The sequence below is a fragment of the Muscardinus avellanarius genome (genome assembly GCF_963383645.1).
Source record: "Muscardinus avellanarius genome assembly, chromosome: 12".
NCBI classification, from domain to species: Eukaryota; Metazoa; Chordata; class Mammalia; order Rodentia; family Gliridae; genus Muscardinus; species Muscardinus avellanarius.
In genome coordinates this window covers 64,461,412-64,605,590 of record NC_137798.1, presented here as the reverse complement: position 1 = coordinate 64,605,590, position 144,179 = coordinate 64,461,412, and the positions used below count along the sequence as shown (strand labels likewise).

Genomic DNA, 144,179 nt, shown 5'->3' with positions numbered 1-144,179 from the left:
CACCAATCTAGGGGAAGGCCTTAATGGCTCCCAACAATAATTCCCCCCCCCCTTCTTTTTTTTTTTTTACTATATTCTAAGAAGACTGTGCCTGTCTTAGGTTGTTTCCTTTTTGTATCAAGGATTACCTGTCTTTGGATAATACAGAGCTAAGCTGTATATCCTGTCTTAGGTTTCCTTGTCCCAAGGAAATTTTACCTGTCTTTGACTACCAGCCTCTAAATGGGGATACGCTTCAAAGGTAAATTTTGCACTTCTACTGAAAAAATGTTCTCACTTTGTCCCGAGTCTCTAACAAACAAGGTATTGGGAGTATCATGTAACAGGTATTTCAGCAAGACATTTTCTCCAATTGACACAATGCTTTTTACATGTTGAATCAGAGTTACAGAGTAAACAAGTTATTAGTGGGCTAACATTTTTATCTCCTTTCCCTGGGTAACCAGGGCCCCATAAGACCAGATCTTCAATAGCACAATTACTTATCAGTCTTTGTCCAAAATAATCAAAAGTACCAATTCCAAAATAATACTATCAGTCTTTGTGCTATCAATTCTCTGTCCAAAATATCAGTCTCTGTACTTGTCTGCAATATCACAGGTGTCAACTGCAGACGTCCCATCTTCCTGACATTTTTACCAGTTCTTTGTTCAGCATAACCAAAAGTTTCCGCAATGGGTGCAGAATTCAAAGCAAGAAGTCCCAGCAATCGCGAGTTGTTACTGAAGACAGCGATCTCCCGCTGCTCCTAAATAGCTGGATGAAGTATGGGATGATCTGGGACGTACGCCCATGTTTCAGTCACCAGCATTCATCCGAGAGTCTTCTATCTTTCAGTCATCAGCATTAATTCGAGAGTCTTCTATTCTTGCTTGAACCATATGTCGCACCAGCCGCTCAGGTATCCACCGTGCATTATCTTCATCCTGTGAAAAAACACAAACATGCCCTCTTCCCCATATTAGTACGGGATCAGGACCTTTCCAAACTCCTCTGCAAGGATCTTTCCATTTTACTAGAACAAAATTGTTTTTGGAGGATGGATGCCAATATCTATCTGCTGCTGTGCGACCAGTTTTGTCAGCATTCAAAAAGTTAATAAGAAGATCATGATTTAAAGAGTTCTGTGGTGAATGGGGATATAACTCCCCCTTTTTATTTATTTTCTTTTTTTTTAATTTATTTTTTATTGGTGCAATGTATTCATACATCATAGTGGTATAAAGAAAATACTTTTGTGGACATACATGCACATCTCGCCCAGTTAGCCCCTACCCGATCCCCACCCCATTCCCTCCCCATCCCTCCTTCCCACGCTTGGCTTACTGGTTGACATCTAGTATTATAGCAATTTATACAATATTAACATTGATAATCTCACATAACAGTTTCATTTGTCTGGTACCAAACTTTTGATGACTTAAAGATAACATTTCAATATTTCTTTTTGCTTTCTTTCTTACCAGAGAATATTTTTTTCTTTTTTTTTTTTTTTTAGGTGAAACTATCATACATTTATTTATTTATTTTTCAGAAAAAAATCTATCCTGATATGGAATATGGACTCTAGATACCCAAAACAGTCTCAAAGAAGAACAAAGCTAGAAGATGTATATTTTCTGATTTCAAACCATATAAAGCTACAATAATTGAAACAGTGTAGTACTGTTATAAAGGCAGATATATAAACCATTGGAGCTAATTAAAAGCCTAGAGATAAATTCTTCCATACATTGTCAAGTTATTTTTGACAAGGTTTCCATGAACTTTTGGTGGAGGAAATACTAGTCTTTTAACTAAATATTGTTGAAAAATAATAATAAATGAAAAAGAATAAAATTGGACCCTTACCTAACACATATACAAATATTAACTCAAAATAGATAAAAGACCTAAATATAAATCTTAATACTATAAGCTTTTAGAAGAAAATCTGGGTCATAAAACCTCACAACATTGAAATTGGAAGTGATTTCTTGGATATGATTTCAATGGCACAGGCAACAAAAGAGTAAATAAACTCCCTAAAAAATAAAAAAAATATTGTATATCCAAAGACAATGTAAACAGAGTTAAAAGTTACTGATCCTCTTCCAAGAGTTCCTCCTATGACCCATTTCTCCCTAACTCTCACATATTAGGGAATTATTTATTTTCAAAAGGGTTGTTTTCAGAGAATTATGGGCTCATTTTACAATGCCCTGTCCTTGAGGATTACAGGGTATACCTGTAATATGTTGAACATTATATGTATTGCAAAATCGTTTAAAAGCCATACTTATATATGGGGAGCTAATCCCCATGGATTTACACCTAAATGAGGAACAGGTAAATACTCTGGACATATAGGACGTTGTTTAACGATTTGTCGTGCTGCTTCTCGAGTAATTTGAAACTGTTTACGCAGACCAGGACTATTTCGATGATGTAAAGAATGTGATCGTTGAGCTTGTTCCAATTGAGAGGGGCAGACAAATTTTGTAGCCTCATCAGCAATTTGATTACCTTCTGCCAAAGGTCCAGGTAAAGCAGAATGTGCTCTTATATGCCAAATAAAACAAGGATGTTGGCATGATAAAATCTGAGTTTGAATTTGAAGAAATAAATTACCTATCAATTTATTATGCATATCAATATATGGTACAGTTTCTAATGTTTGAAGGGCATTAGCTATATATAAACTATCTGTATATAAATTAAAAGGCATATCAGATAGATGTTGAAAAACAGCTGCTACTGAATGTAATTCTACAACCTGAGCAGACATAAAAGATGTTTGTATTATAGTACTATGTTTATTAATTACATAACCTTACCATTTGGTAATTACCATATGGTAATTACCATAATGGTAATTAATAATTACCATTATTAATTACATAATGCCTTACCATTTGAGGAGCCATCAGTAAATACCAAGACTGCCTGAGATATGGGAGTGGTATGAATTATTTTAGGAAATATAAGAGCATGTTTATTAACAAACTGTAATAGTTTATCATGAGGTAAATGATTGTCATTTTCTCCAATAAAGGATGCAAAAGCAATAGCCCATGAATCAGCATTCTGAAAAAGCCACTGTACTTGCTGTTTAGTAAAAGGAACACTAATAAGTGAAGGCTCTTTTCCAAAATATTTTATAGATTCTGATCTGACAGAACACACCAAGCAGGCAACTAATTCCCAATACGGCATTAAAACTCTGCTTGGAGTAGTGGGTAAATGTATCCACATTAATGGTCCATCCTGCCACAAAACAGCAGTGGGCGTATGTGCTGATGTTAATATATAAGCAGCCCATTCTTTAGTATAATCAATGTACTGTTTTCTTTGACATTCAATAGCCAATTCAACTTTAAGAGCAGCACGTCCTTCCTCTGTTAAGATCGAGAGGAAGTTGGGTCTGAGTCACCTTTCAAGATATCAAACAAAGGTTTTAATTCTCCAGTAGTAATATTTAAAGATGGTCTTAGCCAATTAATATCTCCTAAAAGTTTTTGAAAATAATTTGAGGTTTTTAAATTATCTTTACATAATTGAATTTTTTGTGGCTTAATAGTCTTGGGATAAAGAATGTTTCTCAAGTAAGTATACGGTGGTTCTCTTTGTACTTTTTCTGGAGCTATAATCAAACCATTATTTTGTAATGCAATTTGTAAGCTAGCATAAGCTGACAACAAGATTCCTTCGTCTGTATGTGCTAATAAAATATCATCCATATAATGTATCATATATACAGATTTATAGGATCTTCTGACAGTAACTATAGCCTTTGCAACAAATTTTTGACAGAGTTGAACTATTGGCCATTCCCTGAGGTAGCACTTTCCACTGATACCTTTGCATAGGAGCACTATAATTTGTAGATGGAACACTAAAGGCAAATCTCTTACAAAAATCTTATAATGTTGTGCTAATGGTATTGTATAAAAGCAGTCTTTTAAATCTAAAATTATTTTATAAGTGTCTTTGGGGATAGCTGATGGATTGGGTAGTCCAGGCTGTAAATCTCCCATTAATTCCATAGTTTTATTAACTTGCCTTAAATCCTGTAACAGTCTCCACTTACCAGATTTTTTTCTTAATGACAAATATGGGTGAATTCCAAGGGGAGTTAAAATTTTCTATATGGCCGTAGTCAAGCTGTTCCTGTACTAACTGCTCTGTGGCTTTTATTTTTTCTAAGGTTAGGGGCCATTCATCAATCCAAACTGGTTCCTCATTTTTCCAAGTAATAGGATTGGCATGGAGTACAGGCTGATCAACAGCCCCTTCTAAAAATACTCTAGACTTGCTCGAAGGCATTGTAAATGAAGCTTTAAAGGGTCTATAACACCCTGATTATCCCTAGACCTTCTTCTGGTAAAAGTCCTTGATCTAGCATTTGCTGTGTCACTATAGGGCTGGGGCTATAAAGATAAACACCCATGTTCTGCATAACATCTCAGCCCCATAAGTTGACAGGAAGTCCTGGAACAATATAGGGCTGAAAGACTCCAGTATGGCCTTCCTCATCTCTCCAAGTAAGCCAATCACTGCTTTGTTCGGGGTTTTGTATCTGTCCTATGCCTTTAAGGTGAGTGAGGGAAGAATGCTTAGGCCATTTGTTAGGCCATAGATCTGCTGTTATGACAGAAACATTTGCTCCTGTGTCTAATGACCCTGAAAATTATTTCCCATTAATAAACAATTTCAATTCTGGTCTGAGTTCCAATCGCTTGGACCCAAAAAGCATCTGATGAACCAAATTCCTTTTTACCCCGTTTAGGTCTCTGAGCACTATTATTTGTTTGCACCTGAGGTAGCAAAAAAAATTGTGCCAGTCGTTGACCTGCATTAATAACAGCTATCCCTTGAGGAGAATGTATCATAATTTTTATTTCTCCTTCATAGTCAGAATCAACTACTCCAGGGACTACTATAATTCCCTTCCTGGTGACACTACTTCATCCTACTGTCCCTTTAGGTAACGGACCGTAAACACCAGTAGGAAGGGCCTGCATTCCCATTTCAGGAGTTAATACTGTATAGGTGGAGGCACAGAGGTCCAATCCTGCGCTGCCTGGGGTTGCTCGGAGTAAGTCCTGGATGGTTTGTTTTGTTGAGAGTTGTCCTGCTGTGGTACAGCTGTCTGAAGTGCCCCATAACATTGTTGCTGCGGGGCCTGAGGCGGGCACCTCCTTCCGTTTCCCGACAGGAACTGATTCCCTTGCTCATCAGTCCTTGATTTACATTCCTTAGCCCAATGCTTCCCTCTTCTACATCGAGGGCATAAGCCTGGCTCTCGTCTATTACTAGCATTCTGCCTCTGTGGACAGTTAACTAAATGACCATTTTGTCTACACCCATAGCGTTTAACCATATTATTCTTAGGTCCTGATTTTTTATGTTGTTGGAAAAGGATTTCTTGTACAGTTTTCCCTTGTAATGCTGCAGCCATAGCTAGTCCCTGTGTATATGCAGGTCCTATATCGGAACATAGCTGAATATAATCAGACAGGTCTCTTTTCTTTCTAAAAGGGCGTAAGGCAGCCCGACAAACAGCATTAGCATTCTCAAAGGCTAATTGCTTTACCAGCAACAGCCCTGCTTCACTGTCTCCTATCAATCGACTAGCAGTTTGTAATAACCTGGCTACAAACTCCTGATATGGCTCATCTGGTCCTTGTCTTTTTTTTTTTTTTTTTTTTTTTTTGTGGTACTGGGGTTCCTGGAAGCCCTTCTACCTCCGGGCTACACTCCCAGACCTATTTTTACATTTTTATTTGGAAACAGGGTCTCCTAAGCCAGCGCGCGTGGCTGGCTTCGAACCTGTGCGATCCTCCTGTCTCTGCCTCCCAAGCACGGGGATTACAAGCGTGCGCCACCACGCCCGGCTCGTCCTTGTCTTATTTTTGAAAGATCTTCTGTTTTCCTGAAGAAGGCAACTTGTTCCATGCTCGACTTGCAGCAGCATTGGTCTGAGCATAAAAAGCTAGACTAAATTTCAATTGCTGAGCCGTCTCCCTAAACTGTCCTTCTCCTGCTAACATATCAAAGTTTATGGGTATTCCCTGAGCTATGTTCCAATCTGCTGTGGATTGGCATTGTTATGCAAATTCGGACTTCCACAATAAAAAATCACCCCCTGATAAACAAGCTCGGGCTATCTGTTTCCAATCAGAAGCACACAAAGCCTCCATAGAGAGAGATTCCAACATGGCTTGAGTAAAAGGTGCTGTTGGTCCATATTGAGCACAAGCCGTTTTTAATTCTTTTAATTGTTTGAAAGGGTCTATGTCCTCTAATAACACCTCCTTGACTGTCAGGATTTTCAGTAACTGGATTGTTTGAAAATAAAGGGCCTATGTCCTGTAATAACACCTCCTTGACCCAGTTTTGTCAGCATCTAAGAAATCTAATAGTACTTCCTTAACCATCAGGGTCTTCAGTATCTGGGAAAACTCTAAATCCCCCAGTATCTTCTCCGTTTTTTGCAGCCTGATTTATCGCTGCTTGAAGTGGTGAAATTAAAGAAAACAACTCCTCTCTATGGTACTGAGCAGCAGATTCTTCCTTAGGAAGCTTAACACAAAGCTTATCTTCTAACATATGCAAAAAACAAAAAACTTAGTTTTTGACCCATTGGATTTTTACAACTCTTACGTTAGGAACTAATCTTCTGACCTATCCTCTATTACTATTTGCATGCTAGGCGCCTTCTTAGTTTTTTTCTTCATTTTCTATCTTAGTTTCTTTCTTCATTTTCTGTCTTAGTTTCTTTTGCACAAAGCTTTGCTTTAGTGACCGATTATATATTACAAAATTCCCACGTTTCATCACTACCAAAAATCTTTTGAGTGCACTCTTTTATTCAGCGGTGTCCTTCATGGGATCCTCAGTTTCATAATTTGTCCCCGTACAGGCCACCACCTGCTGGAGCCAGCCAGCAAGAGTAGGGGTTCTGAAGTGAGGCGTGAGGATGAAGAGTTTTTAACCCTAACGTGGGGGAGCCACGAGCCTACTATCTCTACTGGTCGACCCCTGTCCGTGGGTCAATATTTCCTATGAGTCAATGACTATGCCTGGGTCAGTATTCTCTATCGCGCGGACACCCCCTAGCCAAGGCAGCTTCTGGGTCAATCTCGTCTTTATTGTGCCGACGCGGACTTTGTTTTTCCAGAGGTATTTATATACACAGCTACAGGTCAATCAACATTCTCGTGCTACCACCACCGGAATACAATACAGACCAATGCAAAACACATCATTACAGATAGGTCTATCAGTACCCTCGTGTCATCACCACCTGATCCTCTCTCAGACCTCTTTGAACTTTCCATAACCCCAAACCTTGTTGACTCTGGGAGAAAGAAAGTCAGCTGAGTCAGAGACACCAATCTAGGGGAAGGCCTTAATGGCTACCAACAGTCTATGCCATCCCTACCTGGTGCCACCTGAGTCAGAATCTCAGTGGGAATGGGGATTCTCATCTCCGGTGGCTCTTAGGCACACTGGTAGGGGAACCACTAATTTAATAATTCTGCCTGGAAGTGCAGGACAGGCACCTCCAGTTCTGCTGGACAGCGACACGGCCTACTCAGCCTTCCTGTGGGTGAGGTCCATGGAGACATGTAGAGACTAAGACAGCTTGAGGGCCAGGGCATAAGTGGATGTTCCAGCAACTCTGGTCCTGATTTGTTCTCCAGGGATCTCCCACAATTCCATCCATCTCTCTTCCTATTCCTTTGTTCTTTGGAGTCACCCCTTGGGTCATTCTTCATTTAAAAAGTAAAGAGACTGAGCATTTTTTAACGCTGACATTGCTCAGTGCTGATGGCGGTGTGGCTGGGAGTATGCAGCTCTCACACCCGGCTGCTGGGGAGGTGAGGGGAGCCAATCCTTTCCAGAGGCCATATTGGCAACCTCTGGTGAGAAAACTATGAATGCTGTTTCCAGAAATGAACCCCACGGGAAAAATGAGAGAGTCTGTCAAAGATTCATATCCAAGAATATTCATCAGAGCCTTGTTTAAAATAGCGATAATGTTTAACACATAGGCAACATATCAAATTCATGCGATTTAAACATTTAGCAGTCATTTAAAATTCTGTTGTCATGAAATACCTAATAGGTTAGGAAATATATTAAGTTAGAAAGCAATGGTGAGAATCTCTATATATAATAATGCCAAGTTAAAAGATTATCTCTGTCTGAAGAGAATTATACTAGTGTTGATAATTTATTATTAGGTCAGAGGTTTCCACAGTGAGAGAAAAGGATGAGAACTCTGAGGTTGACATCACAAAAATCTTCAGAAAAATCACATTAATTCATGGCTCTCATCTCTTGAATTGAGCACAGCCAATTTGAATTATTAGAAATTCAGATTTGTAGCCAGACATGGTGGCGCACCCTTGTAATCTCAATACTTGGAAGGTTTAGACAGGAAGATTGAAGATTCAAACCAGCCTCAGCAACTTAGCAAGACTCTCATCAACCTAGTGAGACCTTGTTTCAAAACAAAAAATAAAAAGAGCTGGGGGTAAAGTTCAGAGGTAGAATGCCCCTGGGTTCAATCACCAATACCACACACACAAAAAAACAGAAAGATCAGAGAGAGGGGTGGGGGGGGGAGAGAGAGAGAAAGAGAGAGAGAGAGAGAGAGAGAGAGAGAGAGAGAATAAATAAATAAATAAATAAGTTTAGATTTGGGGTAGAGGTAGAATTAGGTGAGTAGAAACCAAAACAGTCAAGGCAGTGGCTCTCAAACTTCAGTTTTTCAAAAGAAATGCCCGAGGAACTGGTTAAAATGTAGAGTCTTTGGTGATCTTCTAGAAAAGTCTACTTACAGTTTTTTTTTTGTTGGTAGTAGGGATTGAACCCAGGGGCATTCTAATTCCATTCTATACCCCAGCCCTATTTTCTTTTTATTTATCTGGTATTGCAGATTGAACCCAGGGGCATTCTATCTCTGAGTTACATCCCCAGCCCTTTTTGTTTCTTATTTGAAAACAGGGTCTTACTAACTAGCTGCTGAAAGTCTCATTAAACTGCTGGGGCTGGCCTCAAGCCTGCCATCCTCCTGTCTCAGCTTCCCAAGAACTGGAATTAGAGGGGTGCTTCAGTGCCTCTGGTTTAAAAATGCCCAGTCACCTGCATCTCCTAAGCCTCTGGGGAAGCCTCTGCTGACAGAGGGTAGCAGTATCTGAGGTGAGCGCAGCCTGACATGGAGTCCAGGGGAGACCTGCAGATGCAAAGGAGTCTCCAAGCTAGAGTGAGATGCAAAGAAGGAAATGTCTAATTCTAAAATCTTTTTCTTATATAATTCTAACATCTCTCTTTTTCTTATATACATTTATTAGGACTACTATAACAGTGTTATCTGAGAGCCTTTTGTAGGCTAAATGTAAAGATGTGGCTATTACTTGAAACATGATTTCCATGTGGAAGTTTTAAACAACAAATTCCCATCTCAACTTTTGGAATTCACTTCGTTCCTCTCCTAGTGACTTCCTGAAATTCTTATGGTCACCATGCCATAAGAATCCCAGCGGGATTCATGGGAAAGCACCCCAGGCCCTGATGTAGCTATTTGAAAACACTTCAATTTTCAGATGACTTTAGCTCACTTATTAAATATAAGTTTTTTGAGAAGAGAGGAAGGTGTCTGCTATTAAATATATTATTATTATTATTATTATTATTTATTATTATTATTATTGTACTGGGGTTCCTGGAAGCCCTTCTATGTCCGGGCTACACCACCAGACCTATTTTTATATTTTTATTTGGAAACAGTGTCTCTTAAGCCAGCGAGGCTGGCTCCAAACCAGTGCGATCCTCCTGTCTCCGCCTCCCAAGCGCGGGGAATACAAGCGTGCGCCACCACGCCTGGCTTTGCTATTAAATATATTAAATATTGGATGACATTCAATCTCCAGTCAACAAGCTACACATTAGATGTGACCCTCTACTTTGCAAATAGCTTTGGACCCTTGTCTTTTTTAGAGGAGGATTTTTGAGGAATAGGGGTGGCATCTCAGGAGTACTGATCAGCCTTGCCTGATTTAGTCTTGATTTTGGAGCGCTGTCTTAACATTTTATAAATTAATATCGAACAAACCTCCTTTGATAGGCATGGAGTAAAAAATGATAAAATAAGATTGAGCATGTGCACAAACACATGTGCCATTGTTCATTTAAACTTAGTGATAGCTTTCTTTACTTTCTTTAAAGGAAAGTTGAGATGTAATTTGGAAGCAGATTTGAGAAAATCGCCAACAGGAGGTGACTTGGGATGGCAGTTATCTTCAAGTCTGTCTCTTAGTTTGAAAAATAAATTAGTATAAAAACCAAAATCAAAGGCTCTGAGAACTGGGGTGGATGCTCACAACTTGAACTACCCAGAACTCAGAGTGCTTGCCGTACCAGTGATATTTCAATTTTTTTTTTTCTTTAACAGCGGGGCCCTTGGTTTGAGCAGAATGCCTTGTACTTAACCAGAAACAAACGCCTGGTGCCTCACTGGTTGGGCTTCTTGGCTCCATAAAGATCTCAAATTAGACATTTGCATCAGTTAACATTCTTCACTTTTTCAAGCAACAGAATCTGAATCCAGTTTTCAGAATTTGGGGGAGAGCTGAAGAGGTAAGCTTTCAAAAGCAGCGCAAATTCAGGGCAGCTCCTGGGTCTGAGTAGCAGGATCTGAAAGGGTGTCTTTTCAGGGATTGTCATCAGACCCAGATCTGGTGGTGCTCAGCTCTGGATGCCTTCCCTGGGTCACATGTCTATCCTTGATCTGGGAAACATTGTGTTTGACCATCTGGTGAGGGAAGGATGATTAACCGGAGAAGAGGAAGTGGATGCCAGGAAATGAAAGCAACGCATATCCACTACAGTGCCTTTGAGGTTCCCTCAATCCCCAAATTCTGCGACTGTTCTCTCGTTCTACTACTGCCTTTTGAGAGAATTCTTATGTGCAAACTACAGTGGTGCCTTGGTACAAGGAAAATGGATGTGGGCTTTATTCTTGTTTCCAGGCTTAAAGTTGGAGAATAGCAGCATCAACATGTATTAAAAACAAAACAAAACTAGGAGGATAATCGCTGCACCTTTGTGGTTTCTTCTTATTGAGTCAAGAGTCCAGAGCTTTTTGTTAGATCCAGAACCTTGGTTAAATTTCTTAATCTTCTTGAGCCTTGGTTTTCTCATCTGTAAAATATAAGCAAAAGTATTATATTGGGTTTTTAGTGGATTATTCTATGGGAAATGCTTGTTACAACGCTTGGCCTTAATATGTGGTCATTATTATTATTATTCTAAAAGAAAATCTTCTCTCAAATGTTAATCATGGTCAGCCATGGTGGTTCACACCTGTAATCCCAGTACTTGGGCGGCTGAGACAGGAAGATGGAAGGTTCAAAAACAGCCTCAGCAACATACCAAGACTCTCAGCAACCTAGTGAGACCCTGTTTCAAGACAAATTTTCTTTCTTATTTTTTTTTAAAGGCTGGGAGGGTAGCTAAGAGGTAGAATACTCTTGGGTTCAATTCCCAGTAGCATATACACACAAAAATTAACCATGGAGATTTATATGGTCATATTTTAATGAGTTCATTTTCATAAATTCATTTAAGTTTGGAGACACAGTGAACAGATATTCTCATATTATTAACCACCAAGCCCTAGAGACTAGCAAAAGAAATGAAGGCATTTCCCTGAAACTACAGACTGTGTCCCCTGAATCCAAAGACATGTCATAGTAGATACGTGCAGAAACACAGAAACATGGCTCATGTTTATATCTGACAGCAGCTAGGGCAACATTGTAGAAGGATCATTATAAATGCGTACTCTGAAGATTTCCCCTGATTTTTCTGAAAAGGTGGCTTCCCTAGTGACTTCCATATTATGGCACAAAACACCATATTTCTGTAGAACTTTGATTATATCTCGTCTACCTCTTGTTCTTAGCAAACTGGGGCGGTTGCTGTGACTCTGATACCTCATCTTGGTGACTAAAGTACAAATGAGTTTCAGGCCAACAATGTGGACTGGGAATTAAGAAACCACATGCTTCGGGCAGCAACTCACTACAGAAGGATTTTATAACAAAGAGTGACTGAAATCTGAGGAGAGGATTTCACGCACTTAGTTCATCACGAGCACTTTATTAGGAATGGGAAATGGGGGAAGGAACTGTTTCTAGTCCAAACTTACAAATTATCTTGGTGTGACCAGAGTTATATCGGAGACAGGGGGATTCCTGCCCTTGTATCAACAGAGCATACTTCCTTCCTGTCCAGATTGTAAGTTGGAAAGTTTACCCTTCCCTACCAGGAACAAATACCAGCATTCAAAACCCGAGTCAACCTTCCAAAAGTCTCTCATTTTCGTATTTCTAACACAGAAGATCCAGGAGCATTTCAGACCACCTACCTACCTCATTATTCACCCCCCTTCTGCCTGCTTGAGCTCTTAGAAGAAAGGGTGATTCCAACACTTACAGTCTGTATACTTGGCCTGGGAAGACAAGAAGTAAACATGTGAATACGGAGGCCAAGTAGAAATGGATTTTTAATGATAACTCATCCCTGCAGCTCACAGACTCGGGGGCTGGATAGCTGGCAACTCCCCCTGCTCAGCTAGAGGAGATTTCAACCAGCAAACTCATCTGTATCTAAAGTAACAGGGTCCAAAACTGTCATCAGGCCACGTTCAGAGGAATGTGAAATTTGTTGAAGTCATTTCGGATGCAGGAAATCCTGTGTTTATTACTCTAGGAAATACTACATAAAAATGTAGATATTTTTCCCTTTGTAATGCTCTTCTGAATTGAAATTTGGCAACGGAGCCACTGCTAAGAAGAACACTGCTGAGGAAATGACAACACAGTGATAGTAGATCATACACAATAGGCCTTACGTCTTTGTTTTCAAAGTTACTTGACAGAATTGCTTCCTTCGGGGATTCCACACACTCACAGTCCATCCGAAGCCCAGGCTCAAGTGCTGTCTTTGGAGAGACATTGCCAGCTCCCTGAGAGTGTCTGCAAGGCATGAGGAACAAATGCCTAGGCAATACTGGAGTTGTCTGTGAAGAACACTAGACCAGAATGTGTAAGAAGAACAGTGAAGCTCTGTGGGTCTTAGTTAATGTAACTAAATCAACATAATGGGCATGAAATAGGCCTTTTCTGAAATCCTCAGCCCCAGAAATACTGTCTATACTGGTAATTAAAGACCTCCCAGTAGTCAAAGATCAGGGGCTATGGACCAAAAATCCCTCTGGTCTTAACACAGCATGCCGAAGATGTGCCACATACAAAGGAAAAAGACATCAACAGAAGACTTGGACAAAGAACCTAGAGGGGTGAGTAAACATATCCAGCAAGCCAGGCGTGGTGTCAATTACTTGAAATCCCAGTACTTGGGAGACTGAGACAGGAGGCTCACAGGTTCCAGGCTGGCCTCAGTAACTTAGTGAGGCCCTGTTTCAAAGTAATAATTAAAGAAAAGAGCTGGGGTATAACTTGGAGGTAGAATGCCCTTATGTTCTGTCCTCAGTATCTTCCTCTCTGCCCTGCCCAAAATATATCCAGCACTAACTAAGGATCAAAGGACTGTAAGTATGATAGTTCTATTGGCAAGGCTATTTCTCAAGTGGGCAAGAATTTCTTCTTTAAGAAAAGTTAACTATGAGAAATCCCAGGGGCATTCTACCTCTGAGCTATATCCCCAGTCCTATTTTTAAAATTCTTTTTATTTATTTATTATTTATTATTATTTTTTTTTATTTTTTTGGTGGTACTGGGGTTCCTGGAAGCCCTTCTACCTCCGGGCTACACTCCCAGACCTATTTTTACATTTTTATTTGGAAACAGGGTCTCCTAAGCCAGCGCACACGGCTGGCTTCGAACCTGCGCGATCCTCCTGTCTCCGCCTCCCAAGCGCGGGGATTACAAGCGTGCGCCACCACGCCCGGCTATTTATTTATTTTTAATTAATTAATTTATTTTGGTGGTACTGGGAATGGAACCCTTCTGCCTCCGGGCTACACTCCCAGACCTATTTTATATTTTTTAAAATTTGAAAACAGGGTCTCTTAAGCCAGCGAGGGGCTTCCAACCTGCGCGATCCTCCTGTCTCCGCCTCTTAAATGCAGGGATTACAAGTGTTCGCCACCACATCCGGCTATTCTTTCTATCTTTTGAAACAGGGTCTCACTGAGTTGAGAAGGGCCTCACTAAGTAGCTGAGGCTGTCCACGAACTGCGATCCTTTAGTCTCCACCTCCCAAATGCTGGGATTACAAGTGTGTGCCACCATGGCCGGCCCTTTATATTATTTGAATTTTATTTTTTTTTCATTTTATTTGGTTTTTTTTCTAATTTTTCTGTTAAACATTTGGTTTAACTGTTTACCATCACTTTGGAAAACAGTATGGAGGGTCCTCAGAAGAATGGGAATGAATCTACCATATGATCCAGCAATACCACTTCTGGGTATCTACCCAAAAGAATAGAAACCAAAGTATCAAACTAATGCATGCATATGTGTTCTTTGCCGCACAATTTACAATGGCCCAACTAGGGAACCAGCCAAGAAGTCCATCAACAGATGAATAGATTACAAAACTATGGGATATGTATACAATGGAATTTTACTCATCCATAAAGAACAACAAAATTATGTCATTTACAGGGAAATATATGGAACTGGGGAATATTAATGCTAAGTGAGATTAGTCAGTCACAAAAAGTAAGAAATTGGATGTTATCCCTAATATGTGGAAGCTAGGAAGAAAATGGGTCATAGGAAGAGCTCTAGATGAAGAAGAAAAAACTATAGATGAGCAAATAAGGTGACCTAACTGAGGGGGATAGGATGGGGGAGAGGGAAATTCCCTAATGTATATGATGAACATTCACAAACATATCAAAGTCAATCACTAAAACAAACATGAGGAGGAGGGAGGGGGAGGGAGTGGGGCGGGAATTGGGGAAGGGCTAAATGAGTGATGTGTGCATATATGCCTCTACCATCTTTACCCCATTAAGATATATGATTATAATGCACCAAAATTTTTTAAATTCCCCCTAAAATATTTATTCATTTATGTAGTACTGAGAGTTGAATTCAGGTGCATTTTGCCTCCAAGCTATGCTCCATCCCATTTATTTTTTTATTGTGAATCAGAGTCTTGCTAAGTTGCTAAGAGTCTTGCTAAAACTGAAACTGGTCTTGAATCTGAGATCCTCTTATCTCATCCTTCAAGGTACCAGGATTCACAGGCATGTGACACTTTTGCCCTGATAAATTTGTGTGTGTGTGTGTGTGTGATTCCACTTTAGAAGTAACCGTAGCTGAGTGGTCTCAAATGAGATATTTTACCACCAAAGAACACTGGGCAGTATTTGCAGACATTCTTGGTTGTCACAGCTGGGGGGAGGGAAATATTGATTGTAATGACATTAACTGGTAGAGGCCAGCGATGCTGCTAATTATCCTACAATGCGCATGAAACACCTCCCCCCAAAGAATTACTCAGCATCAAGTAGAGTAGTTGCCATTGAGACATTCTGCCATAAACATTTGAAAAGAGGGGGTTATCTTTTCAAATATATTTGCTTAAATAAATTTATTAAAGCAACATCTTCAATTGGATTATTCATATCCTATTTTACTAGGTAGAATGCTGGCAATCAAACCTAGGGCCTTGTACATGATAGGCAAGAGATCCACCAAAGAGTTAAACCCCTCAGTCCCTCTCTATTTTTTTTTTTTTTTTTTTTTTTGGTGGTACTGGGAGTAAAACCCAGATGCTTTCTACTTCTGAGCTATACTCCCAGACCTATTTTATATTTTATTTGTAAACAGGGTCTCACTAAGTTGCTGAGAGCCTAAGTAGCTGAGGCTGGCTTCGAGCCTGTGCAATCCTCCTTTCTCAGCCTCCCAAGCATGAGGATTACAAGCATGGGCCACCACGCCTGGCTCTATTTTTAATTTTCATATTTGACCTATTAAGAAAGAGACTGATATATTGAAGACAATCATTCAATTTAACAAATATTTATCAAGGTCCTTCAGTATGGCAGACCTTCCTTGTTCCAAGTGCCAGGAATGAATACTCAGTGGAATCAGCAGGTGGACTTTTTTTGTTTTTTACTTCTTAGCACTTATGTTCTGATGGATGGGCCAGGATTGCTCAAGAGACTTAAATTATGTGTAAAATATATGATAAGTGTTTTGCAAAAAAAAAATTAGACAGACAATAGGGCAGGTTTCTGGAATGGGGGTGAGTTGTAATCACAAATTGGGTGGTGGGGAAGTCATTACTGAGAAGGTTAATTTAGAACAAAGACCTGGAGAAGATGATAGAGAAAGTTATGTGATATTAGAACAGAATGTCTCCGGTAAAGGAAACGGAAGTGCAGAGACTCTGATGTGGGTCAGTTTTTGGTATGTTAAAGGAAGAAAAGGAAGCTGGGCACTGGAGCCAAGGGAGGAAGAGGAAAAAGTAGTGAGTGGGTCTGAGGTCAGAGGGGTGATGGTACTGGGCCAGTGTCCAGATCATTAGCGTCGAGAAGGCCACTGTGAGAACCGTAGGATTTACTTCCAAGGGAGCTAGGAAGCCACTGGAGAGTTCAAGCAGATTAAGGAGTTTATACACATCTTGAATGTACCATGTTGGCCATCCTGTGGGACTAAGACTGTTGCAAAGAGACCTGTTTGGAGGCCACTGCAGTCATCCAGGAGAGAGAGGTTGATGCTATCATCAGTGCAGCAGATGTGGGGATTATGAGAACAGCTCAAATTCTGCACAGATTCTGAAAGGACAGCCAGCAGGAGTTGCCACAGGAGTGGGTCTGGGCTGTATGACAAGGGAAGGGGACGGAATTGCTACCATTTGAGATACAGTAGACTAACACAGGAGCGAGTATAAAGCAGAAGATCAGTTCGGTTTTGGATGTGTTGAGTATGCAATGTCCACTGGACTTCCAAGGGGAGAAGTTGAGGAGGAAGTGGGACACGAGAATCTGGATTGGATATATAAATATGTGAATTGTAAGTATATATACATATATGCGTGTGTATGTATGTATGTATATGGTGTTTAGAACCTCATCTGTACACATACATACACTCACTCTAAACTCTAAAAATGTAAAAACTTTAAATTAGAAAAATCTTTGAGCCTCTTTCTGATTTCAAAATAGGAATGAGATGAGAGAGGTTATCCTCATCTATGCTTTATAAAAGATTGGGAAATTGCTCTGTATTTATTTCCCTTGATTCTCATAGAAAAAAAAGAGTAGAGAAAGAATTCTCCTTCTAAAAAAAACACATGTTTTCTGAGCTCTGGGTCTGTGTCAATAGCATGCAGTTACAGAGCTTGGCGGCTCCCGTGGGGCTCCAGCTGCTTTTCCTTCTCCCCAGGGGAAGAGAACTGAGGAAAGGGTTGCAGGACACTTCCAGTTACTTTAGGGCATAATGGTTTAGAGAACTTATTTATAAAGGGTCAGTACCGAGAAGCATAATCCTTGTTGGAATAGTCATTTACAAGTGGCTCGATGCCTGGATGATGCTAAGACCTAAAGGCCTTTGGAGTTTATTTCTTCCATCAGTTTGTATTTCTATTTCTGCAATTTTAGCTTTCCATCACTCTCATGAAAAACTTGAAGCAGGCTACTTATGAAGGAAAGTGAGGTTAACCTTGGCTCATTGTTTTGGAGATTCCAATCCCAAATTCAAAATTGGCAGCCTTGTTGATTTGGGCCTCTTGTGATGGTGGTACATCACAGCAGCGGCACCTAGGCAAGCCAACCACTTACATCTTTAGCCAGGAAGAGAAGAGAGAGGGGACAGGCCAGAGTCCCACAATTCCCTTCAGAGGCATGCCCCCAATGACCTAAGAACCACCCACCAGGTCCCATCTCTCTCAGGTCCACAGCACCTCTCAATAGTGTCACCCTGGGAAACAAGGACTTAGGGGCCACTCATCCAAACCATAGCAGAGCTAAGTCTCTTCCTCCTTTCCCATTTTTCTCTCCCCTCGTTCTGCCCTGGCACTCATCCTCCCTCCCATTCCCCATCCCTCTCCTCTGGGATCTCTCTCCTATACACATCTCATGGTAATGAAAGAATCAAGAGGGAGCTTGGGAGCTTTACCACTCCATGATCCGTGTCTCAAATATATGTTCAATTTAAGTAAAGTTAGTGTACTTGCTCATCATTTATTATTCTTGCATTCATTAATTCATTCCACACATATGTAATGAGGACCCACATGTTCCAAGTACTCCTATTTTCCCCAAATACTGACTATTCCAGCAAACAAAATAGATTAAAACAGGAGGATCTTATACTCTAATGTGGATGGAGAGTGAAGAGATCATACACAAAATATATCAATAAATTATATTAGTGTATTAGAAAGCGATGCATTTTATAGCAAAATGCAATCAGGATTGTGGGGCAGGAGAACTTTGAGCAGGATGACTAGAGCAGGGCAGGCCTTACAGAGAAGGCATTCCTTTTATAAAAACCTAAAGGTGGCAAAGAAGAGAGTTCCATAGACATGTAGGGAAGAGCATCAGGGGCCAAAGGAATAGCCAGTGCAGAACCTCTGAGGTGCACACATTCAAGACACAGGCGGGAGCCACGTGGCGAGTATCTGCTTCCTAAGCAGACAAGACTCCAGAGACTTGAGAGAGGTATGGAGGAAGGAGCTAGATTACGTAGGGTCTTGTTAGTCATTGTAAAGCCTTTGGCTTTCACTCTGAATGAAATAGGGCTTGTTGATTGATGACATTGGGACCACTGATATCTATATCAGAGAAAACCCCTAAGTCCTATAACAATCTCTCCCCTTCCCCATCTCCTTCTCACTTACAATCAGATTGTCACCTCTAAGCCTCATTAAGTATAGATAGCGAGGCTCTCTGCTTAGAGTTGAGATTCAAGAATGGCCATATCTATGAGAGGTGGTGTATTTTGGATACCAAGAAAACAACTTGGTCTAGCAGAGGCTGGTCTTGAACCTGTGATCCTCCTGTCTTAGCCTCCCAAGTACTGCAATTACAAGCATGAAAAAAGAAATGATTTTTTTTTCTTTTAAGAAAACGGGTATATATTTACAAAGGCACAGGAGCAAGCTTGAGGAGACCCTTCCCAGTTAAATGTGGAACAAATTGAGCATAAAATAAGTAATGAATTATAAACTGTTATAAAAATGGGAATTCATGAGCCCACACTGATAATAGGTGCATTAATTGACAGAGAGGTGGGAGGGTTTTTACTTACAACCCAATAATGCTTAGGACCAACTGGTAAACGTGGAGAGAGTATTGGAGCTGAATAATCGTCATTTGCAATCATCATCGTAAATATGGTCCAGACAAGAATAATCAGTGGATGTTAAATCCATCAATGGATGCTAAATCAAGGGAAAACTGTAGATGAGGAGTAGAGCACTTATTAATTGCAAGAGAGGGAAAAATTCTAAAGAATAGGGCAACAGGTTAATTGAGTGATCAAAATTTATATTACCTACAAGGGACAGATTATATTGTGTGCCTGCAGGTAGGATTCTTTGGTGATACCTGTGCAGTACTCTAGCAGAGAATTCATAACCTCTATTTAGTAAAAAGCAACATCAGTCAAATACAAAAGAGGGAAAACTGAGTCAAAAAGGTGGGTGTGGGGAGACTCGTAGTCATTGGTTCCTGGCTCATTGGTTTCTGGCTCCATTCCCATATTCAAAGACAGTAATCAGATCATATCACTCCAATCTCAACATCTTCTCTGACTCTCCTGTCTCCATCTTATAAGGCCCTTGTAACTACACTGGACCCATCCCTGCTTGAAGACCATTAATTTAATCACATCAAAAAAATTCCTTTCCATTTAAGATATTTAAAATACTATCTTCACATGTCCTGGGGATTAGGACATGGATGTTTAAGGATCCATAGTCCACCTCCCAGAGTGCTATTCTTCAAAAAATCAGTGTCATAAAAACCAAAGAAACGCTAGAGAATATAGTAAGCTAAAGAAATATGACAAGTAAATGCAATATCTGACCTTAGCTCCTATTCTGGAGGGGGAAAAGACTATAAAGGCCATTCATTATTATATCAACTGACAAAGTCAAAACATGGTTGGTAGGATTAGGAAAAAGCACTAAAATAAGTTTATGAACTTGATAAATGCACTGAAGTTCTGTAAAAGCATATTCCATTCTTAGGAAATGCACACAGGAGTATTCAGCAATTAAAGGCCATGACATATGTAACCTACTCTCAAATGGCTCATAAAAAGTATGATGTGTGCACCTCTGTGCACACAAAGGAAGAGCCAGGGACACTCACAACACACTGATCTGGGAAAAGGGAGGTTCCTTGCGCTATTTGTTTTGCTGCAACATTTTACGTGAAACTATTCCCAACTGAAATAAGTTTTCCAAAAAATCATCTGTATGAACTGCCACTTACTTTTGAGTTTCAGACAGTGTCCCAGTATGATGGGTTGTCACCCAGTCTTTGAACATGCAGTTTAGTAGTCTAAAAACCTCTTTGGCAGGGGACGCTTAGGATCTTATGAGGTAACCTGTGCAGCTGCTGGCTAGTTTTAGGAGCTCTATAGGTTAGGAAGACAAAATCAACTTGGTGACTTTCACCTGTTAGTTGTAGCCATGCCTTCTGGTGGAATACAGGGCACGTTTCTCTCTCTCTTCACATATTTGAGACCAGCTGCCAGCCATATCTTTGAGTAGTTCATGTTTCAGGGTCAGGGTTTCTCATCAGTGAATATTTATGAGTCCATTTTGTAACCCCCTTCAGCTGCACGTATTTTCATTTGACAGTGTTGCTGTTACAATGCAGTGTCCTTAGGAACAGGAGAGTCCAGTGAAGAGTGAAGGGGGGGCCATTCCATTTAGTTAACCTGCTTTTCCCCCCTCTTCCATCTATTCTCTTTCAGGGTCATCACAATGGCATCTATGGGGGAAGCTATGTGAGTGGTACTCAGTGAGTCTACAATGAAATCCACACATGTGTTTTGGGCACAGCCCAGCTGGGGCCCCAAGGACCAGCATTACCACAGTGACCTAGTAAAAGGAAGCCCTGGCAGAAGCCGTGTTACTGCTGAAATGTGCTGCACTCTCAGCAGCTGCCCTTCCACCTTTCCCCTTCCCAAACAGCCAGGGCACGAAGCCCAGTTTCTTGGCTCTGGCTGATAAACAGAGCAATCAGAAGAGTTTGTTTAATTCCAGTTGGTACATTGGCTGCTGTGAATTCCCAGCACTTGGGGGCTGGAGCCTCGGGGGCAGGACTGCAGCAGTCTGTGGTGGGAGGTTTGCAAACTGCTCTGTCTGGCTTGCAAAGTGGGAAGTGAAGGTGCTTGAGAGACTGACTGGGGTCGCTGCTCACATGTGACGGCGACAGAGACAACTCTGGAGCTCAGGGTTCTTGGGTCCTGAGTGTTGCCCAGATGTTGGTGCAAGCTAGCAGAAGCAGACAGAAGGGAACTTGGGGGTGAGTGGTCTTCTGTGGTTGCACTTTAGTAGCTGTAAGTAGTTTCAGCATGGGCCAGGGTGTCATTGCTGCAGCCCAGTGAGGGCAAAGCCAATGCCATTGACCCAGAAGCATCCAGAAGGTTGTGTGGCAGAGGATCCTTTCCACACCGAATCAGTCCTTCAACAGAGAGCCAGATGTGATAGGGTCTGTGTGACCCCTCTCCTAGCAGAGTCGGAAGGTCCAGATTGTGCTGTGAACTCGCTAGCCATTAAAACTGTCAGGTCACTAGACAGCTGCTGCCTTTCAGGGTCGGCTAGATCACATCCAAGGCAGTAGGAGTGGACCATTTTCTGCAAAAGACATTTTAATAGAATTCCTAATGATGAGGCCTTTTAAAATATTGGTGCACTGTAATTATACATCATAGTGAGGCCCAGAGTGACAGAAGCACACGTGCACATAGCACTCGTGTGTTTTCTCTGGGTCCCATCCCGCTCCATCTTCTTCCTCATACATAATATTAACATTGATATAGATGACTTCATATATGAACAAAGGATTATTTGAACTGTTTAACAAAGCTGGCGTGGGGTAAGGGACAGAAGGAGGGAGAGAAGGCTCTATGAGTCTTTGAACCATGGCCAACTTGCAAAATCCACATTAAACTGTGGATCCTGAAGCCTTTTAATCTGAGCTCCCTAAAAGGGTTAGGCCCCCAGTGAGCAGCTTCTCCTTTCAGTGCAGCCCCCGCTGGAGTTAAGCAATGGTGCTGGTCTAAGAGTTAATCAGGAGGTTTCAGGGACTGGGCCAAAGCTATGAAGAGTGGCTGAGAAGTCCAAAGAAGTATGAAAAGCTACCCCTTTGGGTTTGTTTAAAAATAGATATATCTAGATGTAAATAAATTAGAGAAGTCAAACGGGCATGGAAAGTTACTGGAAAGGGGTTTAGCTGAGAAGCCAGGGGTGGTTGGGTATGTGTAAGAGATAGAATGGCTTGACTCAATTTAGTGGGGAAGTTTCTTGGCCATGAATACAGGGACTTTTTAAAGTACACTTTATATTTTAGAACAGTTTTGGTTTCATAGAAAAATTGAGAGGAAGGTACAGAGATTTCCTATAAGTCCCCCTCTTCCCCCACATGCCTCGCTTTCCCTATCATCATCATCCCCCACCAGAGTGGCACATTTGTTATAGGTAGTCTATACTGATACATCCTTATCATCCAGAGTTTGTAAGCTTAGATTAGGGTTCCCTCTTGGTCTTGTATATCTTATGGGTTTAGACAAATGTATAATGACATTTATCCCCCATTATAGTATCACACAGATGTTCCTTATCCTACAAGTCCTCTGTGCTCCACTTGTTCTTCCCTCTATTCCCCTTCCACCTGGCAACCATAATCTTCTTTTACTGCCTCCCCAGTTTTGCCGTTTTCATAATGTCATATAAATGGAGTCATGCTGCATAGAGCCTTTTAAGATGGGCTTCCTCCCTTAGTAATATGCATATAAGGTCCCTCCAAGTCTTCTCACAGCTTGATATCTCATGTCATTTTAGCACCGAGTAACATTCCACTATCTGGATATACAAATAACTTACTCACCTACTCAAAGGTATCTTGGTTGCTTCTGAATTTGGGCAGTTATGAATAAGGCTACTATACTTGTCTGTGTGTAGGGTTTTATATTGATATACTTTTCAACCCATTTGGGTAAATTGCTGGGTTATAGGTTAAGAGTATTTTTAGTTTTGTTAAGAAACGTCCAAACTACTTTCCAATGTGGCTACACCACTCTTCACTCCTCTCAGCAGGGAGTGAGTTTCTGTTTGCTCTACATCCTCACCAGCACTTGATGTTGTCAGTGTTCTGGATTTTGGCCACTGTGATAGGCACGTAGTAGTTCCTCACTGTTGCTTTTATTTATTTTTGCAGTACTGAGGATTGAACCCAAGACATTCTACCTCTGAGCTACACCTCCAGCCCTGTTTTTTATTCTTTTATTTTGAAACAGGGCCTAAATTGCTGGGGCTAGCTGCAAACCTCTAATCCTCCTGTCTCAGCCTCCCAAGTACCGACATTACAAGTGTGTATCATGACGCCGGGCTCCACTGCTGTTTTAACTTGCATTTCCCTCAGGATGCGTGGAGGAGCATCTTCTCATATACTGTTTGCCATTTGTTTATCTTCTTTGGTGAGGTGTCCGTTCAGGTCTTTCATTCATTTTTTAGCAGGGTGGATTATGTTCCTATTGTTGAGTTTTAAGAATTCTTCGTATATTTTGAATCATGTGCCTTTATCTGGTATGTCTTTTGCAAATATTTTCTCCCAGTCTGTGAAGTCTTTTCATTCTATTGACAGTATCTTTTTACAAGCACAAATTGTTAATTCTCATAAAATCTATCTTGCCAATTCTTTCATAGGTTGTGTCTTTGATGTTGCATTTATCTAAGAGATTATTGCCAAGGTCATCCAGATTTTCTCCTATCTTATCTCTAGTTTTATAACTTTGTGTTTTACAGTTAGGTCTATGGTTCATTTGGAGTTGATTTTTCATAAGGAGTGTTTTATGCCTTTACACACATATACACTCTAGTTTTTCTGAAATTATTTTTTAAAAACAATTTTAGCTGCATTTTACTTCCTTTGTTCCTGCCTCAATTGACTATATATATCTGTACTGTATATATATATATATATATATATATATATATATATATATATATATATATATAATCTGTACTATATATATATATAATCTGTACTATATATATATATATATAAATATAATCTGTACTTGGGCTTTCTATTCCATTGTTCTATGTTTTCAATAAACTTATTATTGTAGCTTTCTATTAAAGTTTTGTAGTTGTAGATTGCCAGTCTTCCAACTTTATTCTTGGTCAATACTATGTTGTCCATTCTGGGCCTTTTGCCTCTTCAAAAAGACTTTAGAATCTATAAACACAAAATAACTTGTTGGGATTTTTATTGGGATTGCATTGAATCACAAATCATCAAGTTGGAAAGCACTGGCATTTTATTTTTCTGTGTGGCAGGGGTGATGAACCCAGGGGCGTTCTATCTCTGAGCTGTATCCCCAGCCCTTTTTATTTTGAAACAGGGTCTCATTAAGTTTCTGAGGCTGGCCACAAACCTGCAATCCTCGTCTCAGCCTCCCAGTTACTGGGATGACAGGCATGCACCACCATGCCTGTCCTGGCTTTTCCTTCTTGAGCTCTGAGTAGAGTTACCTCTCTTCCCAGTCTTCTTGAGTCGGCGCTCAGCATCATAATCCCCTCCCCTCTTATTCTACAAGAGTTACACTAACCTTCCACCTGGTCAGACTTAGGAAAACACCTCTAACCTGGATATTAACAAAAAAATGCTGTCACATGGCTATCACAGCTACAAAAATGTTCCTGCATGACCAGAATGGATAAGTGAGATGAGAGGGTAGTACTGAAAATTTATAGTATTGGAGAACCATTTGCTTTTTTCTCCTTCTGAAGAAAGAAACTCTAGAGGAAGAAAGAAATGCTTTATTTAAGTGACATGGAAATAACAATCATATTTAAGGAACTCTGTTCCCTACAAAGCCAAAACAGATTAAGGTTTGGTCAAAATAAAGATCTCCTTTGTCTGAAAATCCTGGTGTGTAATCCTGTGCTTGTGTTGTTTGTTTGATGCCATGGTAACACAGAGTTGATTGCAGTACATAAAAGCACATCAGGGAAGAGACCAAAGGGCAGGTCTGATATTTCCCTTACAAGCCAGACAAAAAATAATTTTGACTGGTATTTGCTATGGAAAACACTATACTTCTTGTAAACAAGAAACTTTTTCCTCCAGGGGCCCGGACTTTGCTCCAAGATAAAGATAGATTTTAAGTCATCCCTTAATTATAGATTCAACAGGCTTTTAGACTTGAGTAGAGTTCATATTATCAGGGGAACAAGAATATGGAGACTTAAAGCAATGTATAGACCACACAGAGAAAATGAGCAATACTTCAATATAGTGATGTATGTCTATAAATGACCCTGAGGTAAGAGGCCCTAGAGACTTTAGTCTTCCCACATGGTCCAGTGGTGCTCAACGCTAGCATTTATGGAACCAAATGGTATCAAGGAACTGTTAAGCTTTGGGAATTTTTAATTTATGTTTTCCACCTGATATAAAACAGCTGATGTTATTTTTAAGTTTTTAAAAAGTAACAGAAAGGTTTTTCTTCCAGAACTTTGCTTTTTGAATAGTTGTGTCCATGCTAGTTAAATAAAGATTATCAATGTACCTACGTCACATAAACTCACATTAGGTTACAGAAAAGGAGCAAAGTTCTGGGTAGATCTCATAACTTTACCTTCCTGACAGAAGCACACTGCCCCCCTTGATGATACGTTTGGGATAAATTAAGACCATAAACCAAAGTTTAAATACCTGAAAGTTCCACATTTTCCTCCATTTCTATCAATACACCGAGGCCAACTGATGATCTAGGCGGTTCACGACCTAGCTCCACACTCAAATATACAAATAGAAAATAGTGCACTCAGTTTGTGGGATGGAATTAAACATCTGACTCACAGGTAGAAGGGTCTTTCCCATCTGAATGTTGGCTTCAGATAACAATGTTTTCTTGGGATACTATGCAATTATTTAACCAGTGACTTGATAAAAAAATGAGATGTTCAGCAGTTATAAGAACATCGAGTTCATCATCAAAGATCAAAAGGATATGTGGAAAGTTTGTTTTCAGCTTGACCCCAAAGTGGCTAGGCCGCCAAAGTGATATGGGACCAATAGGAAGAAGCCCCCAACTTCTAGAGGGTATTAATGAAACACATTTCTTGATCTGTTCAAGTGACAGTTTCATATTGACTTATCAATAGTTTTAAAATAGAAATTCTTCAAAGTGAAAAATGTTTTGATTCAGGAGGCTAGAGATTCTTTTCTATATTCCCAGTTCAGTATTATGACCAGTAGCCACATCCTATGTGACATGGAACTATATAACTCACATATTAATCAATATAGAAAGTACCTTATAGTGGTGTAGACATATTGATTGTTGCTACAATAGAAAATGACACCCTTCTAGATCTAGTCTGTACAAGTTTGAAAATATGTACATATAGCCAGGTATGGTAGCGTAGTCTTGTAATCCAAGCATTTGGGAGGCTGAAACAGGAGGACTGCGCAGTTTCAAAGCCAGCCTCAGCTACTTAGTGAGGCTCTCTGCAACATAGTGAGACTTTATTTTCAAATAATATATAAAATAGGTCTGGGAATATAGCCTGGAGGTAGAAAGCCCCTGGGTTACATCCCCAGTACCACACACACACAAAGAAAATATGTACATATTTCTGGCTTAGTGAACAAGTTGCAATATTTTAATTCAGTGGTGGAATGCACAAAGTTTAATGATGCTAATAATTCATAGAAAGCATGTATGTACACCCAATGAAGTCATCTTTATTGCATATTGCTATTTAAAAAAATGTACAGTCTCATAACACATACAACATTTTTTTCTTGGTACTACAACAACAGTCTTGCACCTAAAGACTAAGTGGTTCCAACTACAAAGCTAATAAGATACAAGACATATAATTAAGTTTACAAATTATAATGCTTTTTCTTTTTGGCATTAATTTAAAAAAAAAAAAACAACAAACCTTTAAAATACACACCCAAGAGAGAAAAGTGGCTACTTACACCAGCACCAATCTAAAAAGTAGTTTTTGTTTTTGTTTTCAACAATGGCACATGGAATTACCTGCACACAGTTTTCAGGGAAAGAAACCAAAAATGGAAATGGCAAAGGAGGCCTACCAGGATGGCCACATCAAAATGAGGATGACTGAAAGGGCAAGACGGACGTGCTACACAAACTTGCTCCTTTTTGTGACTCTCCTTCCACTTGTCCATTCCTTAAACTGTAAGACAAAGCCATTTTCAAAACATAGTTCCAAAATTGAGCCAGACCAAATTTCTCTTGCTATAAATAGAAAAGAATATACATAGAGGCACTTTAGTTAAGGAACAGAGAAAACCATTATCCCACTCCTCCTCCTCTCCGAGCTGGTTTGAGCCTGGTCTCCACCTGCACCTTTAACATGGTGTATCCGCAGACCTTGGTGAACTAGGAGCTGGGAGAGCGTAGCTTCTGCTTTGCATTTCCAACTGCTTTATTTCCAAGAGTCATTTACTTCCATGCAATGGGCGGAAAGTCACTAAGTTTGCAATGAGGAAAAAATGTAAAACCACAGCTCTTGACAACTCTTAGAGCATTATTTCACAGCTTTCACACAGCACAGATACCTTGCCATCTGCACTAGCATTATAGTTTATACAAATTATTTTAAAATAGTATGAGTCCTGTAAAGCACGTACACTGGTATTCTATTCATCCCTGAATATCCCCGTTAGAATGTAAGTGCTTTTGCGGGCAGGGACTCTGTCTTGCTTACCATTGTAGATCTACTATGCCTGGTACATAGTAGGTGCCTAATAAATATTTGTTAGTTGACTGAAAAACTCAATTTAGTGAGTAAATAATGTTCTAGTGCAACAGGAAAAACTACTCTCTCCACAGGAAACCCAACCACAACATGACAGATGGAAAGAAAAGAAAAGGGAAAACATTAGCCCCCCCCCATACTACAAATAAATAAAGCAAAAAAAGGTAACAGTCCTTTTTATATTTCATATAATTTAAGGATATTGAAAGTTGGTAGGTTAATGGTAAGCATCTATATTTTATTTTCTAATGTTCATTGTTTTTATTTGTTTCTCCCTGAGAGCTTTATTTTTTGGACTGAAATTTTACAGGTAGCTTTATTGACACACAATTTAAAATGACAACATATAACAACAAACCACTTTAAATATACTTAAGAGTTAAATAGATCTGGGCATCTCTATTGATGTTGCTGACATTTTGTGTATACGATAAGTACTCTGTAGTCCAGACCTATATTTACAGAAGATGTAGCTTGTCCTACAAAACAGAAAACAGAAATACAAAAAAGGCACCCCATTTAAAAAAAAAAAAAGCTCAACTTTTAAATAATCCTTATCCCTTCAGAGAATTCTTCCATTAAGTCTTAGTGAGAGATTTTATCTTTAAGGTTTATATATCTATACTGTTAGAACAACAAGCATATTCTAGCTATTTTGTTCTTTAATGAAGGCATGGGTTGCATTTAGATAGTGTTTTTTCTTCTTCTCCAAAAGCAATTTAAAAAAATCATCGAGAGCACTTGGCAGAAAACTCAATGAAATTAGGGGCAAAAACTGATGTTCACGTTTTAAATATATAAAAGAATTCTGATTGACACTCTACATAACACAAATTGTGTGCAAGATGTTCTCAATAAACATTCACAGACCGTATCCCACATGGATGTCATTAATTCTAAGCTGGTCCTATCAATTACTGAAGCGATGCCCCAGCATCACACTGTCAACTATCAAAAACCATTTGAAATCTATATTTTTCCAACTTCATTTCCACCAATGAAAATAATTTCAAAGTATACTAAGCTTGGAAACCATAAAATATTTCACAAGCCTTTTTTAAAATTTTTTTTTTCCTTAGGGTAGGGAATGTCTGTCATCTCTTTCAGGAGATAGTATTGTGCTTCTGAACAGTCATTCATGGTGTTCAGGAAAAGAAAACTGAGCCACACTCAATATGAATGTATACACAAAGGGTTTCTGAGCACATATGCTAACATAAAAATTTTAACCATACATAGAGGTCTCCAGACGACACTCGGGCTTCTATATACATTTTTTAATATACATATACACACACATTTACACACATACACATTCACGCACGCACAGATGAAGGAAGGGATTGCCACTGTGTGGACCGCAAGGCAGTGTAATGAGAACGGTCTAGTCACTTCATAGGGGTGCTACTGAGAGTTCTAGAAAAGGACTCGAGGGAAGTTAAAAATTAAGTTTTGTGACTGGTCTCTCTCGGCTGCTGTCCGTCACCTGGTTGGAAATGCGTTTGCGATTCCGTTTCAGCTTAGAAAGGTCTTTGTCAAACACTTCTCCTGAGCGCAGAGCTGATACGAGGTCGTCGAACTCTCCACTTTCTTCACTGTTCTCTTTTGCTTTTCTCATTTTACGTTCTCTTTCCCTTTGTTCTTTAAGCTGCAAGCAGAAAGTAATCTCTTAGAGAAGGGTTAAAATGCTACATTTTGTTTTCCTCGGAGATGAGTTCTGTGATGTGTGGTCACGGTTCGGACATGCCAAGCTATGTTCATCTACAGCTGCTAAGAAGCTCTCAGAGGGCACTAGACACGTAAGGAGGGTGTGAGGTCTCACTCAAGAAGCAGTGATCAGTGAGAGACCCTCACCACCCCACTATATTTTTGTTTAAAAAACAGCAGTCAGCCAGGCGTGATGGCGCACGCTTGTAATCCCAGCATTCGGGAGGCTGAGCCTACAGGATTGCGGCTCGAGGATGGCCTAAGCTACTTAGTGAGGCCCACTGCAACTGAGAGAGACCCTGTTTCGAAGTAAAGAATAAGAATTAGGGGGTGTAACTTGGAGGTCTAATACTCCTGGGTTCCATCCTGAGACCCGCAAAAAAAAAAAAAGGCAGTCAAGCCAGTTTGTGTTTCTATAATGGAAAAACAAAGTTATCACTATTAAATCAACCCCAAGTTTTGTTTTCCTTATGGTAATACATTAAAGCAAAAGGTCACCAGGCCATTCCCCTTATACAAAAGGCTCGGCCTGCATTTACCATTGATGTCTGGAACAGGCTGCTGTTATTGAAAGGCCATAATACACACATATTATAAAAACTTTCAATAATTCAGATAAAAAGTGGGGGAAAGCAGCTGCAATTCTACTTCAAAGAGATAATCACTGTGAACCATCTGGGGCTTTATTCTACCACTATTATTTTCTACATTAACATTTATTTTACAAACAAAAACAACAAAAACATCAAAAAAGATTTTGTGTAGAAACCATTTTTTAAGTTTTTCTGAATGATTAAGTATTCCTTAAAGATTATATAACTATTCCATTGCATAGCTATGACATCAATTATACAGTATTATGCAATATTCTGCACAACATCTCACTTTAGAACCAATGACCTACTGGTTACACATTGAGGTTGTTTCCACAATTTAGAGCTACTATAAAGATGTTGTCTTTGTGCAAATTAATGACAATTGCTTTCGAATAATTTCTATTGAAACAGAATTCCAGATCGAAGATTTTTTAAGTCTTTGGAGATAAAAAAATTTTTAAGTCTTTGGAGATATATTCTCAAATTGCCCAAGAGAAACTTGTTATCAATTAAAAGTCCCAGCAAGACTCTGAAGATAGCCAGGCTTCTGGCCAGTGCATCTGACTGCAAACTAAAATCCAAGGGTATTATAGCCAGAAACTTTCCAGGAGCTGGAGCTGGAGCTGGGGCTGAGACTGGGGCTGGGGCTGGCGGGCTGATCTCTCTTACCTGAGCTTCCATGCGAGCGCGACGCTCTTCCTCCTCCTTTCTCCTTCTCATGTTTTCATTCTCTTGCTTGGCTTCTGATACAGCTTGAAGAAACTGATCAAAAATGCCAAAGAACTCATCTGGCTGGACTTTGCCAGCTTCCTCTCCAAAGTGCTTCACGGCTTTCGTGAACTGAACAAAAGAAGATTTTAAGAAGTTCAGTGTTCTAAGAGATCAAATGAAAATGTCCCTAAAAGGACAAAAACTCAAATTCAGTCTAATATAACTTAATGGATTTTACTGAGCCTATATTTATCCTCGGCTGCTGAACATGCCTATGAATAATTTTCTAAAGCAAGAATCTGAATACTCCTTAACAAGGAAATCATGTATTCCTGTCCGCCTCGTTTCAGTTTAACATCTATGATTACCTCCTTTGACTTTTTATGAACTAAACAATAGTAAAAACAAGAAAGCAAAATATTGTAGGGCAGAACACCCAAGACACAAAAACTAATAGCAAACTCAGCAGGGGTAGGAAACCTTGTACTTTTAACTTTGCTTTGAAGTAGTTTAATACCATTTATTGGTGCCATATGGTGAATATCGAAAGCAAATGGAACCCAGTGCTTCTTAGCTGCTTTTCCTAATCATACATAATGCTAGTGTTGTTATAATCTTTCCTGGGCCCTGACTAGAAAACAATAACTGATTACAGAATCATTACTGCAACCCACAGTTTTTGACTGAGAATACAATTTTATAACCTTTTGTCTCAAAAACCCTTTCAAAACCAATCTTTCTAAAAACCACCAAGATGTAAAATCTTAAAGAATTAATTAAAAAAAATTAAAGTAGATAGTAACAACATAGCCTATCCAGTCTCTTTTAAAGCATTTCAACTGTTTCTGGTTTTAGTACTTCCAGTGGTTAGCTTAATAAAATCACACACTTTCGAGTGTCTTCGCTTTATCGCACTGGTAAATCACACTCACTGCCAGTGAGCTTGCAAGCACTGAGCTTCTTTCTCTAAGGATCTAATGCTGTTCCCCCTCAGCTGCTGAGGGCAGGGCTCCCAGCTTCAAAGTCAGACAAACTCCCTTCCTCCATGCTTCATAGACACCTTAATGTTTTCCAAGCTTTTTACTTTCTTCATATTTAGACCATGAGAGTTTTGTTGTTCCCCTGAACTTAATAGTTTCAAATTTATTTTACTTACATTACCTGTCTTTCCTATATTGCTAAGTTTTTCTTATTTTGTAAAGTATTTTGGTAATACTATGTACCTTAAAAGAAATGTTTTCAATATTCCTTAAAAGTTAATTTTGACTAAGTTGTATATCTATCCATATACAGATTATTTACATATGAGTTTATAATTATTTCATAGTTTTAAACTTAGAGTAGTTTTTTTTCCATTCTCTTCTTTACTGTGGAGTTGTTCTCAATGTTTTACTTATTTGGAAATATTCTATTACAAAAAAGAGCCCTTCGGGGAAAAACAAAACATTCTTTACACACCACATTATAGTGCTCCAGCTTGCTCCGTGGTTTTATAAGCTAATTTCTGAAAGTTCTGGTATGAACAAAACAGCAATAAACAGCCTGCAACTGAGTTTCTAAAACATTTGAGTTCATGTACTTCAAGCCATCCTGAATGATCTTTTTATCTAGGAATTCAAGTGATGATGAAGTCATGTGTATTTTGGTCTTAGAAATCCAAAGGGAACTAGGGCCAGATTAAAGTGTCCCCCTACCCTGACACACACAAAGTACGTTCTGTGTGTGCATTTAAATAGAAATCATGCAGTTGATTCTTATAAATATGTGTGAGTTCTTTGAGAAGGCAGGTGCTATGTTAGGGTATCAGAACAGGGGATGGCCTCTTGCACTACAAAACCCAGACTCCAAAGTGGTGAGGTCCACACAAGGCATGGATGGGGCTGTCACAAGAGATGTCTGAGCCACCGCCGTTTATATCTGTGGACCTATTCAATAGTGGGGCATCAGAGGTCGGAACTCTAATGGCAGCCATTGAGGATACCTTGCCTTTTATTTAATAAAGCTGGACAGGAAGTTTAATGTTGAGATTAGCTTATGTTTGTTAGTACATTCCACTTCTAAAACTTGAACTAGTCTGTGTGAAACCTTGTATGACTAGCCATCCATACCTACAACTGAACAGGTGGCCACAGAAAATAACATCTATTACTTGAATCTTTTTCTTTTATTTTTTTGTATTGCGGATTGAACCTAGGGGCACTGTACTTCTGAGCTACATCTCTAGCCCTTCTTTTCTTTTCTTTTTTAATTTCGAAACAGCATCTTGATAAATTGCTGAGGCTGCCCTTGAATCTGTGATCCTCTTGTCTCAACCTCCCAAGTACTGGGATAATAGGCATGAGTGATCATGCCCGACGATTACACAGTTTTGAAGGAAAGACTCAAGTAAAAGAAGAGCAAGATGGCAACTGAGAGGGCAGTGTGGCAGAACTCAGAGGGGTAGGGGCTTAATATCATTTAAAAAATAAAGAGGGCAGAGAAAATAAGAGAATGTGGGCATATCGATGTATATTAAAGGAGAAATAACCTGAGGGGGGAACAGCATTTAGCTATCTTGGCCATTAGCCAACAAAAACTTTTCCTCTATAGGAAAATAGCAGGAATAGTAAAAAGAAAAGTCTTACTAAAACAATATATTGCTTGTAATGGGGCTATGAACAAAAATGCATCTCATTAAATAAGTTTAGCTGGAGATTTACAGAGCTAAATCTGTCCTCTTAAGGCTCTATCCCAGACAGGCATGTCACATAGAGGGCTCCTGGGGCACAGGCTCAGTCACACCTGCTCCTCCTGCCTCTCATCATGCACTCTGGTTTCCAGAGATAGGCACAGCAATCCAGGAGCAAAGAGAAAAAACCCTCAAAGTATTTACATCATTCTGCAGCTTCAAGGTCTTGCTAACCTAAAGACAACATAGGCCAGTTAGACAACAGGGTGTGTTTGAATTAATCATAGTACTGAGGAAGAAAATACACCCATGCCATACAAAAGCAGTAGAATCTGGAAGACAACTATCTGCTACTTTATTTCCTGAGCCATGATGTTTATCTCAGTTTTTTCTGTTTCCCAAAAGTACCAAGTGGTCAAACATCCCCAGTGCGCAAGGGAGAATTTACCAGGTCTTTAGCTTCCGCGAGGAGATCTTCAACGTCGGAGAAGCTGAAGCTGGCGACCGTGATGAACTGGCTGACAACAGAAACAAACTTATCTCCAGGCTGTGGGGGCTGAGACTTCTGATATTCCAGCTCCTTAAACACAGGAAATGGATAATGACGACACAGGTTTCAAGTGCAGGCACACCTTGTCTCTTCCTCCATGTGTATCACACAAGTTATTACTTGGAATGGCCAACACATCTAAACACTGCCCCTGCCCTCACTCCTGCCATGCCAGAGCCACACCCATGCGGCACAGGTACCTGAAAACAGCCACTTAACAAGTTACCAGAACGCTTTATTAGTGTGATTTCTTGTTCTGGGTCTAGAAGGTAAGCAAATTAGCACTGCATAAAATTAATATAATCAAATTAGATTCCGAGGTTTATGTGTAGAAGCAAGAGACTTGATGCTCAGAATTTTAGTGTTTTTATTTTTCTTCTTTCCCGCTCTGCCAAATCTGTTTACTTCCTAAAGCGGGTATCTGGGTCAGGAGAACTTCAACCACAGCATTAGGTACCATGATCATTCAACATTTTTCTTCCTGTGTGGCATTAGATTTTTGTTAATAGGGAGGTGGGAAAATGAGTCTCCTGTTAATTTTCCCTAGTCTACATTACCATGGTGATTAACACACAGATGAGTCAAATCAAATTTCAAAAACTAGTTCCAACATTGAATGATACACCTTTTTAACGCCAACAATACTTCTATGAGTGAGACATCTGTATCCTGGAATCAGTCTTCCTCCACAAGCACTGGCCAGAACTGTGTCTCCTCTCCCAAGGGAGGTGGCCATACCCGCTGCCCATGTGTCTGCTTCCCATCCCTGCCCTGCCCTCGCTAGCCGCAGAGCCTGTGCGGTAGCCACAGTGCCCTGTGCTAGCACAGCCACGCTTTGCTCTCCACGCTCCTGTCTCTGAGACCTGGGTCAAGGTTGTCTCTGGGCAGGTGCAGCCTCCCTCCTGTGGCTGATTTCTTTCAGAATAGGCATTTCCTCCAGCTGCTGCTACTCGTTCCCCAAACCTACAGAGCAGCCTCAAATTTAGTTTGTTCCTCAAGGAACCTGCGTCATCACTGTGCTCATGTGAACGTGGCAGTGTTGGAGAACTGGCTGCTCTCAAGGACCGCAACACTGAGGGGGAGGGTTCTGAGTCATCGTGACCCTCGCCTTGAGCTTGGCCTGCACACCAAGTTCCTGCCAGTAAATACTCTGCAAAGGACTGGCTCAGAGGCAGAGCAGAAGTGCCCATGCTCTTCTATTAATCACATGTAAATAAAAATATATGCTTTTCTAAAAAGCAAATATATACATATTGGTAGAGACTGAGCCCAGGGCATTCTACCGCTGAGCTACATGCCTAGACCTATTTTACTTTTTATTTTAAAAATTAGTCTTGCTAATTTGCAAAGGGTCTCACTGAGTTGCTGAGACTGGCCTTGAATCTGTGATCCTATTGTCTCAGCCTCTCAAATACTGGGATTATAGGCATGTGCCTACACATCCTGGCTATCCATCAAATAGTAATAGGACATGGAGGCTGGGTGGGCCCAGCCCACTCATTTACATGAAACCCGCCTCCCAGGTAAACTGGTGGCACTCCAGGTCTAGTTCCAGCTCTGCCTGCAATGACCCCCCCCCCCCGCCATCTCACTGCCGCAGTCAAGGCACCAGGCTAGACATAACCCGCCATTGTTTCATGGTTGTTGTTGGTTTTTTTTTTTTTTTCCTACCAACAGATGTTTGTCCTGTGGCCACATGCCAAGGTGCCTGTAGCTCAGGTGCTAGAAGTCTTTGGCACCAGACAGAAGGAAGAGACTAGGAATCAGAGCAGGAAACAAATACTCACGGTCTCCACTGCTTTCAAGCCACTTCTCAATGTGCTTATTTCTTTGTCCAGCTCAGTCATGCTGTTGGAAATGACAAGGTTTTAGTAACCGGCATGTGACTTACATGGATTAAACATAAGATGGTTTTAAATATTTCATGTTTGGAATTTCACACTAGTTTATTTTAAATGTCTAAAAAAGTTCCCTTCCATGCCCAGATCTCACAGAAGGACTGTGGCATTTTAGATTTATGGAATTTAGGCATAGAATTATGCTGTTTTGTTTTCCACAGCCAGCAGGTATATTTTACAGGTTAAAAATAGCCAAAGAGAAATGTGTCCCATGTGTACAAAAATATTTTATGCTCCAATCTCACAAAAATCTCACTTCAGCACGTTACTATATGTAGAAATATATTTCTTGCCATACTTGGCTTTCTTTGAGAAAGTAAAAAAAAAAAAAAAAAATTGGCTCACCCACAATCACATTCATAGTGTGGCCTTTATGACCAGGGTACTGCTTTTTACTAAGGCTCTGGTAATAGAGTATTACAAAGTATTGGCTTAAATTTCAATCTGCAACGTCTTTTTTGAAGTTGAACTAAACTTTATTTCATCACCTTTTTTTTTAATAGAGAAAGAGTCGTGGGGTGCTTCTATAATGCATTCTCTTTCACAGCCTTGAAATACTAGAGTTTAAAACTTAATCCTCACATGTAAATCACCACATACAAAGAAACTCATCTGTTTCTTTATTTACTTTAACATTTTTAATGTCATGTTTTACATAGTGTATTTCTACCAAATTTCTAGAGGAAAGAAATTAGCCTGCTGATTGTACTTTTCAAATTCACTGTAAAAAGATGCAGTTTAAATATATGTACATAAAAAAGAGAGAGCCAAGGGAGGGAAGGAGAACAGTCAGGAACACTGCTTGCTTCCTAGTCTCTGAAACATGGTGTGAAGTTTGTGGCAAAAGTTTGGCAACTTTCCATTTTATTTTTAGTTTCCTGGTTTGCATAAAGACTGCTTCCTATGAAAGGGTTGCCTTGGTTTCAGGGAGTGTGACAATTGCTAGTGGCGTCCTAACATGTATGTCTTCTCCTTGCTTAATCATGTACCTTCACGTAACTCTGGGCACGCCTACCTGTGTTTAATAGAACTGCCTTTTAAAAAGCATTAGTAAAACCACATTCTTTTCCTGCACTCGGAATATTGGGTTTTGTTTAAGCTAAAAATTGTACATGGCGGTATTCCAAAGGACCTAGAATGAATCTATATTCAAAGCCTTTTAATACATCTGAATGATTTGGATGGGATTCAAACTTTATTTCACACAACGTCTGGAGAAAAACAAACAGAAGGTTTGTTCATGCATTGTGCTCCATGCAATGCCAAGTAAACACCTCGATGGCTAATGCGGAACCACAGTCGTTCACGATGACTACTTACTTCACTTTAGCTGCTTGAGGAATATCCCGTAATTCTTCATTTAGATTGAGAACCTTGGGGTACTTATTTTCCACAATAGTTATGAGATAGTGCAAAAGGGTAATGTTCCTACAATCAAAGAGGGAAAGAACATTCAACACAATCAGCATGTGACTTCTATGCTCATGTGACACAGCACTCAATAATGCTATACTACTGTATTAACTTTAAAATCTAGAGGTTCTGCTAAGGCAGGGACTCACAAGAGAAGAGGATTAATGAGAGAGCCTAAAAAAGAACTGTAGGGACAAGAATTACATTTTTAGTCCATAATGAGTATCCTTCAATGTCTGGACAATGGATGGGTGATGGAAGTGAATGTGAACCACCACCGGCGGAGACCAACTCACACTTTTGTGGAGGACCCATCTCTCGGGGGTGGGGGTGTGCCCTGCAAATTCCTAACAAAATAGAGTTGGTTGGGGTGGGACTAGGAGTAAGAGATGCTCAATCCACTGAAGAGAGCAGTCATTTTCAAGTCTAAAGGCACTTGAAATACCTTTTAAGTCTAAAAAGCAACTCACTCATGACAATTATTGATCATTTTTATGTGAAGCTTCATCTAAAGGGTGGTCAGAAAGGCAGAAAGTCTCCTGTTTCAGGGCTGAACCTGGAAGTGGGCCATAACTGTGCCATCACGTGGATGATATCCTTGCAGCTGTGAATCCAGTTCTAATTTTAGCAACACTTCAGCTCTTAACTGCATAACCCTTGGTAGTTACAACAGTCGGCTGTGCCAACTCCCTCTCTGGTGGTGAGGGTGGTGACAGGGCTGAACCCTGACTGACCTGGACTGAAAGGGGGGTGGGTAGCTGCCTGATAGCACTATCAGGCAAAGCTGTGCTAGTCGGGTCCCCCTGTCACCGACTCTGCTGCACATCACTATCACCTGGACCCCAGATGCCTGGAACAACCCCAGGGATGGATTCCACTGGAATAAGGTGGAGCCAGGCGTGGGCATTTGTTAAAACTCCCCGGTGAGTCTAACATGTAGCTAGGATAAAGAATTATTAATCTACCGAAGTTGCCACGATTAGGAGCACACAAACACATTTCTTTAAAAACATGATCATAATATATGTAGTTTGCTAATTTTCAATGACGAATCACAATACTCCCACCTACTTCTAGTCAAAGTGAATCGGATTTGCCCAAACAATTTTTTCTATGACAATGAAAAGTGTTTCTGGTTACCCTTGGGATTTCATAGAGAGATAATACAATCCTTTTTTTTTTTTTTTTTTTGCAGTACCAAAATGGAACCCAGGGGCACTGTACCTCTAAGCTACACTCCCAGCCCTATATTTTAGCCTTTTTTATTTTTGAAACAAAGTCTCACTGAGTTGTGAAGTGCCACGCTAAATAGCTGAGGCTGTCTATGAACAGTGATCCTTCATCTCAGCCTCCTGAATGCTGGGACTACAAGCGTGCACCATCACACCCAGCTAATACAATCCCACTTCTGAGTCAAAGACTCACATTAAACAAAGAATTAGAGCACAATTTTCCAAGCCAGGTGTGATGGGGCTTGCTGGTAATTCCAGCACTCAGGAGGAGGCTGAGACAGGAGGATCACAAGTTCAAGGCCAGTAAGCAGTAACTTAGTAAGACCCTGTTTTAAAAAAACAAAAAGGGCTGGAGGTCTAGTTCAGTGGGCTCAAACCTCAAGTACCAAAACCATAACAACCAAAACTACCACAACAAAAACCAATCATCTGGCAAAGCAAAGCAAGGCCACTGCATTTCTAGAGTTTAGCTGTACCCTTCCATTTGAGTTTTGCTGTTCACAGAAACTACCTGTCCTTGTGCCTCTCAACCTGAGTAGTGGAGGGAGGGAACAAATGCCAGGTACGGTGACAAGAAGAGCAATGCTAGCTTTCTTCATTATTTTTGAGAACTGCTTTGTTATTTAGAGAAATGCAGTAGAGTTTAAGTGCTTTCCTGACTGTAGAAAGGCTTGGAACCAGGTCAGAAGTCCACATTGGTTTGCTATCCAAATAACACCTCATTTGACTAAAGACAAATTCTTGAAGAAAGAAAAATGACGAGATACATTTGACTAGTCCCCACTGGTTATCAGGAACTTGAGTGAACACTCTGCACCCTGACTCTGCTGCCATTTGTGCAGTTTGGGTATACTCGATTAACTGAGCACTAGATGTGTGGCTGGTTACTAGCATGGCACCGGGGGTTTATATGCACTGGTGTCACATTTGTGGACCAAATATTTACTGGCAGAAAAAGAAAAATCAGAAGTAGTTTTGATTTATTCTTTTGAAAAGGCTTATATATTAGATGTATTCTGTAGAAACCTCATTAAGTAGATAATCATATAAATACCAGGCTAGCTGTATGTGTGCATACACACACACACACTCATGTGAGATTTGCTTTTGTGTTAGCATGCAGGTGCAGCTGAAGAGAATGCTCTTTCTTAAAAAGGTAGCTGCTCTTTATATGCAAAGGCTCCCAGTCCCTTTTGCTACCTCCAAATAAGAGCACCTGTTGACAAGAGTAGAGTTATGGACAGACCAACAGAACAGGTGTTAAATATGGGTGAGGTTGAAGAGGTGTTTGTTTAGACTGTAGGCAAGCTAAATGAACCACCTGACCCTGCCTCAGTTTCCTGAACTGATGACAGGTGATAACAGATTTGGCTTGTGTACTTCACAGGCTGTAGTGACAACCAAATGCGAACGTGCTCTGAAAAGGATCAAGTGCTCGTATTAGAAGGTGGCAGGGCTGTCCCGCAACAGCTGCCCTTCACCACCTTGTCTCTCCAGTATGTAAAATTAATAGTCTTATTTCTCCTGAGATGGATTGAGGGTCGCCATATACTTTGCTTCACTACCCTACATAAAATATAGGATAAAAAGCTTCATCAGTTAGGAATAATTAGGATGCATAGCTCATACTCCTACAAAGAATTTAGGCAGAGAAGCTTACTTTAAAAACAATTGTGCAAGTTCCACCTCAGAGAAACAAAGCTCTCAGGGGAAGTATAGTTAGTATTTGCAATGGCCCGACCTGACAGTGGCACATGGGCCTTTTCACAGCTCCAGGTTTCTTTTTCTTTCTTCTTTTTTTTTTTTTTTTTTGGTGGTATTGGGGTTCCTGGAAACCCTTCTACCTCCAGACTACACTCTCAGACCTACTTTTATATTTTTATTTGGAAACAGGGTCTCTTAAGCCAGCATGGCTAGCTTTGAACCTGCGCGATCCTCTTGTCTCCGCCTCCTAAGCGCAGGGATTACAAGCGTGCGCCACCACGCCCGGCTCACAGCTCCGGGTTTCTAACTGGAATCTGCTCACCTAAACTGCAGCACTGTATACTGTCGAGGAAGCATGTTAATAAGCCCTGGGATGAGCAGCTGAAAACCAATGGCCAAATGCATTTATGCATCATGGCTTTTTCAAATAGCTCTTAGCTCCAATGAGCGAAGGAAAATATAACCTAAAACCCAACAAGCCTCACATCCCAGCATCAACTATCAGTTTGTTCCTTCTCTCTGAAACACATTTCCTTCATGGAGGGATAGTGACTAGGAGGCCATGGGGACACTTCCAGAGAACCGGCAGTATTCTGTTTCTTGATCTCAGGCACACAGGAGTGTTCATCAAAATTCATCAAGATGTACACTTATGCATAGTAACTTCTCTTTAGTGTATTATACTATAAAAGTTTCCCCCCCAAAAAGGTAGGACCAATAAAAGAAAACTTGAAAAAGACGGTGTTCCTATGCATAGAAAATGGATGAAGGATAACTAGCTCAGTGGGAATTTGAAGGATGCCCATGGTTAGAAGAAAGGAGAGCCGGGTGTGGTGGTGCAAGCTTGTAATCCCCATGCTTGGGAGGCAGAGACAGGAGGATCGCCAGGTTCGAAGCCAGCCGCGCGCGCTGGCTTAGGAGACCCTGTTTCCAAATAAAAAATATAAAAATAGGTCTGGGAGTGTAGCCCGGAGGTAGAAGGGCTTCCAGGAACCCCAGTACCACCAAAAAAAAAAAAAAAAAAAGAAGAAGAAGAAGAAGAAGACGAAGAAGAAGAAGACGAAGAAGAAGAAGAAGAAGAAGAAGAAGAAGAAGAAGAAGAAGAAGAAGAAGAAGAAGAAGAAGAAGAAGAAAGGAGAGAAGAGAAGTTGATGCCAGAGGCAGAGAGTACTGAGAAAGAGAAGTTCAGCCTGGAGACTACAGTGGCTGGAGGCCACGGGAGACCAGAGGGGGACAACACAGGCCTGATCCAACATTCAGATGTACTGAATGTTGTAAAATGCCCCCACTTACTTGTCAATACTGGATTTTGTGTCAGCAATCTTGTTGAGGCTGGATATCTTGAACCCATAGGCATTGCCTCTTTGGCCTTTGTTCATATAATTTCCAAATGCCAAAACCACCTCTAGCAACTGCTTGAGAGCACCACTCCGAAACACTTCTTCTGAACCCGAACGAATTGCTTCAAGAGAAAACACATAAAATCACAATGATTACAACTGAGACTTTCAGTGATATCCATCCTAAATTCACACATTGTAGTGGATACTGAAGGAGTTAAGACTGGGTCATTAGACACCAGGGAGCACTTTCAAAACCCTTCAACTAGCCGGGCGTGGTGGCGCACGCTTGTAATCCCCGCGCTTGGGAGGCGGAGACAGGAGGATCACGCTGGTTCGAAGCCAGCCAGCGTGCTGGCTTAAGAGACCCTGTTTTCAAATAAAAAATATAAAAATAGGTCTGGGAGTCAGGAACCCCAGTACCACCAAAAACAAAAAACAAAAACAAAACCCTTCAACTAGAGGAAAGAATAAGGGCACAGCTCTTATTCTTCCTGTGGCTGAAGATTACACAGGTGGCTGCAGATGCTTCTTTTTTTTTCTCTCAGTCCTTTTCTGGACTGACTCATTAGCCTTAAGCACTTAGGAATACATAGAATAGGAATTCCATTTCCAAGATTCCTTTGCAGACACTTACTTGCCTGGTCTGAGTCAGAGCAACATAATTATTGATCAATTCCATTGATAGAGAATTCGTTATGTGTCACAGCTTGCAGGTGCCACAACAGGGACAGGAGCTCCAGCAGACTGATCCCAGCCTGCATTCTGTAGCTGTGCTCTTCGGTGGCCTCACCTTCATCTCAAGCATTTAAAATTTAACAGCCTCAAACCCACCCTTAGAAAAGCCTAATAAGGCCCTGTTGCAAGAAAGCTCATCGCAGGTTTAATGCTAGGGGTGGTCAAATTCATCCCTTGGTTACACCCATGTGATCAAAAGCCCTGATCAAAAGTCTGGCAGAGGAATCAGGAGGTGTGTTATGTGGCTCCAGAGCCCAGTGCTGGCCTTCAGTTATTGTCCAGAAGCTTTTGAGCAAAAAAATCATTGGAGGCACCCTGTTTACTGCATGCACTTGGCCTGAGCTCGTAACTGGGCACTTGAGACAGACATCACCCCGGGCGGACAGCCGGCTTTACCTTCCACTTTGGGTTTTACTTCTGCCACGCGCTCTGCAAACTTCTTTTTGAAGTACAGTGACTGCAGTCTTTGCTGATAATGATTGATTCTGTAAGAGCAAGCAAGAACTGGTCAACATTCCATTAAGACAAGAGTCTGTTCCTGTTTGACCTGTGTCTGGTATTTGGGCAGCTGCCCCAGAGCCCTTAGCTCCAACCGAATAAGGCAACTGCTAAAGAAAGTGAGAGCCAGCCACGGCTCGCTGAAGCGCCCCCCACCCTTCCCTCTGAGTGCCAAGAGCTCTTGTGAACGTAGAAGGGACAGGAAGGAATAAAAATGTAAAGACTGTCCACCCCACTGCAAATAAAGGACAGTTTCCTATGCTTCTCCCATGTTTCTCAGCTTTTCACAGAATTTGGCTTCTGGCAAAATTCTAAAGACTTGCCTCTGGCATCCTCTTCTCCTTACTCAAGGCTCCAAACCTTCCTTTTTCTTCAGTTAGCTCCTATCTGCTCCCCTTAGGGCTGGCAAGTTCTGCCTTCCCAAGCGGCCATCAGAGGGAACAGGGAAACACTGACTGGCCTCCTGTCACCATCTGCTGAGCAGCTCCTATTGCTGGTCTTACAGCAGGCATTCTCATCCAAGCCTTCTGGGGCATTTTCATCCAAGATTTCTGGGAATTTCAGCCCAGCAGGATCAGGGATCAGCCCCTCCTCCAAAACTATATCATATAATCAAACAGACCTGGCCATGCTGTGGGATGCTCCTCTATTAGAGGACCCTGAGGAGGAACCACTTTCTAAGTCTCCACCCTAAAATCCCTCCAGGGAGAGATGATAGGAGGGTTTAACCAAATGATTCATGCAAGGATCTAGATGATTAGTAAGTGTGGCCATTTGCTTGCCTATACTGGAGGTTGCTGGGTATATCTGTTAAAATTTCAAAGCCATTCTTTGCTCGACAGCAGTAGCTAAAATTGTGATGGAACCATGGTCACAAGAAAGTAAGTCTGGACATGGTGGAAACAGAGAGGGATGGGTTCCCCTTAGCTGTATGGCACTGATGGGAAGAGCTCCATCCTGAGCTTCACTGAGTTTCAGGACCATAGGTCCTTTTCTAATGCAGAATCAATTCGTTAGGCCTGGAATGGCAAAATAGACTCAGTTTACCTGCCAAACCCCATTACAGAGCAGCAGCTGCCTCAGGGCTTCCTGGAGAAGGGTTCAGAAAGCTTGCCAACACTCAGGGGGAAGAGTGCTGTGGTTGATTAGTGATGTCTGTGTGTGTCATGATTTGACATCCAGACCCAGACCATTCAGTTACGGGGCTCAAGGCTGACGTTGCCAGAGTTTGTCCATTTTATTTATTTACTTTCAGTAACAATTTTGAGATGCCAAGGTAATAGGAAGCATGAGAGCCTATCCCAAGAAGTCAAACTGGTGAGACTAATGGCACTGAGTGGAACTAGGGAAAATTATAGCTTGATAAAGCCACATAAACCAAAGAGCCCCAGAAACAGACACAGGCATGAAGAAACCCTGAGCCAGGATCACCCATGGGCAAGACCTCACTTAATGCCACCAAATTCCACACCACTGATTTTAGAATCTGGAAAAGCTTTTAGCCAAGTTAATTGACCCACGTAATTTAGCACGAGTTAGAATGAGTAAGTAAAAGTGTCTTTCATTTTTCACATCTTCAAACTCACCGGCTCATCTCAAATAGAAACCGATCAGCCTTGGCCATACGGTCGAGTTCGTGCTTATGTTCCTCCAACAGGTCAATATCACTCTTTTCAGGAACAAATTTCAAAAGCTGGAATGTATGTGCAAATATTAAAACCCTGATTTATAACTTAAATCTCTGCAGTAGCTTTTCACCCTTTTGGTTCATTTGTCCTCAGATGAAATTTTAACTTTTGTTTAATTTATAAGCTCTGCCCACAGGTGACTAAGATACAACAGAGATGACCAAATATTTAAATTTTTTTTAGGTGAAAGTGGTTAAAGTGGTCTAAGATTCATTTCGGGTACCTTTCTATTCTCTGCTGCCTCACAAGTAAGAACTGTGGAAGTTTTCTCTGGACCCACTTTGCATGGACCATCACAGGGACTTCAGAGACTTAACCCTCATGTTAGAACATGATACACTGAAGTCCAGCGAACTTGAGCAACATAGGCAAGTATACAAAGCAGGTTTTTATAAACATCAGAAACACAACCTAGGTCTCTTTGACTGCCAGCTCTATGGGTTTTTTTTTTCTATTACATCATGATGGAATGAATAATTCTGCTTGTATTTTCCATTCAGTTTGCTTATTTTTCTGCTTATCTAATTCTGTTTCCAACTTTATTGTTGCTCCATGTAGAGTTGAATGAGAGTACCATGGTGAGATCCAATGTTTTTGATTCCATATTTTATTTTGGAGGGAGAAATGAGCATGGAGTATGGAAGAAATAGCAACAATATATAAAATTGAAAAGTTTGCTTTTCTGTGAACCTGATTTTCCTTTCAGTTTATCTAAATATGCACCAGACTGTGCATGCATGCAGCTTTCTGGATCAAATGCCTTAGAACTGTTAAAAAGGACATTGTCCCTCTAGACTCTGAGATTTTCTCCAGAACTTGATGCTGGAGGGTCCATTTAGAAGATTTTCAAATATTTGTGGGATTTAACTGGGAGACCTCAGAAAAGGCAGTTAGTATGGGTGTCACCAGCAAACAAAGAAAATTGGGGTTGTAGGGAAGTGGTATGAGGCTGAGAATACATCCTAGGCAGAATGATACCATGTGCCAGAGCCTGGAACAGGCAGCACAGCCCTCATGGAGGCAAAAGAGAGGCCGTGACGACAGTGGGAAAAGGCAGGGGCTGGCAGGAACAAGGAGAGCAATGGCTTTAAAAGAAATTCAGTCTCTGTTTGGGGGGGCATTGGGATATACATTAACAATCTCATGCAGGGGAATGGGTTTGCATTTAAAAAGGTCACTATGTTTGCAAAATGGAGGAAGAAGTAGAAGGGATCCATGTTGTGTGTGGGTCATGGCTAGATTATTGGTGTAGTAATCCAGGTGAGAGTTGATGGTGGCCTAGACTGGATAGGAATAGTGGATAGATTCTAAGGCACTTAGGAAACTTAAAAAGAACTGGCCTGTTCTGAGATGGATAGACTGTGATAGATAAAGGAAAGAGAGACAAGGATGAGGCCCAGCTTCTGCCTTAGGCAACATCATATAAAAAGTATAAAAGGAAAAACAAAAAGAGGTTGGAAGTAGAATGGGGAGAAAGTGAGTTTAGTGTTTGCAATACTTTCAAGAGAACCAAGTAGTGATTTCTAACAGCCAGAGGGACAAACATGCTGAAACCCTGAAGGGATCCTGAAGTGCTAGCATTAGTTGTAACAGGAAAGCTACTAAGGGCATGGATGTGAGTGAGATAAGCAGGGGTACTGTTAAGAGAGAAAAAAAATGGGGCTGGAGAGAACCAGCATCCAAGGGGTGAGAACAAGAGGAGGACCCTTCAAAAGAGGTGCTGGAGGGACAGCCAGAAAAGCCTATATGCATCACAGGGCCAAGGGAACCACGTTTCATTGTGAAGCAAGTGGCCGCTAGGGTCACACCACCGAGAAATGAAGAAAGATAAGGGCAGCAAAGTGTCTCACGGCCTTGGCAACAGGGAAGCTGGGTGTCCTTGGTAAGAACAGCTTCAGAGAGGCAGGCCAGACTGCAGGGGGCGGATGAACAGTGAGCAGGAGCAAGCATGGACACGCTCTCAAGGACTCTGGTTGTGTAAGGAAAGGGACGGTAGCTGAAAGGGTGTGTGTGTGTGTGTGTGTGTGTGTGTGTGTGTGTGTGTGTGAGAGAGAGAGTGAGAGAGACAGAGAGAGACAGAGAGAGAGAGAGAGAGAGAGAGAGAGAGAGAGAATCCAACAAAAGTTGAGAGGGCAAAGTTGAAGATGTAGAGAGGGGCAGCCAATCCTGCTGGGTCCGACTCAAGAGGAAAGGGACAGTGCCTTTTCCTTAAGAGGAGGAAAGGAAGGTCCGATGAAGACAGATTCCAGGGAGTTCATGAAGGCCTGGTGGCTGGTAGCTCCTAGGCATTTCCCTTCCTGCGTCCAAATGGGGACAGCAGACAGGACATGTATCTTCCTGACCCTGTTTAGTGCGGGAGAAGAAGGTAATAGGGCAAAAAGAAGGGAGGAGAAAAGGTTTACTTTTTTTCCTTCTTTATTTGCACTTTTACCTACTGGGCAAGGAAATTGAGTTCTGGTTTCAAGGGTCTTTTCACCAATTTAGACGCCCTTCCCCAACTAGTTGTGTTGAATCTACTGGCTGGTGTTCAGGACAACACAATCATTACGTCTCTTTTGCTACTTACGTGAGTGCAGTAAGAGGCACACACTAGGAGATTAAACCCTCTCAGGGGAGAGTTGAGTAATATACTGTGTGTGGGTGGCTTTAAGAGAGGAGTGGAGAGTTGGACAAACACCTGGGAATAAGAAGAAAGATGCATTCCAAGGAAGAGGTGTGTACAGATCTCATCTGAGCCCCGAGCTCAGCAGGACAGGAAGGAGTGAGTATGGCCCTTGTGCAAATCACAAATAGGAGAAAAAAGATACTGGCATCCATATTAGTTTTGGAAGAGCACTGCATGGTGGGAAAGGGAGCAGAGGAAGAACAGTAAATAAAAAAAAAAAAAAAGAAAAAGAAAAAGAAAAAAAGGGAGGAAAAGGAAGAGTGTGGGAGCTGACCAGAGAGCCTGAAGCTCATGGAGCGATCAGGAGAGACTGGGTCAAAAATATCCTTCTTGGCCAGATTTTGTGTCAGTAGATGGATTTTCTTTCTTGTGTTTATTTGAAGTAAATTCTACTTGTACTGCAAGCCCTTTTGGCAAGATTTTGGAATCCTTTCCCTCAAGGAGGAATTTTGTTGGATGCAGTTTCACAGTAAACAGATATTGGGGAATTTTAAACATATGACCTTGTCGACAGGGGCCAAAGACACAAGCACTAAAGCAGCTTTACACGTAGTCCTTCACTCCAGGTTAGCTACTCAGAGGCAGGGTCACCTCGGAGCCGCGGAGGTCTGGGAAGCTGGGTTCTACCTTCCCAGGGCAGAGACGAATGTACAGTGTGGGAGGGAAGAGTGTGTGGAACAGCCGGGAAACACTCTAAAGACTATTTATACGCATGGCATCCTGGGAGACTTGAGGACATAGTTATTGACTATTCCGATAATTAAATAAAACTTTCAAGGTTTTTCTACTGCCAGGTGAGAAGGTTTTCCTATAGGACAACTTCAGCTGCAGAGTTTTCGGGGCAGAGGGCAGATCCATTCAGGGGGTGATGTTGTACACATTGCTTCTGTCTGCTGTGTCTGAGCCTTTGAGAACACCAGGGAGAACATGGACAAATGGGTACCCACCCAGTGTGGCCTCCACCCAGGGCCACTCCTAGGAGTACAAAATACCCTTTCACTCTGCTCCTGGAACTGAGCATGCCCAGAGATCAGACCTTGTGTTCAGCCTTAATCACGGTCGACCTTCAGTGGACCTGGCCCTAACAAATGTGGATGTCCTGACCTGAATTAGTCCAAATCTGATCCCATTCCAAGGACAGTGAGTTAGTAAGCTCCAATATTCTTACAACATTCTGAGACTATCACTACAAAGCTCAGAAAAATTTAGGTCCACACCAAGGGGTGGGGGTCAGACACAGGTGACGAGCCCTGGCAGATGTGCTAGTTCAACAACCTTGCCTTTCAGGACCAATGGAACAAAGCTGTTGAACAGCACACGGCACAGGTGGAGTGGCTCAGTAGAAATGGTGTAGAAATACTACATGAAGAGAGACAAGGTGACTGGCTGCTCGATCACAAACAATAAAAAGTATAAATAGGGACAAAGATGTGCACTGACTATGTAAAAATCCCACCCATTAGCCTGGGCACTTATGACAGAATAGAATGCCACATCGAAACAGAGATAAGATTTAGCCTTAAGAAACTGACAACACACCTAATGTCATATACGCACACGTAGACACAGAGGATGGTGGTGAAGGGCTTAACAGCCACTTCTGTGCTTGTTGGCATGATGAGCCATGACCAAGGCAGAAATTGCATTAAGAATTTAGTAATGAGTCAGTTTAGACAGTGTGTGATCTCATAGTGACAGTGAGATGTACAATATGCCAGTGAAGCGTTGATTTTTCTACTATAGTTTATAGATTTATACAAGCTACTAAGACATATTCAGTACAGCCCAAAGAACACAATCTGGCATTGGGGGTTCCAGGAATTTGTCAAACTTATGATCCTCCTTCTTACTCACCATTCTGAGAACAGTAAGTCATAGAGTATCTTAAAAGAGCCACATGGAACCTTGGCTCAACTGTCCTAATTCAGAGATTATCTATGAGCCACTAGCAGATTTGCTCAGTATCCCACTCGCTGCTGGAAAGCTGGCTGTCACTTGGGTTCTGGAAAACCTCTGGTGCTCACCTGTTCCAACATGTCTTTGGGCAGATCTTCCTGTTCATCCATTGTTAGAATTGCTCGTTTGATTTCATCATTGGATAATTTCAACCTGGAGAAAGGATATTTTATTTTGTTAACAGCATTGGCATGGGCACTAAGATTTTCATACAAGATAACTCATTTTTGCTTCTCCAGCTGCTGACTTTCAAGTGTATTTTTTTCTCAAAATCTCTCAGTGAAAGCTTATTTCCTGACAATACAGGATTTTGAAACTAAAAATAGGGTTCTGAAAGTGATTTAACATTCTTTCAGGGCTTTGTAATGCTCGGCTGACACTGAGAACAAAGCTGCTATGTTCTATCCCTCGGTTTCCTAGAGCAAAGGATTGGAAGACTGGAAATAGGGAAAATACTCACACACATTTTTTTTTCCTATACATTCACAGCATCTGTGAATTGCAGGTGAGATGAGAACCTCAATTTGTGACTTGATTATATGGTAGGAGTGTTGTCGGTTACAAATAGATTTTGAGAAAATTAGAAATGGGGGCCCAGCCTGTCTGACACCAAAGCCCCCAACTGTAAAGGAGTTGAACAATAGTTAATACGCAAAATAAAATGTATAAGCACTTTGGACTTGAGAAATTTTTACATCAGCGATTTCATTTGATTCTCAGAATAACTGGTAGTCTTAAAAAAATAGGCAGAGACACTGAGGCTTGGAAGTGTCCAGTCATCTGCCCAAGGTCATATACAGAAAGTGAAAAGTACCCACAAATCCAAACTTCTTTTCCTTTTTTCTTTTTGTACTGGGTATTGAGCCCAGGGGCATTCTAACTCCGAGCTATACCCCTAGACCCATTTTATTTTTACTTTGAAACAGGGTCTCACTAGGTTGATGAGAGTCTCATTACTTCGTGAGGCTGGCCTTGAATCTAGGCTCCTCCTTTCTCAGCCTCCCAAGTACTAAGATTACAGTATGCACCACTATGTCCTTCTTCAAACATTATTTTTTCTAAACATGAATATTACTTATCTAGTTAACATCTCATAGAAGTATTTATGCAAAAACACAAATATGTTTTCCATTTTTCTGTCTATAATAAACCTTAATGATTTACCAGCTTCATTAGGAATGTATGTCTTGAGTGAGGGTAGCAAAGTGCTGACTAGAAAATGTAAGTGTCATGAAAATAAAATATACTTGTAAAAATGTGTCTTTACAATTACCTTAGCTGGAGAAGACACTGTGGATCACGTTATTAGCTGTGACAACAGAATCATTCTCTTTTTTTCCTTTATGTGGTAAGAGGGATTGAACCAGGGGTATTCTACCTCTGAATTACACCCCAGCCCTTTTTAATTTAATTTTATTTTTTTGAAACAGGGCCTTGCTAGGTTGCTGAGAGATTTGCTACATTGCTGAGGCTGTCCCCAAACCTGTGATCTTCCTGTCTCAACCTCCCAAGTGCTGGGATTATAGGTGTGCACCATCACACCCAGCCCACATTTACTTTTAACATCCTTCTTTACAACCCACACTAACGTAGCATACTAATGTTACCTGATCCATCTTGCTCTTCAAGAAAGATTCGATCTAGGACTCGAGATAAAGACTTAAACACATGGATATAGAACATGTACATGTGACACCTGTGACTTTGAAGGTGGGGGCTCTAGTGTCAGTGAAGCTGGGCCCCAATCCTGGTTCTGATACTTACTAATCAGTAAGACCTTGAAAAAGGTTTTTTTTGGGGGGGGGAGGGGCTAGCACTGGGGATGGAACCCAGGGGCATTCTACCTCCGAGCTACACCCGCAGCCCTGGCAAAGGGCCTCACTAAGTAGCTGAGGCTGTCCGTGAACTGTGATCCTCCTGTCTCAACCTCCAAATGCTGGGATTACAAGCCTGCGCCACAAAGCCTGGCTTGAAAAAGGTTTTCTTAAGCCTGAGTTCCTAATTTACAAAATAGAAACAATAATAACTATATCAAAAAAGAACTTTGTGTGTGCACATGCACCTGTGCTCACACACAAGGGCTAAGTGAGACAGTCCATGTGAAGTGCTGGCATAGTTCCTAGCCATAGAAAGGGCCCAGTAGACTATATGTATGCTCTACATGGCAGACTCTTCCATACTAGAAGCAAATGAGCAGGACTTCTGCAACCTTAATATGCATGATCATGAAAGAGTGTTCACTCTGGTCATTGTAAACACTTGGCAGCGCTCTCTCATACTCAACCCCTTACTAGAGTTTCCTCCTTGTATATGACAGCAGTAAGCCTGAAAGTATTAAGAAAAGAACTCGAAGATGAACCTTTACATCCAAGGTGACTATAGTCTTTGGGAGAATCAGAAACACTCAAGACACAAGGGTGTGTCAAGTGCCCTCCCATCCATCATTTCACAGATAAACTTGAGGCTGGCTGAATAGAGGGAAGACTCCCAGGGGGAGCTGGACAAGACACCCCACTGCGGTGTCTCTGGCTTGTCCTCTTCTCTAGATTTTGGCATCATCTTATTAAAACCACCCATCCTGGTACTTAAACTGAGGGCTGTTTCCTGTGCTAACAAATAGGAAAGAAAAGAAACAAATTTGGGCATTTTATAGTAGTAGTAATGCCACATTCTTCTATTTCATGTTCTTAAACTCCAATACAGTATCTAGGCCAATGGCACCCTTTCTGTGCTGACAAAGATGACCTCTTCTACCCCCTCCTCTGAGCTGCAGTGCCATCGCAACCCTGGGTGGTGCAGAGCAAGCCTGGCCCCGATGAGCGTCTCCAGACCGTTTAGGTCATTCTTGGGACATTCCCTGCTTCATGAACAGGTTCACCAGGACATCATCATAGACAATGCTCACAATGAAATGGAACAATTTAGCTAAACTGGCCTGGCTAAAGTATCCCACGAGGAAAAAAAAAAAAACCTGTATTACAGCTTCAGGGTCTTGACTGTATGGGTCCTATTCCAGGACACTATGGGCTTAAGTCCATTTAAGTACAAACAACATGGCGTGGCCTTGGAAGGCCGAGCAACAGGTATGCAGAAGACTTCCACTGCCACTAATGAAAGTCAGGTGGGTGTAGTTCTGTCTATAATCATCACAAGAAGAGCTCCGAGTGTAGGAAAAAAACTAATTACTTCTGTGTACTTTTCACACTGAGTTGAAGAAACCACTTTATGGTGTAGCTCAGCCCTTCTGTTTTGCATTTGAAAGAAAAGGAGTTGAAAATCAGAGTGAGAACAATGCTTGAAGTATCAGATTTGCATTTCACCAGCTTCCCATATGGAGTGCAGAACTTTTTGCTTTTGAAATTGTATATATTTATGTTCCCCAGCCCCCCGAGGCTGTCTGGACTAAACACCAGCTCTAATTCCTAACAATTCTGGTTTCTCTTAATGTGGCCCATAAAGAGACTGGAGACTTTAATGGAGAGTACTTAAGAAAATCTACCTGTCAACATAACGCCATACACGTGGCCTGTTGGATCAGACAAAGAAACCCTACCTTAGGGGAAAGGGGAGAAGGGTACCCCGCCCTCTGTGAGGGCTCCATAGGGTGCAGAGTTCTTAGTATCATCTGTCATCCACAGAATGAGTCTCTAATCTCTGTAATTTAAGGACCCTAACAATTCTAGCCTTTTAATTGCCTTTAAAGCTTAGCTGTGTTCTGGCGTGCTGTAGGGTGGCAACTTTTGAGACTTCCACCACAACTTTCTTTCTTTCTTTCTTTTTTTTTTTTTTTTACAAGGCAGGAAACAAATCAGGCATCTTGAAACAGCATTTAACTCTACCTTGCTCTACTAAAGAATTTCAGAAATTTGGGAGAGAACTGGAACATCCAGGCATAATTAAAATAAGTTAAGGATGGATGGCTAGATCAGCCTTAGTTCTGCTCCAATGGACTTCAGCCAAATCCCCCTACTTTAAAGTAGCTTTTTGTGGTTTACAATACCCTGGCTGCTGTGTCAAGTGGATATCTGGGGGTGGGGGGAAGAATGGCAGAACACTTCATAAAACTGTATTTTGGGTGGGTTCATTTTGCAATATAAACCTGCTTCCAAGTTTCTGTCCTTTTTTTTTTTTTTTTGGAAGGGAAAAGTCTGTTTGGGGGAATAAAACAGTTGGAATTTTAGATTGCTACACATCACTCATATAACCCGTATACACACAGAAGAAAAGCTGCTTACTGTGTTGAGCATCTACTACAATAACACACATTCCATAAACTGGATTTTAACAGGTAACTTAACAGATATGAAGCAAGTCCTTAATGGCTCTTATTCTTAGGTACAGCCCATTCACTTCACTCTGAGTTTGTGAAAGGCTTAGTCCTGGTCCCCTGGAGCGCCCATTCAAACACACACCCTCTATTTAGTCTCTCTCAGAGCTTCAGGTGAGCTTGGCCATCCAAGCTATCAGCACTCTATGCAGTAGGCACCCGGAGGGCTGCCTCTTTTTGTCTCCTGTGAGAGACACGGCAGGTGCCCTGAACCAAAGGGCCCTCTAACTTTTGTAGCATGTGAAGGAGAGCTTCAAAGCATAAGCAAACACAGTGGACACATGTGCACATGGAAAATACAGCTCATGGACTACGCCTCAGGCTTTCATCGTAGTAGACTTTGGTGTAGTGCTTGCTGGGAAATAAATTCCTAATCAGAAAGATAAGAGAGAGACAGGTTTCCCAGTTGTTGGGATTGATATCTGGAAAGAGGAGATAGTAAGTGTGGAAAGGTAGGAAATCTTGACATCATCTTTGAAATATTTCCTATTCTCGGACCCTGAGCACAAAATCAGCTTCCAAGTCCTATCAAAGGTTTCTTTGTCTCTCTCAAGTCTGTCCCTCATCGGGTCTCACCTGGGCAACAGATAGAGACCCCTATCTCATGGCTCCCCTGCAGCCAGCTCTGGACTTCTTCAAACTTATTCTGCAAATCCTGAAACCAAACTTCAGTCTTATTACAACAAGCAAACACTGGTCTCCTCCTGAATGAGCCGCATCATCTCTTAATCCCATGATGTATAAACAGGCCATTAACTGAGCAGCTACCATGTGTCAGCAACTGCCAGAGGCTTTGCACGCACTCGGGCTAATTCTCAGCAGCCCCTACAAAGCTGCTCCTTTCACAAAGAGCATTTTATGGAAGAGGAGGTTGTGGCCTGAAGCTGGGCTGACACGTGTCCTCAGGAGGGCACAAGACCTGAGCCTCAGGCTTGTGCTGGGTTTCATTCAAGCCAGCCACAATCCCCCCGCTGCCACAGCTGGGCTCTCTATTAGCTGCTCTAAGCCTCCTCGGAGCTGCCTTCCCTGTCCCTGCTCTGTCCCTGTCATGGTGCTTGCCCCTCAAGGCCCCCTCCCATGGTGGAGGCCCCATGTCCTTCCAGCCAGTCACTGTGATCCCTACGTGTTCACAAGTCTTCCCATGTGGTGCACCTTCTTCTCCAGTCAGCCTCAAGCTTGACAAGGCAGCACCATCACCTAGCATATAGTTGGCAACGGCAGGCAAATACATGCTCCAGAGTAGTGACTGTCTAAGAGAGAAGTATCCACCATCCTTTTGTACATCTCTCTCCTCTTTAAGCCCCTAGCTCCTTGGAGTTGTCAGGAGTGAACTGACAATGAGAAGGGGAGTAGAAAACTGCTAACAAGCTAAACAGTGATACAAAATACAAATTAAAATTAAGTCAGGGTGCCAGGGATCTAGCTCCGTGGTGTTTGCCTAATAGCCAGGTGGCGCCTGCCTGTGGTCCCAGTATTTGAGAGGCTGAGACAGGAGGACTGTAGGCTTGAGGTTAGCTTCAGTAACTTGGTGAGGCCCTTGGCAATTTAGTGAGACCCTGTTTCAAAGTAAAATAGCACTGAGGGTATAGCTCGGAGGCAGAATGGGTTCAATCCCCAGTGCAAAAAAATTGAAATCAGCTTACTTTCTTTCACTTTTACTGCAGCACATTTAACATGTCAGGTATGTGCTTTGCTGGTGAGAGAATAAAACAACCGAACATTGAGAACAGAAGGAAGCGGTGCCGAGTCCTCTGTGGGAGGAAGGTTTTAACCCGATCAATAGGGCACTGCTAACATAAGGTCCCCTAGAACTTCAAACGACATTGTTACCCACAAATGCCTTTTAATTGTGCTCACTGTAACAATGTGCACTCATTAAATTGAATTTTAATATATAATTTAACAGACATGAGGCAAGACTTTCAAACTGTCTTTCAGAAGGAGCTTAGACACATTCGAGCTCTAAGGCACTTTAGGTTCAAAATCTTCTCAGGTAACGAGGGAACAATATACCACAAATGTGAAATGATTCTTCAATAATGGAATGGGAAATGTGCCAGAAAGAGTTGTAACCATATCTACTCACGTTAAGTACCTTGGCTGGCACTTTGTATTGAGAATAATCTGTCTATAATCTGGGTCATAGTCTGTACTCTATAAGCATTTGGACACTATAGAAATTCAGTGGGACAGTTCCCTTCATCAAGTTGTTTAAAGTGCTCATCTGCACTGCAAAGTTAAAAAAGGAAGGATTCTCAGTTTAAACAACTTTTCCCAAATTTACATTCAATTTTGTAATTAATAATGTTAACTGAGAGTCAGTCTCAGAAACTTAGCAAGACCCTGTTTCAAAATAAAAATTGGGTTAGGGTGAATAACTCAGGGGTAAAATGCCTCTGGATTCAATCCCTGGTACCATCAAAAAGAGAAAACAAAGTTTGTAGGTTATTTTTTTTAAAGGCAACAAAACAATTGTATACACTGAAGAAGTAAAATAAATTGACCTTCACATTATTTTCCATAGTGTTTTCCTGAGGCACATAGGTATTTTCTCTAACTTAAGCATGGTTCATAGAGCAAAAATCATAATAAATAGAGAGCCTGCCCATTTACACAGCTTCCAGCTACAGCAAAAATGAAATGCTAACAGGGTAGTTCATGTTACCTTACAAGTTGCATTAAAATTCAGGGATTTCACTAAGGTTCAATTTCTGTTTCACTGAAAGAAACATTTGCTCCCTAAAGTAATATATATCTGGCCAACAATCAAGCTTTCCATGCTGAAAACCCGGCAGCAGCTCTTTGTGTTAAAAGAAACTTGGTCTAAGACCATCTACACAGTAAGAACTACTGTTTTTCCTTTACACTTTCCCCGAGAGAGTCGCCTTATACCACCAGCTCAATGCACAGACAGCATTCCTTCTAGAATGCAACTTATCTTTAAATTTGGCATTCTTTACATCTTCATTCCTCTGACAAGCATTAGGTGTCTTTGCAGAATGTGAAAGTCCCTTTTAGAGAAAAGAGGAAACTAGATACTGAAAAGCAACTTGAAATGCCCAGAATGAACTGACAACATTGCCTCAAGCTGCAATCAGATTCCAGGCTCCCAAATTTCCTTTCTTCTCTTCAGGTTCCAAGATTGTGATGGTTCACTAATTATGAGAAAGATTTCTGAATAGGGCTGCACTGGGCAAAGGAACATTTCACCCAAGTTTGAGATGTATGTAGCTTCATAGCCATAAAAATGCTCTAGAAGAACATGGAATCATACAACCTTGAAACTTCATATAAAAAGGAGATATCAGAAAGCAAAATCAAACAAAGAGCCATCAACATGGGTCCTGACTCTGTTTACAGTATTACTCAAGGACTAACATAGCTCTGCAGTTCGAGAAATGTAAATAAAAGTCAAGTCCATTTTAAAGGCCTTCTGGGACGAAAATACTGACTTAGGATACTCTGCTTTTACATTTGGAGGTCTGTGAAAATGAAAGCCTAAGAGAATTGGCATCCAGCTGTTTGATATGTCCCACCAGGGAAAGTGACACCCAGAGTTCTCCTCATCCTCCATGGAAGGGAACCCAAAGACCTGGACCTCAGCAGAGTCCAATCAAAAGGAAATAACAAATATGTGATTTTGAACCACAAAAGAGAAAGGCTGGTCGTACTAGAGATGTTTCTTCAACATTGACCTTACCTTGACAAAAGGATGTTGCAATTCTGAGCTCTCCGACCATCGATCACTGAAAGCTCTTTAACTTTCAGTTTGGAACTCAATGTGTCATCAATGGCATCTGCTTCTTTCTGTAAGGAGCAGCAAGGATATCCATCAGAGGCAGTGACATTCAGACTTCAGAATTTATACTTTCTGCACACACACACACACACACACACACACACACACACACAGACACCACATACACATATGGGCAAAGCTGTGATGGAGAGGCAGGGGCTGGGGTGGTGGGAGGTGGTGGAACTGAAATAAAGGCTTCAATCGAGCTGGTAATGAGAAATAATAAGAAAAGCTGACCACCCACGTTTGAGAAACCATTCTTTGGAAGAACAAAGTGCTTCCACACTGAAGATGCTAAGTGTGCATAAATTACCAGTGAGTGATGCTCTTCTTTTGTCCCCCAAATCCCCATGGACAGCAGACAGAAGAACTGTCACCGTGAATCAAGCTCAGCTGAGGTTTGGTTGGCATTGCTGGTCCGGCCATTTACAGGGCCCATTCACCCCAGAACCATTTGCAGTCCTGAGCACTCCAAAAAGCTGAACAATAAAACCTCCCAAACTTCTTCATGTGCAACAGAAATCTCCCAAGGCCAGATGGTACCTTTCATTACCCTGGATCCTGATGGGCAACGGGGAGGGGGCAGTTCAAGACACTGGCTCAGTTACCTGAATTAACAATGACATGCTATTTGCATGTCCTGCTGCTGTACTGAGCAGTGATGGCCAGGCATAATTATGGTGGAAAGGGCACAAAACAATAATATATATAATGCTATTTGAATAAACTGTGCATCAGAGGTATGGATAACAATTAAAAGTTCCAGGTGAAGAAAACACTGACCAACTTGATAAACAGCAAACTTGATTTCACTAGTGGTCAGGATCAATTAAAAATGGATTAGGGCATTTAAAAAATAGAAGGAAAGCCTGGCGTGGTGGTGCGCGCTTGTAATCCCCGCGCTTGGGAGGCTGAGACAGGAGGATCGCGCAGGTTCGAAGCCAGCCTCAGCTACTTAGTGAAGCTCTCAGCAACTTAGTGAGACTCTGTTTCTAAATAAAATATAAAATGGGTCTGAGAGTATAGCCTGGAAGTAGAAAGCCTCTGGGTTCCACCCCCAGTACCACCAAAAAAAAAAAAAAAAAAAAAAGGGAAGGAAACCAAAAGAGCTCTGGAACTGTACAGTAGTTTAAGAAATAAAGACAGTATGGAATCTATAGTATGAGGCAGCATAGAATCAAAAGCCAAATGTCTCTTGTGCTGAGACTTCAGGCTAGATACCCAACTATGAGTTGAATCAGCTAGGAATTGCATTACACCATCTCAACAACAGCAGGCTAACTGGGAAATTTCAAGCTTACAGTGAGCCAAGGAGTTACAGTAAGCAAGGTTTAGGTAGTAGCTCACTTACCTGCTTGGAGTTACTGTTCACAAAGAAATCCTACAGCCATGGCAGAGGCATGGAAAAGGGAAACCAGATACATGCAGTTCAGAAATCATAGCAACAAATGGGGAAAGTCAAGGCAGTCAAGGAAATCAGTGATACAGAGTAAGAGACGATCGATGACCCTACGATCACTAATGAGAGCTGCTGACAGCGAGAGCCTGGCTGAAGATACAGTAGAGCACAGAGCAAAGCATAGGGGGAGAGAAAGATGACATTTGCTGCATGTGATCTTCTATGGTGGTAAATCAAATTTAGAAGTGAAGAGGGCTTAGGATATCCCAGAAAACTCAAGCTAAGAAAGGCACAAATCACTTCCAACACAACCTCTGGGCTCCATTTACTTAACATTTTGCTTTTTACTCGAAGCAGAAGGACTCAAGTCCATTGACTCAAGGAAACTATTTCCATTGTTAGGTACTACCAGAAAAACACATCTTTTTTCTTTGTTTCCTTTTTGGTGGAAATAACCTCCTATCTTATTGAATCATAATGAAGGATTAAGAAAAGGCAAGTTGAACAATTAAGTCTATAATATTAACCCATGGTACCCCTAGGGTGTACATGCACACAAGCCTACAGATATCATGGACAGGTGTGAGGAAAAAAAACATGCAATTAAGAGGCAATCGGAGGCCCAGGGAGTGGGCAGCCATTGGTGGCCCTGTCTCCACTGGCCCAGGGCTGTTCAAGTACACAAGGTCAAACAGCCTCTTCTCCAAATAAGCTTTGGAATAGAGTTGGAGTGAAGAAGGGAAAGAGGTAATTGACACGTTATGAGCAATTGACAGTGTTTGCTATGTATTTTTTCCAAGCTGGAACAAATAAAGCTTTGGAGTGCAGAACACACCCTGGCTTTTGGGCTAACAGCTTGCATGACCAGCATTTGCTCAGCAGATTCCTTAAGGTCTCGCTGGTCTCGGCAGCACTGCCAAGGCCAATTTTGTACAGATGAGCTGTTCCACATAATTCTTCTAGTGGGAAACAGAATGCGACTTCCCCTTGCTCTACCCATACAAGGCAGATTGCTTTTCTAGAATGGCATTTAAAAAATAAGTTGATAACCACAAGAAACCTTGCTTCTTCTCTGATCTGCCAGATTTCTTTTGTCTCTGGTATAAATGTAAAGTGTTCTACTCTGAAGCTCCTTGGGAGTCTTCCTGTAAAAGTGGTTTCCTTTCTAGGGCAGAAAAGACTATGATGAAATGAACTTCATGAGGTCATCTTAACCTCTTTTGTTTTTATCTCTTTTAAAGTGAAAGTTGCTACTAGAATTTAGATCCTGCTCTCACTGTCTGGCCCTCGAGGAAGAAACTTAAAAGTTCTCTGGCAAGTCATTCCACATCTTAAGTTCCCACTAGTCATGAAATTAAAACATCTGACCTCTAGTGCAGTCATCTATGGAATCAGGCAGCTGTCATTTACTGGGCATGTGGCTTTGGGCTCAGTCTCTCTATCTGTAAAGTGGGGTTAACAACTGGATTATTACTGTAAGGATTAAATGTGATGATGTGTGTGAAATATTTCACATAGTGCCTGAAATATTTATGAACTCAATACCTGCAAGGTATCATGTGACATGATTTTATCTTTCACACTGACAATCCAGTCCATCCATTCATTTTGCTCTTGTTCTTCCAGCTGAGTTGTAGAATAGCTAGCCAGGGGTTTCCTTTTGTAACCACCAGTAGCAGTAAGGATGACAGTTAGTAGCTAAATAATGCCTCTTATCTTTCCAGAGGTGAGAATGAAGAATGCTATGGCAGAATGTGATGAATTACCAGCTTAAAGATTCCATTTTTTAAAAAGTCTGTTAATCAGCATATTATAAATAAAAAAATCAACAACAACCTTTTGAGCTTCAATAGATGGACTATGTTAAAAATAAAAATGATCGTAGGCCTATCTCAAGAAGTAAATTAACAGCATTTTTGAAATCTTAAATTATTTGTTCCCAAATTAGAAGGGAATAAAAAGAGGTACTCCTAACTGACTTGGGTCAAATATGGAAGAACTGCCTACATTTGGCTCCAGCTAACAGGATGTCTGATTTTTTTTCCCCAAATGACTTGATATAGGGCTAAAAGCTAGGAATATAAACAGGAAGTTGGTCCTTGCATTTTCAGGAACCAGTGCTGATTGACAGTTATAAATAGGGTTATAGGGTTTGATGATGAAATAATGTCCTAACACTCTACAAATAATGACACTCCTTACAGAAATGATTCTTAATCTTTCTGAGGTCAAAACACCTGCCAAATCTGATAAAAATTGGGGATTCCTCTCAAGAGAAATGCATACACAAATATTTATATAAAAACCTGCATCTGACTAACTTTTACCATGGAGTCCAGTTATAGAACCTTTAACCTTACACTTGGTCTGAAGAAAACCACTATTCACAATTTTCTCTTCTGTCTTCATGCACCAAGCCTCAGGAGTAAAATTGCTGAAATAAAAATTCTAAATTATACAATTTATTTTATTTTTTTGGTGGTACTGGGGTTCCTGGAAGCCCTTCTACCTCGGGGCTACACTCCCAGACCTATTTTATATTTTTTGAAACAGGGTCTCTTAAACCAGCATGGCTGGCTTTGAACCTGCGCAATCCTCCTGTCTCCGCCTCCCAAGCGCGGGGATTACAAGCGTGCACCACCACGCCCGGTAAATTATACAATTTAAATATATAAATTAGATGTATAGAATAATGACAACTGTAAAAGAAAAATTATTTGACTATAAAATGTTGGAAGATACTACTGGATGTTCTGAATAGAACCCCTAAAATGTTATAGATTATGGATTAGCACTAGAGGTCAGATTCTGGAACCCAAGACAATGGTTGGCCTTGGTTTCCTAAATCAGAGCATAGAAGCTTTGAAATGTTATACTATGAACTGATAATAGGATCCTCAGAGGAGGGCAATGCTTAGGCAAAGAGTGGGAAGACAGTGAGTCATGAATATGTTGCTACAGAACCATGACACTCTCTAGGTGATACAGAACCTTCCGCTCATTTTTCCTCTCTTCAACTGCATGGGCAAGGACTAATGAATTACAGCATCTAAGGATAAAACAAATGAATATTGTTTAATTGTATCTGAGATAATACTCCTATGTATGTGCTACGTTATGTATTAAGTCTCTTGTGGCTGACTTGGAAATCGTGTACACTGAGGAAAAGAGGTACTGAGATTCAGGAAATTGACTTTCAAATGAACATCTGGAATGTTCATAATGGGGAATAACTGTGTGCTATTAAATTCCACTTTATGTGGCACATAATCAGCTCTGCACACCTTTAATAAATACAAAAAAAATATATGAATAGGAGTGATCTTGTTCCTAAAACCAGAGTTAAAGAAAATTCTCTGTGAAGTTGGGTATTCATAACAAACAAAACCATGAATTAAGAACAAAGTGAAAGTGAGAATTATGCCACTTTGTAGTCCTGATTGAGCCACCTGTTGGGTTGGGGCAATGAATACATACTGAAATCTTTTTTTTTTTTTTTTTTAATGGTACTAGGGATTTAACTCAGGGGCTTTCTACCTCCAGCCCTATTTTATTTTTATCTTGAAACAGTGTCTCACTAAGTTGCTGTGGCTGGCCTCAGCCCTGCGATTCTCCTGTCTCAGCATCCCAAGTACTGGGATTATAGGCATGCACCACTGCACCTGACTACTAAGCCAATTTTTTTTTTTTTTTTTTTTTTGTGGTTCTGGTGGTGGAACCCAGGGGCTTTCTACCTCTAGGCTATACTCTCAGACCTATTTTATATTTTATTTGGAAACAGGGTCTCACTAAGTTGCTGAGAGCCTCACTAAGTAGCTGAGGCTGGCTTCGAACCTGTGCAATCCTCCTGTCTCAGCCTCCCAAACGCTAGGATTACAAGCGTGTGTCACCAAGCCTGGCCCAAATTTTTATTATTTGGAATATAAGAATAAAATCCCCCTCTAGAATGGGGTGAGTATTAAACAAGACAGTATTAGAAGTCCTTGGGAACTAAACTTCAGAGTTAACGAGATTAAGAATTGTATATATTATACCCAGCACAAGAAATGTTATAAATACTTAACACAGGTGTTCATCTTTTAGGTCATATTATGGTTATTTACAGATATTCTCACCTGGGCTTCTATACTATAAGTATGGACCTATGCAAAAGTTTAATGCGCTCCTTTGAAGTGTTGCATATACAAAGCAGATAATATCAATACCAAGCTTTAATGATAAAGTATTTCTCAAATCAACTGGACATATTTATCTATGCTTGTATGAGTATATTGCTGAGATTTTATAAAATCTTACTCTGTGTAGAGTTCCTATTGCATGCATACAGGTAATGATATTCACGTGCTCTTCTGCCTCTCTTAAAAATTTATCTAGCCAAACAACTGGCTGAGGTCCAGATATTTGGACCAGGGTTTCATAACTCTTCAGGAGCAAAGAGGAGACACCATGGAAAAATTAGGTTTTCAGTATTCATTTGGGAGTAGAAAACAGAGCAGTTCAAATGTGGTGATAATTATATACTGCATTGCCAAGACTGATAAAAATGCATAGATTTTTTATGTTGCCATCATGAAATGAGGGGACATTTAATAACAGACACTCTGTCTTTTCTTATGTCCTACATATTCCCATTGGAATGCCTTCATCGTTTGCTTTTCTGGCTCCCAATATTCAGTAAATCCAATAAAATAGCTCAAATTACTCTCATTTGGAAAATACACTTATGGTTTAAATACTCTCATCTCCAATTCTTATGCTGAATAGGGGAACATAACTTGAGTTAACTCAAGCTGAGCAGGTGTTGAAATTTTTCTTCAGGAAGTGCTGCTAAAAATACGGTCACAACTCATTTTGCTCACCAGTCTACTCAGTGGTAGGTACAACTAAAATCTTCTGATATGTCCTGACGGGAATGACTACTGATTACTTAAACAGTGTTGGTTGCTAGGAGACAATTACCCAATTGCTGGGCTTTCTGCAATCCTGTCTTCCAGAGCTCTTGAGAACTGTCCATATATTTGTCCCAGAGCATTTTGGCAGCATCCTCTTGCACCTTCTGCTGAAAGCCAGTTAATTATGAGTCTTGTAACCTTGGGTGTTTCAACCACCTGCCTTCATAATAAACGCAGCCCACATGCTCAGACATGAACAGCATCACTTGGCGGACCTGCTGCTTCCCCTTCCTTCAATACACTTCTCTAAGTTCCCAAACTTTCCATCTTTGATAACAGGCATTAACAACTGAAACTTGAATGGGAAAGCAATAGGACATATAACCAAGTCAGATTATTATTTGAATTACTAGAGAAATTGCTAAAATATCCCATGACTTCATGTCAAGGTGTAGGGGACAATTTCCTGAGAAGAGACAGAGATAAATAAAGATGGAGAGTGGTGCATGTTGCAGCCAATTAGGAAGAAGTCTGGCCAGAGCACCTCCAGGATGAGGACTCTAAACACATCTTTCATTTGTCCTTTGAAAGAAAGCAAGTTGTCTTGCTTTCTACTGAACAAGGCCTTACCTACATTTTCTTCATTTTCTTTTAGTTGGTGTGTATTACATTGCACAAGTTGACTTCTTATTTATGGAAAGACCCAGCTGAAGTCTCCTGTTTTAGGGTTCATGTCACCATAGCAGTTAACTACCTCTATTTTTATACTTCATTAAATTACCACAAAAGCACCATAGAGAAACTTTCTCTTACACCAAAATTTTCTGGCTAAAGACCCCTTGCACATCCACCATCCCATTTCAGAAGCATCAAAGGCCACATGAATACTGAAAAACAACATCCATGACCAGTCCTTATATTTTATTTCTTCTCCAGCCTCAGTCCATCTTCCCCTTGGGCACTTACTATTTCTTTTCTGAGACATTCTTTCTTGGGCACCAAGTGGACAGTTAGGAAGTCTGTGCTTGTCTGAGGATGCTCCACCCTGGACTTAAGTCAGACATGAGTTGAGGGCCTCCCTCTCAGCAAAGCCCAAGGGAAACCCCTTGGGAAATGCCTAGTATGCATGTGCTCTCTTCCTCATTCTTTTCCTCTTAATAATCTTGCTTCTCACACTCTTGGACTCAGTTTTTTCCCTTTCCAAGGCTGTGATTGATTGAAGAAAAGGCCCCACCTTTTCTTTTGTCCTTCTGGAACTCTCTGTATTGCTGCACTCTCTTTTGGTCTACCCTTAGGGGCTTTATAAGAAGTCCCCTGGAGTAGCAAGAGGAACCACATGGATGTGGCCTGGGCTCACAAAGAGGTGCTGCCTACTTGGCCTCATCTGTGGATAGTTGGCCAGCACCCAGTCATGTGTGCCTGCTGCCATTTCAAAAGCTTTGCCCACTTTCCAGTGACTTCTCTGCTCCTCTTCCTCTCATTGCAGTGCCACAGCTGATCAACCTTTACAACCCTCTACTGAGATTACCATATAGTTAAAACTTATCTGCAGGTTCTAGTTTGCTGCCAAGTCATAGGCATTTACCAACCCCCATCCTTCTAAAGTACCCATATATTCAAAAAACCATTCTGCTTCTGTTAGCAATCACTTGATGTTCACTTTTAAAGTCAGAAAAATCCAAATAGTTTCAGAAATAAAGTCTGTAGGGTAACAATAGGTTATATAATTCTCCAATTAATATTTTTCCCTCTAGTGATCCATTTTGACTAATCACAGTGATAATAACATATGGAACTCTTTCCATCAATGGAGATAAGGTCTTAGAACATACCATGGTACAAAGACTCCTAAAGAGGAGCCCATATACCTCCAACTGTACACACACATATACACACACACACACACACACACACATACACATACACACACACTAACGGGCACCTGGACACACATGTGAACATGCATGCCACGAAGCAGACCAGGGTAGACCAAACAGTCTAGAACTAAGATGAGCATCAGATCGCAGCACGGCAGGTGGCCTGGGATCATGCAAAAGGACATGATCTTCTTACTTTTTAGGCATCTAGAGGGCACATGTTATTTATTACCTGCTGTCTTTGGTAAGCAGAGAAAGTTCTTTCCAGGTCTTCAAGATCAAGAATTTTGAAGACTTTTGTGTCATCAATTTCAGTCCATACTGTTCCTTCCAGCTTGTTCTAGGAACAACAAATTAACAGGTTTTCTGCTTTATGGTTACATACAAGAACAAGCAAGAACATACGTACTATTTTCTATAAAAAGTGCTGCTATCCCCAATTCTCCATTCTATAATATGTTCAGAGTATGCGGGTTCCAAGCAACTTGTGGTTATTTTGAAGCATTATCATTTAAATATCTGGGCGCTGGGAACCCTGAGTGCATACTAGATGATGAAGGCATCCAGCAGCCAAGGCTAGTTCCCTTTTGGTGAGGAACCAATGAAGCTGATGCTGCCCATCAGCAGAAAGGTGAAAAAAATGGCTTACCTCAGGCAGCTTTGACCAGTTGAAGGATTTCAGGGCATTTGTAGGCTGAGGAATGTTTTTCTTCTTGAGTGCCAGACCCAGGGGAGCACCAGGGGGTGGCATGATCCCCCCTAAGGGAGGAGGCCCTGGGGGAGGGGGAGGGCCCCCAGGAGGGAGGGGAGGAGGTGGAGGAGGAAGCACTCCACTTGGCAGTAGTGGGGGTGGTGGGGGAGGGAGGAGAGAGCCAGGCAATGAGGAAGGGAAGGGTCCCCCTGGGGCTCCCGGGGAGGGTCCTCCTGGGACTGAAGCACAGACAGCTCTCTGGAAAAATTAAAACAGGAAAAGAAGATCAATGGAAGGAAGAGGGTCAGGCATTGGATAAATATGGGGGCCTGTAATTTTGCTTAAAGTATATATTATACAGAAATTCACCCTTCAGAGAATGTGGATTCAAGGACTGGCGAATCAGGTGGATTCTTCAGGGCCTTTCTGGACTTGGCTGGGCCAGCCTTTTTTTCTTTTTTTGGTGGTACTGGGGTTCCTGGAAGCCCTTCTGCCTCTGGGCTACACTCCCAGACCTATTTTATATTTTTATTTGGAAACAAATAAAAATATTTCTCTTAAGCCAGCACGGCTGGCTTCGAACCTGTGCGACCCTCCTGTCTCTGCCTCCCAAGCACTGGGATTACAAGCGTGTGCTACCATGCCCGGCCCTTGGGCCAGCCTTTTGTGTTAGACACTCTAGTGCTTGCTTGCAAAGTATTGACATCTCTCTCACTTCTTGCACCCTCATTCAGTCTAGTTTTTATAAAATTCAGTTTCACTGTAAGAAGCTACTATGAATTTTTTTTTTTTTTTGCTTTTAGGACAGAGTTGGTACTAAAATTGCACACTCCAAACCACCCCTGTTGCCTAACCAACATGATACAACAGAAGGAGTAAGGCTCAAAACTATTGTGATCAACTGCAAGAAACCTCAGATTTTAATCCCCATCAGCAGTTGCCTACTCAAGGCTTATGAGATATGATAGCGAGGCCCTGGGAGATGCAGGAGCAGGAGGCCCTGAACAATGCGTGGCCCTTACCCTGCTGAGCTCATGGAGTTGTGCTGTGAGATCCGCCACCTGCTGCTTGACTTGCTTATGCTCAGTAGTCTCCTTTTCCAGCTTCTCTTTCATTTTATTCAAGGTCTGCATCATCTCTTCCTTCTCCTGGGTCTTGGCATCACATTCTCTCTCTTTCTTCTCCAACTTCTGCTGTAGCTCATTGTGCTCTACACATGAGAAGTGAACATGAGAACAGGAGACTGTTTAGAGGATGATGACAAGATGACATCCATTACAGGGAGCAGCAAGGGCTCAACAACGCTCATGCTCAGAAGCGGCTTCAGACCAATGACTTTCCTAACTACCTTCTGCACAACACTGGAGAAGAGACCCTAAAGCCATGGGTCTAGAAATGAAACAAAAGGCCAGTGTGTGATAACTTGGTGAGACTCTGTCTCAACATAAAAAAAATATAAAGGGGCTGGGAGTATAGCTCAGTGGTGAATACCCCTGGGTTGAATCCCTAGTACCAAAGTAAGAAGGAAGGAAGGAAGGAAGGAAGGAAGGAAGGAAGGAAGGAAGGGAGGGAAGGAGGGACAGAGAGAAGGAAGGACTGAGCAACTACTCATGGAGAATGGCACCTGTCTGGTAGCTAATTCAGAATCCAGCCATAGACATGGGCCATCAGCCATGTGAGGGAAAAGGAATATTCAAAGGGCCCCTTCTTACAAATGAGAATTGGGGCAGGGAGGGAGAAGTCCAGCTTTGATGAGCAAGGCTTGCTGGTTCACATCGGACCAGCAGCAGGGCTGAAAGGACAGACCTCACAGTGAGGAGGAGCTGCTGCCAGACCAGGGGTTCAGCAGACTCCCAGCCATCCTCCTGTCCTCCTCTCTCAGAGAGGGATACCTGAGGTGTTTTGTGCTTCTGAAAAGCAACTGTTGAAAATTGTGAAATCAAATGTTATCGCCTCCATATTAAATATCGTACGGGCAGTAGTGCTGGGTGAGCATGAGAGCCACAGTAATGTGGAGAGAGAATACTAGTTTTCAGCCACAGCTTTACTACTTCCCCCTCCTGCTATGAGGGAACAGAGCATCTGATTTAGCAAAATGCTTATTCACATTGCCAGTGACTATAAACTTGCCAACAGGAATGATGAGCTATGAAAAAGAGAAATAATCAAGTTTAGGCTGCAGGTTTTTGTTTTAAAAATTTGTTCCCAATTCCTACTTTTTTAATAGCAATAAATCCGCTGGAGATGGAACCCATGTGGGGTGAGCTCTACAGAGCTGGTACCTATTTCTGAATTTGATAGCACATTTAAATTCTTGTTGTCTCTGTCTCTGACCTTCTCTTTCCTCTGTTCTCCCCAAATATAATTTTCAGGGAGGGTTCAAGCTATTAATACCTTGCCAGCACTGGAGTTAACCAATGACTTGCTTCAAAACCACCCTTTGATGTTTCTGACTTCTCCAAATCTCATCTAAAAGCAACTTCACTGTATTCCATTTTCTATTCCCATTTCCTTTCTCTGTGACAATTACAAGACTAGGGATTTGCCTTCCTTCCATAAGAATGTCCAACAGATCTGGCTGTGACTAACACTTCAGGACAACCCCCCCCCCCACACACACACACACAGGCCCCAGACTCCTCCCTAAGGAGGCTGAAGCAAGGCTTAGAAAACTGGTTTTCAAATGTTCCTTAGACGATCCTGACTTCATGCCAGGTTTGGGAAGCTCCAGCCTAGAGACGCTCCCCACAAATGACATCATTTGCTATCCATTCACTAAGGTGTTACTTGGCACTTCCTGGGATTGTTGTGCACCAGCGAGAATTTCCCCTGAATATTCTTCACCTTTTAGGTCCATGGAACTTCCTGCCTCTTATGGCCTCTACCCTCTGGCTTATTTGTGAGCCTGTGCTCTTTTGAATCTGAAGATGCTATCTAAAGCTTCCAGAAAGGAACTCATTTTATCTACAATCTCTCCTTGTTTACACTGTACTCAGGGCTTCACTTTAATTCATTCTGTTCCTCCCAGTAATTCAGGATTTCTTCCTGCACTATCTAGTCTACCCCAACTCTGTAACAGCTGCTATCATTTTCTGTGCAAATAGTATGTGCTAGATACCACATTAACTTTCCTCTATTTGTTTTGTCATTTATCTTTACAACAACCCTGTGAATTAAATTTAATTCTTATGTTGTAGAAGGGATGACTAGAGGGGAAGACAGGACAAAACTTAGCCTATTCACATAATCAGTGAAGGCCAAGTTAAGACCCAGACCTAGAGCCTGACACAGAGAGGCTCAGTAAGTACCCACTGAATGAAGGACCCCAAAGCTTGTATCCCAAGTGCTCTCCTCAACTTGTACACTCCCATCTCCAAGCTCTAGGGTATAGTCCCAGAACACCACCCCCAATGATCATTTGCCCCTTGGTTTAATCTCCCTTTCCCCTGTTAATCAATATTTCTAATCTTTCCATAGCAACTTCTGTAACTCATCTATCAAAATGCATGCACAGGCTCAATGATTTGAGAGCAATGTGGCTACATGTTTGGCACTTTCCAGTATCAGTGGTGTCTCTGCTCTTCTGCCCGATGGAAAAGGACCAATGTGATGAGAGGAAAGGAAATGCTTAGCCATCTCTTGGACATTCTTTTCAGCACATTAAATATTAGGGTGAGAGCTACCACAGTTCACTGGCATGTCTGACTGACTTGGACAAGGAAAAGGAAGTCAGCTAACCAGTATGGGCAGAGAGTGGTGGCTGGGGGAATAATTATTCTCATAAAAAGCCAATTTTGATTTGCTAATATTCTGAAGAAGGCAGAAAAGCTATGCACTTTCGTGAGGGCTGGCACCATGAGGAACACATGATAATATCAAAAACACCCCAAAACTCACTAATAGCTGAATATTTGTTCGAGTTTCACAACATATATATTGTTACAGGGCTCCTTGACTTTCTGCAGGATTTCTCTTTTTATGACTGGTACCAAATTAAGGTCATGGAGAGAAACCAAGTGGTCTGTGCCTCTTTTGGAATCCCTTATATTTCTTAAAACCCAAAGGACTTTAAAGAACAGTAATGGGGCAGGGGAAGGGTCTGGATGATTGGTTGTTGAGCAAATTTGAATTAACAAATGTTGAGAAGCAAATGTTACATGCTATTTTAAAAAATAACGATTATAATCAAAAGATAATATATTTGGAAATCAGCATGACAAATAAAACAGCTTGATTCATAAAAAGCCTCCACAAAATGCCTTTGAGACATAGAAAAACAAAGGGTTTTCGATGTATCTAAGTTAACAAGAAACATCAATGCAAATTCTCCCAAAAGATACAGAGAGCCTTGCCACCCAATAACCAATAACAGGGACTCTTCCTTTGCCAGTCACCCAGCCACCAACTGGCAGGGCCTTATTATTTACCTTTTCTCATTTTTTCTGCTTGTTCTTTCCACTGCTTGACTTCATTTTCATTAACCAACCTGTATAATAGTTAAAGAAGTACTCATTACCAAAAGCATAAAAAGTCTACTGCTGAATGCATTTTCCCCAGGTATAAAAATAGTCTACTGCAGAGAAAATCCTCAGCACATGCTTAAACCCAGATGTTACTTAGATCTGTTGCATGTATTTATTTAGTGACTCATATTTGATCTTTAGAACATTTCAGCTCTTCCAGCTGTTATTTTGAACAAGGATAAAATGTATGTCCAATATTGTTACCATTACCTCCCAGGCAGCAGAATAAGAAGAGACTTACATTCGTACAACATTCTTAATATTAAAGTTTTCCAAAGGTGTTGAGTCGGGGTCCTGTCCTTTGTCATTCTGGATAACAATTTGTTGTATAATTCTATCTAGCAGTAGCCAGTACTGAACGGTGTTGCCACTCCTCTTATCTAAAGAAGGAAAAAATGGAAGAAATCTTCAAGCTGTTTGTAAACTAGGATGAATATTTTTCAATAGTGGTCACCTTTAAAGTCACAGAATAAGAGAGATTTTATATCATATGCACCAGTGCTTTCCAAATTTCTATAGTTTTGCTATGTAATAATTAGTCTACTTGATCATGAAGCACTTTCTATGCTGTAAGACATGTATTTACTTTTGGAAACAAAGTAAATTACAACTCGATTTATTTTGGGAATTTTAAACTATTAGGGGAAGATAGGTTGGGCTGTCACAACACTGAGATTTGGAATCCCTGGTGTGCCCCAAAGCTAATTAGCACTGTTCAGAGGACAGAGTCCTGTGGACAAGGTCCACTCAACCATACCCATGGAAGTCACAAAGACTCACAAGGCATTTGGAGGCAGTGGTGAAGGATGGACATGAAGTGTGGGTAAGCTTCGCTGTGAGTCAGCCTCTTCCTGGTCAGCTCAAACATCTGGGTTGCACTTTTTGTGTCTATGTGAACCTATTTTATAGGAAAAATAAGTCTAAGTCAAACATCCAAGTTCCTCAACTCCCCCAATGCAAGGTAAGTAAGTCCAAGGCAAATTCAAATTAATCCTATGTCTTAGATAACAAAACAGAACTTTGATTTCCCTCACAGGTTACACTGATTCATGCTGACTCGACTATAACACTGCAGGGGAAAATTCTGTGAGCTGATGAGTCAAGTCAGAATAATTCTAAGGATACACACCAGTTCAAATCTTTTGGCAAATTCTAGTTCATCTTCATTTCGGAGCATTTCAAAAAAGTCTAAATGCCTGGAAGATAATTGAAGTAAAGTTATTAAAACAGAATGTCCTTCCAACACAAGTACATAGGATTCAGAACATTACTACCAAAGCCTCTCTTAAATTTTCAGAGGCATTTCTAAAATAAAGCAGAAAACAAAATTTGAATGCCTTCACTTAACTAGGTACTTTCTAAGTAAAAAAAAAAAAAAAAAAAAAAAAATGCATTCTCTGAGCTAAGTAAGAGAAAAATTTAGAAACCTAGTGTGCACACTAGGTTTAGCACATAACACATAATAGGTGATTATTAAGTTAATAATTGTTATCAAATCTAAAATTAATCAAAGCCCAATTTAATTAAGAAATTCCCCTTCAGGTAAAAAGCCTATATACTTATCTTTGACTTACTATTGAATTGAAGATAACAAAAGAAATCATGTTATACATTTGTTCAAATATTTATTAAGCCCATGCTATGTATTCTGTGTACTGTATTCATAGCCAAATCCATCAAGACCAAGGTGAAGAGAATAGAAAATAAAGGGAAATGAAATGAATACACCCAGTAGTTGGTAAAGATTTCTCTGTAGAGAAAGAGGGAACGGGCAATATGGATATCTGGGAAACTTTTACAAAGCTGAGAAAACAGTATGCCCAAAGATCCTGGGGCAAGAATCTTTCTGACTCTTTTACAGAATATCCATAAGAGCCAGCTGCAGTAAGTGAGGGAGGGAGAAGAGTGAGAGAGAAGAGCAGCAGAAGGAAAGATCTGCAAGCTAGTGGGGCTCTCATAGAAAAGGTAAGATGATTACGAACAAGAACAAGTGAACAGGAAGGGAAATTAACATTCACAGAATGCCTGTGGGAAGCAGTAAGTGACCCCACAAGTCTTATAGCCAATCCTGACAACAGAGTTAGAAGAAATGTGTCACTATCACCATCATGACAGTGGAGGTCAGAAAACATGAGTAGGGTACATCAGAGTAAGAGGCAAGACCAGGAGAGGACAGAGATTCAGGTCTAATGCCCAAACTCACATTAAGGTCTGTGCACAACATGTTGCTTTCTTTATTGATAAAATCATAAACAACTGAACCAGCATTCTGGTGTGGGCTCTTTCCATTACCGACGGTTCTTATATCATTCTCATGCTTGCAATTGATACGGCGCTGCTACAAACTCATAGAGAAAGCAACTATCTCAGATCCCAACAGCTGCACTTACCTATCTAGTGTTGAATTTTCATGTTCTCTTAACTTATCGATTACAGGTTGAATTCCTAACATCAGAAATTCATAGCGAAGATGAAGTCTAAAGTCCAAACTCTCCTGAAAGCAAAAGGGTGATAAAACACATATTTGTGGTTTTTAGACTATATATTCATCACCTTTAAAAACTAATCTTTAATAGCAAATTTTTAAAATTCTAGTACAGAAAGTCCTTACCACTCCCGCGCCTTGGCTTAGCACTGCATTAATGAAGGACATGATGGCCGTCTTCAGACTCACTTCATCTCGATACCGCCCCGTGCTTTTATCCAAGTCATTAATTAATGTCTAGCAAGGGTAAAATATAAAAACAAAGGACTGAACCATTACTAACCTAATGCTCACTTTATGAGTCTTTTATGCACATAACTTTTAGAAACTCGTGTTCAAACAGAATTCTACTGATCTACAGGAAACCACTTTTTTCTTCAGATTAGTTAGTACTAAAACTTCAAAATTTTTACAGCATTTATGTTCATAAATTTACATATGCTAACTATAAGAGACTTTACCTTATTACTTCTGCTTGGCCTTTTAAATGTTTGAATAAAAATGTGACACAATCTCACTATTCACACGTATCCTAAACCAAGAATGGCCACCTGTAGGATTTTGGGGGACTATTTCATTTAGTAGATTCAAAAGATGTATGCTAGCTGGGCATGGTGTTGTATGCTTGTAATCCCAGGACTTGGGAGGCTGAGACAGGAAAATCATGGGTTCAAGGCCAGCCTCAGCAGCTTAGTAAAGCCCTTGGCAACTTAATGAGACCCTGTTTTAAAATAAAAGAATGAAACAGGGCTGGGGGTGCGGGTTCAATCTCCAATACCACAAAAAGAAAACAAAAGAACAAAAGATGTATGCTATAAAATATGCAGTATGCAGGGCCGTATTTCAAAGTGTGGTAAATCTAAAGCCTCACACTGATCGACTGTAGAAAGTATATTCTATTTTCTGATTCTTAAACCAAAGAGAAAAGGAGTGTTTGAAGTCACAATAAGACTAATCACAACAAGTGGGAGTAATGTTCTCCTGTCATAGCCAGAAAAGGTGCCTACTTATATAGATGTATGGATGGGGAGAGCCGGGCATTGTGTTGCATGCCTGTTATTCCAATACTTGGGAAGCTGAGACAAGAGGATTGCAGATTCAGGGCCAGCCTCAGCTAAACCCTACTGCAAAATAAAAATAAAAAAGGACTGGGGATGTAGCTTGTGGGTAGAATGCCCCTGGGTTCAACCCCTAGTATTAAAAAAAAAAAAAAAAAAAGATGCAGTGAATGAAGAAGGTGAAGGGGTGCCCACCTGGAAGCGGGTCCTCTCGCTGGCATACTTCTGATAGTGCAGCATTGCCTGCAGAACCTTCTTGTGGCCTCCGGGAACCAGGCACACGGCGCCCAAGATTTCCAGCACGGCCACCTTTGTTTTAATGTTCTCTGTGCTCAGACTCTGAGCAATTACATTAATACTCTCAGAGTGCGCCAGGACGTGAGCCCGGCCTTGAGAGTTGTTCATTAGCGCCTTTATGCATCCAATGAGAGAGGTATGTATTCGCGACTCAGAGGTCTCATAGTCCATGCTCTTTAGAAAGTTGAGAATGCATGACAGGCCATCCAAGTCGATGAATCTCGTTACAAACCTGTCAGGGAAGGAAGTGCAGCAGACTTAAGTCCTTGTGACATTTGTAACACCCCTTAATAGAGAAGCCGGGGGATATGGGTAGGTAGGGCAAAGGGTTGAAAAGACCTAGTTGCTGAACCCTCAAAAGGCTCACATTGGTGAAGGCATCTTAATTCTTTGCCTCTTCCTTGACAAAGACTCAACAGCCAGGTCTGACTAGAAGTGTGCAAAAATCTCCATTGAAGGTAAACACACCTTGAAGAACCAATATTAAAAAGTGAGGGGCAAGAGAAGACTCAAAAGCTTGTCTTTGCCTAAAATCACCTGCTGATATGAGTTACTGTAGCACCTAGTTCCCACGCACTTCTATGTGTTTGCCTTAGCCCCCTACCAAGGAAAATCAAAAAGCAGCCTTCAAATTCAGGATATTTGCTTGTCAAACAAATAGTTAACTACATCTCTAAGGTTTTGTGGCAAAATAATTCTCTTGTATGACAGGCTACATGGAATCTCGATATAGAAAACAGATAAAAAGCAATACATTGTTACTGTAAATTCATTTTTATTAATATTTATAAGTTGCAATGTCAGCTGTAAGAATAATTCACTAAGTACACATGAATGTCAAAGCCTCTGAAAAGTTCAGCGATAACATAACCTGCTTATCTAATTTTTGAGAAATTTCCATGTAACTTTGCCTTGGATACTCATTCATATCTGAGAGTGTAAAACACATTGAGGGAAGTACTGGTCTAGTTTGGGTAGCCTAGAAGACCTCTGCCATACTGCAGCACAATATTTTTGATGAATTGCTAGATTTTTCTTAGTTTGCATTTTATTATTGAATAAAAGTATCATTATTTTTGAGTCTTTTCAATGATGCATACAACCAAGATATAGCCAAATTGGCAAAAACAAGTTGACTTCATTCATACATATTGTGCTAATGAAATATGTCTGCTTGTCTTTGATTTTAAATAAGTTTTATTAACATATAACTTACATCATAAGATTCATCCTTTTAGAGTATAAAATTCATTGTATTTTAGTATATTCATAGTTAGGCAATCAACAATACTAACTTTAGAACATTATAATCACCTCCCGAAGACCATTTTCTATTCTCCCTTCCCCCAGCCAGCACTAATCTACTTTCATATGGTCATACAAGGTTTGATCCTTTGTGACTGGTTTCTTTCACTTAGCATAACATTTTCAAGGTTATTCTATGTTCTGACATGTATCAATACTTCACTCTTTATTATGGCCCCCAAATATTCTATTTTGTGGCTCGATCACATTGTATTTATCTACTCATCAGTTGATTGGTTTTTGAATAATGCTGATATGAACATTTGTACACAAGCCTTTAAGGAACATGTCTTCATTTCCCTTGGCTACATGTACAGGAATTGTTGAATCATAGCACAACACTATGCTTAATATTCTGAGAAATGGCCCAACTATTTCCCAAACTGGCTGTACTTTTTTACATTCCAAGAGTAATGAATGAAGATCCAAATTTTCAACACACTTGCCATCATTGTTAGTTTCTTGTCTTTATTTTAGATATCCTAGTGGTCTCTACATTCTCTTAATTGAAGAATGTCAACTTGTTAAATATTCAATGATTAAAGGATTTCACCCATAGCTCAGTTGCATGCTTTAAATTTAAGACTTTCTAGAAGGTCTGACTATTGCAGAAAAAAGAAGGGAGGAAGAAAAGGGGAAAGGGGAGAGAAAACTACCAAGAACATACTACCAAGAAAAAAATACCTCATTGGTTTTGTCCTTAGTGCTGTCTTTAAACTCTCTATGGTTTTGCTTCTCTCTTCTTCTTCTTCCTTCTCTAAAGCCAGCAGAGATTTTCTCTGCAAACAAGCAAACAAAACAAAACCAAAAAAAGTTATTTCTTCAAATTATGTTTGCAAACAGCAAGTCCACAGGTTACATGCTACTCTCACCTTTAATACAAATAATCACTAAATACCAAGTGCGATGGCACATGCCTGGTGGTACTTGGGAGGCTGAGACGGGAGAATCACAGGTTCTAGATCAGCCTTAGCAATGTAGCAAGGCCCTATTTCAAAATAAAAAAGGGCTGGAGGTAAAGCTTGGAAGTTGAGTGCTCCTAAGTTCAATTTCCAGAACCAAATAAGAAAAAAGAAAACCCAAACTAATAATAAATATATAACCAAGGTTTACCACAAGTCAGAATGTAGAGCAACATCACCAAAAATTCCGTAGTTTTTTTGTTAGGATAAGTTAGATCTTTCAATTTTAAATAATGCTTTAATGAAATGTTCAGAAACCTTGGTTGAGATTAAGCTGCCCAAATGTTTATATAACTGATCTATAACTACGCCTTGATGTAGATATTACTATTTATATTTGGTAAAAAGAAGATTGGGCTGGTACTTGAGTACAACATTCTGGCAATTAAAGCGAACACTATCATACTATCAAATGGAGGATTTTTCTATCAGCACATTTCGCATTTCTCACTCAAAACGTGCAATCAAGATCAAAGGGATTTTGTTACATCAAATAATTTTTCAAGAACACTTATGTTGGACTTGATACTACAATGAACACTTCTTTTGGAGCAGATAGTTTTTTAACTTTTTTTTTTTTTCCTTTTGGTGGCACTAGGTAGAGAATTGATAGTATCAGTATTAAGTAACTAAATGTTAAGTAAAGCCCCATTTTGACCACATAACAATAAGGGTAAAATCGAAAGCAAATAAATATACCAGTGTCCTTTTTGGTGACTGCAATGAGAGCCAGAAGAGCTTTTTTTTTTTTAATGTGTTATTGTTTCTGCTGAAGCTGTCCTCTTGCTGGTGATGCATCTGGACAGCTGTCACCAGAGGACAGATAAGGGAAGAAGCTGTGTGCAGAAATAACCAACGAATTCATGCAAAGCTCCATGAGACCCGTCCCCTGAAAAATTCTGCACAAATCCAGCCAAGGATGTTTAATCTCCTGTGGCACAGCTGAACTCATCCGTACTCTGAAGCAATCACTTTGACTCTGTGCTCAGCATCAAGCCTCTTATGAATATTACCCTTTGTTCTTAGGCTTCCTCTCATAAAACTATCTCTAAATTAATGCTACACATTTTGTTGTGGGTGACTAATATCAAATAAAGACACATATATTTATCCTTTCAGCAATCTTGGAGAAAGTGGAACAAATGAATCAATCTAGACTATGTTAAGTCTCCTTAGTAGAGTTGGGAGATTTATAAAATGTCACAGAAAACTAAGTTGGAACTTCCTTTTCCAATATAAGCAACATTAACTTCCTCTCAAAACAGAAGAGACCATGATCTTAATTAGATTTGGATCTAAGACTACATTTACTGTGCTAAGAAAACAGGATAGGTAAGCCAGGCATGGTGGTGCACACTTGTAATCCCAGCACTTGGGAGGCTGAGATAGGAGGATCGCACAGTTTCGAAGCCAGCCTCAGTTACTGAGTGAGGCTCTCAGCAACTTAGTGAGGCCCTGTTTCCAAATAAAATATATATTTAAAAAAATAGGTCTGGGGGTATAGCCTGGAGGTAGAAAAGCCCTTGGGTTCCTATAGGTAGATGACATTGATATTCTAATGCAACCTTTCAAAATAACATGATGTATAAGAAATATCAAGTGTCTAAGAAACTCCATGTTTAGGAAGAAGGTTCACTTTGGGACTGTTGATAGATAAGGGAGACATGCCTACATTCTGATGATGTTTGCAAACATACATCTGAAGATGTCCTCCAGGCTAAACAATGGTGCACACACCTTGGCCCACACTGGACAGACAGCTTTTTGAGGGCTGCTTTGGATGCTCCCTCTGAATGCCTGCTCTCACGAGAAGTGGACAAAGGCCAAGGCACATCCTGGCGGAGGACCTTGCAGGCACATGCCTAGAGATGCACGAACGTGGCAGAGAAATCCTTCTTGGCTGCCGAGTTTGACACCAAGCTTTGGTCTGAAGCACTTCCTTGGTGTGACATCAATAAGCCAGTCCTCTAAGCACATTGAACTTCACCCTGCAGCCTGTTCTTCCAGAAAACATAGAAAAGCCACATCCAGAGAAAGTCCAGGTCCTTGAAAACCTATTAGGCTGCACTCCTTCATTATACCGTTTTTCACTTTTTAAAAGCCAACAGATCACTCGAGAGTCCTTTAAAGAACAAAGCATTCTTGTTATGGGCTCACAAAAAGTCACTGAACTTGTTCTACAATGGCCAGCTTCACAGACCAGTAAGAGCCGTGTCCTCGACCTGAACAGTTTATCAGACTCCCGAGGTATTAAAGAAAACAGATGCCTCCCCTCTGCCCCCATCAGACAGAGTCAAGAGTGTTGGCCTGGAGGGGAAGTAGGGTCAGCAGGCCTCTTTCATGTGCTGCAGGATTTTAAAAACTAAGTTAGAAAGAGGCAAATGGGGAGGAGTCTCTGAGCTCATATGGATAGGTCTGAATTCCTAATTAAATGACCACTTCCTGGTTAGATGACCTTGGGCAGGGCAACCCTTGTCTGAGTCTCAGACTTTCTATCTATAAATAGCACCAGCAGCACAGGGTGCTGGTGAGGACTTAAAACAACATGGAACGTGGTTACACGGCCTGTCACATGAGGCTCAGAAGTCAGTACAGAAGTTGCCATTGACACTGCAGACAATGGACAATGACAGTGGGGACAGATGCCTCTTCCACAGTTACCCAAGCCGACAGCCACAAAGCCTAGCTGCTGGACCAGGAGCAGATTTGGAGGAACTGTGCCCCTTCCCAGTCCCCAGAGACAATGTCTCAGGGTTTCTGCTGTGTGTTATAGGGAATTCTCCAGCACAGTTGTCAGAGAGATTAGCCAGAACTATGCAAGGAGGTGGTGGCAACCAATTTTGGGGGAAAAAAAACCCCAGAAAACAACACAGGGTATCTGGTGTCATCGGGTCTCTCGGTTTTGAGGTCTCATTAATTCAACGACAGTTAATGCCTTGCATCTTTGACCCTGGAAAGATGATGGCTTAGTCATTAACAGAGCATTAGAAAGCTTTGTTAGGTGTTTGACACATAAAGAAGAGCAAAGTCACACAGTTGAATAACCTGGTGATGCCCAGGAGAACACCATCAGATCAGGAACCAAACATAATTTAAATGTAGCCTACTCAAGAATATAGCAACAAAAGCCTCCAAAGTGGTAGAAAAAGAAGAAAGGAATATGTTGAAAAAGGGCCACATACATGCACATTATGGGTGCTGTACTTCAGGAATGAGCCAGGCCGATTCTAAGGCAGGGATTAAATCACTATTGCACAAATTAATGTAACTGTCCCAATATGTGAAGAAAGAAAAACCCCTAACACTTAGTATTTTTCCATGTATAGCAAGGAATTCACTAACAAAGAAGAAGCTCTCTTGTTAGACATCAAACAATGCTGACTTATTACAAAGAGAGACCGCCTGCCTGACAGTTCTTCTTTTCCTAATAGTCAAGAACAAGAATTCACAAAATAGCCTTTACATGCAAGAAATGTTAAACAGCTTCAAATTATTATTGCTTGGGCAGATGCACAGAAAATCCCTTGGTGGCCATCACACATCTCACACTCTGTGATCAATTCATATAAATGCTGAGATCATGCTTTTCTCATCTTCGGCACTGTGTATGATGCTCTGAATAAGAAGCATCGGGGGTTATTTTCTGTGCCTCTTTGCTATGCTTTTAGATAAAAAATACTCCAGGCAAAAACGTACATAGTTTCTTCTATAATTTATACAGCTCTGTTCACATGCACCAGGCTGTTTAGTATTCACTATATAACAGCAAAGAAGCATCTCCAGAGAAAAAGCTAGAAAAGAGGAAGTTACTAAAAGTCAAGGCCTCTTGAAGTTTTGCAAAAGTGTGAGTGATTCACATTCTAGTCAGTTTTTAACTTTTCTAGCAGCAGCAAAATATGAGACCATTTGAAATGTTTACTTTAAGTGATAAGAAATTAATTCTCTGCAAAGACTCTGGAGAAGGCAGGAAAGAGGTAGAGAAAGGTATTGTGAAAACTATCCTCTACTTGGACGTTATAAACTCAGAGTTGAATGTAAAAAGCTGAATCCAGATCCAGGCATGGTGGCACATGCTTTTAATCCCAGTTTTTTGTGAGGCCGAGACAGGAGGATCGGGGCTCGCAGCCAGCCTCAGCCTACTTAGTGAAACCCTGTTTTGAAATAAATTTTAAAAAATGGGCTGAGGGTGTAGCTTGAAGGTAGAATGCCCCTGGGTTCAATCATCAGCACCTCTCCCTCCAAAAACGCTGAAACCAGGCGTGGGGATGCACACCTGTAATTGGTAGGCTGAGACAGGAAGATCAAAGGTTTGAGACCAGCCACAGCAACCTAGCAAGATTCCACTTCAAAATAAAAAATAAAAAGGGCTAGGGTGATCTAGGTGTGGAGGTACCTGCAATCCCAGTACTTGGTAGGCTGAGACAGGAGGATCAGATGCTTAAAGCTAGCCTCAGTAACTTAGCTAGGCCCTCAGCAACAGAGTGAGCCCCTATCTCAAAATAAAAAATAAAATAGGGTTGGGTTTTTAGATCAGAGACAGAATGTCCCTGGGTACAATCCCTAATACCATAGTAGGGGGAAAAAGGACAAAAACAAAATTGTTTTTTTTTTTAATTAACTCTTAAAATCAGCGCATTCACTGAGGCAAGACTGCATAACTTTCCGTCTTCATCAGAGGTAATACCATTTAAGCTACTAGGCCTCAAAGGCTGATGATTTATTTATAGCTGTGAATTTTAGTTATGATCAACAGATGCCCCTCAAGCTGCTTAGAATGCTGGTCGGCATCACAGAGACATCCGCATGATCAGAATTCCTATTCCAGATATTGATAATGTATTTTAAGCAATAACTGGACCAGAATCCCATGTACCAAGGACATTTTGGTGCTATTATTATTATGTCTTTTCTTTAAGCCACTTACTCCATGGATTCCTTGCCTATTCTGAGAAAAGAACATCATGGTCGCCTGTAAAATCAAGAAGCCATGAAGGAATCAAGTTCCCAGTAAGAAAGAAAATGGGAAGGGTGGGAGTATAATGAAGGAACTGTTTAATCATAATATTTTCAAATGGTATTAACTTTTAGAAGAGTACTGCAATGCTTCAGTGATCAGTTAGATCAATTGCAAGTTGAACACAAGCCAGATTTCAGATTATGTTTCCTTTTATAATAGTAAAGTCAATTTTAGTGTGTGTAGATTTTATTTAAAATGTTCTAGAAAAATCACTTTACCAGGTAACACTTCTGCCCCCGTACCGGCCCCCAACACTGAGTGCTCAGAATGGAGTTTGGAAACGTAATGGCATTTGGTAGGTCTTACTCAATTGAATTTATTGTGCAACTGTGTACTTTGTACTAGAGTTTAAACTGTGTGTCAAAGAACATAAAGTATACCTACAGCAGCCATGGAATTGAGCTGATCAATGTAGAATTCAGGCCAACTCGTAGCTCCCTTGTTTTCTTCCTGGTCCTAAAAAGGAAAAAAAAGAAAAGAAAAGGTGACATACCACCAGCAGTCTACACACGGCAGTACACCTGACTTCCAGAAGACACTGAGACAGAGATATTTATTTTTACATGTTGGCTTTAATTCATCAGACCTTTAATTTGACCAGGCGTGGTCTTCCCAATGTTATTTCGCAGAGTATTGACGTCTCGGTGAGGTGTGGCAAGGGGACATTTTCTGAAGCATGGATGAAAAGGGATTTTGGTGGGACTTAGCCACACCACAGTGTCTAGTTCTTTTCCCTCAGGGTCATAATGACATTGAAAAAGGCAAGGAGGACAAATGATCTCTGTAGGGCCAATGTCTCACAGAGGATGATGGTGCTGGGCTACACATCTGAATGGACCTCATGAGAGAAGGACACTAGCTCTGAAAGTGGCCACAGGATTCAGGCATTTGCTAACCAGACTTTTTCAGGTAGCTTATTAGACTTCAGTAGAGAGTAAAAAATTTGAAGTAGGGTTCTATGATGTAGCCCAAACTGGGTTACTGCTTCAGATGTGGAGGCAGAATAAAGCCAATCATTGAATGAAAGGCAACTAAAAGAACATACAGGGGTCCCAGGCCTAGCCTTTCTGCTGTGACAGCTCAGGGGTTGGTAGAAAATGTAGTGTGCCTACGCTGAAAAGCACTGAAATCTGAGAAACTCAGAAATCCATTCCTAAACTGCCCGCCAGTCTTGCATCTTTTAAACTGGGGAGACCTGTAGCCAGAGTTCTCAGGGTTTCTGTGGATAGAGATCTGTGCCAGACTGAGCTCAAATCTCTAAATAAATGAACAAATAAACAGAATGTGGTCTCTCTATTGCACTGGAGCATACAACTCATCAAAGGATAGCATTGTGGTTGGTATTTTAAGCATTGTTTGTACACCTATATGGCTGTACGTCATCTCTGTAATCAAAGAGGCTCCAGAAGGAAAATTTCAGCTCTTCTCTAGGAAAATCCTTTGTCCCTTGGTAAAACTGCAGGGTCACGTACACAGAGCTGCCACCTGATGATGTGGTTACCACTTATTCTGTTTTAGCAGAGCTTTATTTCCTGGTATCAGAACCCCAATGTTTGGAATAGTGGTTTCAAGGTACAGCTTTTAATTTTAGCCCTGTACTTTACCTCGAAGAAACACTTTCTCTAAGCAAATCTTTCCAGGCAGTTCTCCTTAGGTGAGATAAAAGCAATGTAATTTCAAAACTATCTTTTAAGTACTCACAACAAGGGGGGCAAAATAACCCTTGTTTATGGCAGCTTAAAAGCTGGTGGTAACTGATATCTGGACTCAGGCAGCTGTGTGCATTTCATCTGGAGATGGTACGAGCAAGATGATAGGGACAAAGGCTGCAGCAGCCGCTTTGAAGCTGGGCTGGATTTCACTTCCATTATTTAAAAAGTTTAGGAAATCTGATGAGTTTTTAGAATAGCCCTTGATTATAATTTAACATGTTAATAAAATAGCTACAGTGGTAGTATAAATGCTGAACCCTGCTTTCCTCTTAAAAGGGAGCATTAAAATTAGCAAAACCCTGCTGTTACCAGTGTATTTAACAAGCCAAAACCCACAGTGATATTCAATGGCATTTGAACCTATAAAATAAAATAGAAGGTGCCAGATCTTTTTATTCTCTCCCAAAGCAGGGCAAATTTCCAAAACAAACAAAATCAAGTCTCATGTCCAAGGTCCCAGAAGAACTTGTCTGTTGTAAGTTTAACAGAGTTGGTTCCAGAACAGAGTTCGTTTTAGAAACTGAAGACCAGTGCACAGACAGAAAAACTTACACTTTTCCAAAGTTTGCACTTTAGAAATGTTTTAATAAAGCATGCAGATCAAGAGTAGATCTAGATACTGTAGTCAAAATAAGGCAAAGGAAACTTTCATTTCACATGCCTCAGTGCTGAGAAAAATTAAACAAGGCTGAAGTATGTGAAAGCTTTTTGTTGATGACTAATTGTTATACTCTGTTCCTGGGGGTGGGGTGATACTCAGAGCCCTTCATTTTGGCAACATGTCTCTGGCTTCCCTTGGTAGTTAGTTCTGGTCCTTCCACATAGATTCGTGTTTCAGTAGCCAAGTGAAACTTAAATCTGTGAATCAATTCTCGCCTTCTACTCTGTGTGGATATTAAGAGTCTTGTGGTTCTGCAGAGGCACAGGCCAGACAGCGATGGAGGAAGCATCCTGGGTGGTGAAGGGTGAGGCTCCACAAAGGGCACTGGACTTTGAGACATGACAAGGGGAGTCCCCTAAAATGTATAATCTTCCTGAGGGCAACTGGGTCCTGTGTACACTGAGGCTCTAACATGTACTATTCTAACATATTCTTTGAGCTACTTATCTCAATTCTTTTTATTTGCTCTAAGAAAACAAGTGAAAAAATAGACAAGATTAGATATCTATATTAGTCATAGTGTAAGTAAAAGCAATACCTAACACCTATATAGCTTACTATGTGTCAAATAGTGTTCTGAGCATGGTAGTCTTCCTTTACCCTAGGCATTGCTATTACACCATTTTTAGTGAGGAGGAAATAAGAGGCACAGAAAGGTTAGAGGTCAGGCGAGTTGCCAAAGGTCATGCTGCTGGATATTCGGGGGCACTGGGAAAGAATCAGGGCAACCTCTCTCCTAAGATCAGATCAAGCATGAATCACAAGCAGTGCACATCTAGTTCAAAGCTGGCCTTCATTCTTAACCAAGTCTCACATGGCTAGTAGCAAAGAAAAACAAGTGCACCTTTCCCTAAACTTCTCTTGCTATTTGCTACATTCAACATTTCTGAATGCAATTCTAAAGCCCAGATTTCTAGACTCTTTCCGTGGGGACTCCTTACTCCTGCTATCAATGCCTTATGCATCTTTATATAGGTAGCAGTTGACAAAGCTTTCTTCTAACCTGTTCTGCTGTCACATGCCTCAGTCTACTGGCCATCTTCATGGGGATTTCTCAAGAAGACTTGAAAATGAGCTGTCAACTTTGAGTTGTTAGCATTGTTCTGGACATTGGAGTTGCAAACAAATACCTCCTTAAATTTGCACATCTAACCCTATTTTGTGGGTAATTCCTGTACCCGTTCTATTAGAAATTTTCTCTATGCAAACAAATTGACTTTGTTCTATTCTTAAAAAAAAAAAGAACTCCCCTCTTTAGTACAGATTATTCAGAGAAGGTTGTCCTATATAAAATCAAATTTTAGCACTCACATTAAATGTTCTTTATAGCTTAGCTATAGAATTGATAATTCATATTAACATTTGGATCTGTTAATTAAATATTGCAAATATTAAAGTTTTGAGGCCTATCTTCAGGACTTTTAGGTAATTAGAAATAAAGATTTCATGTTATTAACTTCTCTACTGCTTTGTGTTTTTGAGACTATTACAAACATTACTTGTTTTTAAAGAGGCAGTATGGTAGAAAATGACCATAAAGGACATCTGCAGAAGAAGGGATTCCAGAATCTACTCTTGATCTGCTCAGTTCTTACTTTTGATAAGTTTAAATATCTCTAGGGTGAATTTTCTTCTCTCCAAAATAAGAGGGCAAGGCCAGACTGTTTCTGAAGTTCCTACAAACACTTAAGATTCTACATGGCTCCAATAGTGAGATGTCACAGAAAACACAACATGGGCTATACTTAGCTGGATACTTTAATTTATAACATGAATAATTTTTAAAATTTACATTGTCCGGTGACTTAAAAAATTGTTCACATTCTACCGCCATTCCCTTTGTAAGGTAATGGGAGATCCTAACATTCATTATTTTATTTTATAATTTCTCTAATCCCATCTTCCTGTTCTTTAGGAGGCTGCCAAGCATTTTAAAGAGAACATACATGGGCAAGATTTCCTGGTGGGTGGAATGTACCTTTAACACTCTAGTGGTGCTTTCAGCCTGTACTGACTATTGTTTTAACCTATTTTCTCTAAATCTCTCAAATTCTTGGGGGTATTAAAAAAGGAAACTTGTAAAGTATAAAGGACCTTCAAGATTAGTGCTATTTTTACTTTAATTATCAAACTCATTTAGAAAATAAAGAAATAAGTAGCCTCTTAAACCTCCTATCATCTTCAAAGGGCACATTTTTTATTCCAAATCTTTGGTCTATGGCTATTAAAAAATCTCCGAGACCCTCCCCGAGACCCTCCCCAGCTCCTTTAAAATGTACAAGGGATGGCCAGGCGTGGTGGCACACGCTTGTAATCCCTGCACTTGGGAGGCAGAGACAGGAGGATTGCGCAGGTTCGAAGCCAGCCGCGTGCACTGGCTTAGGAGACCCTGTTTCCAAATAAAAATGTAAAAATAGGTCTGGGAGTGTAGCCCGGAGGTAGAAGGGCTTCCAGGAACCCCAGTACCACACACACAAAAAAAAAATGTACAAGGGTGCATTTTTCTCAGCATCACTTTGCCAATAGGGATATGTTCTGTTGATGATGAGGGAAGGGAAACAATGTCAAACTGGGGGTGGTAGAGAGAGGACAGAGAGAGACAGAAGTCAAGGATGTGGAGGTGTGTGCTGTTCATCTTGGGAAGAGCGTGAATGCTAAGTTTGCATGTGAATCATTATCTTCTGTGACCTTAAGGCGAGCAAGTTCACTTAGCTCTTGTGATTCGGTTTTAGTTTACTTCCTCTCATTCGGCCATTGAGAGCATCTAGGAAGTTACTGGGGAAAGCACAGGCAGCTGTACACACACGGCTTGCTCAGTAAAGGTGGGCTGTGATGATAATGGTGCTGTCTCCAGGATCTCCAGCCAGGGCACCCTAACTACTTGTAGGAACTATAAAGACTGGAGCAACCAGTTTAGAAGCTAATTTTGTGAGTAACTGTCCAAATCTAAAATGTATATAGTCTTTGATCCTGTAAATCTACTTTCAGAAAAGTGGCTAGGCCATAATTATATATACATAAGTGCACAGATAGGTACCAAAAAGGTTTTTCTCAATGCAGCACCATCTGTATTAGGAAATTATTTTTAAAAGTTAACACATATATGGTTGAATAAATTACAGCATAGCAGAATAAACAAAGAATAAAGTAGAGTATATGATAATATAAAAGATGACCAAACATAGGGAGCCAAAAAGACTTCAGAATATATACTTTTCAACTTTGGGAAAGAATATGTACATTTTATACATTATACATATTTCTCTCTCTCTCTCTCTCTCTCTCTCTCTCTCTCTCTCTCTCACACACACACACACACACACACACACACACACACACACACACACACATTTAATAGCTACCTCTAGACAGCAGTAAAAAGACTTTTACTTATAAACTTCTATACAGTTTATTTTTATCTTACCAAGAACATGCATTTGGTTTGGTTTGGTTTGGTTTGGTTTGGTTTGGTTTGGTTTGGTTTGGTGGTACTGGGGTTCCTGGAAACCCTTCTCCCTCCGGGCTACACTCCCAGACCTATTTTTTATACTTTTTTATTTGGAAACAGGGTCTTCTAAGCCAGCACAGCTGGCTGGCTTCGAGCCTGCGCGATCCTCCTGTCTCTGCCTCCCAAGCATGCATTATTTTAAAAATTAAAATAGAATTATGTTCTAAAGCACTGTGTATTCTGTTAGAATAAGTCTTTCTTCCTTCCTCCCTTCCTTCCTCCCTCCCTTCCTTTCTTCCTCCTTCCTTTCTTTTCTTTTGTACTAGAGATTGAACCCAGGGGTGTTCTACCTCTGAGCTACACCCCCAGTCCTATTTTATTTTTTATTTTGAAACAGGGTCATGCTAAGTTGCTGAAGATCTCCCTAAGTTGCTAAGGCTGTCCCTGAACCTGTGTCCTTCAGTGTCAGTCTTCTAAGTACTGAGATTATAGGTACATATCATCACCTCTGGCTAAGATTTGATTTTTTCTGATATCTCATGAAATATAAAATATATCGACCCTATGGCATAGGATGTTTCTGTCTTTCACTCTTGGGCACTCCTCTACCTTTCACAGTAGATTATTAAAACATTTCTCTACTATTGTGTTTTTTTCCACTGGGTTTGCTAATTCTAAAATATACTTTAACCCCAATATAAACTGTTTATGAAAAAAACTATTACTTTGGACAAGATTTATGTACCAAACACATGATAACATTTACTAAATTTTCACATTCAAATTCTTGGAAATTTGTATGGCAAATGATTTTTTAAAATTCTTTATAGCAGCTAAAGTTTTTCATTGGTGCAACTAGGACTGAAAGTCTAGTTACAAAATTAAGCCTTCAAGTAACAAGAGCTTCTTTTGAAATGACCATAGGACCCTTTCTTTTAAATTTTGTTTTTATGGGTGCATTGTAGCCATACATCTAAGTGGAATACAAGATGGTAGAGGTATACATGCACATATCACTTGTTTAGCCCTTCACCAATTCCCATCCCATTACCTCCCCCTGCCTCCTTCTCATGTTTGGCTTAGTGATTGACTTTGATATATTTGTGAATGTACATCATGTATATTAGGACCCTTTCTTAATAGAATCACTCCCCAAATAGTTACATCAAAGTACTGGTAGAGTTTTTCTTCTGTTCAAGATGCTCTTAGTAAGGCCCAAAATAGGCCCTGCAAAAGGTCAATCAATTGTAAAGGACATGTTCTGCGGTTCCTCACCAGACCACAAATCACAGGCTGAAACAACATTTACTTAGCCAGCTAAAGCCATAAATCTCCACGTGTGTCATTACAAATCCATGATATGCTTAGATAATATTTGTCAGGGAAGAAAGACACACCCTTACACTGTCTAGATTGGCTAAAAATCTTTTTAGAAATGTATAACAGAGCTATCACTTAAAAATAATAGAGACATATTAAGGTTGAATCAAATGCATTTCAATAGCAGAGGAGTATTTTTCAGTATAACTCGAAGGCAATTTCATTCTAATGATTTCTATTAGAGGGGAAAGGAAATTAATAAGTAATAAATACCCATTCTAGATGCAAAGAAAATGCAATTAAAAATTTCATGCTAACTGTGGTCATATATAGGATCAAGATACTCTATCTCTTGTTGATGAACAAAACCTTAATGTATCAAATCATCATTATTATGTTGGATGTCATGGGCCCAGCTTCAGACACTAAGGAGTACATGTTCAAATAAATCTGCTCTATTCCTAAAATTTTTATAGAAAACTAGGTGGGAAAGTGCAGACAGGCTAAAAGAGTTTATTCTCTTAGGTATGTCTCTATGGTGTACAGCATCTAAAAAAACTCAAACGAATGCCAGGAAATAGGTACCAAGGTGAGAACAGGTCTAAGCAACAGGGAAGCAAGATCAAATGCAAAATGGAAAAACAGCACATGGGAGGCCTTGCAAGTAACTTCCACCGACTTTCCCCTTTAGCTTAACTGTAGTGTGGACAGCATCTGTTCAAAGCATGCTAAATGAAGTGTGGAACAAGCTGATAGACCGGGGTCAGAAAAATCTTTCTGGAAAGGGCCAGACAGGTAATTTTAGGCTTTCCAGGACACACAGTCTGTCACAGTTATTCAACTTTGCTCATGTGCGGTATCAAAACAACCAAACAATTGGGCACTTTCATGTTTCAGTACACTGCAAAAACAGGTGACTGGGCAGACTTGGCACACTAGTAGTATGTGACTCCATGTTGGTTTAAGCTTGGCTCCCAAATGGGCTGGAGGACATCAAAATCCCAACATGCTCATCAACTATTTTCCATACTTTCCTCTGCCCCTGAAGCTATTCTAACTCTAGAAATCCCAGGTACAAAGTAGGATCAATTCATCAGATGTTTGCAGTTGGCACAGTCATCTCAAATTCTCTAGAGAAGCAGTGAGCTAGCAGCCTGCAAAATCTAAGCATACTGCTCCCTGAGCTCAGTTTAATCTTACTTTTAAAAATAGCATAGCATCGCTAGGACCTATAAATTCTGATATTTGAATCCCCTTCCTCCAAATTCTTTGTATCTTGTTCTTTCATTGAAAAAGGGAAGGGCTGCCGGGGCGTGGTTGCACATGCTTGTAATCCCCACGCTTGGGAGGCGGAGACAGGAGGATCACGCAGGCTTGAGACCCTGTTTCCAAATTTTTTAAAAAGTATAAAAATAGGTCTGGGAGTGTAGCCCGGAGGTAGAAGGGTTTCCAGGAACCCCAGTACCACCAAAAAAAAAAAAAAAAAAAAAAAAAAAAAAAAAAAAAAGAAAGAAAAAAGGAAAAAGGGAAGGGCTAAGAGGTTCACAGATCTGGGTTTCTAAGACTGTTTCCTCACTCCTTCCAACACCTTCCTTTAACCCCTAGCAGTGGATTAAAACTATATCCTATATCTGAAGCTTACCCAAAGCAGGAAGTTGGTTTCAAAAAATAATTCCTATGCTGTCACATTTCAAGATACTCGTGTGGTCACGGAGACTGCCAATCCTGGTTACATTTTTTGGCCACTGCCACAATTATACATCAAGGGCATCTGTTGCCAAAATCTGGTGGGGCCCACACAAAAGATGATTACAGAACAGTGGCTTCTGCATCTGCCAGGAAATTCAGCATCTCCTCCTGAGCCCCAGAATGTCAGTCATTTTTCCAGAAAGATTTAAGGATGACTTGCAAAACCAGTGACTTTCATATTTCCCATTGGAATAATGGGAGAATGCATAAAATTCCTGTTCTCCCCATTGTTATAAAATATCTATGTGTTATTAAGAAAAGCCATCACAGAATTATATAGCTGGTCTCTGGCCCTGGAGACACCCTAATATAAGTTTCCCTTCACAGGGATCCCTTCTGAAGGCATCAGAAGGCAATCCACCACAGAGGAGACTTCCATAAACCTGCCACCTTTTGAAAACCAGTACACTCCTAAATTGTCAGAAGTGTTGCCTCATACTGAATTGACATATGTCTCCTTGTAATTTCCAGGACTTGTTGGCCTTAGTTTTTCCCTTGGGAACTGCATGGAATAAGTCTAATCTCTCCTATAAGCAACAACCCAACAAATATTTAAACAATCTGAACAAGTGATTATGTCATCACCAAGGCTTCTCTTGACCAAGCCAAAACTTCTCTACTGTCTGTATAGCACAAGTTTCTCTTTCTCAGTTCATAGATAAATCTCAAATTTTCCATAAGTTCATTAAACTTTTATGTCCACTAATTGCAGGGATAACTCTAACAACTTATCTACATTCCAGTGAGAGGGCTTTTCTCACATATTTTCATCAGTGACAAACCACTTTAGGGAATCTCTACTGAGAACAGAATTTCTAACCAAAATCTCCTCTCAAAAGGAGATAGAACGGGTGTATTCATTTCGAGTCACCCCCCCTCCCAATGCCAAAATGGCATGGGGCTGTATTTCTATCCTCTGTATTTCTATCTTTCTCTCTTTTTCTTTTTTTCTCTTCTTCTGTTTTTTGTTTCTTTGGGGAGTTTTTGGGAAATTATTCCCAGGGGCCAAACAAAGATCCCTGGGAACAGTTTCCAATCCATAAAAAGTCCGGTCCACGTGCAATTCCTTTGGTGTATTCATTTCGAGTCACCCCCCCCCCATGCCATTTTGGCATGTTCTGTATTTCTATCTTTTAATAAACTTCTTTAAATCTTCAAAAAAAAAAAAAAAGAAGGAGATAGAACAAGCTCTCACTCTCTCCTGATAGTCCCTAATGATAATATTTAGGTCTTAGAATAAATGACACATGTTATATGAAGTAGAGGTAAACACATACACATACCTTATTTTATTAAATAGCTATATTTTAACAAAGCTGGCCATAAACCAGATAGTAAAATTGGTTTTCTCATTCTGAGACTCAGGATGCTTTATCTCTAAAAGAAAAACTTTGAAAAAACAGAATTGAATATGAATAAAAAGGATCTAGGATTACTATTTGCCAAGAAACTCTGTGGGAGGTTTAATGCCCATCAAGAGTCTAGCTTTTCTAACATCCCTCTCATACGCTTGCCTTTTCTGCACTTCTCTGGTGTGCCTTCCCTTCACAGAGCACAGGGATTTCTTCCACTTTTGCATGTGAAACTTGACTCTCTTCTTTCTCCCAGAACTCTGCTTCTTTCCCTTCTCTGTCTGTTAAGGGATAAAGCCTAGTAGAGCCCATATAAAATGTCACAGATTTTACCACACAGAGCCTCCTGTTGGCCTAAAATGTACTCCAAAATAAAATATTCTTAAGTACCTCAGATCATTTATTAGCTCCTCTTTATCAAATCTCTAAGTTTAACATTCTATATTGACAAAGGATTTCCTAAAAGGTTAAAATACTGCATGAGGCCATGTCAAAGATTTTACTGAAATCGTTAATAAAAAAGGTCAGATGTTACAACTGGTTCAAAAGAGAATCCAAAAAGTTAATACATATATGCATCATGAATATTGAAAGGAATTTTAAAATACATGCAAAATAGCTTAGGCCAGTAACAACCAATTGTATCAGATACAATTTGCATTTTAATAGGTAAGAATCATTTGGTTTGGAGTTCTAATTTTTTTCCCCTTTTTAGCTATATACAGACTTGTGAAATACATCAAAGACAAAGGAAATCAGAGGTAACTCTGAAGAGTGTTAGAGATAGGATATTAAGTAGACCACCCTATTTCAATATAATTGTAGTTTAGTAGAATAAAAGATTCACCGCCAGTATTTCCTGGTTGAAGAAGACACAATCTATAAAGGTACAACATGGAGGCTCTCTGTATGACTAATACTCTGCTCCAGGCTCCTTACATCTAAATTACCTAAATGCTCAGACTTGCCCAAAGCTCTCTCAGAACAACTCCCCCATTCTGACCACTTCATCTCATTTGAGTCTGTTCTGTTGCCCTGTCTAGGCTGCACTGCAGGGTTTCTATCTGTGCACCAGAGTCTCCAACTTGAGACCATTGAGCTCCTGGCATTGTTACACCTACATTGGAAGTGAGCAGCTGGCCCCCTAGCCTCCCCTAGGAATATGTTGGGCCATCAAATACAGCTATGACCTCAGTTCAGTTTGGACCCTCTGGCCAGAAAGAACTATATCCAACTACTGCTCCTTAACATTTTGGTCTCAAGTAGATGGCTTGTTAGAGTAAAACATAGTCTACTAAACACCTCAAGGACATGACAGTGTTTTAAAATCTAAATACTCGTGTAGATAGCATAACTCTATGGTGATACTAATATACTGCTGAACGAAGAACTTCAATCATGCAGGAGAGGCCAGAACCCCCCCTTTTTTTTTATCATGCTCATGATCCACAGTGCTGAATTCAATCTAAAAGGTCATTTTCCTTTCTTCTTCTCAGTCTTTTACTCATCCAGTAAATATTTATTGAGATCTATAATTGGCTCTAGGCACTGTTCTCAGTGTTTAATAGCCCATTACAAAATACAGAAATCAAATTAACTTAAGTTCCTGCTTTCCTTGTGAGTGATCCACAAATATGAGAAATGAGTGCTGAGCAGGTTCTAGACCTCATGTTTCCAATCTATAGACTGGAGAGGTTTCTAAAAGATCCCAAGATTATTCTGACAACAAGTTCTACATTTTTGCAAATACGGCTACCAATAAATATACCAAATGACATTTCTCTAATCTCATCATGTTAAAAAGAAACAGACAACTATTATTAATGATCCTGATCTTTTACTAAGCCCCAGTGTCTACCAACAAATCTTCTAACTTCAAAATACAGAATAAGAACCAGAATAGTACCTGAATTCCACAGAGAAAAAATGCTTTGAAACACTCTCTTGATGGCACAGTGTTACACTGATATTTTCTTTATATCACAATTTTTATTTACACTTATAAAAGTCATCATGACTTCTGAATGGCCTGAAATGGGACAGTGCATGAAAAAGTCTGGCTTGTGCGACTTTTTAGCAGAAAATTGTTTTTGCTCTCCCTCAAATCATGGCACCCTAGGAAAGCAAAAAAGTGTCACTCTAAAGAGATCTAGTGACTCTGTGGGGAGGACAGCAACAACACAGAATGGCTAGGATATGACTGCATTTCCAAAGTAGGGGTCCAGGAACCCTCTGCTCCATCACCCTCTTCTTTCCGGAATAAGCCCAAGCTGACTTCCCAGAGTTACTATTTTAAAGTCCTCTGCTACAGAATTCCGGGTAGATAAATACATTTCGTGTGCTGGTATTGCTTAAGAAAGCAGCCACAATCCTCTCCTAGAACTAAGTGCCCCGCCTCTACAGTCTGCTTCCTAGACTCTGAGACGTTTGCTTTATTTATTTGAATAAGTCATTTTTTGGATGAAGCACTTCGCGGCCTGGAATATGACTTGAAGCCTAAAAGTCTCGAGCGGGATGACTCTGACATCTGAAACCAATTTTAGATGACAAGTCCCCTCATTGTCATGACAAAAAAAAAAGAAACATTCTCCAAATATTATTTCCAAAAGTGATACAACACCACAATCCCCTGCGGGCAGCCACTTCACTTATGACAACACAATGGTGTGCAATCACATGAAACAAATGGGTGTGACACGGCTTGTCAAGAGTCAAAGCTTGGCCCTGCACGCCACCATGGAGGGCTACAGACCCAGGTACAATCTGGCCCAGCGGTTTGTAAATTAACATGTTTGGACACACATCACTGAGCCCTTACACGGTGTGGAAATCCAATCAGTGGTGTCAATGGCCTCTGCCGCCTCACATCTTGCTACCAGATTTGCTGCTACCAGGCTAGCCTTTCAGAATGTTGTAAAGCAGGTTTTGATGTTCTATAACCTGCTCTTGGGAAAACAATCAAAGTGTGTTTATGATTTGCAATATAATGCTTAACACCAGCTATAATGAGAGAGGGCCTTTTGGAAAATAGTAATTAAACTAAGAAGAGAATCTGGGGAAACAGTAAGCACTTAACAACATATTCCATTCAGGGAAGCATTCTTGGAATGACTAAAAAAAAAAAAAAAATGCTAACACAGGGTTAATTGTCCCCTAGAAGAGTCATCACTGTGTTTCTAATTTTAAGACAACACTGACTGTACAATGCTAAACTGAATATACAGTATTTTTGGCAAAAAAAAAAAGGAAAAGCATGACTTAGAAGATATCACATTAGTGTTAGTATCTAAATGTGGGGAAATAGGGAAGTAAGTCACAGAAATTGAGGAAACAAATTACTTTTCCTTATCTATGGGGACAGATGAAAGGATACCATTTGAAGTATGCTTGAGTCAAATATTGCTCTACATTGAAGAATAACAGAAGTCTTAAGACACTGTAATTTAAAGGTAGTATTCTTCAGTAGAATTTCTATTGTAACCCATTCCTAGTGCCACAAATTACCAGGTTCCTAGAATGTAGGGAATTTTGGGAACCCCACAGTAGAAGTATTAGTGGCAAATTCTAACTTACACTGGAAGTGCAAAGCTTCTTCCTGCTTTTCAGAGAAATTCTGAAATACACCGAGAATGAAATGGATTCAATAGTATGGGATATGCTAGAGCTCTGAGTAAAAAGAATACAATAAATCTAGATAGGAAAAACAAAGGAAAAGTGTGCTTTTGTTCCCCTTTCATCTTTCTTCCAAGGGGGACATTTCCTTCCATTGATGTCGTTCATAAACCTACTTCCTGGAGCTGAAGTCAGGCGGGCTTGGAGAGGTCTGTCTGTGAAAGCAGGAATCGTTACATGTGGACAGTCTGCCGAGAACAAGGGAGAGGCCCACAGGAAAAGAAGCATGGGACAGGCTACATGAGCCTGATTATCATCCGGGGACAAGAAGAGCCTTCAAGGACAGGAATGGCAAATATTTGCGACATACGCAAGGATTCTCCCATCCTATGTCATGGGAGACATTGCTAATCGATTACCATGCTGTTTTGTATTGAAACCATTCATCACCTCTGAATCCTTCCCAAAGTGCTCCAGGCTTCCATTCCCAAGTATTAAGAGTTAGCAATCAAGATAACTATGCCAACTATGCTTGAGGTTATTTGTAGCCCATTCAGTTAACCAGGACAGAAAGTCACAGTCCTAAAGGAATTCTGTAACAAATGCCATGCATTGATCCAACAAGTCTTCTGTGCTATGTCTTGGGGGCTGGAGCATTAGGGTCGGGTGGTAAGCAGATTTGGAAAGATACTGTGGATTCCCTCATACAATGTACAATGATATCCTTTTCTATCAAAGATAAGCTGTCACTAAGACCACTTGCTCGGATTCCTTAACCAAACTCACTCTTGCTTTCATGGAATACTGTGGTAATCTGTTTTCATGCCTAATAAAATTCCACATCTTGATTGCAGAATTTGGAAGTGAAATGGAGCTGTGCCTCCGTGCTTCAATACCCAAGTATGGGTGTGGGGCTCAAAGGGCTTTCCCATGGAGAACCCTGGTTCTACAACAGCCCTGTTGGTAAGTACTCTGTGACAAAGATGGAAGGACCCAAGACAGCTATAGATTCCAACCTCTGCAAATGACATTCACATCTTGTCCTGGACCAGAGCTGTCAAAAGGAACCTGCTGGAAGCCAAGTGTGGTGGCACACACCTGTAATTTCAGTACTTGGGAGGCTGAGATAGGATAATCTCAGGTTTGAAGCCAACCGTAGTAATTTAGCAACACCCTGTTTGAAAATAAGAAATAAAATAGGGCTGGAGTATAGTTCAGAGCCAGAAAGTCTATGGGTTCAATCCACAGTATCACCTTCCAAAAGGAACCTGCTTAAGAATTATTGATTTGGGGGCCAAAGATGCCTGTGGCTAAGGAGAACCACTGCCCTCCCAGGGCTGCCATCAAACCTAAAGCTCCAAGTCTCTTCCAGTGATGGAGCTGAGGCAGGAGTCTTCTTCTCACAGCCCAGCCATGAGTGACAAGCACCGAGGGAAGGCTGAGGCAGCAACCTCTCCAGCTCCTATTCTATAAGCAAAAGGAGAGTTCCACGAGACACAGCTCCCATGACTCCTCATTAAGTGGGCTCTTACCTTACTTCTCAGCTGCATTCTGTTTACTTGCTTTTGTTACTGTTTGTAGGATTTTTAGTGAAAACAAAAACAGGGTCGCCCACCCTCTTTCAGCCTGGTATTCCCTAATTACATGGAAAGCAAGACCCAGAGAAGAGGGTTGCTAGTCACTGAAGAAAAATGTTAGGAGGCACAAAAGTGATGGGAAACCAAAGAAGATGCATATTCACCCTCTTTACTATGATATAAAGGACAAGTGTGCACAGATGGAACCATCAGCAACCTCCAGATGGGGGGACCAGCTTGTACACAGGAAGGAGCTCAGGATCTAGGCCTGGGGGACAGACAGCAAATTAAACTTCTCAATTTCTGGAAGAGTCAAGGAGTCTGAGGAGAAGGAGAGACTTTCAAAATATTGGTAAAGAGATGCTCAAGATAAAGATGCCAGCCCTGGTTGGAGGAGGAAGAGGAGCCCGACTGTGTGACGTCAGCCGCAGCTCATCTGCTGTTTGTGCGGTGTGCTCATACTGCACCTGTGCGTCAGTCACCAGCCTGGAAGTGGTAATTCCTCAGAGGAGCTTCCTGTGTTTGGTGATGTTGTGTATCAGTCAAGAGCTTGCTCGAGACGCAAACACAATTTGCCTGGATCTGGAACTGAGGGTGCAAAGGGGCCCGGAGGGAGGAAGAGCGAGCCACACACAGCAGCTTCCTTTGTAGTCAAACCAAATAAACACGATTCTGTGCAAGCTGCCCATTTTTATACACTTGCATTATCTTGGTATTTTTGTACAACTTATGGATTTTTAAATGGAACGCTTTTTCTTTTCTAAGCGTTACAATTTTTGTTGTTTTTAATGAGAGTGCTTTCTATTCTAGTACTTTTGTAGTTTTTTTGTTTCAATTTGGTTTGTGAGACATATTGGGGTGGGGGTTACGACAACTTCTTGTGCCAGAAACATCCAAACTTATGTCAGGTGACTGATAAAGGAGATAGTGGTTCTCTTCCCTCAGACAAAACCAAGCCTGTTGCGAAATCTACTTGAGGCTTGCTTTTGTCTGAGGGAAGAGAACCAGTATGGTTGTCAACTAGGTATAAATTCTTACAACTACTTTAGAGAACAATTAAAGGTGAAATTGTTTGAATCAAAGAACCCATTAACTACATGTCTCTGTCTAGAGAAATTTTGAAAATATGCACAAGGATATTCAGTGCATTAGGGGGAGGGCACTGGAGATAGAACCCAAGGGCTTTCTACCTCCGGGCACACTCCCAGACCTATTTCATATAATTTTTTATTTGGAAACAGGATCTCGCTAAGTTGCTGAGAGCCTCACTAAGTAGTTGAGGCTGGCTTTGAACCTGCGCAATCCTCCTGTCTCAGCCTCCCAAGTACTGGGATTACAAGAGTGCGCCACCACGCCCGGCTTCAGTAAAATTTTTAAAATAGTGAAAAATTTAAAATCAGCATTGTTCAAGGTAAATTAAAAATAAAATGTGGTATGTTCATAAAATTGAACATTGGGTAGCATTTAAAAATGAATACAATATGTTATTTATGAATACATAAAATATCATCTTCAGAATAGGGGTCACTTTTGGGGTTTTGTATTTGTATGACTTATTTCTCTTTTATAAAACCTGAGGTGACTATAGCAAAATATTAGCATTTAAAAATATGAGTATGAGCCAGGTGTGGTGGCACACGCTTGTAATCCCCATGCTTGGGAGGTGGAGACAGGAGGATCGCGCAGGTTTGAAGCCAGCTGCGCTGGCTTAAGAGACCCTGTTTCCAAAAATAAAAATTTAAAAAAAGCATAAAATAGGTCTAGGAGTATAGCCCGGAGGTAGAAGGGCTTCCAGGAACTCCAGTACCACCAATAAAAAAAAAAAAAAGAGTATGTATGCCTATATCACCCTGAACTTCATCAAGATGTATAATTACAGTGCACCAATAAAAGATAAAATAAATTTAGCAAGAAAGAGTATTTATTATATTTTGTACTTTTTAGTATATTTGAAGTCTTCACAACAAAAATTAATAATCACCCAGAAAATAAGAGTTTTCCCTTGACTGGAAGGAAAAGTTATCAGAGGTTTATTAGTTTTTGCTTTCTTTCTAGAAATTTTAGACATTGAAATTTATTGAAATCCAGAATATCTTTTCTGGTAATTAGGGTTAAGACGTCTAACAACAATAATATCTGTAACTGTTGTGGAACTTTTTTTTTTTTTGCAGATCTGGGGATAGAACCTAGAGGCATTCGACCTCCAAGCTACACTCCCTGCCCGATTTCTTATTCTTTATTTTGAAACAGGGTCTCACTGAGTTGGGAGGGCCTCACTTAGTAGCTGTGGCTGTCCTTGAACCTCCATCCTCCGGTCTCAGCCTCCCAAATGCTGGGATTACAAGCGTGCACCACCACGCCCAGCTCTGGAACATTCTTTTACTATCTTCCCCACATGAAGTTTTGTGAAATAAGCTTAACTTCAGACATAATACAGCTACAATATACTACTGAATTACAATGCTGCAGCTTTGAACAAATTTTGCAGTGGGCTGGGGCTTGTGAATCTGCTTACCTGTGGAGACTGCCTTGCTCAGTGAAGCCTCTTGGTGTTTTTCCATAAAGGGATTTTCCTCTCACTATATAGCAGTAACAATGCTTTCATTTAAAAATAATCTTTACCTTTCATATTTCAGAACAAAGATATTCATCAGCCATTTCACTTTTCTAGCAAGCAGACACAGCAGGGATTTTGATTTTATTTAAAGAATTGTCTGAGGCTGGGGATGGTGGCATCCACCTGTAATCCTAGTAGTACTTGGGAAGCTGAGACAGGAGAATTACAGGTTCAAAGCCAGTATCGGCAACATAATGAGACTGTGTTCCAAAATAAAGAATAAAATAGGGCTGGGGGTCTTGTTCAGAGGTAGAAGGCCCCTGGGTTCAATCTACAGTACCCCAAGAAATAAATACATAAATAATAAAATAATAAAGTTAAGTGTGACCCACACTCACACCCACTTAGCAGACTTGACTTCAGCTGGTGTTGACGACCATGGCAAATCCAGTCCAGGGGCCTCTCCATGGGCTGGACCTGGTCAGCACAGCCCTGAGGAGCTATGGCACATGGTCGGAAGGAAGGAAGGTTTGACTTTTTCTGGGCCTCCGTATTCCCAAACATAAATTAAGGGTGCTCCTGCATATCAAGTCCAGGCCCTACCCAGAAGTTAAGGGACTGGGGCCGCTCATCACTGCCCTAGGTCTTTTGCCATGAACAGACCTTATTTTTGCCAATATTTGGTGCTAACAGTACCAAAAGGAGACTTTTTTATTCTCCTTTTTTATCTATAATATGTCCTCTTAAATTACTACCTCTGCCTCTGAAATATCCAGTAGTTCAACTAATGAAAGTGATGCTTTTGAAATTCTCCCTACTGCTTTGAGAAAACCAGACAACATCACTTAAGAACATGGACATGATGAATCCCAGGACAGCACAGGGGTGAACACGAGGAACTCAGTCCTTAGCACCGTCAGGTACATGGTTGCCACTGTTATCTATGACTACAAAAATGGCTAACATCACTATGCCCCAAGCTTTCTGACAACTACTACATCATATTATCCTATACAATGTTCACAACTTCATGACATTAATCTCACTTTACAAAGGAGGACAGAGAATTTTGAGGGGTTAAGTGACATACTCCAGGTCATGTAACTAGTAAGCGGTAGCCTCCTTCTCAGGTTAACTTTTGGATGGTCTTTATGCAGTTTTTCCTATAACTTAACATTTAGCTTTTGTTCCTCTTTATAAAAGCAGTGCCATGTGTACACTATACTACAATTCAGAACAACTGTGAGGTAGAAGCATCATTAGGTGACTTGCAGGCAGATCCTTGGACTGAAAGGCCTTTGGAGATAACCCATCCCAAGGGAGAATGCTACAGAATCCAGATGGAATACTCCAACAGAAGTCTCCCAAAACTATCCAAAATATTTAAGATTTATTCACTTTTAGCTGAGTGTGGTGGTGTATATCTGTGAGCTCAGTACTGGGAGGCTGAGGCAAGAAGATTGCAGGTTTGAGGACAGCCTTAGCAACCTAGTGAGACCCTATTTCAAAAAAACAAACACGAAAACAAAGGGATGGGGGTGTAGCACAGAGGTAGAATGTCCCTGGGCACAATCCCTAATACCAAATAATTAATAAATTAATTTCTCCAAGCACCAAGGAGGAAAGATGAGCTATATCTTGGTTTAACCTATGGGCACATTCACTGTCTGTTTCTTCATAAATATACACTCCTGCTGAGAAGCAATGTACATCAAAATCCAAGGTGTGAGCTCAGGACCATTCTGGATACTAATAGGCAGGGGTGGGAGTAGGGACAGCTGGAATGGCAGAATTGGTAAGGATAGGAAGAAAATATACCCAAATTGGTATTATTAAAAAGGGTTATAGGAAGATGGGGAAAATACTCAAGAACCAATTATCCATTTTTGGAATATAACCTTGATTTTAAGAATTGTTAGAGGCAGAAAATCCTTGAGTAAACATTATTTATATTTAAAATCTAAAATTTAGTGTTCAGTCTGAAACCACTGGCTTTTGTAATCACAAAATCATCATGAAAATGGGTCACTAGCTTTGAAATTATATCACTTAGGGGTACAAGGGCAATGGGAACCAGGCCTTCAGTGGGTCTCTGGACAGAACAACAGGGCACCTCCTCAGGGCCAGGAGCACCAGGTTTCCACAGTCACTGCCAAAACAGATAAATGATATTCTGGAATTAAATTTACGTTTGCCTCTTAAAGTAAGTCTTTTTTCTTTTAATAAGTAAGGGAAGAGTAAGAAACTGAAGTGGAAAGGAAGAAGGGTCCTTGAACTAGACAAAGACAACCAGGCCAAGGTCGTCTAGACAACACAAGCATTGGTTCCATTTTAAATAACATTTATTTTTCCTTCTAATTTTAATAGAAGAATATGGTGGCTTTGTAACATTCAACTTGGGTGGGTGAACGGCATCCTTCCCTGTGGGTTTCTGGTAGGCTGCACCACAGGAGAGACTCATGTGAGCCACGCAAGGGGGAGAGTCCCCGCTGTCATCCGGGGGCTCCGGAAGCTGGTACCTGCTGGCTCCCTGGGTGCTGGGGAACAGTGGGCAGGTCTGCAACTGCTCCCCCTTCCCCTGACCGTTCCTTCAGCATCTCTGGGCCAGATGTGTGTGGCGAGCTCTGTAACTAAGAGCCTGGGCTTCCAAAGGGTGCCCACAACAAAGTTAGAGGCAACAAAGAGAGATGCAGCTTTCCGTCTGGCCTGGCCTCCAGCTCCTCTTGCGTCCCTATCACCTTCGTGTTCTCTCCCACCGCCTGCCCTGTGGGCTTAGGGCTCTAACACTGGAGGCAAAGCCATGGTCTTGAAGAGACCATTCAGTCCTCTTCTATGATTACATGAAGGCAAATCCCCATAACAAATCATATAGCGAGAGAGTAAGAGGCAGACAGACAAGACACACTGAGACTCCCCAGATGGCCCTGCTTCTCTGACTGAAACCTGACTGATAGGATATACTAAACAAATTTATCTTTATAATCAGGATAAAGATATTTCAGATGAACAGAGGCTAATATACTGTAGAAAAATGGAAAATATATATAAGAAAAAGCAAATCAAAGTAAATCACCTATAATTCTAACAATTGTGTTTCTGTCTGTCAACCTATTTCTATATATACATCTTTGTGAACTTGTGATCATATTAGTTATACAGTTTGATATCGTGTGTGTGTGTGTGTGTGTGTGTGTGTGTGTGTGTGTGTTACTGGGGATTGAACCCAGAAGCATTTTACCTCTGAGCTAAACCCCTAGCCTGATTTTAATTATTTGTAAATAGCGTCTCACTGAGTTGCGAGGGCCTCACTAAATTGTCGAGGCTGGCTTCGAACTTGTGGTCCTTCTGTCTCAGCCTCTCAAGTACTGGAATTACAGGTATGTGCCACCATACCTGGCTTTTTTTTTTCTTTTTTCTTTTTACCTTGACATTACATGTTGAGCAGTTTCTTTAAGTCATTAAACTTTCTTTGGAAACATGACTTCTCACTGGCTATAAGATACTGTGTTGTGGATGTGTGCCATAGTATAATCTTCCTCCTTTAAGTTGTTTATAATCATTGGCTTTTAGAAACAACATTACAAAGAACACTTTCATGCACAATTCTGTCCATATCTATGATCACTTCCTAGAGGAGGAATGTTTGAGGCTCTCATATATATTATCAACAGGTTTGAGCCAGCATGTGCAGGTCAACTGGTGTCTCATCCTTAGGTCAATATTTAAAATACCTATCCAGGAGCAAAGAACAGAAGTCAGCCATCCGGAACCCATGGTGTGCTACGAGAAAGTACCTGGGAGTTCTCTGCTATGCCAGGCAGGAGTAGCCCTTCAGGCCATGAAGGATGGGAGCCGTTGTTGGAAGGTCCAGGTTGGCAGAGTGGTTTTTATTTGGGAGGGCTTGGGACAGCGCCTCTTTACCAAGTGGAAGTTGGTAACATTTGGGCAAATAACATAGCTTCACTGGGACATACCCACCAAACATAGGCCTGTGTTGGGGTTGCTACCTGACTTTCTCTTGTCTAGGCAGAACAAATCTCAGTTGCTTTAGTCTTTTCAACAGTGTCTTTATTTTTAGAAGTTTGGCCTCTTACTCGATTTCCTAACAAGCCCTAAAAACTCTTTAGTAACAAACAGACAAAGTCAACAGCCTCAATGTGACTGTTTAAGCAATGGAAAAAGGCTACAGACCAAAGTGCAACAGGAGGGAAAAGACACCGTCACGTGAACATGCACACTGTCGCAGAGGAACCAGGACAGCAACTCACTGTGGGGTGGTGTTCAAGGTGGTGGAGGAGCAGCCTCCAGGCCCCAGGTCCCATTTGCTTCCCCTAGTGTGGAGCTTATGACAAGGACTGACAATCATTTGGTTTTATCTACTTCTCCTACCAGAACCATCCACTCCAGGAAAGTCATTGTTGAATCATCTTCAGAATCTAAGCAGAGTCTTTTCAAGAGAAGATGTTCAGCCCACGATGAGTAAATCCCACACCAACCTGCCCCGCCCCAACTGCATCGCTTGGTTGTGCTCAGGATACCTTAGTATTTCAAACTAAGACCATAGAACAAAGCTCGCTTCTCAGTGTCAGTGAATACGTGGATGAGACAGGGAGTCTCAGCGCCTGCTGAGCCCTAGTGTCCCTCATGCACCCCCTAGAGGAGCACAGGGAAGAACGAAAAGGAACATTTCATTTCTAATCAAGACAGCTTCCTCCACTTTCTTGAAGCCTTTCTTACTTATGGGCACAAATGTCAACTTGAACCCATCATCAGCTTAAAATTTTAAAGAAAGAAGACCGAACCAGATACTTCTACAGGAGTTTAGAAATAGGGCTGGAGGTGTAGCTCAGTGGTAGAGCACCTGCCTAGCTATGCCAGGCTGTGGGTTTGATTCCTAGATTGCTTTCTCCCTTTCCCAAATCTTGCCATCTGTAATAGCACAGTGAGCATCTGAAAATCCCATTCTCACTCTACTGTCTACCTAAGCAACCAAAGTAGAAGAAAGAAAAGCACATTGAGCTCCTCTCCTCAGATCTTCTGGCCAAACGTTCAGATCTTCTATTGCTTCTCTTCCAGGTCCACCCACTGCAGCTTCTCACTGGGCTGCTGGGAACAACTACAGGATTACCTCTGCGTCTCACCTCCTTCTTTTTCAGCTGGTTTGTTTGACAGTTCTATAAAAACTGATGGTTCCTTCTGTCTCTAATTCCACTCCTTCAGTAAGTATACATTCCTCGAGTCGTGTTTTGAGCATATCGCTCTGGCCCTGAGCTGCACACACGGGTGGGCCCCCACTCTCGAAGAACCCAAAGAACTGCAGACTGCTGCCCACACTGAATGTGACTTTCATTTTGCTGTGGGTGGAGAAAGGACAAATCCTCTTTGTGGGGAAGAGTGGGGAACTGATCCAATCAGGACATTTAAATCAAAGAAAAGGAATGAATGAGAAGCTCTAGCTGGATTTTCAGTCACTTTCCCGAGACTTCAAAACGTACCTGGCACCAGGTCAGGATTTTGCAGAAAACGCAGGGCTGAATGGCAGCCAGGATGGGCGAGAATCTTGGGCGATTTAATTAAGCTAGAATCAAACACACACTCAGCAGGAGACTGGAAATTCACCTTCCCCAAAGTAGCCCTCAGAACACACAGAAATATAATATGAGGAATTTAATGCTGTTTACTTTAAGGCTCTGGAGATCAGAAATAAAAGAGAAAAATTAGGCACAGTCGCCGAATTCTAACCTTTGCCTCAAATAACTGTTAGCTACAGCTAACAGTTTCTATAATCCCATTTGTTTCCTTTGAAAACTCTGAAGTCCAAGAAGGGTTAAAAGCATTTTCTGGATAGTCATAGGGCTGAGTAAGTGACACATTTGTACACTTGCTCCTGGGAAGAACAGCAATGAAAAGAGGATTTCTCCCTCTGCTGATAAGCTTGCTGTCAGCACAATGCACTGTATACACCACTTGGTTTTCACCTCTCTGAAGACCTACTCCTTACTTTTCCCAGGATTTAAAAATCATGTTAACAATAAGCAAATACAGCATGGCCAGAGGCCTTTCGCGGTCAGATGGCTCATTGTTTAAAAAGCTTCAGCTTAAAATCCAAAAGATTGTTAACAGATGCAGTTTCTGGCTGAGGACTGGGAAAAACCTCACTTAAACAAAAGAGTATGTTGTGATTGGAACTAAAAAGGGAATTACCTTTAAAGATAAGAACCACAAACATTTCCTATTTGAAAATACCCCCAGCTCCATGACAGGACCTTTTTTGGACCTCTCACGAGCATTTAAAAATTCGACAATGGATTACTGTCTATGACAAACCAGGGCTGACCAACCGTTCAGTAACTGTTGAGGATTTGTTTGGATGTTCAACAAGGCCGTAACATCCATCTCTTCTTGACTCTCCCCCAGATTACTCAATTAGGCAAAATTCCAATTAATTTCTTTCCAATCGTTTTTGCTCCAGAAATATTTTTGCTGCTTTCATTTTGGCTGCGGAAATTCGTTTTCAACTGAGACTTAGAGAAGTTTTATAAATGAATACAATAGTCGATAAGCGAATGGCCTCTGCAGGGGGCTCAAGTCGCTGCGGGATGGAAAAGAGGCAGTTGGCTGACAAGAGCTTGGTGTTCCACTTGGGTCCCAGTCTTTTTCACTTCCACAACTTTTGTTCAGTCTTACAGAGGGCCACTCTTACCCAGCTCTTTTGATCCGTTTGTGTTGGTGTCAGCGGGCCCTTACACCATGGCTGTACTCTGGAAGAATGTCTGTAATGACCTGGGGTTCTAATCTTGAAAGATGAAGGGGCCAGGGGTGTAGCTTTCCCTCAGACTGAGAAATGAATGTGGCTTGACTTGCTGGTGATAAGCCTGATCTGAAAAGGCTACACAAGGGATGTTCCAAGGAAAATAATCTGTTCTTAGTAACAAGGGTGGTCAGCAGAGTGCTCCACTGTGAGAATGGGCAATCTGTCCCTTGGAGCAACACATCGTCTTAAGAGGGAAACATCACATCCTTCTTGTGGTAAAGTTTTCTATGTCTTTCTATTCATTGTGTATTTCTCGACTTACTGCAGTGCCCCAAAATTTCAGTTTTGGACCACAAGCATTGTATAGCTCAAACAGTATGAGAAGTTCTAATCATGACAATCCTTAGTCAAACAATGCTACTATTCCATCTGAAAGTAGGCAGGTCTTTAATGCCTTTTTATTCCCTAAAGAGTTAAAAATGGGATGGATTTCCCAGTTGGCCATTCCATTGTTAAGTCACACAGGGAACCCAAGGTAATGGACTAAAACTAGCAGAAGAGCATCCCTCAAGATCAGCCAGGTCCTAGCAGGAAGGGTCCATCCATCAAGAATGAGATTCTGAAGCCAATGGCCATGTATATATCCATCCTCCTACAAAGAGCCAATGCCATCATGCACACTTGGGGTAAAGCTTGCAAGAGGATCCAATAGGCCTGGAAATTGAAAAATGAGCAGCAGCTGCGAGCCCGGGGTTATTACTATCCCCCAGGATTTGTCTTCTCTAATGTAAGGGGCAGTAGTTTCCATGATTAACTTTCAATTGCTATCGAGGGTATAATAAAATCTGGGAGAAGAAAACTTTCCCCTCAGTCAGCTGCTCCCATTTCCCTGCCCTTTCCTCTCCTCCAGCCCACATTCTCAATCCCTACTTTGGATCATTTCCTAATCTTGAGAAGAAAAATCAGCAAGAGGATGAACCAAAGCAAACACTGCCCTCTGCATACACAGGCACCGGAGAATCTGTCTTTCTGTCTTAGTGGCAGGCCTTTAAGTGGCAGTGAAAAGGCCCCTCACTCCCAAAGACAATGCAACACCATCAATGTCAGGAACACTTTTTTTTTTTGGTCATTTTAGGATTCCTTCCCAAGCCGAGTATGGTGGTTGATGCCTATAATCCCAGCCAATGGAGAGGCTGAGGCAGGATGATCACAAGTTCGAGACTAGACAGGAAGACTTAGAGAGACCCTGTCTTAAGAAACAAATAAAATTCCTTCCCAGTGTATTTTATGTTTCTTGAGCTGTGACAAAAGAGGTCTTCTGGTTGTAAAGATGCACTCAAAGAAAAGTCGCAGAAGCAGAAAGGATGACACCCTGACTGGCAGGAACATCTTACTGATTACTGCTGGATGAAGACCATTAGCACTTCCAAGGGGGCTGATCTGAGTGGCTCAGCGATCACACTTAGAGGTAACAGCAGGGCACATCTCTCAGCAAAGGCCACTGAAGCCAAATCTGACTCATAGTTTCTGTCCAGGTAGAAAATTACACATGCTTGGAATTTTTTGAAAGCATTTAGTATAACATGATTGACAGCTGAGTGGTCCAGTTATCACACATTCACTTCAAAGCACCAGATGCTGAAGTTTCAAAGATGAGTAAGACAAGAAACCTCACAACCAGAGGCCTAACTCCAGGTGGGAGAGACAGGCACAGGCCCACTGTAGAGAAAGCCTTCACTAAGTTAACAAAGGTGCTCCAGAGACCTTCTAAGCACTGACATGAGGCAGCAAAGAGAGGACAGACAGCTTTGTGGAAGAGTAGAGGCTCCAAACTTGCCACCTAATAAACAGAAGGGCTCCCGGACAGACCTTTATGTATGTCTTAAAAAGATATTGAACAGCTGGGTGTTGGGGGGTACATTTATAATCCCAATACTTGGGAGGCCAAGACAACAGAAGGATCACAGGTTTGTGGCCAGCCTCAGGAATTTTGCAAGAACTCAACAACACAATGAGACCTTGTTTCAAAATAAAATAATAATAATAATAATAATAATAATAATAATAGTGCTGGGGGTACAGATTGGAGGTAGAATGCCCCTGGGTTAAATTCCCAGAGTCAGTCAGTCTGTCTGTCTGTCTCTCTCTCTCTCTCTCTCTCTCTCTCTCTCTCTCACACACACACACACACACACACACACACACACACACACCCCAACTGTTATCATTTACTGCTGCTTCCCCAGGTCAAAAGTGAGCCATCTGCCGGGCGTGGTGGTGGTGCACGCTTGCGAAGACAGGAGGATTGCGCAGGTTTGAAGCCAGCCATGCTGGCTTAAGAGACCCTGCTTCCAAATTAAAAAAGTATTTTTAAAAAAATAGGTCTGGGAGTGTAGCCCGGAGGTAGAAGGGTTTCCAGGAACCCCAGTACCACAAAAGTGAGTCATCAGGGCACCAGCTGCCTATGGGGGCAGCAGTTCTTGCAGGTGCTAGCCCTGCCCTTCCCGCTTACCCATCTTGGCTCGAGTCTGCTGAAATGGAGAGAAAAGTGGCAAAAGATGGCCATGAGCAGGATTAGTCCAAGCAATGGGCATGGGTTCATTCTGAGATTCTGCCACAGAGTTGGAGGACGGCAGAGTGCAGTGCAGAGAGTGGCACCGAGTGCCATGGGTGAAGGATTGAGAGTGCTCAGCATTTCACCATCCCCAAGGTCCATTCTCCCATCTCCTAAGGTAACAGGAGTCCCTGCAGTAAATGGGAAGTGACAACCCAGTATAAAGACTTGTGTTTCTTGCAAGAAGGTATAGGCATGTTCCTAACATGGCATGTGAGAGGATGGCACATTCTGAAATGTGCCCCTAAAGTGAGTCCCTTTACTTTAGTCTTAGTTTGCAATGTGAAATGGCTGGAAAGCCACTCTAGACCACGAGGACAAGGCCACACCTGAGAGATGGTAGAATGTAAAGTTGCTAGAAGGTGGTCAGAGTGGGCCATGGACCCACAGTACTCTTCCTAACCCAACTATATGAACTATCGTGTAAAGAACAAGGGCATGCATCTCTGTCATGTAAGCTGATGTGCCTTTGGGTTTCAGTCACACAAAGGGATGAACAGCAGTCACAGGTGCCAGGGACGCAATGTGGTGCTAATAAAAACAACATCCTGGGAGCAGGCACTTTGCCACACTCGGCACCCGGGCTACCACATGACCTGTCAAACTTGTTTCATGTTATAAGGGATTGTCGGTGTGCTGGTGGCACAATAGTTATCAAAAGCAATAACCTTCCAGTTAATCACATCATCACAACCAATATCTTACCTTTTTCTTGCTACAATATATCTGCCACTTTTTCTCAGCTGGAAGTGCAAACATGGCTTCCCTATGTTTATCTGTGAGGTCGAGTTCATCCTAAGAAGAAAGAAAACAATTAGTATTCCATCAGCTAAGTGCTACAGCTATAGACAATGTTCTCAGTACCATCAGGGAGAGAAAAAAAGTACCAACACATATTTAAATGAATTTGAAAAAGAGCAAAGCTATGCCCAGGCCTGTGTTACTACCACTAAGACAGCATGTCCTGGCGTGAGGCCAAGCATTGAGCCAAGCAAGACAGACAAAGCATGGCCCTCTAAGCCCTGCACACTTTGACAGAATTATCCAGAGCTGCTGTCAATGGCTATGCAGAGTCCACTGAGCAGTAAAGGCTACCATGCTGAAGGAGTTTAGGCTTACTCATATTAAGAATGAGGGTTTTCTGGGCTGGTAGTATATATCAGTACTTGGGGGGGCTGAGACAGGAGGATTGAACACAGATTTGAGGCCAGTCTTAGCGACCTAGTGAGAATCTGTTTCAAAAAATAAATATATATATATATATATATATATATATATATATATATATATATCACCTGTAATCCCAGTACTTGAGAGGCCGAGACAAGAGGATAGCAGGTTTAAGAACAACCTCAGCAAACAGTGAAACTCTCATCAACCTAGTGAGACCCTGTTTCAAAATAGAAATGAAGTAGGGCTGAGAGTACAGCTCAGAGGTAGATTGCCTCTGGGTTCAACCCTTAGTGCCACAAAAAAATGAAAATAAAAATAAAAATAAATAAATGAAAGGGAGGATCCTGAGAGTATAGCACAGAAGTAGAATATCCCTGGGTTCGATCCAGGGACACACACACACACACACACACACACACACACACACACACACGAGGGTTTGCTGGGAACAGCTTTACAACACTGACTCAGGCTAGGCCCTGGGGTCATGGACCTGAGGCAGGGAGCAAATGCTATAGTTTAGAAGTTGAATGTCCTCCAAAGGTTCTTCTATTAAAGGCTTGGTCCCTGGGGTGGCGCTAATGGGAAGTAGAGTGTGATAGGAGGTCTTTAGGTCACTGGGGGCGTACCCCCAGAGGCGACTGTGGTACTCTGGCCACTTTCTCTGTTTGCTGGCCATGAGATGAGAGGTTTTGCTCAGCCACACACTCCCATTTTGACGTGCAGCCTCACCACAGGCCCAAAACAATGGAGCAAATTCCCTCCAAGACAGTGGGCCAAATAAGCCTTTTCTGTTTATAAGTCAATTGTCTCAGGTATTTTGTGGTAGTGACAAAATGCTACCTAAAAAAAGTAACAGAAACAAAGGCCAGGCTGTGGTAACAGGCTTGTGCATTTGAGCACCATGGCCAGCTTAGCTGAAGCATTGTGTTATGCAAAAGGTCATCAAATAAAAGGTCTGAGAGATAAGACTTGACCAGTTTGTGGAATCTTCCTTGCCAGACTAAGGAGTTTGTTTTCTTGAACAAGATGAGCCAATGAAGTTTTGAGCAAGAATGTAGCATCAGCATCACCATGAGCCCCAACTAATACTTCCTCAGTATTTTATGCGCAGGCATTTTCTTATTTATGATCCTACAAGGTCCACTCATTACTACATCCTTGTCATGATAATAAGCTCCTTGTAATAGAGCTGGGGACATGGAGGCTGAACACTGGGAAAGTCACTTGCTTAAGACTACATACCTGCTAAATGACAGCACTGAGTTTTAAGCCCAGAGCCATCTAACTATGGAGTCCAGACTCAGTCTCTCAGATCAGAGTTTAGAAACATTTATTTTGCCATGGTGCACAGCTTAGATTGGGTACTAAATGAAGGCAATTTATGGATATTCACAACTAATGAAATAGGAAAAAAGGATAATGAATATCAAAAGCCTTGAGAAAAGTTCCTGACATTTAATAAGACCCTAATTCATAGTTATTGTTATTATTGGTATTGAGCATCTGGTACTTTTTTTATTACAAAAAAGGAAAGTTACTTAGTTGCGGGTAGTAGATTGGTGGGTGTGGGTAAGACATAAACACTCTAAATTAAAGCACAATAAGGTCTCAATACCCTCCACACACACACAAGTCTTTTGGACATGCATACTTAGAAGACTGGCTCTGTATCTTACACTCCTACCACATTTTAGTCATTAAGTCCTATTACATCTTCCTTGAAAAATCTCATGATTTTCTCTTGATTTCATTCCCAATGAAACCACCCAAACTTACCCCTAATAGCCTCTCCCTGGGCTTCCTGCACAGCCTCCCACTGTCTCTCCCCTGACTTTCCAATCCTTTTTATTTAGCACACTAAAATCCTCTGAAAGCAATGGTTCTCAAACTTGAGAATCAGAATCACCAGGAAAGCTTCTTAAGTCACTGATGGCAGAGTGTTGAAGAGTGAACAGTTCAGAGAAGGGGCAAGCACATCCATTTTTATTACAAATTCAGGTGCTGCTGACGCTGCTGGGTCTGGAGATCATGCTTTAAATTCATTGCCCTGACAGTGGAACAACTGTGCTGTAACAAGCTTACAATTATAAAATCTTGATCACCTCCATATTAACTGAAAGCCCAAGTATCCATTCCTCAGCTTGCCTCTTGAGTCTTCCATTAATAACCCAACTTATTTTGCCTGGTTTGAGTCTACTAATCCCCTTCCACCCTATTTCATTTACACCTATGCCTCCAGAGTCTAGTATGTGCCCACTTTTCCAGGGAAGTTCTTAGTCTTGTTAAGCCTCTACTTCCTCCTCTCCAGGATGGGCACGTTATTTCTCTTGCAAGGATTGCCAACATCATCTAAACATGTCGTGATGCCTGGCACAGTATGGAAATGGTACTGTTGTTATTTCTCTCGTCATTTGAACACAAGTCAGTTGCTATTTTCTTTTCTTTTTTTGTGGTACTGTGGATGGAACCCTTCTCTGGGCTACACTCCCAGGCCTATTTTATATTTTTATTTGGAAACGGGGTCTCTTAAGTCAGCGAGGCTGGCTTCAAACCTGTGCGATCCTCCTGTCTCTGCCTCCCAAGCGCGGGGATTACAAGCGTGCGCCACCACGCCCGGCGCTATATTCTTTTAAGAACAAGATAAACAGTGAAGTCACTAAACACACACACACACACACACACACACACACACACACACACACACCTAACATCTACATGATTATACCCTAATCATAAGAAACCAGCTATTAAGAATTTCCACAATGAATAACTAGGGAATGAATGAAGAATTTTTACAGAAAATTCCATGATTAAAATGGAATGATTAACATGTTTAAAATGGCAGAATTTTGGCATATTATTGTTTTATATGTGTAGTACCCCTTCCTTTCTTTTTTTTTTAAATTTTCTGTAAGTCACACCTGCTCTCAGATATGGAGGAATGAAGGTAATAAGAGTAACGCAAATCACTTCCTACCAATCAAGTCAGTTAATCAAACAGCTCAATAATATGTTGCTTAGCTTTAAAAAAAAAGGTATTTAATTTGTGAGAAAGAACAGCCCTATTCATATCACATCCTTTACTATACTTTAGCACAGTTCTGCTAACTGAGCAGAGGTATGAAGAAATGTGTGAGTCCCCAAACCTAGAAATTCACAGCAAAGGGTATTAATAGTATTTGATTTTGCTGTTTGAGGTAGATAATGTCTACTTCTACTGAGATAAAGAAATGACCCATTTTAAATTGAGAAAACACAGATGAACTAGAACTTAAGGGTAGATGGATGGTTTCAGATACACACAAAAAATTTTTTTCATAGAGTGAAAAATAGAAAAACTGCTATAGGGTCTCTACATACAATTTTAGATTATAGTAAGGCAGTGGAAGGAATGTGGGTCTGAAGGTGTATAGCTCAGTAGTAGAATGTTTGCCTACTATATATGAGGTCTGGGGTTCAATTCCCAGTATAGGAAAGAAAAGGGAGGGAAAGAGGGAGAGAGACATGCTGATAATATCTAACAATTTTTGAGCATTTTCCATGTGTTTAATAGTAGTGTTATGTATGATCACTAGAATAGTAGTGTTTTATTTTGATCCTCATATCAATCCTATAAAGTGGGTAATATTATTATCCCATTTTCCAGAAAACTGAGTCACAGAGAGATTAAGTCACTTGCTCAAGGCACCAGAGCCAGTAAATTGTGGAGGAACAACTGGAGTCCAGACTGTCTGGTTACAGAACCCATGTCCTTGACCACTTCACTGTTTCTTCTATCGCCCAGTCAACAGGTGGGTGGGATCACACCGCTTCCGTGAAAAGTCACCCATCGACTGTCTGTCTGTTAGCATGAAGAAGGAGGTTTTGTTAGCAGAAGTCCAGCATTCCAGGTCTAGTTTTTTTTTTTTTTTTTTTTTTTTTTTTTTTTGTGGTACTGGGGTTCCTGCAAGTCCTTCTACCTCCGGGCTACGCGCCCAGACCTATTTTTTTTTTCTATTTTTATTTGGAAACAGGGTCTCCTAAGGCAGTGCGGCTGGCTTCGAACATGCGTGATCCTCCTGTCTCTGCCTCCCAAGCACGGGGATTACAAGCGTGCGCCACCACGCCCGGCCAGGTCTAGTTTTGATTGTGTAAGCAACCTTGGACAAGTGAATTAAACTTTGAGCTTCAGTTTCTTTATCTGAAGACGGAACAATAATATATCCCTTAGTTATCTCAAAGATTCATTCCCATGAAAGAACGAAAGAAAAAAGAAAGAGAGAAATAAATAAATAAACAAACAAACAAGTAAGTAAGTGTCGGACATTGTGATAGGTGAAGGGACAGAAAGCTACCAACTTTTCATGAGGGTAGAAGGGAAATCAAGTGGTCTCACTCATGGAGGGATGCTCACACACTGAGAGCCACTGTGGGAGAAATGGGAAGTGAAGGCTTTCCCAGGGCCGTGAACTGATAGCAAACGGAGCCTGGGAGAGTCACCTGGGACTTTGGTCTTTATCCTCAAAGTAACTGAAGGTCACCGGTGGACACTGAGCAAGCAGAGTGACCAAAGCAAACTTGCATAATAACCTAGAGCATGCCCAGGCACAACGTCCAGGATGTACTAAGACCCCTCATTCCAAAAGTCTCTCTGCTGTGACTCACATGGCTGGAGCAAGCAAGACTCTGAGAGACTATCTCAGCCTTAAGAGATCCGTCGAAACTCTAAATGAAGGAGAAGCCATAGATGTACAAATAAGGAGGCCTAAGTGGGGGTGCTGGGAGGGGGGAAGAAGGAAATTCCCTAATGTACATGATGTACATTCCCATACATATAAAAGTCGATCACTAAGCCAAACATAAAAAGGAGGGAGGGGGAAGAAATGGGGTGGGAATTGGGGAAGGGTTAAATGAGTTATGTGTGCATGTATGCCTCTACCATCTCGTACTCCATTAAGATGTATGATTACAATGCACCAATAAATTTTGTTTTTTAAAAGAGATCTATCAACACTTATGAGCTGCCCTACCCATTCCAGGACCAGGGCCAGACCTTATAAAGAACACAAGGATGAACAACACACCCTCGACTTCAAGGAATGTAGAATCTACTTGGGAAGGCAAGATGATACAAGGCTTTAACAGTTCCCTTTCTCTCCAGGATGAAGTCCAAATTCCACAGCAGGTAAGGGCCCTTTGCAACAGGGCCACTGCTGCTGTGCCCACCCTGTCTCCTCCTGCACTAGCAACACCCTCTCACTCTTCTGATCCCAAACTGCCAACTTCTTAAACGTTGCACATGCCGTCCTCTTCTCCCAGTGATCCCTTCCCACTGTGTCTAAGGAGCAATCCTACCCACCCAAGTTTTGTCCGACTTCAACTATTCCCACCAGGTAGCCCATCCTGCCTTCCTAGGAGTGGCAGCAACTCTGAGCTTTACAGTACTAATCGCATGGCTACACTTATGTTACTGGCAAGTCTAACTCCTATTAGGAACTTACTCCCAGAGGACAGGAATTCAGTTTGTTCTATTCATCTCTGCATTAGTTGTCAATCCCTAACACAGTATCTGACATAGCTGGGATGTATACAAGTAACAGTTAAATCAAGTGCTATGTTAATGTTAACAAGAAGTCCTGGATAGCTAGTGAGGTTTTTTTGACTTGGGTCCTAGTTTTCTTCCTGGTGATGGTTCCATAGAAGCACTGGCTTCTTGGTGTGCCACACCCAGGATTGCCACTGAAATCAACAAATGAGTGTGACCAGCCAGGACCCCGGAAGCATGCCCAGGATCCCTGGTTACAGAATTCGTTTTGTACTATCCCTTCTTGCTAGAGCTTTGAAAGTCAACTAAAAAGACATGATTTAGCAAGTGGTAAATGGAGAAACCTCTGTATGAAGAATCATCTCTGTCTATAGAAAGGTTAAGTTCCATAAAAACTAAAACCAACAGACAGAACCCAACAGGCTCTTCTTCTTGGATATGGTATTAATTATATTTTTTTGTTTGTTTGTTTGTTTTTTTGGTGGTACTGGGGTTCCTGGAAGCCCTTCTACCTCCGGGCTACACTCCCAGACCTATTTTTACATTTTATATTTGGAAACAGGGTCTCCTAAGCCAGCGCACGCGGCTGGCTTCGAACCTGCGCGATCCTCCTGTCTCTGCCTCCCAAGCACGGGGATTACAAGCGTGCGCCACCACGCCCAGCGTTAATTATACTTTTGTATTTGTATAAAACATGTACTTTATATAGTTATGATATCTTGAAGAAAAGGCTTTTTTAAGAAGAAAGGACCTGTGAAGAAAGCTCAGCTGTGGGAACTATGTGTGCTAGGCTTCTCCCCTAACAAAGCATATTATTAAGTCCCACTTGAAATGACTCTGTACAAAGAAATCTCACCAGTTCTACACTCTAGAGTAAGCAGGCAGCTCCATGGAGAAACCTGCGCAAATCAGAAAACAATTGGCACAGCACAAATCAATCTAAGGAAATGGATTGATTTGCTAGATAAAGCAAGGGAAGGAATTTTGAAATAATATACAATAAGGGTCTTGAATGAGTAGAAAGATTAATACCACATAACAAAAAACTCTTTTCCAAGATCTGAGCTAATTAAAATGTGAGACTATGTATAAAACTTCCCAAGCAATATTTAAAGCATTTGATTTCTTTGAAAATGTACCAAATCAATAGATTTCAGTGAGCTAATGAGTACATTTTGGGCTAACAATAAATCTCTGAGGAATTCTGGATTTCTATTTCTAATGAAATTAAGCTAACTCCTTACATACACATAGATATCTCTGTAGGCAGAGGTTAGGATAAGCACATGCAAATAACCCAGGAGACAATGCAGGAGTAAAAAAACGAAGGAGGAGAAGCTAAAACAGGCCCTTGGGGTTACACTGCTCATCAACTCACTGCCTGGTATAGGTTTGTGTCTTGGGGTTTTGTTTTTTGTTCTGTTTTGTTTTGCTTTTTAATGGTCCTTGATAAGCTAACCATTCTTCTGACTCAACGTTAAGAGCCTGAAGAATTTCTAACCCTATTATTACTCAGACAAGTCTAACTTTTCTCCTTCAAATTAGATACTTCAAGTATTTGCCACAGCCAACAGCCCCGAGTCACCTAGCCTAACCCCAGTCAGGAGTTTCCCACATGCCCAGCAGGCCGCACCCCTCTGGTTTCCCTCAGGGATATACCATTAGCAGTGCCCTCTCTAGATGGGTTCTCCCTGCCCCTGCAACTGCAAAGTACCAGAAAGCAGACCTCAGAGAAGCCAGCAACCTGAGCTCAAGTCAGCTGACCTGGTAAAAGTACGGCATCAAGCAGAGAAGGCCTGACAAGAAAGATGGGGGACTGGACCACAAGGTGATGCTTTGGAAGCAAAACAAAATTAACAATATTGCCGGGCATGCTAACACATGCCTGGAATACCAGTACTTGGGAGGCTGAGGCAGGAGGATTACAGGTGTGAGACCAGCCTCAGTAATTTAAGAGAGATTCTCAGCAAGCTAGTGAGACCCTGTTTCAAAAATAAAAAATAAAAAGACCTGGGGTGTAGCTCAGAAGTAGAGGGCCCTTGGGTTTAATTCTCTATTTTGCAAAATTAATAATTAGTAATAATAATAATACTTTTATAAATGTATGGGGAAAGTTTATTATTAGGCTGTGATAATTCGTTCAACTTATGAACATCCAGCCTCATCAAAGCCAATGACTATCGCATTCAGACATCATGAACTGCCAACACAGCTCTTAAAATTTAACCACAGTGACCCTGAGAACAGTATTTTATTTTCATGGTGGTAGTTAGAAATCTGAAAGTTAGGTAAGATTTTTGTCAATTTAAATAGAAGTGTATTCAGTGAATTATTACCTCTTCCTAACCAGTTAGGAAGGCAGAAATGGAAAACAACAGAGAGCTTTAAACCCCAAAAGGGATGTGTACACAGAGAACAACCCTTAAAGATTTCCAGCCCATAAGATTTCTGCCAACATTCTTAGTCATTACACAGAATACCACAGTATGACTCACCACCACCTACACAGTAAGATTCTCTGTGTCTGATAGACATGTTTTCATTCAATACATTAAAATAAGAAATCCCCAAAGCAAAGTCTGACTAATAGAAATAATTTTTAGCTTCTAACTACTAATGGTTTTGTGTCTTATACTATTTCTTTTCTTCCCCTTAATAGCAGGCAATGCAAACTATCTTCCATTCACTAGATGAGATCTCTAGCTAAATCTATACACTTCTTATTCAGCTTTTGTTATTCAGCTAGCAACTCATTAGACTAACTTTAATTTTTAATTAATCAGAAACACCAGCAGAGTTCTTCAGCTATCTAAAATAAACAACTTTGTTCTAAATATCTAAACCATCTTCCAATAGCTATCCACCCACCCAAATTTCTGGTTTTAAATCTATAATCTGTACAACTTCAGATGACAAAGCTAAATAGAGGGGCTTTCTAAGACATTTTCCTAATAGAAAGGAGGAACCTTGTGGCTTGGGACACAGAACCAGCTGTAAAGTGACAGACTGAGATGCCCTAAGGCTCGGGGAGAAACCGTGAAGCCAGCTCCACACAAGCTCCACACAGACACCTCTTCTAAACTATACCAGCCAGCAGAGGCGCCTCCCTCCCCTCAAGAGACTAGTTGGCAGCTCATCTGACACATTTAAACTTTAATTGGGTCAAAAGACAATCTAGCACAAGGAGTCTCTTCCCACAATGCAGCTACATGTTTACTTTACCAGGTCACACGTAGTACAGACCTTCAAAAGTAGAAAAGATTTCTTAAACATCATCACCCTTATCCTTAAATCTGCAGTCCTTCATGTGAGCGGCTTTGCTACTATAGTAACTAACATCCCCATGAGGATGAGCAGGTGAGTGGGGTGCAGGGGTCAGTCCAAAACAATCGCACTTCTTCAGGAATTATTCAAAATACAAAGCCAGATGCTGGAAGACGTGGCCATCATCGATTCATACACACATGCATGCATGCCTTCCTTCAAATGCTCGCTGAGCATCGTGGGTGTTAGGCTTTAGTAACTGGGCGGCCACCCATTCACTCAGGCCACAAGCATTTTCTGAGCATCTACTACGGTACTGTTCTAGGCCTGGGAGATCCTGAGGATGAAAATACCAGACATAACACCTGAGCCATCTTGCTCTACAAAGGTGCAGTATTCACAGTGCATCTGACCTGATCCAGGTTATTCATAAGAAAATAAACTCAAGCTGTTAGAAAGATGACAAAGGACTTTCTGACTCTTTTCACACCCAGGAACTGTCCATCTTTCCTAAAATCAACCCATATGTATATTCTAAATGAACTTTCAGTCATGTGGTTGATTTTAGTTCTTAAATATTACAAAGTGTAATGAAATAGCTGGCAGATTTAGGATGCTTCCAATAAATCATTTAAAACTGGACAAGAGAAAAAAATTCCAACATTTTTAGGCATCTGATTTTTCCCACCCAAAAAATCCAGCTCTTCATCCTTGAGTCGGAAAATTGTAATTGAAAGATAAAGCAGAGACGGGTGTGGTGGCACGCACCTATAATCCCAGTCAGTACTTGGGAGGCTGAGAGAGGAGGACCACAGGTTCGAGGCCAGCCTCAGCAACTTAGCAAGGCACTCAGCAACTTAGTGAGAGCCTATTTTAAAGTAAAAAGTAAACTAGGGCTAGGGTATAACATAGGATTGAACACCCCTGGATTTAATCCCAGGTACCTCCTCCCAACACGCACATGCATGGGATAAAATTCTAGAGGAATTCTGAGAATTGAGGGTTTAGGTGTGAAGGGTTCCAAATAAAGTAGGTAAAATTTTCAGAGACAGTTTAGAACTGAAATATACTATCCATGCATTGGATATCTACCTCTCAAAGGCCACGTCACATATGTTTCATAAGAGTAAATGATAATTGAGCCTGGCATGGTGGCACACACTTGTAATTCCAGCATTTGGGAGGCTGAGACAGGAGGATCGTGGTTCTAGCACAGCCTCAGCTACTTAGTGAGGCCCTTTGCAACTCACTGAGAACCTGTTTCAAAATAAATAGCCGGGCGTGATGGCGCATGCTTGTAATCCCTGCGCTTGGGAGGCTGAGACAGGAGAATTGCACAGGTTCGAAGCCAGCCTTGGCTACTTAGTGAGACCCTGTTTCCAAATAAAATATGAAATAGGTCTGGGAGTATAGCCCGGAGGTAGAAAGCCTCTGGGTTCCACCCCTAGTACCACCAAATAATAATAATAATAATAATAATAATAATAATAATAAGGCTGGGAGGTGTATCCCGGAGGTAGAATGCCACTGGGTTCCATACCCAGTGCCACAGGAAAAAAAAAGGAAAAAGTTAATGATGATCGTTAGATGGTTCCCAGAGTGTATGTGTGTATGTATGTATGTGTGTGTGTGTATATGTGTATGTATATATATATATATATATATATATATATATATATCAGTTAATTGTATAAACAACCAAACCCTTCTAGCTATTATTAAAGTACATTTTCAAATTAGGCTTGAAAGGTTACCTAAACCACACTATTTATAGCGATCAAAATATCCCCCCCAGGCTTTGAACACCTATATTATACAGCTATGTAGAGACAAGTAGAGACTGGGCACATTACTACACTATATTGTGTTTGTGTAATTTATACCTGGTAACCTAAAGACTAAATTAAATAATCAGATTTTTTTTTTTTTTTTTTTTGTGGTACTGGGGTTCCTGGAAGCCCTTCTACCTCCGGGCTACACTCCCAGACCTATTTTATACCTTTTTTATTTAGAAACAGGGTCTCTTAAGCCAGCATGGCTGGGTTCGAACCTGCGCGATCCTCCTGTCTCCACCTCCCAAGCACGGGGATTACGAGCGTGTGCCACCATGCCCGGCTAAATAATCAGATTTTAAATTGCCTCCAAAGCTAAGTAGGTAATATGATTAGGCCTCTTGAAAATTTATACTCAAGAAAATGAAGTTCAAGGGGATCCTTAACCATTTTCTCAACAGTTTATTTTGGAGGGGCAGTACTAGGACTTAAACCCAAGGCCTCACCTATGCTACATGAGAAAGGGCTCTACCACTCAGGTATACCTCCAGTGTGTGTTTGTTTTGTTTTGAGATATGGTCTCACTAAATCACCCAGTCTGGCTTTGAACTTATGATCCTCCTGCCTCAGCCTTCAGAGCAGCTGTGATTACAGACAGGCACCACTGCACTCTACTCACACTGGCCTTCTTAATTCAGACATGTTTTTGCAGTTTTTCTGTTTAAAAGAAAGTTTTCCTGTATTTTTCCTCTATCTCTCCTTATGATCTAATAATATTAAGAAGTATCCAGAAATAAATGGTAACTGGACAGATAACATGAAGTCAAAGTCCAAATGGGGTAAAAATAGAAAAGGACTTGGAATGACATTGGTGAGATAAAATACTAAGCTGACACTAGAAGGAAGGGTTTTGCCTTAAGCTTTAATGGCTGTGTTTAGTGACTTGGACGACTACAAGGGACCTTCACAAAGCCATTTTCACCATCTTATTGTCTTCACACAGACAGAACTCCAGCCAGGGCAAGGAAATGTGTGATGTCCATTGGGATAAAAATTTGCTCCAGCCCTACGTTGATTCTTAGAAACAATGCAATGTTCCATTCAAATCATTAACAGAGACAAGCAAAACCACTTACATCAACATTAGCCTGTACTGTAAACCATCAGCTCTTCTCAGAGCCAAAATAATTTGCTTATCGAGTTCTGGGTTTGAGATCATTTTTGTCACCTTTAAAATGACTGTATTTTGGCAGCAGGGCACATGCTCTGGGTAGGAATTTTAGCACTGCACACATTTAAGTCCATATCTACATTCCCGCTTCCCTTCGTGATGTGCTGCATATTTTCATACTGTTCTAAGCAATTTTCCGTGAACTCATCCAGTTGATTTATCCAAAAGTTCCACAGAGTCGAGGGAAGATCTACTTAAGATTTGTTTCTTCTTGTGTTAACTAGTTGTGCCCATTTGCCAAACAGAATTTTCTCTTTTGATCTTTATAGATTTGTTAAATGAAAGCAAAGCTCATGGAAATGGAACTATTTTAATAGCAAATATTTCATCAGATTCTGATTTGGGGCTTTCAGACAATAGAGTCCTCTGAAATATTCTAGATGTATCTTTGAAGTCTTTCTACCATCTGATTGGCTCTGGTTAATTACCAAGCAAATCTTTACACTTCAATTAAGAAGCAATAGATTAAAGCTAGGATTCCTTACAACCAGTTGTTTTTCTTCTATCTATTGGTTTAAAATTAAATGTTCCTACTACCTAATTTTTTCATCTTTATTAAAGACAGGAAACTGAATAGCTCCTATAAGAAATTTTCTATACTTAGTTATGATCTTGGTGTAAAGGCAAGCTTTAAAAATAAAGAGATAAGACATACTGAAACTTTTTATTCACTTGGGTGATAATGGAAGAATTTTATTATTATAAAGAGCTTAAAATAGTCTTAGTAGCAAGAGAAATTACATTGTCATACCCTGAGAAAAGAGGTAAAAATTCTCGTGGCTAATAGAAGAACAAACTGTGTATACTGGTAAACCTTTAACAGTAACTTGGATTCCTATAGCTCCATGCATACCAGAGTGACTTGTGAGTATATTGAAAAATGAAGAGATTACTGATGTAGGTTCCCAAGTGAATATATTTGGCACGGTAACTATAAACTCATCTAAATCTAATATATCAACTAAATTCTTTCATTCCTACTATACTAGTGTCTTAATTTCTATACTGGTTACAAGTATTGAGGCTGTCCTCAGTACTTAACAAAACTGACCTATAAGTAATTATTTTGTTTATGTTTATATTTTGAGGATACATATCCTTTTGTCTAATAGTATCCACAATTAATACCTTACCATTCAGGTTTTTATTTTATTTTTGGTGGTACTGGGTTTTGAACCCAGGAATATTCAACCAGTGAGCTACACCTCTCTTGGGAGCCATTAAGGCCTTCCCCTAGATTGGTGTCTCTGACTCAGCTGACTGTCTTTCACCCAGAGTCAACAAGGTTTGGGGTTATGGAAAGTTCAAAGAGGTCTGAGAGAAGATCAGGTGGTGATGACACGAGGGTATTGATAGGCCTATCTGTAATGATGTGTTTTGTATTGGTCTGTATTGTATTCTGGTGGTGGTAGCACGAGAATGTTGATTGACTTGTAGCTGTGTATAAATACCTCTGGAAAAACAAAGTTGGCGTCGGCGCAATGAAGACGAGATTGATCCAGAAGCTGCGTTGGCCAGGGGTGTCCACGCGATAGAGACTACTGACCCAGGCATAGTCGTTGACCCGTAGGAAATATTGACCCACGAACAGGGGTCGACCAGTAGAGATAGTAGGCTGGCGGCTCCCCCACGTTAGGGTTAAAAACTTCATCCTCACGCCTCACTTCAGAACCCCTACTCTTGCTGGCTGGCTCCGGCAGGTGGTGGCCCGTATGGGAAAATTCTGAAACTGAGGATTCTGTGAAGGACACCACTGAATAAAAAAGGAGTACACTCAAAAGATTTTTGGTAGCGGTGAAACGTGGGAATTTTATAATATATAATCGGTCACTAAAGTAAAGCTTTGAGCAAAAGAAACTAAGCCAGCAAATGAAGAAAGAAACTAAGATAGAAAATGAATATCGAAGTCAATCACTAAGCCAAGCAAGGGAAGGAGGGATGGGGAGGGAATGGGGTGGGAATTGGGTAGGGGTTAAATCAGTGATGAGTACATGTTTGTACACACAAGTTTTTTACCCCAATATGATGTTTGAATATAATGCACCAATAAAAAAATTTTAAAGAAAAAAAGTTACTCTTCAAAAAAAAAAAATGAAGAAACTAAGATAGCAAATGAAGAAAGAAACTAGGATAGGAAATGAAGGCACCTAACGTGTCAATAGTAATAAAGGATAGGTCAGATTCGTTCCTAACATAAGAGTCGTAAAAATCCAATGGGTCAAAAAATATAATATACAATGGGTCAGAAGATTAGCTTTTGTTTTTGTTACATAGGCTTTTTGTTAGAGAAACCGGGAGGGAACATGAGGGCGCTTTGCCTTCTCTTCCTGAAGAAGATACTTTAGATACTGAAAGAGGAGCATCTTGAGGAGACTGCTGCTCAGCACCGTAGAAATGAGTTGGGGGCTTATCCAGACATTCCAAAAACAGTCACCGGAGCCCGATTTTTGTATAAAGCAATTACAAATAGCCTCAGGGACTTTAGTTAAACGAGCAGATCAGATAGCTCCTTCAAATAGTGAAAAGGGAGGATCTCAACAATATTCTCCTATTATCAGCAATGCAAGCCTTCAAAATTCTCCCATTGTAGCATTTGCTAAACAAAACAGTGAAAAACACAGATCTTTATCTTTACTATCACCACTTCAAGCAGGTATAAATCGCGCTGCAGAAAACGGAGAAGATACTAAAGGATTCAGAGCTTTTCCAGTAACTGAAGACCCTGATGGTCAAGGAAGTATTAGGGGACACAGGCCTTTTCCTTTCAAACAATTAAAAGAATTAAAAATAGCCTGTGCTCAAAATGGACCAACAGCACCTTTTACTCAAGCCATGTTAGAACTCTCGCCATGGAGGCTTTGTGTCCTGATTGGAAACAGATAGCCCGAGCTTGTTCATCAAGGGGTGATTTTTTATTATGGAAGTCTGAATTTGCAGAAGAATGCCAATCCACAGCAGATTTGAACATAGCTCAGGGAATAGCCATAAACTTTGATATGTTAGCAGAAGGACAGTTTAGGGAGACTGCTCAGCGATTGAAATTTAGTCTAGCTTCTTATGCTCAGACCAATGCTGCTGCGCGTCGAGCATGGAACAAGTTGCCTTCTTCAGGAAAACAAACAAGATCTTTAAAAAATAAGGACCAGGTGAGCCATATCAGGAGTTTGTAGCCAGGTTATTACAAACTGCTAGTTGATTGATAGGCGACAGTGAAGCAGGGCTGTTGCTCGTAAAGCAATTAGCCTTTGAGAATGCTAATACTGTTTGTCAAGCTGCCTTACGCCCTTTTAAAAAGGAGACCTCTCTGATTATACTCGACTATGTTCTGATATAGGACCTGCATATACACAGGGACTAGCTATGGCTGCAGCATTACAAGGGAAAACTGTACAAGAAGTCCTTTTCCAACAACATAAAAAATTGGGAACTAAAAATAATATGGTTAAACGCTATGGGTATAGACAAAATGGTCATTTAGTTAACTGTCCACAGAGGCAGAATGCTAGTAATAGACGAGAGGCAGGCTTATGCCCTCGATGCAGAAGAGGGAAGCATTGGGCTAAGGAGTAAATCAAGGATTGATAAGCAAGGGAATCAGTTCCTGTCGGGAAACGGAAGGAGGGGCCCACCTCAGGCCCCGCAGCAACAATGTTATGGGGCACTTCAGACATTTGTACCACAGCAGGGCAACTCTCAACAAAACAAACCATTCAGGACTTTTTCCGAGCAACCCCAGGCAGCACAGGATTGGACCTCTGTGCCTCCACCTATACAGTATTAACTCCTGAAATGGGAATGCAGGCCCTTCCTACTGGTGTTTACAGTCCGTTACCTAAAGGGACAGTAGGATTGTTGTTAGGACGAAGTAGTGTCACCATGAAGGGAAATGGATCAAGCAAGGATAGAATTAATGCTAATGAATGAAAGATAGAACACTCAGATTAATGCTGATGACTGAAACATGGGCGTACGTCCAGGATCATCCCATACTTCATCCAGCTATTTAGGAGCAGCGGGAGATCGCTGTCTTCAGTAACAACTCGTGATTGCTGGGACTTCTTGCTTTGAATTCTGCACCCATTGCGGAAACTTTTGGTTATGCTGAACAAAGAACTAGTAAAAATGTTGGGAAGATGGGATTTCTGCAGTTGACACCTGTGATATTGCAGACAAGTACAGAGACTGATATTTTGGACAGAGAATTGATAGTACAAAGACTGATAGTATTATTTTGGAATTGGTACTTTTGATTATTTTGGACAAAGACTGATAAGTAATTGTGCTATTGAAGATCTGGTCTTGTGGGGCCCTGGTTACCCAGGGAAAGGAGATAAAAATGTTAGCCCACTAATAACTTGTTTACTCTGTAACTCTGATTCAACATGTAAAAAGCATTGTGTCAATTGGAGAAAATGTCTTGCTGAAATACCTGTTACATGATACTCCCAATACCTTGTTTGTTAGAGACTCGGGACAAAGTGAGAACATTTTTTCAGTAGAAGTGCAAAATTTACCTTTGAAGCGTATCCCCATTTAGAGGCTGGTAGTCAAAGACAGGTAAAATTTCCTTGGGACAAGGAAACCTAAGACAGGATATACAGCTTAGCTCTGTATTATCCAAAGACAGGTAATCCTTGATACAAAAAGGAAACAACCTAAGACAGACACAGTCTTCTTTAAATATAATAAAAAAGGGGGAATTGTTGGGAGCCATTAAGGCCTTCCCCTAGATTGGTGTCTGACTCAGCTGACTGTCCTTCTCTCAGAGTCAACAAGGTTTGGGGTTATAGAAAGTTCAAAGAGGTCTGAGAGAGGATCAGGTGGTGATGACACGAGGGTACTGATAGACCTATCTGTAATGATGTGTTTTGTATTGGTCTTTATTGTATTCTGGTGGTGGTAGCACAAGAATGTTGATTGACTTGTAGCTGTGTATAAATACCTCTGGAAAAACAAAGTCAGGGTCGGCGAAATAAAGACGAGATTGACCCAGAAGCTGCGTTGGCCAGGAGTGTCCGTGCAATAGAGAATACTGACCCAGGCATAGTCGTTGATCTGTAGGAAATATTGACCCACAAACAGGGGTCGACCAGTAGAGATAGTAGGCTGGCGGATCCCCCACGTTAGGGTTAAAAACTCTTCATCCTCACGCTTCACTTCAGAACCCCTACTCTTGCCGGCAGGCTCCAGCACACCTCCGGCCCTTTTTATTTTTTATTTTGAAACAGGGCTTCACTAAGGTACTCTATGCTGGCCTGAAACCTGAGACCCTCCTGTCTCAGCCTCCCAAATTTTGGGATTAAAGACATATGCCACTGCACCCAGCTTCCACTAAGATTTTTATCTTTCTTTGACAACCCTCAGAAATATAAAGGGTGGTTTTTTAATGGATTTCTCAACACATTTCTTTAAAATATTTTACATTTTCTAGGAAGTACTTGATATCAACCTAAAACATTAGACTCACAGGCCAAATAAATGGCACTGGATTTGAAAGATGGCAGATTAACCAGAAGAAAAAAAGAGTAATATGGAACTAGTAACATCTCAGGATTAGAAAAATGAAGGTAGAGCCAGGCATAGTGATGCACCCTTGTAATCCCAGTACATTAAATTTACTGTAATCTCAGTAAATTAAAAGGGCTGGGGGTGTGACTCAGAGGTAGCATACCCCTGGACTCAATCTCCCGTACTACACATACAAAAGAAAACTAAGCAGAAACCGTAAGAACACCAATTCCAGGTCACTGCTGCCTTGAGAGACTCTGTAGGATACCATTAGCCCTCGGGTATGCAAGAGTTTACTCCAGAGAAGAGCAGGAGGGACTCCTAGTAATCTCCATATCGGGAAAGCTGAGACAGGAGGATCAGAGGTTCAATACCAGCTCAGCAATTTAGTGAGACTCCCAGCAATCTAGTGAGACCCTCAGCAACCTAGTGAGACCTTGTTTCAAAATAAAAAATAAAATAGGGCTGGGGATATAGCTCAGAGGTAGAATGCCCCTGGGTTCAATCCCAAGTGTCTGTCGGTCTGTCTCTCTCACACACAGAGTTGTTCAATGATATATTTTAAGACCCTTAACTATTTGTAGAAAAGAAAAGAATGCAACTGAATCTCATTTTAAGGGACCAATGATTAGCCTCAGATTGGTCATGCTCTTTGTTTTGCCTGAGGTGGAAAGCAAAGAGGAAGTAGAGTGGGGAGGAGGACACAGGGGTAGAGAATACAGAGGAAAAAATTAATGCGCACAAGCTGTAAAATGTAGCCGGGCGTGGTGACGTAAGCTTGTAATCCCTGCCCTTGGGAGGCTGAGACAGGAGGATGCACAGGTTCAAAGCCAGCCTCAGCTACTTAGTGAGGCTCTCAGCAGCTTAGTGAGACCCTGTTTCCAAATAAAATATAAAATAAGTCTGGGAGAAAGCCTCTGGGTTCTACCCGCAGTACCACTAAAAAAAAAAGTGTAAAATGTATGCTTAACAGAGACTAAGCAGATATTCAACTTAATATTTCATTCAAAATATCCCAAATAATTTACAAATTGTTAGCAGGACACTTTATTTCAACACATAATAATCATTCAATCGTTACATGTCCTCAGTTAAGAAGCTGCAGAACAGCTTGAAAAGCAGCTGTCCAACCAGTATAAGAAGGAATGAATAGGAACTAGAGCTGACAGAGGTGGGGAAACCGGAACACTTGTGCACTGCTGGTGGAAACTGTAAAACGGCAGCCACTTTGGAACAGCCTAACCGTTCCTCAAAAGTTAAACATGAGATTCCTTAGGCCCCAGCAATTCCACTCTTAGTTACATACCCACATGAACTCTATGCAAAATCCTGCATATGTAAGTTTATAACAACATTATTCACAATAGCCCCAAACTGGCAAAACCCCAAATGTCCACTAATGACGAATGAATTTAAAGACGTGGTATAGCCATACCATAAAATGTTATTTGACAATAAAAAGAAATGACGTATGGTACATGCTACAATAGATGGAATTTGAAAACACTGTACTGAGTGAAAGAAGCCACACAAAGAACCAGACGTGGCATGGTTCTATTTGTATGAATGGTCCAGGGGGTAGGAAGCAGATTAGGAGCTGCCGGGGAATGGCTGGAGTGGGGATCAATGGCTAATGGATGTGAAAATCGTTTTATAGGATGATGAAAATGTCCTAAAATTGATTTTGGTGATGGTTGCACAATTCTGAGTACACTAGATACCACTGAGTTGCACAGTTTAAGTAGATGAATTATATGGTATGCGAATTATGTCTCAGTAATAAAGACATTGGTATAAAAGATAGGCAGAATGTGGGATCAGGACCACCGGAAACCACTGCATTTTGAGATGGGACGATTCTCGCTCCCCTGCCTTGGCAGGAAGCCTGCTAAAGAACAGGCATGGCCAGTGAGGCCCTGTTTTACAAAACCTTCTTTAAAACATTCCTATGGCTGGTCTTCTATGCAGGCCGGCTTTATGAGAAGGCAGCAAGGAGCCTTTTTAAAGGAAACTCATTTGGTATCACTTTTTTAAAGTGTCAGATGAGTGACTCATCAGAGGAGGCAAAGCAAACTGGTTCATGATGCCATCCAGCTCCTACAAGAGGCTTTCTCAGACACAGATGTCGGGCCATGGTGGCTCCCTCACAACAAGCAGACTCTTTCAAGAAAACAAAAAACATGTCCAGGGTGTGGTGCACATCTGTAATCCCCGTCCTTGAGAGGTTGAGATAGGAGGATCACAGGTTCAAGGACAGCTTCAGAAACATCATGAGACTCTCAGCAACCTAGTTAGACTCTGTTTCAAAACACAAAATAAGGGCTGGGGGAAGGGAGTGGCTCCACTCTAGAAGGAAGGGAAGGACGAAGGAGTATTTTGCTTAGACTTGTGCCTGTAAATAAAATAAATTATCTCATATCACTCTTGCTGCATTTGGATGTGGGGTATAATACATCCATCTGTTATGTGCTAGTTTTTGTTGTTGGGTGTTTTTTTTTTTTTTTTTTTTTTTTTGTGTGTGTGTGTGTGTGGCACTGGGGATTGAACCCAGGGGCATTCTACCTCTGAGCTACACCTCCAGCTCTATTTTATTTTATTTTTGGAAACAAGTCTTACTAGGTTGATGAGAGTCTCACTACTTGCTGAGACTGTCTTCAAATCGGCAATCCTCTTGTCTCAGTCTCCTAAATACTAGGGTTAAAAGTGTTCTTCACCACGCCAAGCTTAGGTGTTAGTTTTTTTAAAGAAGTTATCCACCAGATGTAATTATACACCTGTAATCCCAGTCCTTGGGAGGCTGAGACAGGAAGAACATAGTTTGAGGCCAACTTCAACAATTTAGCAAGACCCTCAGCAACCTAGTGAGACCCTGTCTCCAGATATAAAACAGGGCTTGGGGTGTAGCTTAAAGGTTCCACCCCCAGTGCCACATACACAAAACAGTTATCTCCTTTAATCTTCAGAAAGATAGTATTATTCCTATTTTATAGGCAAGGAAATAAGCTCAAATTCAAACAGAACTCATCTTGAAGGAAATTCCCCTTGGCCACAGAGCTGGGAGCTGGCAGCTGGCAGTGCCGTCTGACTCCAGAGCCTGGGCACTCTGCCGCCACTCCCTCTCCTCTCCTGCAAATGGGCAGAGGCAGAACTGCTTGCTGTTCAGCTGCCGGCCCAGGAGAACCCAGAGCAGAAGCTTCCATCAGCTCGGCCCACCTCTCTTGCCCCAGGGCTCCCCAGGCAGCTGGAAGGATTTGTGGTCTAAGTCCCTGAAGTCAGGAGTAGACAAAAATCCATCGTCACTCACCAGGACAGATACAAGCCTCAGGATAATTTGTTTTCCAATGGTTTTGGCTGAGGGTTCTGGTTTGGCATTGGTTTTTTAACAAGTAACAGCTGTAGGCAATTTTCACACAGAATAGAGACATCAATAAGGCAGAGAGTGGGCTTTTCTTCCTTATGAATGCAGAACAATAAACTGTCTCTGACATGTCCCTTGACTGCCACCACACAGGCTCCTGCTTAGGTCTCATTTTGGGAAGCTGACTGAATGTGACCAAGAGGACCTTGGTGTGTGTGTGGGGTGGGAGGCATGCTTGGTGGGGGCAGTGCTCTAGCTCTGTGTCCTGGCTCCTCAGCTGTGGAAGAGGCCTTCAGCTATCAGTGACACCCCTCCTTACAGTGAATTCTGATCAAGCCTGTAGGTGCATCATTACTGCCCTTCCTGACAGCCCTCATGATAGATGAGTCACTGCCCCTCCCTGGGAGAGGACTATGTGTCCCCTACCCACCCTAGTGACTTCAAGTTTGGTCCCTACAGGAGGATGACGCCTCCTTTCCTGTGATCTCAAGTGTGGCCCTGTGATGTGCACTGGCAATGAGACCTGGACACAAGACATGGGTGCCACTTACAAACATAAGCCTAGAGCCTGCTAGTAGTTTGCCATGTCTGTCTTTCCTCTTGGGCAGACGCTGGCAAGGAACAGGACCACAGCTGAGCCCTCGTGGACATGCCGGGATAGCAAGAACCTCTGTTGTCATAACCACTGAGGTTTTGCTACTACCACGCAGACTTGCTTAAGATGACCGAGACAGCCATTAGCACTGATCCCCACCCTTTGCTGACAGCTCATTTCCTCCACCAAGCCTCCCAGAGCACATTCCTCATCGCCTGGCCCTGCCTCCCACGACACGTACACACACGGGCTATGCAGAAGGGCCCTACTCCTTTGATGGCATTACCCCATCTTCATCACTGATCCCTTTTGCTACTGAGATGGTCAGATATGTGTGGGCAGATTCCACCTTTCCACTAATACCTAGAATAAAGTTCTGTTCTGCATTTAGTAGAGCAGGAAGAGGGTACAGATTCCTTAAACACTGAAAAGATCCAATATCATACAGTACAAATATGCTGTCACAGCCATCTTTTTCCCAACCATTTTAGATTAGAAATAAATCCATGAGAGACCAGAACCCAAACATCAACTTCACAAATGTGCTCACATTGGCTTCTCTTTTTGTTTTTATAAGTGACTTCTGATCTGTAAGAGCCAAGTGTCTGTTTCCTATATTACCCCTGGAGAGGAGTGACATGGCCTACTTTCTTGACCTAAGAGTCATGCAAAGTGATAGCATTCTCTGGGATTTGTTAAATCTAAATGTGTCAATTAGAACAAACTCCATGACAAAATATCAGCAGCGATCAAGGGAGGCTGCGGAACTCACGTCCCACTGACCAGGCACCTTCAAGAGCCTGGCATTGGGCTACTCCCACCATGGACTGTTCTCATTAAAATATTACATCAACCTAAGAAGCAGTCTTATTTTTTTCCACTTTCCAAAAATGGGCTTCGTAATTTTTTTATACTTACATAGATAAAGTTAGAGCCCAGGTCTTCCCAATCCCCATTTCAGCACCTTTGGAGCCAGAGTATTCTCTGACACACAGAATGGAAAGAAACACCACTCCCACAGTACCTGGAAAGTGAAGCTGAAGAGCCCACTTCCTTCTCTTGATGAATGGGTCCTATGCTAGATACAACACCTTGTGTATTCTAAAATATGATAGCATCTATAAAAAAGTTTCCCACAACAGTTATTACTCCAATCCTTTCATTAGGCTAAATAATGATATGGTACTTAAGTAATAATGTCTTTCACCAAGGATCAAGGACAAGGTGGGAAGTACAACTAATTTTTAAGACATTAAGACTATATGTTAGGAGCAAGGGTATTGGTGCATCTGGGAATCCCAGAAGGTGTGAAGTAGATGAAGGGATTATTAATGCACACAACTATAAGCTCCAGGCAACTTAGGATACAGTACAACCACATATTTGAAGACCTGAAAGTCCAAATCCCTCTGCCTACATACAGTACCAGCAAAGCACTTGGATGCAAAAAAGCCATCCATTTCTACCTCCTGTCTTCCTCCACAGGCTCAGAGCTAACAGTGAAGATACAGATATGGAGGATGGGAGGGCCATTTCACTGGAAAAGGGCATCCAGGAAAGAACTGGACCAAAAGCCCATCTGCATCCTCTCCTGTGCTCCTGCCCCACTCCCCCACACCAACATAGACATTGGGATCTCACCACAAGTTCACTGAACATGACATCCAGCTCCTCCACAGGGGGCATGGGTAATGCCGGCTCCATGGTCTGAAGTGCAAAGTTGCTATCATTTCGCAGCCGATATGTGATCTCCGGATGGTCATTATTTCGGAAACAGCAAAAGATGAATGAAATCCCCCGTCCACCTCTCTTCCTGGGAGCCATGGCTGAATTCTGCTCTATTTCTTGATGTGACTAAACACTGTGAAAAGAAAACACAGCATGGTAAAGAGTGTAAGACAAAATAACTTTCTGAAAAGTCAGACCACTTTAAGGTGGCCGTGCATGGACCCCGCCGGGAACAGGACAGCCCAGGAGGGCCTGGGGTCCAGCTGGGTAGAGAGTCCATGCCCTTCCAGTCACTGGTTGAATGTTTTCTGGGATGAACCACTCAGCAAACATTGCAAGTGCAGCTGCTCCATCCCACAATGAATGTCCTAGCCACATCGCGCTTCCAGCTTCTCTGTACATCCTAGTTCTTTTCCGGCCAACTTAACTCGTTCTGGCTCCTCTCCCTGCAAGTTTGACATTTTCTTTCTCACCCCCTAGGAGACGAGACCTCATTCATTCATTAAAGTCCAATTCCAATTTCTCCTTCTCCTTCCTTTACCTAAGTGAAATTAATAATACTGCATATAAGCCAGACATGGTGGCACATGACTGAAATCCCACTACTTGGGAAGCTGAGACAGAAGGATTGCAAATTTGAGACAATTTAGTGAGACAAGGAGCAACCTAGTGAGAAATTGTTCCAAAACAAAAACTAAAAAAGGCCTGAGGGGGGGGGGGTTGCTTGGAGGTAGAATACCATTGGGTTCAATCCCCAGCACCACCAAAAAACAAAACAGTAACCAATAATATTGCATATGAGACATATCTAGCCATTCTAGCCCATATCACATTCTGAGCTTTTGTGCATGTGAAGACCCTGTTGTACTGTGATAACTCAAAGGGAATAGAAGATGCCATCAAAGGGTCCATCAAAGTATTTTGTGGCCCAAATGCCCCCACACAGTGTCGGGAAGAAAGCATTCAATACGTGTTTTTGTGTTAAATAATTTATATTCATGACAAAGCAAGGGGAACTTTAACATGAGCCAAAAGGATCACAATTTTTCCAAACAGAAAAGATGAAATGAGCTCATCAATAAGTAGATGGTTAAATAAATTATAGTATATTCACACAAGAGAATAGCATGCATTCGTTAAAAAGAACAAGGCATCTACGTAAGCAGATAAGGGGAAAAAGCCAAGATGTCATATAATATACATACTATACTACAGAACTACATTTTAAATGAAATATGTATTTGTGAATTTATACAAGAGTTAGCAGCAATAACCTCCCCTTCCCAAAAAAGAAGGTTGGAAATCATTTCTTTCACTTTACATCTTTTTGAATTGTCACCATAAAAGTGTTTTTAATTATTGCAGAGGGATTTTGTTATTTTTAAGTTATAACTATATGTATTACCTGGCAAAAACATCCAACTGATAGCCATCAACTGAAAAAGCAAGTCAAAGAAAAATAATGTCCATAACAAGCAAGATGCCAGTGAGTCTTAAAAACAATCTCATAAAAACTCAGCAAGCAAATGCACAGGACAAGGTCTGGAAAGGTACACAGCAAATTCCTAATTCTCAGAAACAGGATTGGGAAAAGGCAAGAAAGGGAATATCCTTTTTATGCTCTTGTCTTAATAAAGTGTATATACTCCTGTATACTATTTTGTAGGTTTTTAATTTTTTAAAGAAACAATAGTTAAAAGAGAAAAAGTAGAGAATTGGCCCTTCTAGGGTTAGAAGAAATTCACCATTGGCAGGGAGGTGGTGGGAAGAAGGGGCTCCAGGAGGAGCAGCAGGGAGTCAGACTCCATGGTGGGCTGTGGAGTCTGGAATTACTCCACAAGCAGTGGGAATCACACTTAGAATCAGGCCTCCTCTACTCTTCTCTTAAAAATAAAGAAGGCAGATGTGGCCGGGTCTTGATTGCTCTCGTCCTTAAAGTTGTGGGCAGGTTACCTGGCTGGTGAAGCAGCCACCAATGCTGAGGAGCTCTGAAAGCACAGACTGCCACCTGCCAGAGACACAGTCCACGTCACCACACTGACAACTACTGACAAGCCACAGTGTGTCCCCATGGACAGGGCTAACACTGCTGTGGGCGCACCCTGGAAGGCAAGGCCAGGCCCAAGAGGGAGGCAGGCACCCACGTGTGTCCTCAAACTTATTGCAGAGCTGCTGCACAGGCTCAGACTGTGCTACTCCAAGGTGGACGCCAATGAGTAGAAGCTATGGTGGACAGGAAGCCCTCTCCAATGTCTGTGATGGGGACAAAGTAGAGGTATGTGGCCCCTGGCCCTGTTGTCTTCAGAACAAGTTACCTACTAGAAATCATGCAAGGCATGGCTTAGCCCCATCACCAGGCATAAGGCACTCCAGGCATCTGCCACTCTATAGATGCAGATTCAGCCTCTTCATCCTAGCTTCAATCCTACCAGCTCTGTTTTCATCTACTTTGGGTATTGAAATCTTATTTTATAAAAACCTTGTAGCCAGGCATGGTGGCTCACGCTTGTAATCCCAGCACTTAAGAGGCTGAGATAGGAGGATTGCGGTTCATGGCCTTGGCTACTTAGGCCCTTTGCAACTCAGTGAGACCCTGTTTCAAAATAGAGAATAAAAAATAGGCCTAGGGGTGTATCTCAGAGATAGAATGGTACCAGGGTTTCATTCCCAGTACTGCAAAATAAATAAATAATAAATAAATAAATGTGCACACACAAAAGAGAAAATAGGGGTGTGTCAACATTTAATAATGGCCAATACTGGAGAGTATTTTTTTCTTTGCTTTTGTTGTTAAGCTTTAAAAGTAAAGCTCAACCCATCAATATATGGCATCTTCCAACCCTAAAATCTGTCACCATTTTTATTTCTTGACGAATGTTATTGGTAAACATCCTCATAAACTATGATTTGCAAACACATCTAGAGTTAAAACTTCTGCTTACTTGTCACGTGAGGGTACGGGTGGTCCCTGAGAGTCAGCAACTGGCAGTCTCTGGGATGGAAAGCGAGGAAAAGGTTTAAGAGTAGGGTTTCCATCATGGGGCCCTACAACGATGCTCTAACTGGCTCTGAAATAAAAACTGAGCCGAGGCACCTAATACCCCATTCTGCTGATGCATACCTATCTTGGCCTAGGATGCTCTTGTACAAGATCTTACTAGGCAAATGAGCAGGAAGTGCCTACGGGAGAACTTGGGCAGAGTCCATGGCTGATGAGTGGAGCTTGAACAGAATGTGGAAAGCAGGGCACTTTCACAGGGAGGAGGTGGGAGGAGCACAGAGCCTGGGAGCAATGACCATGCTGTATACCACCAGCTTCCTGCTCAAAATCTCCCTGCTCAAAGTCCCCAGTGGCTCCCAGTACCATTCTAAATGGGCTTTCAGCGCCCCATCAAATTGAATTTTGGCTGACATTTCCATCTCTTCTACTTCCTTAAAAACATACTACACTTTATTCATCAGGCCATTTTCCATGTCCCACGAACACCTTGCACTCCTCGCGCCTTTTGGCCCAAATGCTCCCCTCATTCCTCCCTGCACTTCTCTCCATCTGTCAACATCCTCTCACTCACATCACATCAATCCCAAGAGTGCCAGTGGTAGCTGAAATTTGGTTCAACATTTCTGAAGGGTAATTTATCAAAGCCTTAAAATAGTCACATGTTTTGACCTACTATTTCTACTTCTGGAAATAGGTCCTAAAGAAATATTCAGCGATACTATCAGTGATGTCTTCACAAAAGTTTTTAAAGCATTATCTAATAATAAACAAAAAAGGAGAGCATGAGTGCTAGAAGCAAGATATTCTATTATTCAGCAAATTATTATTAAATAAATTATGGTTCAACTAGATGCTAGACCACTGAGCAGCCCTATGCAAAAGAATACTTAATGACAGGCAAATAATTTTAACATATAACATAAGAAGTAGGTGTGTATTATCCCATTTTTGTAAGAAAAAAATCCATATATATAACCAGGAAAAAAAGACAAGAGAAATGGACAGATGTACATGTTGACTTTTTGTCTGTTATTTATAAAAAAAAAAGCCCACTATAATTCCCAAGTTGTTTTCACAAGGAAGGCATGCCAATTTCATAATTAATAAAATGATATAAACATTTTTTAAAAATTTTACATGTGCTAGGGATATGGGTCAGTGGTAGAGCACTTTCCTAGCACGTGTGAGGCCCTGGGTCTAATCCCAATCATCGGGGGGGGGGGGGGGGGGGGGGTGTCAAGTTATGGTGATCTACACAACCAGTTTCTCAAACTATTTGTGGTGAATGACTCATTGTTCTCCCTCTAATCTATTTTAAATGGATATTTTTGTAAAATACAGTACAAAAATCTCAACAATGTTAAAGTGCTATAGAAGTTTCTCTCAGCGCTTATCCAGGTTGGCAGCATGAGCACTGATACATGCTGTGTCAAGGGAGTCAAGACTTAGCTCATTAAAATATAACTGTTACTGTTTGTCTCCAGTATGTTCCTTGGGGCAGGAACCACATCCCACTCAGAAGCCAGGCCAGTGTCCTTGGTATCCTATCATCAGTAAACTGGAGAGAGATTGCTGGGGTCAAGGTCTGTATGACTAAGCGCTTCTGTGCACGTAGGGACTCGGGCTACTGGGAGATGAAGGAAGAAAATAGAGTAGACTGACCGACAAGTGCAAGGGCCAACTCCTGGAGGGTCTTATGGTCCTGGCTTAGAATTCAAGTTCATTTCCAGCCTTATCTTCCAGCACACTTGCTGACCTACCCAACTGCACAAACTAGACCTGGCCAGGGCCCGCTTAACATTTTACGACCACGAAGCCATGCTGCACAGCCAACTGGATACAGTAATTTGTGACATGAGTCTCTCTTCCCTCCTTGAAGAATTAACTCTGTAAGAAAAGTGCCCAGGGAAGTGCTGCTTAGTACCGCACACACAGGAGCACACTGAAGTGCATGGAAAACGAGTAAAGAAAGTAATAGCTCTACTTTGCATTTTGCAAGCTGTTTCACATAAACTCAAGTTACATTACATCCTGGTTGTATTGAGGAAGGCCAGGGAAGAATGTTAAGATCTAAAAGTCAGTCCAAAGCAGTTTTAAAGCCTTAAAAAATGCCAACGGTTATATAAACAAAAGAATATGAAGGTGTTGGCTAGTTTCTAAAATGGGTAATATGATACAGAGCCTGTTACATTTGGAAACCTAATTGAAATCATGTTAATAAGAACTAAAATTTTGCCTTTGACAGGCAATTTGTATTTAAAAGCCTTGGTAAAGCCCAAAGGCCAAGTTTTTATGTTGCCTCCTCCATGGAACCACAAATACAAGGTCCCTGATTAAACTCATCCTTAAAACTACAGACGATCGCATGTTTTCAAGTTTTCAACTAGCATCCGATTTGTACACATTATCTTGGAACTCCACTGCTCAGAGCCTCGTCTCTTGAGTACAGAACAAGACAGGAAGCAAAGCAATTATCCTACTTGACCGTCAAAGGCAGCAGCCATGTGCAGTGGCCCTGCTACCTGCTCCAGCACATCCCTGATGATGACCACACCTGTTGCTTCATTCCAACACTCCCATTTCACAGATGACACACTGGAGACTTGGGAGGGAGAGGCCAATGAGGAAGAGAGGAGCCTGAAGAAGGCTTGATTACTGGTTGGGAGGGGAGCAGGAAGCTTGCCCGCCAGGGTGGAATCCAGACACCACCCTCTGCAACCTCATGGCCATGACCCTAGTTCAGCCTCTCCTCTCCTCCTCTCTGAATGACAACAAGTGTCTTCTCCCTGACTCCTGATGCCCCAGTCTATGGTTGGTAGAGCTTTTCTGTAAAAGGCCAGGCAGTAAATATTCTAGGCTTTACAGGCCATTAGGTCGCACTGCAAGGACTCCCTTCTGCCATTCTGCCATGAACACAGTCACGGACATCTGTAAACAGGGGTGTGTGCCTGAGTTAAAACTACTGTGGACATTGAAATGTGAATTTCATGTAACTTTCTCATATCACTAAACACATTTTTTTATGGTGATAGTATTGAGGATTGAACCCAGGGGCACCTATACCACCAGACCTATTTCCTTTTTTATTTTGAAACAGGTCTCACTAAGTTGCAAAGGGCCTCACTAAGTTTCTGAGGCTATGGACCTGTGATCCTCCTGTCTCAGCCCCCCAAGTTCTGGGATTACAAGTGTGTACCACCATGCCTGGCTCACTAAACAGTATTTTTAAAATTTATTTTCAACTGTTGAATATGTGAAAACCATTCTTAGCCCACTGACAAAAGAAGCAGGTTTCACACCCATGTGGACCCTTGGTTTGCAGGTCACTAACTGCTGACCCACACTATCCTATTTGTCCATTTAATCGACTAAGCTACTTTAGACAGTGTGATCAGGGAGGGCCTCTCCATTCAACTGAGAACAGATGGACACAACAGGACCAGCACTCTAAGGTGTTAGGGCAAAGAACTACAGGCAGGAAGAGGAATATGTCCACTGGGTTTGAGCAGGTAGGGAACTAGCACATCTGAGGCATGGAGGGAACACCAGAGTGGTGAGTAATGGGAGGCCAGGGAGGGGAAGGGTCCAGGCTGGATTGTCCAGCCCTCATCTCCCAACACCCTGACCGCTGCCCAAGCCCGGTCCCTATGTTCAGACCCTGACAGCTGTCACATCTCTGAGCTCACACTGCAGCCTCGGGTGTTTCCTCCTTTGTCTGACCATCTCCACTCACGGTTCAAGGCTCCGCTCCAATAACGCTGCTTTTACAGGCTGTCAGTTCTGCAGAGATGCTCGTGCACTTCTTGCCACAGTTCTTGTACCATAGTCATAACAGAGTACATTTTTTACAGCCTGTTTCCCCACTCACTGATGAGATCTTGAAATAAGGAACTAAGATTTTTTTCAGTCCTTGCCATACTGTATGTTCTCAATAAATGTTTGTTGGATCCAAAAACATGGGTGCCTAAGAGAGCAGATGGTGCCACCCCTGAATCTCAGGCATATGTGACTCAGTGTCCTTCCCACAGTTGTCTCTGGCTCAAAAAACACGAAGCCAACTGGATCACCGAGTACTCACTCCTGAGCCACTCCTCAAGTTTTTTGAGGCTGTCAGAAGCTTCACAGACAGATTTCAATCTCAGGGTATCTGCAGCAGCCTTCAAGTGAGGATTTTCTGGCAGAACTGCTGGTACATGCTTTTTTCAATTCATTCCCAAGTAAGTTCCATTGGAAATAGACCCACTGATATAATCTTTTAGATATTTTAGATATTTTCCCAGTTCCTTCCATTTAATGAACACTTTGCCAGAAAAAGCATTCACTTACTCAGCTATCATCTGAGCCTCCTCTTTATGCCAGATGAGGGTCAGGAGCTAAAGACACACACAAACTGCCACCTGGAGACCCCCACCGCCTAGTGGGGACCATGAGGGAACAGGGGAGCTGGTCCCTCTCCTGTGAATGAAGAGGGAGCTTGTAGTTCCTGAAACCAGAGGCCTGTGATTCCACATCTTGGCCCTTTTTTAATCAGATTGGCCTGAAGGAAAGGACTAATTCCACCATGACAACTGGGCCCTCAACCAGAACACTCTTCTAATCTCAGCTTCTGGCAGTGTTACAGAGCAGGAAGTCACCTCTGGGACATCCAAAATGCAATCCATCTATAACATTACGGACGACTATTGCTATGCAGTGCACAAGGAAGCAATTAGAAAGCTACTTAAGATTCTGGAGCAGGTGCATCTTGCTTAGCAAAGAAGAAGAAATTCAATCCATCTGCGGCCTAGCTCAAAGCCAGAGTCATTTGTGTTGTTCTTAAACAAAACAAACAATGATTCTCAACGTGGCAACAGTCAAAAAATGAGGCCAAATTTTCAGGAATGTAAATGATGATTAGGATGATATTTTTAAAAAAGGGAAAACAGCTTACAGTCCACAAGAAAACCCTAACACTTCCTTTGATAACACCAAGTCCTATGATGTGTAAATTTTGCTTTCCACAAGGCAAGACAGTCAATACCCAACATAGGGAGAAAATCTGAAGGTTGTGATGACAAAGTAGACTTGCACTGATCTGTGCGCCATTTTAACGGGTTCTTTGGGAACTTCTGCCATGCATTTCTATGACGGCTATCCACACTGAGGGGTCTGATCACTGGCCGAGTTATCAAAATTTTCCCCTGACCAGAGTAGTTACAGAGGAAACAGTAGTCAAGATGTGCTGGGAAAGAGAAGGAGGGAGTAGGAGAAAGAGTTCCCGTTAGCCACCAACTTGGCTGGGAGAGTTTTTGTCTCTAGTCACAAAGTACAGCGGGGACCCTATCTGTCATTCTCCACTGCTATTACTTTAATCAAGATGGGGAGTATTTCATACTGAATTTTCTAGCTAAAAATCTCAACCCTAAAATCTAGTCCTTGTTGTTGTACTATAAATGGTCTCTGGGATTACTCAAACAATGGAACTCCTGTCACGGTTGTAAAAAGAGGGACAAGAGAGGAAAAACATAGTCCAAAGGAGCAACTCCAAAGAGAAAGGTCGGGGATCCTCTAATTTAGTTGTCTACCGATTGCTTTCGGATCCGCCGAGTAACTTACGTCTTGCAGTTTTCTACAACATATAATTTGGGTCGCAACAACACCACAGTGTTAGCCCAAGGTCTCTTATCAAGAAAAATGTGAAAGGGAAAAATGCCTAGCCTCTTTCCTTGGCCATGTCTCTCTCCTCTCACATTCCTCACGGCTGCTTTTATTTCCCAAGTACACCAGATGCCAAATACAATTCGGAGTTTTTAAATATCATGGGATAGAGTCTAAAGGTTGCAGGAGAAACATCTGAAAGGGAATTGTGTTTTCCCCTACAAGTTTCAACATCCTCTCCATCAGGAAACGGAAAGGGCGTTGCTCAGTGTGTCCAGTGGAGCGACAGCCCTTCCCACACACTTGGTCCCAGAAGGATGTTCTAATAGGGCACGTCTCGGAGTGGCTTCTGGAAAGTCACCCCGCAGTCAGTACTTTCAACCCAGTGGCTTTCCTGATGCAAGAGCAAAACCATGTGAGCATTCCCCCATCGACAAGAAGCCAAACTGCAAAGGTCCCCCAAAGCCACCAGCCCTCTGCAAAGACTTCGTATGTCTGTGTCTGCTGGGCAGGCATGGGTGTGCAAAGTGGAAGCCAGAACAGGTTCCCTTCCTTCCCTGCTTCCTCCCTAGATAAGGGAGGAAGGAGCCCAAGTGTACTCCACAAACACCCTCCAGCCAGACCAGGCCTCAACCAGCACATAATTAAATGTCTTGCTCTGAGCCCAAGCCACAGACTCCTGCCAGAGACTCTGCCCCCACCCTCACATAAAGAGCAAACCAGGGCATCTCTGAATTTTCACTCTAAAAAACTGGCAGCGACTATTGTGTGCCATGACTCAATACTCTAACCATGGGTTTAGAGTATAAATCCCTAAAGCCAATATAACACGGTTCTCCAGTTAGGAAGTTTGTGCTGTTCACATGACAGAAACCAGAGTCTGGAAGCCAGGACATCTCGTCTCGATCATCCGGGAGAATAGCCAAACCAAGAGTGTCACTGGAGCTCCCCACCAAAGAAAGACAGGCTTGCCAGAGAGCTGTGCCCTCAGCTGCCGACCTGTTGCAGGCTGGAGTTAAATCAATAAACAAATTTAAGCTGAAGCCAAAAGAAAGGCAAATCATTCTCTCCCTTTGGGCTCCAGTCTGCCCGTCTCTAAGGGATCCATTCAAAGACTGCACATTTAAATGTGGAGGTTACAAAAACATAAGAAGCAGGACTCAATGGCCCACTTTGTCACATCAAAGCTCTCACTTGTCTGAAAGGCCAAGTTTTTTCTTTAACAAACACATTTTAGAATGCAACTCCTCTGAATCACCTAGCAACTCTTCCAGAAAGGATCTAAGCCTAGGACCAGTAGTTGCTGGTAAAGAACACCCGTGTGTGTACTGCAAGACACAGCCAGTCACCTGGACTCTACAATGCTTGGGTCCTTGGCGGGCCCACCTGGAATAACCTCCCAGAGTCAGTCTTCACAAAACCTGTGTACACTACGAGGCTGCCTCTTAAAACACCCTCCACCACGGTAAGTGATGTACTCACTCAGGCACTCAGGTTCAAGACCTTCCCACACAACCATGCAAGCCCTTGGTGCTGTCTACACAGGAAATATGAATGGCACTTAAAGACACTGAGGAAAAAAATACTTTTTGGAAGGAATATTGTTTTAACTTCCTCACAACTGAAAAACTTCGGGAAAATTGAGAGAGAACAATTGGGAAAATAGGTAGATACTTAGTTTGGACAACTGTTTTTTTTTTTTTTTTTTTTTTTTTTTTTTTAGATCTTTAAGCAAAGCTTGGAGAGCCTCGGGGCTGTGGACTCCTGCCTGACCCGCATCTCTATCTTCACAGCAATAGTAAGTCCCCCAGTCAATGAGGCCATTAGACATGGCCCCTGGGGAATGACCGTAACCAGCACATCAAGAAATGCAACCGAAAAAGGTGGGCCACAAAACTGCACTGTGAGCTTCCAAACAGTCCAGGCAAAGTAAGGGAAGGAGATGGACCATGTAGCTCTCACCCATTAGATGCAAACCAGCTCATCCCCAGTGGAAGACTCCTTCTTAACCCT

The 144,179-nt window shown here is 41.3% G+C and overlaps 1 protein-coding gene across 2 annotated transcripts; it reads right to left on the bottom strand.

The window, feature by feature from the left end:
• Window positions 1-29,458: 29,458 nt before the first annotated feature.
• Window positions 29,459-133,639, bottom strand: DAAM1 (dishevelled associated activator of morphogenesis 1; the record flags this gene model as incomplete). 2 transcript variants are annotated; one of them, XM_080707793.1, is made up of 25 exons in its annotated part: window positions 29,459-29,668; window positions 30,993-31,163; window positions 34,151-34,282; window positions 36,040-36,100; window positions 37,471-37,578; window positions 41,793-41,961; window positions 42,974-43,062; window positions 44,662-44,768; window positions 49,453-49,537; window positions 57,412-57,518; window positions 58,862-58,891; window positions 65,911-66,018; window positions 66,328-66,627; window positions 67,392-67,579; window positions 70,797-70,855; window positions 71,134-71,272; window positions 71,673-71,790; window positions 72,022-72,088; window positions 73,283-73,386; window positions 73,504-73,614; window positions 74,631-74,964; window positions 76,722-76,816; window positions 82,401-82,472; window positions 110,078-110,167; window positions 133,442-133,639. In XM_080707793.1, the coding sequence occupies 25 exons, from the start codon at window positions 133,622-133,624 to the stop codon at window positions 29,459-29,461; spliced, it is 3,237 nt and encodes a 1,078-aa protein (XP_080563919.1). The 2 variants fall into 2 exon arrangements, with proteins under 2 accessions (XP_080563919.1, XP_080563918.1); XM_080707792.1 differs by lacking the exon at window positions 58,862-58,891 and having other exon boundaries at window positions 133,442-133,624.
• Window positions 133,640-144,179: the final 10,540 nt, after the last annotated feature.